Genomic DNA, 144,179 nt, shown 5'->3' on the forward strand with positions numbered 1-144,179 from the left:
TAAAAACCGAAAACAAAAACAGTATAACCACTCCCTTTTTGTATAAATGAAAAATAAGACTGATTTACTAAGGAAATATATATTTTAATTATATTATATCAGCGACAAAGTTACTTTATCATTCAATTCCTCACTCAGTAATTCGCATTATTTAATTATAATTTGTTAATCATAATACTATAAAATGAATCGATATTATGTTTAGGACATTTATACAGAGAATGAATTCATATAATAAATTTATTAAACATAAATCTATCAAACCAGCATTTGGCATCAATTATATTTTTGTAATTTCTTTATCCAAGATTTCAAACAAATCTACACTGTTTATTAACATTACACATCTTCATGTTTCTACACCCGGATATTCACGAGTTATACAACAAGTGTTTTTTTTGTGTGTTTATAACTTCAGAGGTATTTCGTATAACTTGAGTTTTGCTTATACCGAGTTTGGTTAACCAGGCTGTAATTATAATAAAGATCAAGCAAGCGAGCAATACTGCTTCTATTTAATATTTCTCCCAAGTTTTGAAATTAAACTTGTCCGTGTGTAATGTAGTCCTAACAAATAATTGTTACACAAACTGTTTAGTGATGAAATGATTTCTCCTCATAAAGTATAATTTTTCGTCTAAAAACTGTATTAAGTAAAAAAAAGAAAGAAAAAAAAAAGAAAGGGAAGTAAAAAAAGTCTTGAAATAAATAATGAAATGATTTGTAATTTAAACGAAATATAAAAAGAAATGATACTGAATTAATTACTTTACTTATGTACGGCAAAAATGATTCGGAAACGTTGGTTAACAATAATGGAATAGTAAAAGAATTCACACATAACCAAGGGTTAATTTACCGCTTTATTTTAACCCTTCGAAAAATTTACTTTCTAAACTGTTAGTCATTAAGTCAATTTGTGCAAACGTGACATTCATCGTGCCCAGTTCATTTTTATTATTGAGTCAACTACGTATCATGCATATGGAATAGGGAAATGGCAACTGCGTATATTGCATTTCATAGTTCCATTCAATCGCTTGCTTTTCCCAATGTTTAAATTAAAAACTGCTAGTTCTGTTCATTAATATAAATAAAAATTCCAAATTATACACATTATAATTTGTAGTAAATCCACCTACAGTAAAATGTGACTTTTAGATGTGAAGTTAAAATTAAGGTTTCAGTAAATATATATAATATTCTAATAATAAGTAATAATATAATTAATATTCTAATTTAATAATTGCACATTTTAGAATATTTTAATAAATCATATATACAATCAAAAATTCACTCTATTTATGAAACAATTACGTTTTCCACTAATTATTTAGATTTCTCTCTATCTCAAAATAATTTTAGATAAATTGTTTCCCTTAAAAATCATTAATTCTTCTAGCATATAATTTAAAGGAAAGCCCTTTAAAACTAAAACAATGTTTACATTTATGTTATGCAGTAAAATGAAATAAAAATCTTGATTATCAGTATGTAATTATAGAGTAAATTTCACATGGTTTCTATCGTTTATCTATTTTTCTATTCTTTAACCTTTTCAGCGGGGCACGGATGTGAGAAATACACTAGAGACGAATTTCTTTTTATATATTTTTACCACAGGGCTCTATGAAAGCATGACTATGACTATTCTTGTAGCTTCTTTCGACGAAACGTTTGGAATTTGAAGTGTTAATCGAATTCTACAAATTTGCTATTTGTATTTCAGATGCATGCTCGATCTTTGATGTATATTTTTGTTGCATCCGCTGTTTGCTCCCTTTTTTTTGAATAAAGTGTTTAAAAAATAATGCAACTGCTGTGAACAGCTTCATTATGCAGTCAGGAAGCACTAAAGAAAAACTATTTAGAAGGAAATATCTACCGAAGCTGGCAAAGAGAGAATACATAACGTGAATAACATTATATCATTTTTTTTTAGAAAACGAGCTAAAACTCAAAGCGTTTAAAAGAAAAGCAGAACTAGCTTTTGAAAATGGGACATGTTTTGTTGTTACTTATGGCACATTACAAGCCCGCTGACAGATCTGTCAGCGATTTAAGCCGTTGTGAGCGTCTCTTGTTTTTTCAGTAGCGCAACTAGGGCCAAGAGCACGACTTAGCTACTTCATGCATCACATTCTCTTGCACAATCCCTTGTTACAGGGGGGCACATTCACACACCTCACAGATAGAACACAGATGAAGAACAACCATACCCGAACCCAGATCACGTGGAAGACGCGCTACCCCTATGCCAGGATACCGTCCGTGTCATCAAGTAAAAACTCAATTACATCAGATTACCAATTACTAACTTATTTAATAATTAACTTCTTAAAAATTTATGTTTTGTAATTGCGACCTTGCATGTTATTTTTGAGGGCACGCCGTTGCCAGAATAAAAACATAATCTGCTTGAAATGTGTATAATTAAAGAATAATAACTTACTTAAATGAATTAAAATAATAAAAAATATAGATTTTGGATTTTATTTTATTATAGAGATTATGACAGAATTTCAGCTTTTGTTTTGCTGTAAATAATAGATACTCATATAGGTATTGCTTGCCACCGAATTCAAAAACCCTCTGCGCTTTTGTGCATGCTTTAGGATGGATTTAATTCGACAAAATAGGGGCGTGAGGAATGATGAAAGGAGGAGATGTTTATATTTAGCAATAAAGTTAATTACGGAACAGAAAATTATTTATACGCATTATTTATGCGCATATCCTCAGTGATATAGAACTGTTGAAAAGTGATCGTCTCAGGATACTGAAACGAACAGTATGTTCCTTTTTTTCGGATTCTATATTAGTAGAAGTCTATTTTGTTCCAGAACATTTAGTATTCTTATAGATTTCTTATATATTTTTCAATAGATGTTTATATATTTTTCAAAATCAACCCAAGATGCACATTTAAAGAATTGAATTTTTTCTATAAAATATTAGAAAAATTCACATTCCGCATTTTTTTACTGAAATCAATTATTAAAATCACATTAAATTGCTTTACAACAAACATCATTTGATTCAATTTCGCATATCCAATTATACACACTTTAATGAAATCTTTAATAATAAGGCTGAATTTAATAAAATGTCAATAGGTTACCGATTACATTAATAAATTCAATTGATATCTATGAATAATTTAAAAGGACTTATTGATATATTTTAATGCACTACAGTAACCCATACTTCCAATTCATTCCGAGTCAATAACAAAGCAATTTTCCGGACTCAAAGTGCAGTTTCTCAGTTATTCTCCATACACTTCTTTCATTAGATGAGATTAATTCCAGGAAAGTGCAGTATGAAATTCTCCAGATAAAGTAAAGCGCCGTTGTTAAATCTCCTGACGCCCGCCTAGAGCAACGACGGAGATGATGTGAGAGAATTCCGTCTGTAAATCCTCAGCGAATTTTTCCTGCAAAGCAAGATAAATCTAGGGGGTCGTCGCAAATGAAACAATGTGGAAAGTGAAAGGCTTTACGTGCGCCAATTTACCTGCCATCCTTGCTCATACGAATGCCCGGAGATTAATTATTCGTCCGCGCTATTTTGTGAAAAGAACGGCTCAGTTTGGGCTCTCTTTATTAGTTTAATCAACGGAGCTGAAATTGGGACATTTATGTGGCAGAGATGTCAAGGGTTGTTAAAGGCTCTAACGAAGAAGATTGTAATTTACAAAGTGGAGAATTGGACGACGATGCAAATTGAAAAGATGCGTGTAATATATGTTATTTATTGGATAGAAATTGGATAGAAGAAGAATTTTATTCCTTTTGAATATATGCAATTTGACATTCCCTTTAAGGAATTAAATTTCTAAAATATTTATTTTTTCATTTCAGTGTTGTAATAAAATGCATGTTTTGGTAACTATCTGATTCTGCTCCCTTAAAATCTCTCCTTTTTCCAATATTGCTGGTAAAATCTCATTTCTTTGGTTGACATACATTATAAAACACAGACATCCATATATTTATATTTTATAATCAGGATTGCTTAAATATGTAGGAAGAACATAACTATATTTTACAAAACCACAACTGTAGAGCTTATAAGTCTAGTTTAGGAAATATATTTTCTGAAGTAAGCTATTAATCTATTTAAGATGTTTATAATGGTGACTGCTCAAATATGTAGAAAAGACATATTCGATGTTTAAATCGCTGCATTAAATAATAATTGCATCCTACCATACGACATTTTTGCCATTTATTAATGTTTAAGTTTATTCGCACACTCATAAATCAGTCTATTTAATCATAAAAATATCTAAATAGCTATACGACAAAAATCGCAGTCTGAATAATCTATAATTACGCAGACCAGAAGAGCTAAAATATTTTTAACTTCACCCAGCATTACAGACGACGATGGATGATTATATGGATTGATATTAAATTTTTGTTTATTAGAAACAAAATTCTTAGAAAGTGTATTTCTTAGAATAAAATCAGAAAATATATAGAGAAAAAGAACCAACTCAGATATATATGAAGACCCAAGTATTATTATCCAAAATAATTCAGAGCTTTATGTGGATCAGACATATAATAAGACTGGACCATAACAACATTACGAAGAAATAAGCATAAGTCGAGAGAGATCTTGAAAGAAAGGCATGCAAATCTTGCAGAATTTAAACTTAAAAAGTTTATCGAAAAACGCTATAGCAGCGAGAGGATTTGAAGAATGTCAAATTCCACTCAGAGCTATTATGCCAGAGAATCAAAAGAGGAAATATTGTTGTTTCGGATTTGAATTAAAAACTCACAATCACAATGCGTTTTAAAGTTCTTAAAAACGCACAGCAATAGAAATAAAAAAAATTCTATATTTATCTCTTCCTTACTTTCATGAGTTACTTCCATATATAATATGTCATGAAAGTTTATTTTGTTCTGGATTGTATACAGTAAACTAGTATTGGTTGAGATGCAGAAAAATGCCCTAAAAGCATGAAAAATTTCTCTTTTTTTATCATTTTTGTTTTTGTTTTAAAATTTCACAAACTTGCCACTTTTCAAATATAATTTTAGAAACTTTTATCATAAAAAATCATAATTACGTAATCTTAAAATTAATATTTTTATTCATTGCAATGATGTCAATTTTATTATCCTGTGTTTTTACCTCACCAAATTTTTAAACCTTTTATTAAATTACGATTACAATAAATTGCACATAAAGAATCACATTTATTATTTTTATTAAAAGAACTGGCAACGTATTCATAAATAAATGCAAAATGTAATATGTAAATGATGTTCCATCTAATATTATTTGACAGTAGTAAAGGAAATTGAATACGTGTTTAAATAAATGATAATTAAGTGTTCATGAATTATTTCAAAATTTGAGACATATATATAATTTTAGCGTCAGAAAAACATGTGATGTTGCAATTTCATTTTTAAATTATTGCATCCCCTTACATAAGAACAGATTAGGAATAATGTTTTCTTTTAGATTTCTCTTAGATCAGATTAGATTCAAATATTTTTCCAAAAAAGAGAGATTTTTTTTTCGAAATAATAAAAAAATTATAATTTTATGTTTTATCTTTTATATTTTGATTCTCTGATATATTTTTTAGCTGAATAAACTGAAAAACTTTATTTGTGAATTTGGCTGCGTTTCAGAAACAAACGATAGCAAAAAGAAATTCAATGAAATAAAATTTCATCGTCTGATTTAAAAGAAATGCAAATATTTCATTTTTGAAGTTAATGGGAAACATTTGAGAAGTTCTCGGAAGAATAAAGGCTTTTAAAACTGAATATAAAAGTTCTGAAAAAAAAAGATCTAAATTTAATTTATTACCTTTATACATGACATTCTTTTTTTTTTCGTACTGCTTAAATATTTCAAAGTCGAAATGTACTAGAGAAGTTATTCAGATTTTATTTCTAATTCTTTTTACTTCATAAGATAAATTTTAGAATAGCGAGAATAATTTTCCGAAACAGAGAAACTTAATTAGTTTCATTTCATTTGAAAATAAAGGATATTTTTCTGAAATTGGAAGGAATATATTATTTCAAAATGTAAGATATGGAAACTAAGATTAACTATTAATTTTAGATGAATATTAATGTTTGCCCTAAAATCGATCACTTTGATATTATTATAATATATAAAATGATATCATTACAGGAAATTTCCAAAATCCTTGCTAGAATTGTGATGTAAAATGTCCAACAGGCTAAATAACAAATTAGGTCCTTTATTGTACAAGCCGAATAATCGAGCGCAGCCGAAGCATACACAAGAACTGCAATGACAATAAAGCAAATCTGCAATGAATAATCGTAATAGCACATATTGCTCAGAGAGAGTTCATAGGGGAGAGACTTCGTACGACTATTCACATCTCTCGAGTTGTCTGCTACTTTCTCTGAATAAATATTCAATACTTCAGTTCTGTCTAAATTTTTTTCATAGTTTCCATGATAAAGCAAAGAAGCTCATAGGAAAGTATCGTATATCCAGCTACTAATTGATATATCCCGAAAATTCCAGCAGTTTTAGGATTCCTTTTATCACCAAAATCTCCATATTTGTCGTCAAGTACGGGTGGTAATCCATTCAGCGGCCATTACTATATCAGTGAAACTATCTTAACTACCAGGAGATGTACAACACTGGGAAGCAATATTAGAAATTCGTAACAATATATTTTCTATACGGTTAAATTTTGGAATATATTTATATTTATATGTTAGCCAGTCTGTGGCCCTGTAATTTATTTCTAAACTGCTATAAGAAAAGCGTTCCAAAAAATATGAAGAATTAAAGTATGCTGATTACATCTATAAATGAATAGCTGGAAAAATTACTATACATAAATTTTTATACTATTCTCTAGTCATATTAGTTAATAAAAAATAAATAAAATGATACACTTTTTTTACAATGCAACCAAATCTGGCCGCATTATGAAAACCTTATTTTCATTATTCTAGACAAATTAATAACGCTATGATTCAATCCAGAATTAAAGTCCAAGCATGATGGATCACATTTAAATGCATGCAACAAATAATCGACATATTTCGCACGGTTGATATGTTTTTTGGCAAATTTGATTGCATCTTGATGGATATATACACTTCCGAGTGACTGACTAAATGTACTGTGAAAGTTAATGAAACTTTTTTCCATCCTTATGGTAGGTTGTGGGAGTTCTTTAAATATGCGGTATGTAAAGCCAATTAATATGAAATTTCATTCGGCTGAAGTAATTTTGACAAAACTTTCTTTTCACATTTCTCATTAGTCGAAAAAAAGTATTGTAACTACCCTAACAACTTCTTTCAGGGAATGTGCAGAAGGGGAGGGGGAAGGTGGCTCTAATCCATGTAACAAGCTGATAAATTGACATGGAATTTGATTCAGAAATTTTAACTATTCCTGTTCTAACTCAAAATATAGTATAAAATTTTCTATAAGCAATTCTTAAGAAGGACATCTACCATTAAGGCATTCAGTAATGCCTATTCTGAGCATATGGTGTAAATCTGATTAATATGCTTCAAGGTTAAGATTCTGATTAATATGCTAATTTTTTAATTTAAAAATTTAATTCTGATTAATATGCTTCAAAAATTGTTAATGTAAAAATTTTGATATTTTCAGCTGAAAAAGTTTGTGATATTTTAGCTTCCTCAACGCCCAAACAAAAATATGAAAATGAACCATAACTCCTTTTTTTTTCTTAAATGGACGAAAGAGTGTCCTTAAAAGGCTTAAGAAAACGACTAATTATAGTGAAAGTTTTATGTCGAAAGATCTTTTAAAAATGTGATACCCAAAAATGAGAATAATAATATTAGAGAGATACTTAATACATCCAACAGCTGTAAGTCCTTACACTTTTAATTTATGAACTGTTTTATTAGAATTTGCACAATATTCCATTAATCAAGTAATAATAAGTGATAATATGTTAGTTATACAGCATTCTTTTCTTTCTTGTCTTAAACAATGTTTTGACAAAAATATATCAGACAACAACATATGTTCTACTAGTAGTTTAAATAAAATTTGAATGGATTTTAGAAATTAGGGAAAGGGACACAAAGTTGAAACTAAATTCATGACATTTTAAATATAAACTAAAGCTAAATGAGTGTATGAATATTTTTTCTATGATTCATTTTATAAATTTACATTACTTAAATATTGCAATAAACAGTAAAGAAAGTGTTTATTCTAATTTTTACTTTCTTATGTTGCGATAAGTAAATTTTTTATTCAGAATTAAAAAAAATAAAGAAATTTTCTCCTCTCTTCCCATTTTTTACCATATCATTCTCTAATTTTGTTAGGATTGGAAAACAAAGAGGAAAAAGATGGAGAAAACTTTTCATCAATTTTACACAAGCTCAAAGTTAAAAAGCAGTCAAAATTAGAGGTTTTAATCCTTATAAATCGTTATTAAACATTTTCAGGAATTTTTTTTTGATATGATGCAATGATAATGTATTTAATTTTAATTTTCTTTCTACCTTCAATTTTAAGAGAAGTTTCCACTCCGAAATCCACATGCCTGCGTCTGCAACATATTACTTCAAAATCCAATCAGAATTCTTTTAGTTATCCCCTTTGTTCCAAATTGTATTGGTGTTCCAAATCCAATCAGAATTCTTTTAGTTATCCCTTTTTCATGTGAAAGAATTGACCATCTGCTTAATAGAAACCTTTTCCAACTTGTAGTTGCAGAATATTCACATTTCTAATATTGAATATCATTTTGTATTGCAAAGTATTTCATTTTTCCTTCGATCTTACCTTTCAATCTAAATATTTAAAAAAAAAATAACTTTAAACATTTATAAATCTTAATTTATTTATATATGCTGCATTAATCTTTTTATTTGAAAAGTTTAAAATTCTAAAAACTTTCTGGATTTATCGCTGTCTCTATTATCTAAAGATAAAACCATAAATGGGAACAAACTGAATATATGTATTGCATAGATTTTGAATATAAAAGCTTTTGAAGTCAATGGCCACTGTTATTGAACTTCTGTAATGAAAAATATATTTTTTTCGGAATCTGAATTTTCTTGGCTTAACGCAATAGAGCAGATTTCACGAAGCACGTGTAACACTACAGGGAATTGCGAAGAATTGCGGTTTCCAATAAGAAGACAAGAAGACAGTTTTTGCTTAGTCAGTTTTCTTTCCTATTCTTTTGTCCTCTTTTCTATTCATAGGCCAAAATGGATTCTGTACTGAAAATCTATCCCAGGCAAAGAAATTTTCTAGGAAAAGTTGGAAAAATTCAATTTTTCGCTTCAGATTGAAATCGAATAAGGTTTGGTATGTTCTATGTAATGGGACTTTTTTTCTTCTCAGTATTAATTTTGTTTGTTCATTTTCTGTTTCTGGTGCTTTTAGTTTAAAATGTTTATTTTTGATATTTCAGATGATGTTTAATTTTTAGTGGTGTGGAAAAACGCATAAATCTTCAAAAAAGTATTCAAAAATTACTCTGAATATATAAAAGCTTAATTGAAAAATTCCAATCAACTTGGAAGCATGTCCTTTTAAAAAAATATGCAAACTGCATTTGCATAAGGGAGAATCTAAATATTTATATCGCATTTTTCTCAAATTTCCTAATTGTAACCTCCAATTTTACCGCTTTTAATTAATTTTACCTAATGTGAAATACCCAAATATAAAACTTTCGCTAAATTAGATAGCTAAAATCATACAAGAAGAAAGATTTAAGGTATATTTCAATACAAGCAAACGTAGCAAAAAGAATATTCTGTAAATGCTCGGTTATTCAAGCTGAATCATTAATATCTGTTGCTTCTGTAATGTTCTGTAAATATATAATGTTGCTTCCCAGCACATTCAGTTCGATCACGGGAAAGACCGTTTTAGGAACAGTTTTGTTGGATGCTGATCGCATGCCAAAACTGTGATCTCAGGGGCAACAAACTTGGCGACTTGGAAACGAATTTGGCGTCAAAATAGATAATACTGGATCATTCCAGAATTCCTCTGCCCGGCTCCGGAAACTATAAAATTCCGGCAATTTCAAGCCGAAATAAATCATGGAAAGAGTCAACGGCGAATAGTTAGATCAGTCTAACGAAGAGCAAGCGTTGTGCGGAACTCAAGCGATTGCTGAATTGAGCTGTGTGCCGAGTCCTCGAGTTTATTGTAGAAGCAGCATCGAGTCGTGTGAAGAGTAGACAGTCTTGTAGTAGTGAGTTGGCAACTGGATGTAGTTAAAGCGAGGAGACAGTGGAGAATTGCAGACGTTTGGAAAGACCGTAGAAAGTAGCTAGGAAGATTCCCTCCTCCTACAGAATTCTGTCTGGCCGCTTTGTGTGCTGTGGTTGTTATTACTACCGATTACTACTTGTGGGCTACTATTTGTTGTAGTGTGCTGCTGTGTTTTGTCTGTGTTCATCTCAGCTGTATATTAGTTGTCTGCGTATTCTTGCCATCGTGTTTAATAAAAGTCGTCATTTGTTACTGAGGCCTGTTTCTTCATCGATCAACAAATCGGAAAGAACCTCGGAATTTCGTAACAATATGGTAACTAAGTTCTAAAAAGTTCATACTCCTCTTAAAGATCCCATTTAAGAGTAATGAAATATAACCAAATAAGAAATTCAAATCTATGTTTTCCTTTGCATGTTTACAGGAAAGTTTAAATAAGCTTCTGGAGATATGTTGCATTAATTCGAGATAAATTCAGTAATTAATACAAAATAAAACAATTTAAAATAAAAAGTTTCTGGGACAATTGAAAAATAAAAGACAGATATGTATTTTTTAAAACCTTTCCTCTGTAAAGGAAGCAAAATTAGCGTAATGATTTGAATTTTCACCACACGATACTTTATGTTATTTGTTTCGAATTTTTATTTATTTTTTATTATCTATTTTAAATAATTTTTATCAGGAAGAAAATTAAGTTATCATGATTAATTTATGGATATGTTTTATAAAATTTAAAAAAAAAACTTGCTTAAGTTTTTAAGTTAAAAAAAAAAGATATTTAGACAATGTCTATTGACAATGCATTATTATTACAAGGATTGATTATTTTATTTTATTCATTATGTTATATTCAACTTTATATAAATTCCTACTTATGTGTTTTTTTATTACATTAAGATCTCACAAAGTATTCATAAAAATGTAATTCATTCCGATTTTTTTTTTTATAGATTCAAACATAACTTCGCTAGTAATACAAGAGTAGAATTTGTTATATGTACCGATTTTTCTCTAATCAGCTTAATAGTTATTCTTAAAAGAAAAAAAAAATATCTCAATTAAAACCAATGTTGGATGACAACTTTTATTTCCTGATTCCCATTTTAATGATCTTTAATTCCTGACAGCGAATCGTTTCAGAAGTTGAGATTCTCTTTATGGAAAGCGAAATTTATTGTTCTGAAACTTTTTATTATTGTTATGTATTTTAAAAACTAATAGAGGAAAAGGGATAAGATTTAGAACAGTGATTTTTTATGTCTTATACTTTTGATCGGTATCAAAGTTTTTGTATAACTACTGTTCAAGATTTTTTTTATTAATAAATTTGGGAATCTTATATTGTTTCATATTTCCAAAAATATATAACTTTTATCTTGTATATTAAATATTTTAATGTAAAATAAAATTTATTCCAAAATATTTATTATATTTTGAAACGTACTGAAAAATAACAAACTCCTTTTAGCATCATGAATTTCAAATTTTAACATTTTATAACTTACCAACCGTTTGTTCAAAATTACAAAATGTTACATATTCCGGAATATTTCGATCTGGAAAATTTCATTATGTATTCAAAATCGGTTATTGCGATTTGAAAAATTAAATTTGCATAAATCTGTATGTGAAGTCTACGCCTTTCATGAAAAAATATTTTATATATTTATCGGAGACATATTTCTACAGCGAATAGCATTAACATGCATTTGCATTTTTACTGTATGATTATTAGTTTTGGAATAACACGTAGCATTTGGAATTATTTTTTCGAATAAATTTAAATATTTGTATATTAAATATAATTTTATTACATTAATATACAAATATAAGTTACTATACTACACTGTATGTAAAGCTTTAAAGTTATAATTCTTACAAAAACATTGTTTTAAAAACTAAACATATATTACATATATAACATATAAATTAACATATAATTTAAACAATATTATAAAAGCTAAACATATTAAAACATTAAATTATAATGTATTGATGAAAAAAAGAACTTTTTTATATGAATTTCTTATTTGCGTTTGTTTTGTTAAATGTTGTACATTGAAAGGCTTGTTAAGCTTTTCATTACTTTATTTTAATATGTAACTAATATTATTGCATTACTACATTAAATAATTTAAGCGTTTTTATATTGATAGTTAAGGAATTCTTCATAGAAATTCAAGATTCTGATAAAAAATAGTTGAACATTTTCTTGCCAAATTTTTTAAAATTACTAGTTTTTTTCCTGCTGTTTATAAGCTTTTAATTAAATAGATAGACCAACCATCTACTCCTTAAGTATTTCTTTCCTAGCATGATTTAATCCTATTGTTATAATAAAATGTGAGCTATCAATATCATTAATCTCTTAACATCAAAACTAAGGAGTTAAGGATAACATTATAATAATTCACCACCGCCGTCTGTAATGCTGGATGGAGTAATAAACCTCCTCCGCCATTTGATTTTGGTCATTATCATAGTGCAAATTCCAGCTTTTGTTTTGGCATCAAGAGAATCAGTTAGATTTTATTAGTGCGCAAATTAATTGATTTATCTATATACGAACAAAAACTAAATATGAATAAAAATAAATAAGGGGATCTCAAACTTTCCATGTTATTTTCACCTTTATTGCTAAATTTTAGCAAAGTTCAATGAGCTGGGGACTGCAATTTTTATAGTTATACATTTCTGTTGATTTATTAGATTCTCCTCTTTTATAATAACAGTGTGAGCAAGGTTAATTAGAAGCTATTGCTAATATTTTCTTACAGCACGTTTTTTAAACTTTGTATTTGGCATTGCATCTTTTTCTGCTAGTGAAATGTTATTTTTCAATCCTTTCGTTATTGGTTTCGATTTGGGTGTTTATGAACATAATTCATAGGAAAGATCTCACGGCAAGGAAACATTGATTAGAAAGCGAAATAATTGTGCGATGAAGGGCGAGACTAAGTCAGATGACATTTATTCAGAACTGAGATATTGTTAAAAACATTACAGCTTGTCTAGACGAGCATGTCTTCTAGTTGATAGAATGAAAACTTCAATAGTATCGGTATTATTCTTTTTTTGACTCAGCCGATTTTTTTTCATTCGATGACCTAAAAACTTTTTACTATCGATTTCGCCTCTATGCTATTGATTGTCTAAGAATGTTTAAAAAAATACTTATCCATCAACGTGTTCAGTATGTTCCCTTTTTTATTAGATGTAAAGGCTTATCGGACATATTCTTGAATAAATTTAGAAGCTAAGTTTTAAAATATAAAAAATAAGCCATCAAAGTATTTGAGTATTATTTAATATTCAGAGAAGTTAATATATTTCAGGTAACACTTATTTGGATATAATGGGCACAAAAGATTTTAATATAAATTGCAAACGATTTTTAAAAATCTGATAAAATTCGAGAACTAATAAAACATTTTCAAAATACGTAATAAATATTTCCCAGCAAAATTTATATCTATGTAAATAGAAATGATAATTGCAAGCATCAAAAGAGTCGTTCTTACTGTCAAGAACAATTTGTGCCATATATTTCTCATTGTAATCTATCTTTTTTTTTTATTAGTAATAAGTCAATCCTTGTGCACCACAAAGTACAGCACAAGGCTTACAGAGGTAAGTTGAAACAACTACATACATAGAAAAAAAATATGTACATATAAAAATAAGGATAAAAACAACAGGAAAAATAAACAACAAAACTAATTAAAAATTGTAGCAGCAAAGGCAATAAATTTACAGAATGAGAAAAAAGCCATTTTGTGGTCGACCAAAACATGAAGCGGAGGTGGAAACTTAATATTACAGGCATCTAGATCCACAATAAAATCTCTTCTCCCTTCAGTAAGTTTGGTGCAATCAAAAATCAAGTGTTCGACATTTTGAACTCCACCCACGCTGCGAGAGCACAGATCAGTGTTCGATAATCCAAATTTCTTGAGATAGTAATTGAAATTACCGTGTCCAGTAAGAAATTTTGTTAAGTGTAAATCACTGAAAAAATGCTTGTTATTCAACCTTTGAGAAATTGTGGGGAAAAATAATTTGGTTAAAGAGGCAGTTGACGAATTTTGGTACAGCTCGTTCCATAAGAGAATGGTCTTTTTGTGATTCTCATTACGAATGTGAGATTTGGGAAGGCTCATAGGATCAATGATGTTTAGTTTTGTAGCTTGCTTTGCAAGCCAATCAGCTCTTTCATTCCCTAAAATGCCAGAATGACCTCGGACATGAGAAAAACAGACGCTAATTCCTCTTGCTTTAAGCTCGTAAAGAGTGATGTGAAAATTCACTACAATTTTGTTGCAGGAAGAAACATTACTAAGCAAAAATAAGGATGAGAGAGAATCAGTACAAATAAGGAACCTGGATGACAGAGTACAGTGGTTTACGATCCATTTGAGCGAGTTCTGAGGCACAGCAATTCTGCTTGGAACACACTACACTCATCGGGAATTCTAAACATAAAGTGTTCCATTTCAACTGCGTCTTGAAACACAACAAAAGCAAGTCCAACACGGTGGTTGAGTTTACTGCCATCAGTAAAACACACTACAGGAAAATTGCTAAGAACATTGTCCTTATAATCGATAATTTCGATAGGAACACGTTCAGCAGGATGGGGAAGATTGGAAAAAGACACTTTGGAATCTTGTGTAATTTTTATAACGTTATCTTTGAAATCTTTATTTTGAAGGACGAAAAGGTCAATTGGGGGAAACCCCGCAATGACAAAGCAGGCTTCGTAGCTTACAGTTCTGTAGCCACGTATAACTCTAAGTAAGATTCTTCTTTGAATTCTACGAGTAATCTATCTTTATATCAAAATTATATAATCTAATTATAATAATTTGATGCATTATTTTACTTAGGTTTTATTTAAAAGCATTAATTTAAATCACCTTAGAAAAAAAAACTTCCTTTAAAAATAAAATAATGATTTTTCAAAAAAAAATAAAAAATAATGAAAATATTTATTACGTGGGGGAAATTATAAATATTCATCATATTAATGCTGAATAATATATATAGCATCGCTATTAATGAGAATATTTTCATATCTTTTATTAATAAAAATTAATTTATTATTTGGTAAACCCTTACAAAAACCTATCTTTATCTTTTGTGAATAAAATTTAAAATATTTATGGCAGAAAAAATTCTTAGTTCATAACAAGGATTGCACATATCATATAATTAATTAGCTATTAATGACTATGCGATGCAAATGCAAGCTTTAACAAAGTAAAAAAAAACATTTATTATTAGCTTTCGATGTATTGCCAACACATAAATAAATGCCCTTTTTAATGTAAAAAATTCTTTTAGATATTTTACAAAATCTTCTTATTTTATTAAGAGTCTATATAAAATGGTGAAGGTAAAATAAAATAATATTTTCAACAATGGAATTATTCGTTCATTAAAACCTTCTTTGCGTTTCAAAATATTGAGGAAATATTTTTATGAAAATCTATCTATTCAGTAATGTGGACTTTAATAGCGCATATTGCAATGACTTTATACTTTAATTTACATAAATTCCATTTTTTTGAATAAATAAAAAACTCCTTTTAAAAAGACGTAGGTCTTTTCTTTGATGTTTCTTCATTTATTTATTTTTAAACTAAAATGAGTAAATAAATAACAAAAAAGAATCTAAAAAATTCTAAAATAAAAACCATCAGCATGGAAGGAAAGAAAAAAAAACATTACACAAATGCTTTTAATGTCATTTCTCTAGAGCTAAAATCAAAGAACTTTTCTCCTTTTCTACTACATGTTTGCCATTTCCAGAAGAAGGAACATTTCTTTGAAATTTACATTTAAATATCGTTTGTCACTTGTAGATGGATTTTTAAAACAAAATAGCAGAATCGTCAGCAGCAAGCAAGGTGAAATTCCACTATCTATTGTCAGATGTAATTCCGAAACTTCTGCGTTAGACATTAAGCTGAGATTTTATGTAGAATTTGTCAGAAGCAGATGGTTTTGTCTGAGACATTTTCGGGAATGTTGACGTTTGTTCCTTCACAAATACCGATTTTTGCATGAGTTAACACTTTCAGAATTTAATATCAGAAGACTGTAAGCGTCTTTTGAAAGTTCAGACACGTGCCTGTTTATTAACTTTATGCTTGAGTTTACTTTGAAGAAAGAATTCACATTTATGTTAGAAAGTTTCAAATGTGTCTTACCGTAGTTATGTAGGTATCTAGATCGCAAATTTTAGAATTTTTAAAATTAATTTAAAAGATTTTCTTATTTTATTTTCACATATTTTTATTATTTTCTTAACTTTAATTTTTTTTTAACAAGAATCATTTTTCCAAAGAAATGAGAAATCATTTTTGGACCCAGAATTTTTTCCCAGATCGCTTGAACGTGGTCTTTTACCTACATTAAATGAATCTACGATTAATACGGCTGTATGATGCAAGTTTTATAAAAATGTATATAAAATTTAGATTTACCTGGATCTACATACGATAGTGAAGTTATTCTTATTTATTGAATTCGATAATTATTTTTATTAATTAATAAAAGAAATTAATTAAAACAGCATTTTTTATGTAGTGATTGTTTGTTACATTATAATTAGAGTTTATTTCTTTAAAATCTTTAGTTATGCTATTATTAGCATAAATTTCAAGCAAGAATCTAAGAATCTAAGATTCTTTAGAATTGACCCTGTACAACAATATTGACAAAATTCTGTTCAAATGGAAAATCTTTGTATTGAAATATCAAGTCTTGTATATCGATAAAATTATAGTATTCTGGTAGATTTATAATGAATATTATAGCACGAACTAAATAAAACCACATTATTAATATATATTACTAAAAACGAGTTTTTTAATAATTGGCTTTGGAAAAGTAGTTGTTCTAATAATTTAGAATGTCATACAATTCATGGATATTTTGCTAAAATAAAATAAATTTATTCATATTCATTTATTCATTAAGTGTTATTTTCTATTTAATTATTTAAATTTGTATGAAAACTTGCATTTGTAATGAAACCATGTAAATATTTAAAAAGCAAATTCACAAAATATTAATCTACCAATAAAATTATCTTTTCAAATGAAAACTGTTGACAAGAGACAAAAAAAATCATCCTTCAGTCATTGTGTAAGGCAGTCTAATGAATAAACGCAACAGCTGTGCTTTCTTATGAAACAACAACAACAACATAAAAGCAATAGTGGAGTAAAAGAATAATTCCTTTTTAATTTTTTAAATATATTTTTCATTATTATTATTGTTCTGACAAATCTAACTTAGACATAGAATTCTCTACTTAATACTACACTTTATTATGAAGTTAACAAAAGTATTAATGAAAATCAATAAAAGCATCTGGTCTACATATAAATGCAGAAGGCACATGCATATATATATTTTTTTATAAAAACTGATTAAAACATAATAATTTTTTTTGGGCTAAAAGTTTGAAATTATACGGAGAAGATTATTATCTATTACCTTTTTATCCAATCTCCATTATTTTTCCACTTTTTTGTTTAGAAATAAGGGGCTGAGGAACTAAGTACAAAAGGATAAAGTACTCGGAAAATAATTGTAACAGTATTAAATTATTAAAAGAGTTAAAGTTATTCATAAATTGGTTTTAGTCATATGCCATAATGAAAAACCAGAAAAAGACTCCCGCAGACGATATTTTTGATTGACTGCTTTGCTCATTGCCAATCAAATAAAGTAAATTTGAGCCATTATTAATATGTTAAAAATAGTAAATATATATGAAGTATATTAAATAAAAGAACTATATCTGTAAAATTTAGAACTAGAAACTAAGCCCAATAACACTATAAAGCTTTTATTAATATCATTTATCAGTAAATAAAAAAAATTATTCACAAATTCAATGTTTAAAAAATTTTCTTCTATAAATTTAATTAAATCTAGTAGTTCCGTTACATTAAATGTGAATCATTCAGCTTTAAAAATTGTATTAAGTCCTTATTTCAACCATCTGATAAAAGAAAAGGCAAGAAAAACTACTTTCAAGGTTTTATAGTTTTTAACATAATTCGTTGAGGATTGAGAAAAAATAAAATGATAAGAAAAAAAGCTTTAAATTACATTCTTAGTATTTGCTGGCTACCCAAGAAACTAAATAAAAATTCAATTGAACATTTTTATGAACGTTAGTTCTTGCTTTAAAGAAATTTTTTTAGATAAGCGACTCGTGTCTGAAATTTTACAAAAACGCCTACGAACTTCTATTATTAAATTCTTGAAGGCGTTAACTCATGCAAAAATCGACATTTTCGGAGAGAAAAATGCTGACACCACAGAAAATCTTCCAGACAAAATCATCCGTTTCCAATAAATTCCACACAAAATCTCATTTTATGTAGAATCTCTCTTTTTCTTTAATGTGTAATCTGTTTTAGAATTATTTCTTACAGTATTCTTCTATATATTGAAGAAGGTTATGGCATTGTTAAAAATCTACTTACGAATGAAAAATGGTATATAAATGTAAATTACAACGACAAATACTTTTCATGAAGATAACGAAGAAAAAGAATTTTGCATTTAACAATAGAGAATTTATATTAAGGGATTTTCATGAGATTTTTGCAGTTTAGTTGATTTTGACAGAAATATTTTTGGATTAAAGTTCAGATTCTTTTACTACTGTATTCATTCTTTTAAATGAAGAAATATCATAATGTCAAAAACATTCAATTTTCTTAGAAAGAATTTTTTTCATTCATTTAAAAAATTTAATATTTTTTAGACAGAGTATCAAGAAATATTTTAGATCGTTTCATTAGATTTTTTTTACCCAAAATTATTTTATTAAAAAGAAAATAATCGTCCTCTAAAATCATGCCTTGAAAAATAAAAGCCAAGCAAAAGAATTATAGGAAATATGAACTTCTGAACCATGTATGGTTCCAACCGGTTCTGAAAATTTAAATTGAAAATTTGTAATTATTTCAATCTACAGTTTAAAAATTTCAATAATTTTTAACAATAATGGTAATTATAATTATTATTTATTGCCATTAAAATTGTTTCCATAATTATTTAAAAATCGAATTTTAATTTAATTCATTTCTTATATTGTTTTATGAATTTAATATTGTTTCCCTACACACTCAGTTTTATCATAAGGAAGAAAAGTTTATAGAAATCTCTAATGGATACCAGGGTAGCAACTTCTGTTTTTGGCGATAAAAATGAATGCTCTCGAATGCTTTGGAGTGATTTCTCTCTTAGGATTTCTCTCTTAGTCATTTCTCTCTTTCTCTCTTAAGATACGCAATCCTTCTAGATCTTCCGATGTCCGGATATGACATTAGTAAATTCAGTATCGCATACACGACAATTAGTGCATGAATTGTCTTATTGGAATGTTTATCGCACAGCTAGCTCTGCAGTTGTCTTATTCTGATAGTTATAACTATCGTGGTTTAAGTCTTGCTATAGAATTCATTAAGGATAAGCTTTAGGCGCGAGTTACAGAAGGTGCGATTAATTTTGGAATTGCACAATTCAAATGAAAGAGATCAGTACATATTGTCTCACATTAGAGTTGCTTATTGGAGAATGATATTGCTACACACACGAATGAATTTAGTGTAATTTAGGTACGAATAGGTCATTATTCGTTAATGAATACTTTTGAAATATCAGTTAAAATAATAATTAAAGGAAAACTGTATGCTCTGTACCCAATTTAGTTTATTGATTGATATGCTAGTTCACTATTTCACAAAATAAATAATATAGTAATAAATTTATAACAACTCATTAACTTACATTTAAGCCATTTGTTTTTACTGAATAGTTAAAAATGTATAAAAAAGAGTTTCGGTTTTCTAAACAGTAAAAGCGATTTAACTGAGAAAACTTTTATTTTCAATGATGTATAAAAATTTACTAAAGAATAATCGACATTTTTAAGGATGAAACTTCTACTTTATTTACGTCTAATTTTTCTATGATTTCACGAAAATAATCCTAATAAATTTTTTTTCAATACGTTATTCGTCACTGTCGATTTATTCTCTAAAGCAGACTGAAATATCCAATAAAGAACTTGATGTTTATACAAATGTCAACTGATTTCTTCATTACCTTATAAACTCTATATACAGAGAGAAAAACAAATTAATATTCAAAATTAAATTTCATTTTGTAATAAATTCTGATTCTATGCCAATTTAAACTTGAACGAAAAATTCGTTTCTTGACCTTTATGAAAGAGAAAGGGCAGCTGATTTTCAACAAAAAGACTTTTTTTTGCATTTGAAACAGAAAGCAAACGAAAAAAAAATACCTGCTTTTGGAAAAGCCTCAAGCGATTTTCTCGTCTTTCTGTTGCTTACTGCAATTCCCTGCTGCATTACACTGTTGTCGTGAAATCCGTAGAAATTCCGTCACATTAAATCAAAAATCCTTCCACCTGTTTTTCATTTTAAAAAATCAATTCCACCGTGCATTGAGCTTTTCTTTTATCTCATAAATTTTTTCAGTTTATTTATTTTTCCCTTAAGCTTCACAAAAGAGAAAATTATAAAAAAAGTTCATATTATTTCTAATCTCATAATAAAGAGAGTATCCCCTCCGTAGCTTACTGTATACTTAAAAAATGCAACATTGCATTTTCAGTTCTCTTGCATAGCTTGAAGATTACACGAAGTATAGGGACGGAGGCAGCAAAGCTTTGAAGGTCACAGCAAAATACACAACCCTTCAACCACAAGAGTTATTGAATATCTAGGAAGTATGAAGTATTTTGTGTTTAGTAATATAAAGGAAAGACGAATGTGCATTTTAGGAGCTTCCTTTGTTGAGAAATTTAATTAAATAAAGATCTTTAATTTCGTTTACAAGTTTGCAATCAAGTTTCATTTACTAAATTAAATATATATTCTTGCATCATTTCATTCACATATACTCGAATATACAGATAAGTGACGGTCGATAGATAGGGTTCCAAACTTCTGCATATCTGCAATTCCAATGATAAAACTTTCTATCAAATTTCACCCTCTAACTTTTCAAGATTTTTTAATTAATTTGTTCTCATTCAAATGAACAGACAAATTTCCTTTCATTGGATTTTGGCCAAAATTTTGATAGAAACTTATGGATTTGATGTAAAGACAAAATATCAAATTTCATCCTCCCGTGTTTATTAGTTATCATTTTCAAAAGCAGACATTATCCTAAAAAAATATGTTCTGAAATTTAGACAGTCATCAAAATCTGGAAGCCAAACTTTTCGATGGTTGCAATATTTTTTAAGAATAATATCTGTCTTTGCAGAAACAATTTTAATTTATATGAAAAGGTAAAAAAAAGTGCTTTTTTATTTGATGGACTAAAGAAAGAACTCTAGAAAGAAGTTTGTACAATTTCATCTATACTCATTTTTGGTTGCATAGACAGACATATTTGAAAGAATTTTTTTATATTAATAAGGAAATTTCTATGGAAATATTAAAATTTCCAAATTCATCGAAGTATTAATTTGAGATCTTTTTACGATTATAATATATGAGAAAATAAAAAAAAATAACTTCGATACCTTTTTTGACATTTATTTCAATTTTTTTGAAATAATATACATTTGTAAAATATTGTATAAAATTGCAGGCAATTATTCTGAATTTAAATATAAAATCCTTAGAGTTTACTTGTACTTTTTTTTAACTTTATTAGTTATAAAAATACTAAAATTTCCTTTAGAATTTTCTGAAAATTTACTTTGCATAAAGTACAATATATGATTCATTGCAATATTATTAAAATTGATATAAAACAAAAGATATTAGATTTGGAATTTGTATAGGGATTTTGAAATAGAATATTTATTTCGATTTTAATGAAATAACTTTTTTATATAGTTTAATGAATTTTATTTGCTTCAAAAAATTCCCTTCATTTCATTTCTAGTATTTATCTTATCACACACAAAAAAAGAATTACAGATAAAAATCTCTAAAAACTTTTTAAACATTTCGGTTCAAACATATTTAGATAAAGCAAACATAAAAAGTCAAGAGTAAATAGAAAAAAAAGTTCTTACCCATTTCTTTGACATCTTGTGTTTTCAATAAAACATAAAAACAGATTCTTGTGATCATTTCCAAGTTTCTTGCTAAATTAAATATTTACATTTCTTTTAATTGAAATGATAAAACTACAACTCATCGAATTTTTCTAATAGTCGTTTGCTTTTCATTCTTTGACAAAAGAAATAAAAAAAGCTCCTCGAAAGTTTTAAAGAAAAACATGTCAAAAATTAAATATTCCAAAATGAAAAGAAGTATTAGAGACTCTTCTAACTTATTAAACTTTCTTAGATCTTTCGAAAAAAATTTAATGTTCATGGGTTTCATTTTTATTTTGTCTTTGAATATTCGACTCGGATGATTTTTACTTAATAAAGAACTAGTACTTGAATATAAGAAAGCATTGAAAAATTGAAAACAGTTTTACAAATGGGTCCTAAAAATATAAATTAATTTCTTTTGTTTATTACATTGAAGATAAAATTGAAATGAAATTAATCTGAAAGGATATTTATTTCCTAAAATAGAAATATCTTTAAAAGGGAAAAAAACCCAAATAATATAAAAACTGTTTTTAAACGTCTAAAAAATGAAAACAAAATATGAACTTGAATAAGATTGGGTTTTTGTGTACATTTGAGCAATAATTCTATTGCAATATCATGCGAATTACATGCAAACCTTTTTTTATTTCATTGATTTCATTTTTTGTAGCATGGTGAAGTGAAAAGAGTCTTGATAAAATTATTCCTCTTTCAGTTATTTGGGTTAATTACTTTTTCTTAAATTGCCAGGGCATTTCTTACAAGAGATCCACAAAGTTACTCTTTTGTAAACGACAGCATTTTCAGTCTCTTGTAAACGAAATATACATGGAAGATAATGTTGCAGTCTCTACCATTAATAATAGAGAATCCATACCTTTTGGCTTTCTATGTCCATGACTGTTGACTTAGAATTACTAAATTTGGCATAAATATATTTTATATGGTATGAATGTGCATTTAATTTTTTTGTGTAATTTTCACTAGAATTTTTAATTAATTTGAAATTAAGCGGGATTTTTGTGTTTTCAGCATTAATGTCAGAAAATATTATAGCTCAAATTCTATTTTAAGAATAAAATAAATTCGTTTTTAAAGATATGAAATCAGTTCCTATGCAATTGTTTTCTAAATTTTGACAAATTTGCTTTTTTTCAATTTTAGATATATTTTTATTTTTTCAATAAATTTGAATTTTTCGAAAGCCGGATAGCCCGGAGTTCTATGAGCTCATTTTTTTGCCCATTAATACCAGAAGGCATTTCGAGAATTTGTCAGTAATATGGATGTATTATGTTAAAGACAGTGTTCGGCCATAACAAACAAGGAGAAAAAGAATACCAGAAGGCAAAATTTTTTATACCAAAACTCCCTGCTATAATACGTATTTTCCCATTTCTTATTGAGTATTAAGTCATCCATTTATCTCTAGTCATGTAAAATATGAACGCGTCTGCGACCTGGTGAATCATAGAAGTAGTTGCCGGTAACGTGTCGAATTAAAATAAAAGGCTCTGTACTGGTTGCTTATATACTGCACTGCAAGTTTCAAGAATTCATAAGATAAAAAGTAAGTTAAAGGATATAAACCGTTCACATTTTAACATAAATTCTGTATGGTCTGAGTTAAATGCTGGAAACATAAACAAAACTTTAGCGTAAATCGTAGGCCTAATTCTTTAGAAAATTGAATCTAACTGATTTCATTTTTCACTGATGAATGATTGCACAGATATGAAGAGGTAACCCTAAGATATCAGTCAAAAAATTACAATTCTAGTTTTTGAAAAAGTCTTTAATAGGTGACTGCTTCTGCATTTTAGCCCGCTTCTAATGTCTTGGCAATGCTGCTAATGCAGCGCCTTGCCTTCCTCATTTAATGACGAAAAAAGAAAACTAAGCCGGATAGTTGCGAACCGGATACTCGGGAGTGTACTGTACTTATTATAGTAAAAAACAAACAAACATTATTTGGAATAAAATTTAAAAAAAGGGGGCGAAAAAAACTAGAAGTTAGATATGTGAATCACTGGGATAATTTGTAGCATATAGAATCATTGTTTAAAATTTTTCTCTAAATTCCCAAATGCAGTTCTTTAAAGAATAAATTATCGAAAACCGCGTCGTTTAAAACTCTCCGAATGTTCGTTAAAGTAAAGTTATTCGACGTAAAATATGGGGGTAAGAATATTCAAGGCAATTACGACAAACCGATCCACCGACTCATTCTCCCGTGTCGAAAACGACGCAATTTTCCGAATGCCGCATGCAAATTTTCGTCCTGCACAGCAGCGTTCTTTCATTAAGAGATTAATCCCCGGAATATAAAGAACAAAATTTCCATCTAAAGTATATCTCTTGATTCCTGTTTCCCACATAGAAGGAGGGAGGGGGAAAGGCGAGACATTTCTGTCTGTAAATCTTTTGGGAATTTTTCCAATGAAGGGCGATAAATCATGTGGATCGTCCCGAATGGGACAATGTGGCAAGTGAGAGGTTCTATTGGCGACAAATGAATAACCTTCCTTGCTCTTTCGGAAGCCCCCAAATTAATTATTCTTTAGCGTTATTTTGTGAAAAGAGCAGCTCATTCGGATGTTCTTTATTTCTTTAATCAGGGGAACAGAAGTTGGAACATTTATGTGGCCAATTGTTCTGGATTGTTGAGTTTAAGGAGTGATATTGCCATTTTGGTAAGATAAAGTATAGGGACGATGTGTTCTCTTAGGTCTTACAAGCCGCCTTTGACGATCCGTTGTTTGGTTTTATTCAAGATCAATAAAATGTCTTATGCATAATTTAATACTCATGATTCCCTCAACAAAATATTTTAAATATTATATTGTCACTGATGTAAAACACGCTTTATTTTAATACTCTAACATTTTCAGTTTCTATTTGGCACATAATCCATCTTAAGAGAGACAATGCCCTTAACATCATAGTACTATTAAATACCTAATTATGTGGGCCCATCTGTCTCCTAACTTTCGCGGTATTGTAATTTCTATATATATATTATTCATCATGTAAATTAATATTAAAAGAATTTTCTTGTCTATTTTTCAACAATGGAAAAAATTCGCATCATTAAGTTGTTTTCAATTTCATTCAGCATTGGAATATATTGTTGGAACTTCAGTAAAAAAAATCTTCGTATGGAGAATTTATTTTCCGTAACGATATTTAATTTCAAAATTTAATTACTACAACTATATTAAAAACTTCATTCAGCATAAAACTTCATAAACTTCATTCAGCTTCTGAAAAGTAAACATTTTAATGTTTACTTTTCAGAGAATTTTTATTACAAGCATTAAGATATAATAATAAAAGTTGTTTCTTAAAATTTTGACTGGATGTCTTTTCATTTACATGCCGTTTCACACTAGTCCCTTAACCGATATATAAGGGTGCTTTACCATATATACACTCATGTCAATAAATTAAGGATAATTCAGAGTCACGCGGAAATCGAACTCTAAAATATCACCCCTAAAATGACTACACACATCTTCAAAAATCATATGCAAATTGCAGGAAGCTACCAGATGACATCGACAGTACGTCACAATGACGAGAGTGTAAGAGAAGAAAGAAGAAAAATTGTTCGCAAGCGCTTTATAAGCCTTTCAGTGCAACAATCGCATAGTTATGGCACAAAGGAAGCATTTGAATGATTTTTTTACGTGGTAGAATTATCAGCCGTCTGGAATGTGGGCGTACCCAGCTGGAAGTATCCGAGGAACTTGGAATCGTCCAAAATGTCATCTTTAGGCTTTGGCAACGATTCCAAGATGATAGTAATGTGAGTAGACGTTGCAGCACAGGTCACCCCTCAGTTGTCGTCATCGAATGAGGACCGGTATTTGGCTGTTACTGCCAAAAGAAACAGACAGAGCACAGTATCAGACCTGTCTTGTCAGCTCTCTTCAGCCACTGGTACGACAGTTTCAAGGCAGACCGTGTACAGAGGCTTAGGACAGATTGGTCTACATACTCGTAGGACTGTCAGATGTGTTCCACTTACTGCACCTCTCTGTCGCCTGTGGTTAGCCTGGAGTAGAGAGCATGAATTTTGGACAACGCATCAGTGGGCTTGTGTGATATTTTCCTACGAGGTTTAGCTTGCAGTATGATTCTCGTCGGACATTCATATGGAGAGCGCCAGGTACTCGTTACCACCAAAAGAACATCATTGAACGAGACCATTATGGTGGTGCAGGATGGCTCGTTTGGGGAGGCATTATTCTGGGTTCCAGAACTGACCTACATGTTCATATAGAGAGCTACATGACAGGCCAAATCTGTCGGGACGTCATTCTGGAGCAACATGTACGTTTGTTTCGGGGCGCCATGGGCGCAGAATTCGTGTTTATGGATGACAACGACCGTCCTCACCATTCAAACATCGTAAACGAATGCCTTCGATCTGAGGATATCACCCGTATGGACTGGCCAGCATTCTCACTGGACTTGAATCCAGTAGAGAATGTGTGGGACATACTTGACAGACGAGTTACAACCCGTCAATCACTTCCTACATGTCTACCGGAACTTCGGAGAGCATTGCTTGATGAGTGGTGTAATATTCCCCAAAATCAGATCGATAATTCGATACTCAACATGCTTAGGCGTTGTACGGACTGTATTGCATCGTCTGAGAGACATACTATGTATTAACCATCATACCAACCATGTAATATTGGTCTTTGTAAATAGTTTTTTTTAATAGTAATTTGCTCCAGGGAGCAAAAAATCGCAATTTTTATTAATGATATCAAACATATAGCATCTTTTTTGCTCTTTACCTTTTGTTTAATAAATAGGCTTTACAAATAAGTCACATTTGTTTTGCTTCTGACTCTTTCTTTTCCTGAACTTGCATTATCCTTAATTTATGGACATGAGTGTTTTTAGCGTAATATCAGTATTCATCTAAATGTGAGAAAGTCAAAAGGAAGAAAAAAATAAATTCATATTGTTTAAAATATCATCGATATTTTATTCTAGCATATCAAAATATTGCTAGAATACTGTATATACAGCTCGGGCATATTAATATATCCAATATATTCTGCTGCAGAGATGACATTTTAAAACTAGAAGAATGCATTAATTCATTTTCCCATTTTTTTAAAATCACTGATTGGTGAAATGCGAGTACAATAAAGACATTTTAAACCTATGAAATTATCGGTGTCTATTAAAAGCAGATAATTTTATTTTCAGGCGGAAACTATTGTTAAAGAGATAAGAGATTTATTAAGCTTCACATGGTTATTTCGTTATAATAAAAATAATATGCATTCGGCTTTTATATAGAGCTAAATAATATTTAATTATTTCAATGCTTAAGTAAATGTTAAGTGTTAAAATATTTTTCTAATAATACTATAATAATAGAATTTTAAATTATGAAAATGTTGCAAAATAAAAGTTAATTTGTTGGATATAATTTCACGTTTCTGATTATAGAACTGCATGAGAGTAATATTTATGGTGATGGAACAATACCTAGAAAAAATATTTTTTATTTGTCCGAGTAGAAACTATACAGAGCAAAGCAGTTTTCAAATAAATTGATATCTGGATTCCAGTGTATCGTGATATTTCTTAGCCCGTAAAAAAAGAACATTTGAAATTACCAATTAACTCAAAAATGGGACGAGTTAGAAAGATAAAATATATAATATGATCTATGGATCAAATTCCTTATTTTGATTCAAATAAGTCTTGAAAAGTCTGTCTACATGTCCACTTAAATCCATGTTAATATTATTAATGATAATAATAAAAACTCTCGCCGGATGAAATTTTGTAAAGGTTTAAACATTAAACTCGTAAATTTGAGTCAAATTTTGAAATTTCATTTCTATTAAAAGACATATTTTAATTCTTAAGCATTGAAATGTAGTTTTTCATAAATATAACATGCTATAAACGTGAAATTCAATTTATAATTGTGATATCTAAACTGTTCTTTATCAAATTTTAGATTCAATTAATCGAAAAGATGAAATTTAAAAGGTATGCTGAATTATATGCGGCCAGTGAAGAAATTTAAAGAAGCACATTTTGGTAGCAAATGGACAAATTATGAAGTTTAAAAAGGTGAGTTGGTTGGAAATCTTTACAGATTTTATTACATTTTTAAGCTCGTTTGTAATATGTTAATACTTGTTGGCTGGTATGCAATCTAAAAACTGTGTGATGAAACTTATGAAAACCACTCATTTATTGAAAAGGGAAAAAAAGGTACCATGAAAAATATAAAAATTGCAGAGTTATGGACTTTCTATCTGTGATGCAATAGTTGATGCAAACCAGACGAAAAATACAAACGAATCAAACATAACATATTATCATACAAAGAGTTTTTGAACTAGGATATTAAAATTGTGTTTTGACTCAAATGCATCCGCAAAGATGCGAATTCCTTATAACTCTGAGGGAATCCTTTTAAGGATATTCTGAAAATATCCTCGATCTAATCGAATATATTTATGAATGAGTGCACGGCATTAATCGAATATAAATAATAGCATTAATTGAATATAAATAATAGAATTAACTTCAATATTTTAGAGTTAATTAACTTACTGACTGTTAAGAAATAACCGGATTTCCTTAGGCAATTATTTCAATTACTTCCAAACGTTAACTGCTGATAAAAGTGAAAATGGATTTTACATTCCTTCACTCAACAGTCTTGTAATCAATTTTATAGCGTTTGAAAGGAAATTAATTAATTAAAAAATTATCGTAATCACTTTTAAAAGGAAGCAAAATTCATATTAAAATAAAATCGCCTGATGTAAAAATAAATGTAATTTTTGGCTGACTACGATATTATAATAGCCATTCACGAAAAATAAATTTGTAAATATAAATGAATTTAATATACGGTGCCTCAAAAAGTGGGTGTTGGAAATCGACTGAGGGAATTTTGTAATTTTTGTGAATATTTTGAAAACTTATGTGGGTATTCTCACATTTTTTAAATTCACACATTTTGGAGAGTCACTTTTGCTCGCATGAAAATATTTTACTATGTTGCAATTCACTTTTTTTACATTCATGTATAAGAATTCCTGAAAAATATTAAATTTCTACATTTATTTCTTGACTTAAAGAAATGAGGTAATTTTCTTTGGTGTATAAAAGTTTTTTGAGAAATATGCAATAGTTTCCTAAGAATCGTCGAAAATTCCTAAGACTCATTTAACATTGGAAGCTGCATTTTTAAAACCCTATAACTCTCGAAATTATCATCGGAATTCCACAAAAATTCATTGAGAAATTAATTTCATGGCGACAAATTGGATGAAAGAGAGAGAGAATGAGAAAGAGAGAGAAGAGAGAGACAAGATGAGAGAGAGAGTGAGAGAGAGAGAAGAGAGAGAATAGATAGATAGATAGATAGATAGAGAGAGAAAGAGAGAATGGGAGAGAGGGAGAGAAGAGAGAGAGAGAGAGAGAGAGAGAGAATGAGAAAGAGAGAATGAGAGAGAGAGAGAGAGAGAGAGAGAGAGAGAATGAGAGAGAGAGAGAGAGAGAGAATGAGAAAGAGAGAATGAGAGAGAGAGAGAGAGAGAGAGAGAGAGAGAGAAGATAGAGAGAGAGAGAATGAGAAAGAGAGAATGAGAGAGAGAGAATGAGAGAGAGAGAGAGAGAGAGAGAGAATGAGAGAGAGAGAATGAGAGAGAGAGAGAGAGAGAGAATGAGAAAGAGAGAATGAGAGAGAGAGAATGAGAGAGAGAGAGAGAGAAGAGAGAGAGAGATTGTTTGCTGTAATGGAAAAGAATCCGAGATATAATAGTTAAATAACTACTATCGTTAACGACTTTAGTTAATTAAATGAGTTGCGACAAAGTATCCCTCTCGAGCTATTTTCTAAGACACCAATTTTGTGGAGATGCGATAATGAATAAAAAAGTTAAAAAATTGGTGTTCCATTTATTTTATTGACGATTGTATATTTGCTATATGCAAACGGATATTTCCGAATATTATCAATATTTCTCTAAATTAATCCTAAATTACTTTTCACAAAACTTAAACAACGGCTTTTTACTTGCGAAGTATAGTGGCAATATTGCCATTAAAAAAAATTTGAACTCGAGACTTCGATGAATTTTCACACGTTTTAGTCCCCCATGAGTTTGAAAAAAATAGTTTTGGATTAAAAAATAGTTTGGGATCTGTCTGTGAATATAGTAATTCAAAATCGCTACTGAACTAGACGGATGAAAGTTTTTTATATAGATTTACGACCAAATTTGTAGATTTCTTTTAAAGTTCGAATGAAATCCATCATAGAATGTCTGATGCTTGGCTGATAGAATATAAGGGAATTCTATAAATACAAAGAAAAACGTGTAAAATATAAATTCTTATCAAATATTTTATCATCAAATTCTTATCCAATTTTGAAAGAATTTGATCTTCTGTCGCTTTGTACTCTCGCATGCCTGTAAAAATAAAATTTAAACGCAATGACTTAAATCAATGAAATTTGTTATGTTATCATCTGATTAATAACTATATTTCCGTGTGAAATTTCGGTTCCAATCGTACAACAAAAAATTGTATAAAAATTATCTTGATAAATTCATTAAAAATGCTAGATTTATGAGAAATATCTCTATCTTGCAACTATTTTTTCGCCATGGTTAAAACATTTATTAAAGGGTATACGAGAAAGTTTTAGATAAACCAATATACTGGTTCATTTTATGATTTCCATACTATTGAACTGTAAATTCGATGTTTTGTGTGACAATTTTAAAATTAAAGAACAAGCCAGAGTGGCATATTCAAAACTTTCTCGAAAATTCTCTCATAAGGCTCCCAGAGGGCGCCTTCCATGGAATTAAACTACATTATTTACAACCTTGATATGAATTAAACATTTTTACTGACTCTATCGTGGGATCCTTAGCCAGAAGTTTGGTAGTTAATTCCTGACATTCCGTTAATAGTAACGAATTTATGTTTTAGATGCGTTTTACTAACCGATTGAAACAAAAATTTAACATAGAACTAAACTCGTAGTCATAGAATCATGCACCAAGTTTCAGGTAAGTCATCGTATTTTTTGAGTTATCTCGTTACATGTCTCTAAAAGAACAGACAGATAGACTATCAATTTCCTGTTGGATTTAGCTATAGATGTTAAATCTGGATACCGAATTTTATTTATTTAACTCTCTTCATTTTGCCGTTGTGTTAACTTATGTTCAAACAGCCATACAGACAGACTTACGCAGAACAGAGTTTGGTCAAATTTCGATAGAGATATGCAAATTTGGTGCAAAAAGCATATACTAAATTTCAACCGTCTAGTTCAAAACGCTTTACAACTGTCACATACAGAAGGATGGACATTTCTCAAAAATGTCTCTTCGTACTCAGGGGGAGTCTAAAACGTGGAGATTTGCCAAAACCTCGTTCGAATTTTTTGACAATCTCAATATTTTCACTATACTTCATATACGGGAAATTCAATCTCATTTTCATTATGATTCTTACAATTTCTTTTAAAATACATGTTTTTAATTAGTTTTAAGACAAAATGGGTGCAGATAATTATCCTAAATAATTTTACTAAGTGGAATGACAAAGCCTAAGTTAAATGAATGCAGTAATTGAAAATAATTTATATTTTTGTTCACTTTAAATACATACACGCATGACGAAAAAAGCCGTTGTATATAAATATTTTTTTTATTTTTATGTTTCATGGCATAGGAATGAAAACCGAATATGTTTATTGGAAAAAGGAATTCTTCACGTCAAAGAACTTAGTCCAAACTCAAATAATAGCAAAACATATGTATTAAGTTAAAGTTTGAAGGCTTAAATTTAAAAAATAAAAATATTTAATCGAAAATGTTGGAAAACTGGCAATTTTTTTTAAAAAAAATAGAGAGCAGAAAAGCTAAAAAGATACTCAAATAAAAAATTATTTTCCCTTTAGACATGATATTTTTTTTCGCATTTTTGAAATATTTCTGAATTGAGATCGTCGAAATAATAGTTTCAAATTTTATCTGAAATACTGTTTCTGTCTTAGTGGAATTTTAATTTGAGATAAAATTTTTGTATCATATTTGAAACAAAAGACAGGATAATGAAGTAAAAACGAGCAAACTAATATGAGAGGAACAATTGTATGGCGGAACATAATAGGAATTCGAAATACTTTTCTTCTTTAGGTTTTGAAGAGAAACTCTGAACGAGAAACAATTTTTCTTTTCAAATTTCATTCACTTTCAATCTCTTACATTAAATTAGGATTTTCCCCTCAAGGAAATGTTCTGAAAATGTTTTAAATTTCTTTACTAGTTGATAATCAGCAGTTTTTTTCTCTGTCGTATGATTGAAATTACTAGAAATCTTTTGAATTTTATATCGTTTGCTCTTTTATGAAAATAAAAAAGGAAATAAAAATGAATAGATACTTGGGATATATTTCCAAAACAAAGGCTTTTTATTAAGTAGAGAATCATATAGAATAAATTTGAAGAAAATAATAAATTCGTTCATTTATATTTCTTTTGATTTAATACAGCCGAATATTTTCTTGATTTAAAAAGCATACAACAGGAAATTGAAAAATTGCCGTAAATAATAAAAATCCAGTAATGTAATTGTTATTTTGTAGTAATTTTTTTTTCTATCATTTCGAATTAGAAACAAAAATAATTATAATGTAATTCCTTGAAAATCGTTCTTTCTCTTTTGCTTTTCAAAATCCGGAAATGGAATAAAAATAAATTTTGTGAAAATAAAATAAAATCTAATTCCATTTTCAGAAAATTTATTTTAAACCGACACTAGTCTTTTACATGGGTAGAATATAATCATCACAGTTTCGTTCATTTTCTTTGTAGAGCTCAAAAATTTAGAAAATCAAATTATATAAATTAAATTATGAAGTGAAATTAAGACTATGATTAAATGCAATTAAATGAAAAATGCATAACATCATGATCCCTTCTTAAAATACATGATTATTGCTGACTTGCAGGTTATATTTTCTTTAATAACTAGAGACATGAATTTCTTCACGTGGCCAGAGATATGGAGTCATAATGACTCCATTGTTATTTTTCTTTTTTTGTTTTTTGTAAGCAGCATTGGAATCTATTTTCGATGCACAATGCATTCTAAAAATCATGTAATTGCCAAAAAATATTAAAAATATTAAAAATGTTAAATGTTATAATATTTAATGCTGAAAGGATGTTTCAAGAAAAACCTAAACAATCTTTTAATGAGTATTTACTTCGTTTATGTATTAAGGAATTATTACACTAATGTTAATAATTATTAGAATTTAATAAACAAACAGCACACAATATTTTAACATATTATTTTAAGAATATGCTCTTATTCTTTTTGCATTATTCAGATTAAAAGCAGACATGGAGTCAATGACTCCATAAATAACAACAAAAACTTAGAGATAGAATAAATCTGCTATACGCACGTGTTCATACTTAGATTTTTGCCAACATACTGCGGAAAGAACAACTTGAAGGTATTGAGGAGATGATTGTATTCAAGGACAAAATGTCAAGCCAGAACTTTTCTGATACTTTTAAATTATAAAATAATAGAAAAAAGTGCAGAATCTGAAACGAATAAAATTTTTCCAAAGCAAACATATCATTAAACGAAGCAAATCATCCGCAAATCAGACTATTTTGTATGAATACACAATGTGATCACAGCTTGGAATTCAATTCAAAAACGAATACCACCTCCAGACAGGAAAGGCGGGATTGACAAACCCCATTATCTCTGAAAACTATTGAAATGAAGGCCAAAAACCGCTTTCAAAAGATGAATTTCGCACTCAAACGACTTCAAAACAAATCGTTTGGGAGGAAAAAAGTAGCGGAAACAGATAACGATACTGTCTATCCAACATCCCTCCATCAAACTATTATTCTTTCCTCCTACGTACAAAAATAATCACCCCCCTCCCCCCAAAAAAAGAGGTGGTTTTGAGCTTACTTTTATGCAAAGGAACTTTTCGTAATTTCTGCTTTGTGGAAGTGAACAAACTAAAAGAGAATACAGACTAAAACAAAATTAGAATGATAATGTTTTGACGATTTTCGAATGCGAAATTTACAACGAGAAAGTATTGTAGGAGAGAATCGGGTAATACCCCACAGTGGACCATTCCGCGAATAGCTGTTTTTGATAATTATAAAAGCAGGTGATAGCTTTTATAACTTCTTTCTGTATGTATCTCTGATATGAAAAGTGACATATATCATGGGACTTCTACTATTTCGTTTTTTGTCCTTAAACGAGAATTCTCGGACGCTGAAAGGAATCAACGCTTTCTTTAGAATTTCGGGCCTCTGATTTTTAAGGGAAGCTTTTATTTAAATTAAATTTTATTTTATTAGTAAAACTTTCCATCTGCAAATGTTGTCAGACGTGGCATTTTTAATTAGAATGGACCAGTTTTTGGTCAATTTATCCACATTTAATCGAAATGAGACCTTCTGAAGAAATAAATTCTATTTGGAGTAATTGTGCGACATGGCAATAGGTATACGGCCTTATCTTACACGAAAAATACTCTATATAATAGTTATTTCCTAATTTTTATAGGTATCACGAATTTTTTGTGACATATTTATAAGGGATCTTAGAACTAGATTGAATTGGAAGCAGCTATTGAAATGGTCCAACAGGCAAGCTAAAAAATCAGAGAGGAAGGGATATATTTCGAAATCCCCGAATCTCTCTTATGTGAAATAAATTTTTACTATATAATAATTCGGAAAAATCCCTTTAGAAGGAAGCCAGTTTTTTCAGTTATGAAAGAGCAAGAATTCTCTAAACACGCTTTGAAGCCAGTAGTGCATATTCTTTCTGAATACTGTCAACCAAGCCAATTTCAATAAATCAACAAAATCCAAAACAAAAATAACTGTTTTGGATTTATTGGCGTTATTTCTCAAGACCTAACTATGCACATCATTTAAATAACAAAGAAACAGGCCAACAAGCATCAATGATATCGATGATTTTAACTAAAAGGAAATTATTTCAATTTTAGTTTTTAGATGCAAAAAAAAAGATGTCCATGAGAACATAAAAACTTCCATAGTTAAACAATGTTTAAAAATATAGACTGATCATATTGATTTTCTTATTCAAGAATGTTTTGTTATTTTCAAAATTATGATGACGTCAAAATTTTAATGAGTTAAAATAATTAAATAACCCACAAAAAAGTCACATGGAGTCAGATCTGGGGAGCGAGGAGGCCATGCATCACGAAAACAGCGACTAATGACTCTTTCTTCTGTAAAGTGATGGCGCAACAGTTACTGTACACAGGTACCAATATGTGGTGGTGCTCCATCCTGCATAAAGAAAATTTTATCTAAGTATTGCCTTTGCTGAAGTTATGGATAATCAAATTATTCAGCATATCATTATATATTTGAGCGTTTACGGAACAGGTCTGCGGTCCTGCTTGGGTAATAGTCTGAAAAAAGTATGGTCCGATGATAAAATCTGCTGTAAAACTGCACCAAGCAGTTATTTTTTGAGAATGTAATGGGATTTCTTGAAATGCATGGCGTTATTCAGATGCCCAAATTCTAGAATTCTGAGGGTTAAAAGTCTCATTCAAATAAAAATGGGCCCCATCATTCCAGAGAATTTTCCAAGGCCAAGCCTCGTCGACCTCCATCCTGGCAAGAAATGTCAAAGCAAAGGTTAATCAAAGATCATAATCTGTAGGTTTTAATTCATGCAAAAGGCTAATTTTATTTGGATAAAATTGAAAGTTTTTTCTTAAAACTTTCCATACTGTTGAAGCACTAATATCCAGTTGTCGGGAAATTCCACGTGTGCTGCTATTACCAGCAGTGCTCGTCTGATTTCTTTCAAAACACAACATCTGTGCAGTCACAACATCTGTGATAGTATCCTCCGATACCTGTTTCCGTCCTCTACCAGGCCGAATTTTGAGAGAACCGAATTTTTTTATATTATTTCAAACTTTTTAATCATTGTTTTCACTACTTTAATTGATAGAGGTCCTTTACGTAAATTGTTTCGACTTCTAAATTCGCGAAGAGCGGCCGCTGCATTGGATTAATTAAGATAAAAGAGCTTTACAAATAATACGCGCTGTGCTAAAGTGGGAAGCATTTTACAAATCAACTGATACTTGAAATGATTTTCAATGCCCCGCTTCTTTATTATAACTCAAAATACAGGTGCTGGTGTAACGTAACTACGTAATCGGGATTTTGCATTTTGCACCCCCCCCCCTTTTTTAGGTAAAATTTTAGCTGCCTTAAAGCTTAAAGCGCCACATTTCCCCTATCGGCAAGTTTTGGAACTATTTTTTTTCGGGGATTCCTTTTTTTCATGTCCTCAATAGTCACCATACAAAATTTGGTGGCTTTGCGGCTGATAGTTCAAATACATTCCGTATACATCCAAACAAAATACATCCTGTATTTTGTTTCTTGTTCGAAGGGCCTTTCATAGATTTTTTTTCCCTAGGTAATAAATGAACAAAATTTTTAATACTTCATTAATTTTGCAGAAACAAATACATCCTATTTGTATTATTTCTTTTTGGATTTTATGAGATATGATTTGGATTCTGGATTTTTTTATTTGAACTTTTTTTTGGATATCATTTCTTTAATATCATATAAGAAAATACGATTCAAAAAGAACAAATTTTTAAATGTGATTTTAATTTATTACTGAATCTATTTAATAACACAAAATGAGATTACTATTATAGAAAAAAATCAATAGAGCAAAAAATAATGACCACGTCCTTAGCATGATAGAATTACATCGTTATCTAGGAGGTAGATGCCACTGAAACAATGACAACCAGAAAAAGTTTCTTTTTCATAGTTCTTTGGTTTTAGAAAAATCGAAAAATGAGTGAGTAAAAATCATGTTTGAAGATAAATAATGTGTATTCTGCTATATGGTTCAAGCACTCACATTGATCTTTCAGATTATAAAAGAGAACAACGTAAATAACTACCTTCCTTTCCATATTTAATTGCAGTTGCACTAATGCGTCATATATTATCAGCTTTTATTCACTTTTATTTTGAAAAAGGCAAAAGTTTTCCACATGCACTGATAAATATATATTATTTTAAAAGTGAGAAACGAAAGAAATTCATTAATAACAAATTATAATAATTCTACAAAGAATTATTTATTAGCTTGCAATCTTCATTAATAATTCATTCTGTTTCATCCTTAAAGACCGCGATAAAACGACTAGATAATTTTCATATGCTGCATCTTATAATTTTGCAAAATATATGTGAATATAAAAGAACAATAAACATGTTAAATAAGACAAAGATTAAAAGTTTAAGTAATAATTGTAATAGAAAGCTATTAAAAATTTCAAAGTGACCTTAATTCATTAGTCTTTTAATAACAGATTGACTCTTTATATATATAAAATTCTTTGAAAAATATAAAAAATGACAAAGCGATTACTTAAATTCATTCGTCGTTTAATAATAGAATGAATCTTTATATACATAAAATGCCAATATGCTTGGCGCAAAAATCGTTGTTAATGATTATTGTCGAATAACACCAATCAAATATAAACAAACCTGTACGTGAATGTTTAGACCATTTCATTGAACCTTTTTACAGCTGCTTTTAATTCAAATTATTAGATACAACTATTTGTAAAGCCATTAGTAACAACAATAAAGTTAAGATAAAAAAGAATTTTTTTCTTCGGACATTAATTCATTTCAAGTACAATTTTCATTTTCATTTTCATTTTGTAGCATTTATATTTTTTAAACATACATTCTGATTATTTTGCAATAGACTGATTGAATTAAATTTGTATTTTTCAGTCATTAAATAACAAGATGAAATTTTTTAAAATCTTAATTCTTCCCTATTAATTCTTTAACTTAATAAAAATACTATAAATCAGATGAAAAAACCTCTAGCCTAAGACCGCAAGTACAAGAATAATTTTTCAAACGATACTTTCGATTGCCATTGAACAAAAATAAGTATAACATCATGGAAAATGAAAATGAAAAATTAATATTGGGTTAAAAAAGGGAAATAAAATATTAGTGTGAGGCTAAGCATAAATTAATTGTTGCAAAAAATGTTTTAAAAATAATATTTGCGTCAATAAATATATGAATTTTCATCTAAAAATCTTGAAATAAAGCATGTAATTCTTTTATAAAGAATTTCATTTAATTTCAGGTACGAATTTCAAAAATTTTTGTAAAATCTCAAAATAATTAATTTTGTCTACAAATGAAAAGGTATTGCAATATAAATCGTTTCAAATTAATAAAATTAACATGTTATTAATCCAAGTTGAAAAAGTTGCACTTTTAAAGAAAATTTCTTTAAAAAATGGTATTTAGTGTTTTTTACCTTCTTTACTTCAAATCCGTTTTTAGTTATATGTAGCCTTAATATAAAATTGCATTACATTCTTATGCAAAAATTTTGAAGTTATGAAGCAAATTTCTTTTTTGTGTGTAACTTTAGGCTGTATTACAAAAAAGGCAAGTGTCTGAACATTTAGTAAACACTTGCAGACTTTCTAAATTAAATTCATGAAAATGCTTACACAAATAGGAATCAAAATTCACGGAGAATAAATAGCTACATTCCTGAGCGGTTGCCAGACAAAAACATCTTCCACATAATAAAATTATTCTTTATGTCTCACAACGAGCATTTCGAAGTTTTAGGATTACTTCTGACAATAGATGTAAGAATTTTATTTCAGAAACTGCCGACAACTGAGTGCGTTGTTTTGAAACTCCATCTGCAAACGAATGTAAATTTCGGTAAAATATTGTTCCCTTTGAAAATGGCACACAGAACGCAAGAAAAAGAAAACAATATGCTCTTTTATTGTACTCACTAAGAAACAGTATATTAAAAACATTTCCAGCCGTTTTAGGTAGATTCTTTATAGGAGGATTTTCTATTGCAATGGTTCTCACGACAAGACATCCAGAATTAAGACATATATATATATATATATATATATTGAACATATTATATTGAAAGGAAATCTATAATTAATTTTTTTTAAAAATATGTTTAAAATGGCAGAATAAACATTAAGTTCTTGCCGATTAATATAAACTTTTTGGAACTTAGTAAAAACTTCAAGGATTTTCAATAATATAAATTTGTAATAAGCCTAGATTTATACATAATTTACATAATATTTGTATTATGATATTATCTGTTTTGAAATAAATACTGAATTGTTCGATAGGAAAAAAACCCCATTATCTATGGTTGCTTTAATATATAATATTTCACGAACGAATACGAAATATAGCACATACACGCATAGAAACCATAGAGAACGAAAATATACGTACATGTATACAAACTATAGAGAAAGTGTTGCAATCATCAAAAAGAATGCCATGCAAAGTATTGGATGCCTTATTCAACGTCCACAATTTTATGAGGGGTTGGGGGTTGGGTTATTTGGAGGATTTCGGGAAGACTATTTCCGTTGGTTTTTGTCAACGAACTGAAAGGAGTTCGAAAGCAGTAACTCAGATGAGAAGGAATCTATCTTTACCTTCCAGCTTGCCGAGAGGATTTTCTCTTTTACTTTAGTAAATTTGATTCTAATGCCTTTGTTTTATATTCTCCTTCGGTAATTTATTTATTTACACTTCAAAATAAGTTTTATTGGTAATTTTAAAATAAAGATCATTGGCGTAAAATGGATATATAACTGAAATTTCTTCAAATATTTCCATATTATGTTTCGAAAGAGCACTTTTAATCATTTAAGTATAAAAATACTAAAGATAAAATATATTATAAATGTTTCATATCGACACTTTCGAGGTATTTCTCTTGCAAAAATATTTTAAAAGAAAAAAATGTTCGTAATATTGATGATTTTAAAGAACAAAATTAAAACACATATAATGTGATCAAAAATTTCTTTTATCACACGAATATCTTAATTTAAAACTATTTAAAGCATAATGAGAAATAAGTTTTGTACTTTCGAGTCTCTCAAACGTGTAATGAGATATCTAAGTTGAAGACTAATTAACATTTCCATTATTTTGTATAACTATTGCTTTTTACTAAATAAAGAAATTCAATCAATCATATATTATGAAATAATACACATAGCTTTCGATCATAAAATGGACCAATAAAATTATTTTAATATATTGACATCCAATCATGCGAAAAATCATGATTGCCATTTTTTTTCAAAACAACCAAGGCTGATAAGAGAATTATTTAATTTTCCTGCTAATAATTCGTTTAAAATTTCATATGTATTACTTCTTAACAACTAATGCATAAAGATTAGATGAGAATTGACAGCAAATTTATAAAAAAATACTTTTTCTTTAAACAGCAAATCCTTCTAATTTTCTACAAAAATATAAACAATGTATTACTACAAAACTGCGCAAAACATGTTGTCTCATTGCATTATACACATAAAGTTAAAAAAAAAAAATCAAAACTATGTTTTATAAAACAAAAGGCCAATGGAATTATTTATCTACCACAAAAATGAATAAAAAAGGTTTAACATTCTGTCACACTCATTTCTACAGTCTATTTTATTTATTCATTTTTGTTTTATTGCAAATATACTCTAAGAGGAAATTCAATGTGATGTCATCCAAAAATTGTGGCACATCTCCCCTCCTTTTATTTTCAATCTTGCTGAGATTAGAAGTTTTCATAATTAGGCTATTGACCTAATCCTAGTGTTCTAAAGTATATTAAGATACAAATCTTATTAATCTATTTTGTATGGAGGAATGTAAAATTATAATTCCTTACTTTCAAAAATTGAAAATTTTTTTTCTTTCTTTTTGTTTCTTTTACATATTCAGTTTTAGTGATGGGACTGTTAATCTTTATTAAAAGAAAAATTCTATAACAATAGATAAAACATTTTCATGAGTAAATAATAAAAGGATTTATATTACTTTATAAAAGTACTATAAACCCTTTTGGAATGCAAATGTGGATCTGTATACTTATAAAATATACAGATCCATATCTGCATTCCCTCCTAATAAATTCACTATTAATTTAGGAAGGTTCAGACAAATTATCTTTGCATGCAGCAAGATAGAATATCGCTGTTTATATTCACCAGACATGAAATTAATGTCTAAAAATTGTTGTCTGGATTTTAAGTCGAAAAGTAAAGTCTGGAAACTTCCTTAAACTTTTCAAATATAACTCAAACCGGTTTCTTTACTAAGACGTTGACCCAATCTCCTAAACTATAGTTTAGTCATGTTTCAAGTTCAGGTTTAGAGTGTAATGAAAATGCATCGAATGCGATAATTTACTGATTGAAATATTTTCAATTGTGTTTGCCATTACATAATCTAAATTACAATATGGATACATATATTATTTTATTAATGTTTTTTATAAAGGTTCCAAAACAGAATGTCAAATTTTATGCATCATATATCATGATACAGTAAATAAATCAATACAGTAAATTAATCAATTAACAGTTTTAAAAGAATGCTTTTACTTGTACTTTAAAGGGGAAATGCATATTAACATACATAATTATATTGTTAATTACATATCTATTCATCATTAATTTATAATTCATTACTATAAATATTATTGTATTTTGAAAGACTTTTATTTCATAAACTATCTATCAAGGGATTTCGCAGGTATGGAATCGAAATTTAATTCAGTCAATCGATAAACTTGTGCAGGTTGAGGTTCGAACTCGCAACGTTAGGGTTCATATCCGAGTAACAAAGCCACTAGACAAAAGTGTGCACTCTTCTCCGGAAGTTGTTATCTGGCTTATGATGTTACCACCACAACAGTCCCCCACCAGTGAGTCGGTAGAGTTTATCGCGCCAGTTATGGCAAGCGACGAACGTGATTATCGCGCCAAGCGTTATGTGTGAGTGGTTGCTGCCGGTAGATGGAGCCACGACAGCAGAACGAAGGATGCGGTTGTTCAAAACCAGGGTCACCAATGTGCAGGTTGAGGTTCAAACTCGCAACGTTAGGGTTCATAGCCGAGTAACAAAGCCACTGGACAAAAGTGTACACTCTTCTCCGGAAGTTGTTATCTGGCTTATGATGTTATCACCACAAACTCATAATATGTTCTAAAAATGTTAAAAGTAATGTAGTGTCATTGATAACATGCCATTGTGCAAAAGTTTTGAAATCTAACCATTCAGATAGTTGTGAAAATTGATCCCATCTTTTCATACAGAAAGCAAGTCAAGTTAAACAAAAGTGTAAAAGAAATGCGATGTAAAGTAATGATATTATATGACAAATTCAAAGCTATATAGAGATTATAAGTGAAATTCCTATGTCATATGAAATACTTAGCAACATTGTTATATTTCATAAGTATTGTTTAACATTCTAAATGCCGAACAACACTTTAGAGATATCCTGCAATATCTTGTGCTTATAGGATAACAAATAAATTTCTAAAAAAAGTAGGAAAAGGTGGGGAAAAGCATTGAAAAACATATTTTATCTTATTGATGTGAAATAGGTGAGCATGAGACACTTTATAAAACATCTATGAACAAAATTGGTTAAAAAAATTGTTATAATTGTGAATTTCTGTCTTAGTACGTATATGCGGATACATAAAAATTTGAAATAGTGTTTTTCTTTCAGTTTTGATGGGCTAGTATTCTGTTTTGAAGTTATTTGCGTGAATATTTATAAATAAAATGACTTTTTTAAAACCAAGAAATTTAAACCATGACCAGATGATGATAACGACGCTTGTATTAGAGATTCATTTTTTTACGCTCTGCTAACATGAAGTTGCTTTTGATCTCCAACTTTAAATTTAGTTTATACTTATTGAAATTTAAAAATTATTATATTCTAGTAACTAAACAAATTCTTAATTCTCTGTTGACGATTGTGAAGGATCGAAAGTTGAAATCTAAAATTTTCCATTGTTTTTTTTACTGTGAAATATCAAATATCCGCCACACATGCCGTATTTGTAAATACTTAATTTAAAAATAATGTGGATTGTTTTTTTTTTGCTTTTACTGACTGTACCGATAGTCAAATAACAGAATATTTAAAAGAAAGCAGCGAGCCTTATTTTGTTTGTGAGACTTCCTGGAATCTGAAATAAAATATTCATTCCATTTTCAATGGAGCTTTTATCTTTTCAAAGTCTTTCTTTTAGTAAGTGGCTAATGAATTCCTCTTTTCTAAAATAATGTTTTTTTTTTAATGAATGTTTAGCTTCTAGTTTTGAAAGGAGGAAAAAAAGTTAGATAAAATTATAAAAATGCTTTTGAACATTACGATTCGGAAATATTTTTACAATACAAACAGGAATCTTACAAAAATGAAAGCAAACTTCATTCCTGTTTTTTCGACATATCCTTATAATTAAAAGAATTCTACATTACTGAGCGCTTTTTAATGATAGCCATTAACTTCCTAAACTTATTATTCGTATTTCTTTGAATTTAAATGATAAAATTTCATTTAAAAATGAGTTGTACTTGAAATCGTTTGCTTTTGAATTGCTGCCAAGAGGAAAATAAGAAGGAATAAAACTTTTCGGAAGATTTTAAAAATAATATACCATGATATTAACATGATAATAAGAGAATTATTAAAAAATAAGGGAACGCATTTAATATTCTTTCACATTTCCAGAATTCTAAATAAATATAATTTTAAAAAAATGTTTGAACGTTTTTTTAATATAAAATATTCTATTTTATGTATAGTCTTGTGTTGCGTTAGCTCTTAAAGATATATGATTTTAAAAACAATGTAAGATTAGATAAAAAATTGTTGTAAAAAATATAAAACAATTCTTAAAAAGTATTGTATTTAAGACCGAATTAAACTGAAAATATTTCCTTAGTGATATTAAGCAAATTTTAAGAAAAGGAAAATAACAAGGAAAACTAAGCGATAAAATTATTAAAAGTTGTGTAGTTGTCTAATTACTTTAGAAAATATGGAAAATTGAACGAATCTTAAAACTTAAGCATTAGATAAGCAATTCCTGAAATAAATTAATTTGAGTTATTCTTATAAAATTAAATTTAAATAAGAATTTTCAACTTTTTTAACGTATTTTCTTTCCTAGAATTTATATATTGTTTTAAAAATAGAATTCTAAACTTAGTTATGCAATAACGGATATGAAAAATACATTTGTAGTGTGTAATTTTTTCTTAAAAAAACTTTCTTATAAAATGATTTTCTCAAAATAATATTAACATTTATCAGTTTATTTTCTCAGATGATTGAATATATTGCTACGGAAATTCTTCGGAGCAGGGATTGGACGGTGAGACACTTAATAACAGACAACGATGCTTTAATCTTCATGTAAACATAAAAAACAGATACAAGCGCACTAAAAACGGCAGACCATATGATAGAAACAGCAAAATACAATATAACACATCAGAAATGTACACTTACAGAAATCAACAATGCACACGAAAACAGAAAATTCCTAATTTAATAATAAAACGGCACAACAACGCTTAGATCGCAACAAGCGAGTTATTTCCGTAATTGTACTCCAGAGAGAAAATTTTCTAATTTCATTGGAAATAATTTCTTGCGTTTATATAGCCTCTGGAATAGAGTATTATAGTTTTTAAAAATATGCAAAATCTTGGCTTCTATTAAATATATATCACTAAAATTTTTATATATTCAGGATTTTTTAATTTTGTCTTCAGACATATCAAATAGTCGTCAAAGACGGGCGCATTAACTTGATCTCCATTTAACAACCATTAAAATATCTGTAAAACACTCTTCCTTCCTCTGGTACTAATTACACGGGGAAGTAATAATATAGTTTGTTCACAATTTATATGTGCATAACTGATACCATATTGCAGGGTAAACACCACAAGTTTTTATACTGAAAGGCAATTTGAGTCCTTCCTACAGTGCGTGTAAAGTGTTACAAAATTTCATATTGTGCATTTGCAATGCATAGAATAAACATAAATTGACTCTGTTGAAAACTGAAGAAACGTAAGCAATAATTACCGAAACAGTTTATAAAATTTTTTTAATGAATTATTGTTTCTGATAGTGGCTCTAATTTCTCTTAGTCTACTATATCTAATCGAGCATATGTCTAAGCACATGATGAAAGGGAAGTATGACATCTTCGATTTCTAAAAGCACCTAGGTAGGAAATTAATTTAGAGTGAAAAAGCTAAGTTGATAGAGATTGGATAATTTGAAGACGTCCTTCTGGTACGCACTCCCCTTTTTCCATTGTTAAATAATCTTTTAACAACAAAACCTTATTTTCTACACATGAAATTTTAAGGAAAGGTTGTGTTAAGCAATCACATGTTAAGGATTAATGTATGTTTGCGATAACATGCTGCGTAAATCCTCGAAATTCAAGACATTCCTCATCCCGCATGCTGAAGTATGCCATTTTAAAAGAAAGCATACAATTATTAATATTTTGTATGCAATTGTGGGCAAAGAATTGTTTTTGCTCTTCAAAATTGCATTATTTCTCTGAAATGCTTTAAATGTTAAATTTCTCTTTCTTTTCCTTTTTAGTAAATTGAAGTTGCAATTGTCGACCCATCAAAGTGAACAACAGCATGCAAAGTGATCAAACAACGTATTTCTTTTAAGTTATAGTGATTGAATGATATACTAATAGATAAATATTTCCATATAACAATTTCTATGTATTGAATAAATTCACAGTTTTGAAACAAATGTTTCCATTTAAAGTTATAACGATTGGAGGATGCATTAATAGACAAATATTTGCATATGACAATTTTTCTGCATTAAATAAATTGAGATCTTTGAAACAAATGTTTCCATTTAAATTTGTGATAGGTACTAATAATTTTAGAAATATGCTTATGCCTGCAAAAATTTGTAGACAGAAGAGTGAAATTAGAATTCGATGTACATAGGTGATAGTAAATAAAGCCTACTTATAATTGACTCTTACATTAAGGGGATCATATAAAAATATAATATATAAAACTTTTTATAAATGAATTACATGGAATTCAAAGTATTTTCATACATGTGCATAGATATTATATTTTGTGGTGGATTGGGATGAGCGAGGAAAGAACCTGGGACCTTGTGGTTTGCAGCCCAGTAACATGACCCCGATACAAAAGCAACTGCTCGGGTAGCGTAGCAGTTAACTGGCTTATAAGCTTTCACCACAGACTCTCCCTCCAGTGAGTCGGAAGTGAGACGAACGATATGGCTGTTGAGTGGTGATGTATTTAGCTGTTGATTTGAATGCGCCTGTACTCATTTGAGTAGCGCCAAGCGTTATGGCTAGTGGTTGCTGTTGCTGCGTCAAGTGAGTCTGACGACTTTTGGGTTGCTGCGGCCTTTTTGTGTTGCTGCTTCAAGTGAGTCTGACGACTTTGGTTTGCTGTGCGAAGATGGCGCCACAACAGCTGTACGAAGTCACCAATGTAGCGGATTGAGATGCGCGAAGATAGAACCTGTGACCTTGTGGTTCCCAGCCGAGTAACATGACCACGATACAAAAGCAATGGCTCGGGTAGCGTAGCTGTTCACTGGCTTATAAGCTTTCACCACAGACTCTCCCTCCAGTGAGTCGGAAGTGAGACGAACGATATGGCTGTTGAGTGGTGATGTATTTAGCTGTTGATTTGAATGCGCCTGTACTCATTTGAGTAGCGCTAAGCGTTATGGCTAGTGGTTGCTGTTGCTGCATCAAGTGAGTCTGACGACTTTGGTTTGCTGTGCGAAGATGGCGCCACAACAGCTGTACGAAGTCACCAATGTAGCGGATTGAGATGCGCGAAGATAGAACCTGGGACCTTGTGGTTCCCAGCAGAGTAACATGACCACGATACAAAAGCAATGGCTCGGGTAGCGTAGCTGTTAACTGGCTTATAAGCTTTCACCACAATTTCAAGAAATAATTGTTTATTCTACTTCACTGGGACAGCTTTTACATGCGTCGTATTTGCGTAGTTAATAATAGATTGATACTGTATCAAAACTTTTGATCAGTGACAAATGTGGCGATCTATATCTGCAATATTATGAATGTATAACTTCAAAACCGATATTTGTATGTTCTAAACAAATATAAATTTTGATATCAAACACCATCAATTAGAGTAGTTTACAGAATACCACATCTATTTTCTTTTCAGTTGACAACTTTCATGTGTTTTATATCTCCCATTTACTTATTATCTAAATGAAAGCTCAAATACTCCTTAGATCTCTTTATAAACAGATATTTTTTAACGAAAAAACAAACTATATGATTTTAAATCATAGTAATAATCATTTTTGCTTATGAGGAAAGAACTAATTTCAGCATTTGCAATGTTAAAGGTATCTTTTCATTTGGGTTTCCCAAATCTGAATTTTCATGAAAATCAGGTCTTTTCGGAAATAAGTGAAAAAGAAATAACCTTTTCTTTTTTTGCTCATACACCGACAAGAAAAAAAATATACAATAGTATGACAGGAAATAAAATATTAAAGATTTTATATACTAGTTCCAAAACATTTTGTAAATCTATGATAATTTCCTTTGAAAAGAGTCTTTTTCTTTAAAAATTAAAAGTAATAGAACAACTCCCCTCAGTAAAATGCATTGATAAAAATCGGGTCACAAATATTAAGAAACATTTTTTATTAATAGCCAAGCAAAATATTTCACGACAAAATAACGAAGCATAATAAAAATACTAAGAATGATATTAAATTTCCAAACATTTTTTTTTAGTTTAAGAAAAGGTATTAAAAAAAAAAATTGAGAATCGCGGCGTCTTGTTAGACGCAAATAAACCCAAAGGATTAAATGTGTTTTCATTTTTCGTAAGTTATCTTTAGTCAGTAAAGAATAAATAAATAGTATTTTGAAAATGCGAAGTGATCTTTTAGAATTTAATTTCGATAACTTAAGATGAAAAAAGTAAAAATAATTTGAAATTTGAAGAAATTGAATAGGTCAAAAATTATAGATAGTAATTGATTTTTGCTGTGATGTATGATTATATGGATACGATATTCACTTATAAACAGGATTTTTTATTAGTTCTTTTAGATAAAAGAAGTGTATCTCTTTAGTTTTATACTAACTGGAACAGCAGAGAGTTGTGGAATATCTTACACAATGACGCAATTCACTGAAAAACACACCGCGTATCTCATTTGCTGATAATTCCGGAAGTGCTTCTAATCGTTAATCCAATTGATTGAACTTATATTACATTCATAACTTCTTATATTACATCAACTTATATTACATCATGTGACAGATGTTACTGACATGTGATTTTATGTATCATAACGGTGATATCATGCCCTTTCTTCTGTTGCAATATATCCAATGAATTTCAAATTGAAAATGATTCTTGACAAAAATGAACTGAATCCATTCTATTTGATACTGAAGGACGCGATGGCCTGGCGGTGAGGTCTCACGTTCGAGAACTGTTTCCACCTGAAGAACTGTCGTGTAAGCGGGTCTGGTGCACGTTAAATCCGTTGGGGCGCCTTACCACTGGTGTGGTGTAGAAGCTTGGAAAATGGCGTACCAGCTCAGATGTTGTCCTCGTCCTCTGACAGCGGTTACGAGATCCGTCCCTAATGTTGCTTTAAAACGGAACTTTTATATAAACCAAGCTAATTGATGCTGAATACTACAATTCCATAATTAGATGTATTTCAGCATATTATGTGCGAATGAAATAAAAATCAATAATCCAAAGTAAAATTTATTATCTATTTTGAATGCAAAATAAATCTTTCAAATAAAAAGAATAATAAGTTGAGATTAATTTGTCTATTTGATTGTGCATCTCAAACATGTATGGGGTTGCAATACTGGGTGATATGACAATAAAATTAAATAATTTCACTTGACTAAATTATTCCATGTTGTTATTCACATATTGCCGTTTTAACAAATTTTAATGCCCTGAGGGAAAGTAATCTGGAGTTACAACATAAACGTAACTAGAAATTTGAAAGCCAACAATCCGATGAATCTATCTACCCAATTAAAGTGAGGAACAAAACAAAATCAGCTATTTTCTAAATAATGCCTTTAAATTTTGCAAATCGGTGCCTCTTCAAGTTAGGTTCAAGTTTTGCAAGCCAGATTTGATGCTATAGGTAACTTTTACTAAACATAACTTTAGAATTTCTTTATTGATTATCTTGAAACGAATATATTTTAAATTGGGTATATTGTGTAACATTACAAAATCCTTGGCTACCAGATTATAAGACCTAATCATATTTTTTTTTACTTTTAACATATTTACAATTATACTACAACATAGTATAATTTTTTAAGCACATGTGGATCAGTGGCACTTTTAGACTAAAGATAAATTAACCCACTGGATAAAATGGTCGTGAACTCTTAATTTATTGAAAATTTTCAGTTACCTACCTATTACGTTTATAAAACTTTATAAAACCTATTGATGTGAAATTAAATTTATAATTTCCAAGATATTGAGTTTTTAAAAAATCATGTAAAGAGAACCAAAGCGTTCTGATACACCTAACATGATATTAACACAGACTAGTAGAAATGGTCTCTTTAAAATTTTCGCATATTTTTCGGAATAAAGAAAAAACATTTTCTTGTTCCCCCCCCCCCCCCCAAAAAAAAAAGCTATGAAATGTGAGCAAATCTGTGAACTCTACGAGTATGCGGAATTTTAGTTTGAGGGTCTCGCAAATAAACTTTTCTGTGCATAGCTTTAAAGCCGAATATAAATTTTAGATAATTTTTCTTTCATCTATTGAAAACCATAATTTGACATAGAGCTGTAACCTTAATAAGAAAATCACATACCAAAATCAGCTATCTAAACTATTGCATTTTTGAGTTATCGCTTTTACATGCATATAAATTTAAAGATGATTAGGAAATCAAACTTTAAACTCATTAGATTCAAAACTGGATGCAGATCTCCTCTTTAGATGAAAAAGTGGGTTCAAAATTGTATTCCTCTCTCTATATAAGTATTGAAGTCATTACGTTTACTTTCTTCCGGGGAGACAGACTTCCGAATATATTTCGTTCAAAATTTGACAGAAATCTACAAATTTAGTGTACACCTTTATTAGACCACATGGCAAATTTCATCCATCTAATTCAAAGCGTTTTAGAGTCATTGTATTCACAAACAGACATAATTCCTGTTATTCCAATAATTCATCTCACAAACAGACATAATTCCTGTTATTACAATCATTTATTTCACAAACAGACATAACTCCTGTTATTACAATCATTTATTTCACAAACAGACATCATTCCTGTTATTCCAATCATTTATTTCACAAATAGACATCATTCCTGTTATTCCAATCATTTATTTCAAAAACAGACATTATTACTGCTATTATAATCAGTTATTTCACAAATAGACATTATTCAAATAATTTATTTCACAAACAGACATAATTCCTGTTATTCTAATCAGTTATTTCACAAACAGACATAATTCCTGTTATTCCAATCATTTATTTCACAAACAGACATAATTCCTACTATTCCAATCATTTATTTCACAAACAGTCATAATTCCTGTTGTTATTCCAATCATTTATTTCACAAACAGACATAATTTCTGTTGTTATTCCAATAATTTATTTTTCGGCTTCGTAGAGGTCAGAATTTTATTGATTTTTCAAAATTCAATTTCCTGTATTTCAATTTTTTTTACAATGTTTACAATATCTTTTCTTTATATACTTCATATATTATAAAGAAAAAGAAATGTTTTCCTGGTAATGATTTTTGCTGCATTTAGTGGCTAATATTTTATTCAAGATAATGTCTAGACTGCTCTCGTTAGACTTCAAATTCATTTCTTTGCTCAATTTGTTTGATTTACTGATCTTAGTAATTACTCTTGAGTGTTTTCAAACTCATTCACGAAACTTCTTTGCAGTAGAATTTTTTGGGAGTAATTTTCTAATTAACACATATTTTAATGCACTTAAATGTTAAATAACATGAATTTGCCTTTTAAAGAAACTGTCTCTCCCTAGAGATGTAAACTTTCTTCGTATTTGATTTCTTCTCACGTATAGCACAAATATTATTCTAGATTAATTATTAATACTTTACGAGAGCTAGAAGTGGTAAATAATAAATTTCCTTAGTGGTTCTCTATTTTTAAACACAAAACAAATCAGTTAAGATTTACGGAAAAACTGAATGAATTAATTAACCACTCCATGATTTTTTTTCCCCATTTGCTTTTTAAAATTTTGTTTAAATGTTTGTCTAATTTTATTTCCTTCTCATAGTTTGCAGTAGAATCATATAAGGCAAAAGTTAATAAAAATATTTGATAAGAGGACTCAAAACAAATGGAGAATTTTCGCTTATGTTTTTGCTAGTTTTATCTTTCAGAACAAGTTAGAAAAAAATTTCCTTGCCTGTAAATCACAGTCAATGCACTTGTATTTGGCTGTCAGGATTTACCAGTTTTCTCCTTATTATAATGTCATATTATTATGTTTTATACCATAATAAAATTTTTTTGCCTTATATTAACAAAAAACAATGCTTTCGTAGATAGAGAGAGAGAGAGATCACACAGTCATTTTACAAATGTCTGAACGCTGACTATTTGTTTTCTCTACCACTTGTAAGAGAATTTTTTTTTGAAAATCAGAAATAACTAATGCATATATTTGGGAATATTTCAATTATTACTGCATCAAAAACACACAAATACTTATGAGTACTATCAGTACTGTCCCAGTGCAGTAAGTCGTCTAATAAGGAATACAGTTTTACAGAAGCTCTAACGAATTGCTGATTGGATGCTGGATCAATTCCCCCTCCCACTCTTTTAACGACATGATGTCCAATTTGGGAAAAAAATATACGATTTCAAAAATTACAAGAATTTCGGCGAACGCTCTATTAGAAATAGGGTTATGTAGTTTTCTCGGAAGCTTCTTTGCACTGTCAGGAGAATTATAAAAAATGGAAATAGAACTAAATGCAGGTGAGTATTGAATCAATTAAGAGGAACATATGATTGGAGAGACATCAGTAGTTGAGAGAAGGCTTTCTTCTGAATGTTCTTTTAGAGAGTTTTGTGCTGGTATGGTTAATTATTATTGATTTGTTGATTATATGCTGTTGTTTTTGTGTACGTTTCGGCTGTGTTTTGGTAATGTGTTTTGTGAAGAATGAAGTGCCTTTATCCGTTAATGAACTTATTGAACTCTTCTCACCTTACATTCAAACCTTTATTTTCAAAAAAATGTCTTAAAATTAATTTTTATGTGCAAAATTTCTAATTTAGAAATATTTATTATTAATATTAGTCTTCATTCAAATGACATGCTGTTTTTATGATAATTAATACGATATTCACAAAAGTTAATATAAAATCTAATGATGCACCTCAAAATACACAAATATCAGTTTACCATTTTATTCGCTTGTAAATTTCGTCCACATAAAAACGCAGTTACAACTGGAAACCTACAGATGAACCTCTTAAAATAAAATACTGCCGTTATAAATTGATTTTGCAATATAATCTTAAAATCTAATTGAACTGAAAATTCAATCTAAATAAGATATTAGCGAAAAAAGTTCAAACAAAGCAAGTGCTACATTTTCATCTCTAATGTTTTTCTTTTCATTCTTTGAAATCAGTAGAGAGTTACTTTATTTCGCGTTTTTGCAAATCCTTGGGGGCTTGTATTTTTTACTTTTAGTGTCTACTAATTAAAATTTCTTTCATTCCTGAATGTTTTTATGATTCGTACAGTAAAAAGTAATTCCAGACTTCCAGTAGAAAAAAAATTAGTTTTTATACGAGCCTTTAGGAAACAGCCTTTCATACAAGCCTTGAATATTCTCTCGCTGATGAAGTTGGAGAAACTTGGCGTCGCCCTGTCATGATCTGACAATGATTCAAAATTGAAGGTCCTTTCCTTTCCGAAATAGCCCCCGTGTTAATTCAAAGCATAATGCAAATATAAATAAATTAAATCACTGCAGATGCCACGAAAGATGATTCAATCTTTTTTACGATCGTGAGTTTTATGTTTTCTAATATATGTGTTATTTTTGTCAGAAAACGTGTCGGACAGTCTGTTGAGTTTGCAGAGCAGAAACATACTCCAGAGTTCTTCTATCCTGAAGCATCCATCATTCCAGTATTTTGGCAGAAAAACTCCTTTTGTTTTACTGACTTTTTTTTTCAACTTTATTAAATCCAACTTATTACCTAATCAAATACAGGGTAATTATAAAAAAACAAACTAACCCTATATATGAGACCGTAACTATTATATTGCTCACAGTAAAGGAATAAAACTTTTGTTCACTATAGTTAGAGGTATGCGCTGAAGAATCTTATGAAAAACAACAACTACACCCTAATAGTTATGGTTACAGCGACAACATTTCAAAATTTTGAAATGGCAACACCAACTTTTTTATTGGAATGTGTTAGCCGTAGCTAAAAACAATAAGAAACGTTGGTGCGGTACCTATAGCACAAAAATTCCCAACTCTAGACAGACTAAGAAGAAAAAAATGAAATAATTGTGGTATGTTTACCAGAGACGTGAAGTTCAGCAAATTCCTATCGGCATGGAACGTGCTTTGTGTCTAGGCACCATTTGCCGCAGGCAAATTGTCATCGAGGTTGAAGTAGGTCAAGTAGAAAATTTGTGAAACACAATAAAATGTTTTGATTTTTGTTGCTTCTCTGCTGTAATTAGTTCTCCTGTCCTCTCAATCTGTCTAGCGCTGATGATTTTCGTGCAACAGGTACCGCGTCAATGCTACTTATTGTGTTTTGCTATGGAAAATATATATCAATAAAAAAAATTGGTGTTGCCACATGAAAATTTGGAAATTTTGTCACTGTAACTGAAATTGGAATTTAAGTGCTGTTTTTCATAAGATTTTTATTTTAAAGTATACCTCAAAATGCCTTAAAACAAAAATTTATTCGGTTCCTGTGAACGGTATGATAGTTATGGCCTCATATTACTTGGATAGTTTTTTTAATAATCATCTGGTATATTATCAATTAAATCAAAATTATTATAATACTCAATAAATTGCTGAACAATTTATTTAGCACGCTGTTTCTGAATGAAAAAAAATCAATCATCTTTACTCATATCAAATTGATTCGTATATTTAGAATGACGTAAAGGAAAAGCATATCCATATCCATATTTATATCGGAGCTGCAGTTGACAGCCCATATCCATCTTAACAAAATAAAAAAAATTAACATTCTTTCAATGCTTTTCTGTCTCTTTTATTTTTTCTTTAAAATCTTATCTTAAATTACTTTCTGTGGAGTGGTGTAGCTACAAGGAGTCGAAGAAAATTATATTGATGCCCTAGCACCCAATTTAACAGCATTAATAATTTTTAAAATAACAATTTGGACGAGGATGCAATAGCCCTGAATAGCCTTGGGCATTATTTGTTTTTACTACACTAATATTTTTGCGACTTTCTCTTCATTTTTTATTTCTTTATCTTTTTAATTTCCGAGAAACGAGAATATTTTCTACTTATTTTGTATTATATTTTTTTTTCTCTCGTCATCGCAATGTATAATATAATTTTTTTTCCAGAAAAGAAAATGAAGATGCCATTTTATAAGCTTGTATATCCTGTAATCGAGGTTAAATATGCATCAAATATTTTTTCCTTTATTAAATATAAAATATACAAAATTTTCCATCTGACATCAAATGCAAATGTTTGGGTTTGATTATAATTAAAAAAAAACACACTTTTTCACCATCTTTTGTAGCACATCTAGTCTTTGAGTTTATAAGATACTATTGGCCAAGACATCGCATATTTTTCGACAAATGGTTCTCTTCTATCTGAAAGTAAATATTCATATTTTTAAATTAATAAATTAAAAGATCTAGCTGAATAACAAATGGTATTTATTTTATGAAACCCTTTGGAATTTTGATATGCTTTATCTTGTCGTGCTATTTTCTTGAACCGAAATAAATTCCATGACGTTGATATTCAAATAAATCTTGTAATTTATTATTTACTTTAATTTGAAATTATCTGAGCACAAAGCATTACAACCTTTTGTTCAAAAAATTATTTTTGATGAAGAGAATTTCTTATTTTATTATATAAATTCAAACAACAACAACATTAATTTGAAATTTGGGAGATATTTCTTTTGAAAAATAGATGAATTTTTAAAAGTGCATTTAAATACTTAATTTATTTTAAATTATTATATTTATTACTTATTAAAAATTTGTTTATTATTACTATTATTTTGTTCATTAAAATATTATTTATTAAAATTTATATTTTAATGAAATGCTTTTCAAGAAGATGGAAATGGCAATCACTAGATTTAATTCATTCTTTATAATAATTTTTAAACTCTGTATTTCTTTTCAACGAGGCGCCTATTTTCATCTTTAATTGATAACAGAAAAGCTCACCAAAATTCACCTTAATATAATTAGCAGTCTTGCGGGAAGTTGTTTCTCAACATCCCGAGAGAAATTAATGATTTAAATATTCACACTTCTGCATGGCTGAATAATTTACTAAAGTGTATTCGAGTCAAGTTTTTTTCAAGGAAATTTGAGGGAAACTGTCTAATTTCGGCAGATTTAAGAAAGTGACGACAAACACCCTTATACTAATCTATTTCATTTGCAATGATTAGTTCTCCTGATTTGTAAGGCAAAAATTCCCACTGGAATCAGCAAATTTGTGCCATTTACCTTTTCCTATAGATCAAGAGATTTAACTATTTATTTCATTGAATATTTTAATGAAATACTTTTTAAGATGGAAAAGGGCAGCCAGTAGATCCAATCCATTATTTATAACTTTTTTAACCCTCTGCACTCGGATGGTGTCTCTCACTTACCATTCAAGATGGGGCTTCATTTTGACGTTTGATTTATTTATTTTTCAATTTTGATTGGTAAAAATGTCTGCAGAATAGTAAAAAAATGCAGATCAATTTTTTAAAGAAATTCGACTTAAAACAATTATGTATATTTATTTTTTAAAGCGATAAACAAATCTTTACATTAGGTGAATCATTATACATCGAAATTATCTTCCGAGTGGAAAGGGTTAAACTTCTTATTTATTTTCAACGAGATGCTCATTTTCATTTTTAAATGATAACAGAAGCGCTCACCAAAATTCACCCTAATATAACTTACAGTTTCGCTCATTAGAATACTTAACATCCCGAGAAAAATTAATGATTTAACTATTCACACTTCTGCATGGTTGAAAAATTTACTAAAAGTACACGAGTTAACTTTTTTCACAGAGTTTCGAGGGTGAGTATCTAATTTTTGCGAATTTAAGAGATCGACGATAAACTTACTTATATTAAGCTATTCGATTAGTTCTGATTTGCAGTGGAAAAATTCCCATGGGAATCATCAAATTTGTGTCGTTCCACACATTTCCTATAAATCCAGGGATTTAACCATGTATACCCAAGGATCAGGAGATTTAATCATGTTCTTTACTTTAGAAGAAGAATTTTACTCTTTATTTATCGGGATCATCTCCGTTTAGAAGGAATGATACTGAAAACCATCGATTTGAATACGGCATTCGGGAAATTGCGTCTTTATCGACTCGGAAGAGCTAGGATTGTATCGGAAGCATCGACTTACCACTGCTATAAATTACAGTTGGTCTCTTATTACTACGCTAGCAACTAAATCTTTATGTGAAAAATTTGCAGACAATTATTCCACTCAAACGAAATTAATTAAAATAAAACTTGAAAATGATAGATTAAAATCTAACTGAATAGAGGGCGCTTTATGATCTGTTTTGTATATAATTCCATAAAAACATGATTAAGTAGCATTTAATGTAATTATAATAATGGAATATTGTTAATAGCCCATAAATTGATGTTATTGAATCTGTTTTTTTACTTTTGAATCTCCGTATTCTGAAACATGCCACCATATTTCCAAAAACTTAGAAACAAAAATTATAACAGCTTAATATGCCTGCATCTCTAAAGCCTGCATTGGCGCAGTTTATCCTGTAAAAGGATTTTACACCAGAATAAACTTAAGTCATCATCATGTTTAAAGCTTATATTGCCTTATTCTTGCACATTTGCTTTGCATTGCCTTATTAATGCACATTTATGGAAATAAGTGGAATTGGCTTTATTATTATATATTCGTAATAAAGAATTCTGTAGTATATTTTATTTCTTTTCATAAAATTAAACAACAATTATAATATTGATTCTATCTAGACATTTTGGAATTATACATTTTTCATTATTTGATTTAAGGAGACAGTGGCCTCTATTAGACACTTTTGAGAATTATTCAGTCAGGGTTATGATTTTTTTTTTGCATTTGTTTTAAAATATAAATACGTCAAATTTCTTAAAAAAGCTTTTTAAAACGAAATATATTATTTTTTTAAAAATTAAGAGATACATAATTTTTAAAATTTTCAAAATATTCCAGACGATTTAATTTTTAATTTTTTCTATTAATTTTTTCTGATTACCCAATGTAAATTTATTTGGAACAAAACGTATAATTTTGTAATTTCAATTAAATGCTAATTTTTTAGAAATATTTTTATGCGCTCTTACTGAATTTTCATAGGAATTTTATGTTTTTCTGAACTAAAACTGACTTTTAACGAGCTCAAAAAACTTGGAAATATAAAATGCATATTCCATTTTCTTTTAATGTTTGACTGAAATCTTTATTATCAGTTTCATTTAATTTCTTCACAAATCAAGACACCTGGAACATTTCAAAGATATTTTAATCTAATTACAATATCATTTTGAGAAAATTCATTAAGATGTACTTTTTTTCTATAAATATTTATTTATAGAAAATTACATTTCTTAACTATAATTATTCTATTATATTTCTATAATGTATAACTATATAGATATAGTTATATATTATAGTTCTATCATATTTCTTAACTATAAATATTTATTTTACTAAACAATACATTTTATAACACTATTTTAGTTGAATATAAACATATATTTTCGAGATTAAACAATAAAAATAAAATTGCACGTTTTCATCCATTTTTGTTTATTTCAAAGTCCACTGTCCCCTTAAGATAAAATTCGTTATAAAATTGTGTCATTCAAAAACTGTTTTCGGCATAAAAGTTGGCCTTTCGTGAATATAGTTTTAGAATATTTTATTTATCTATCGTTGGTTATCAAGTCGCGTATTATCTAGCACCTAAATAATGTGTGAGATAACGCTATATGGGATGACACATTTTTTTAGACTACAAGAATATATAATAGATTTAGTTAATAAATAATAATAATAATAATAGAATGGTAATATATTTCAAAATATTCAGCAAGTAATAGTAATAATTTCATTGTCGTATGAATTAATCACATGAATTAACAACATTTACTCTAAGCCTTTATAATAAACACCTCTTAACAAAATCTGATAATGAATTGTTTGACTCAAGTGAGTCAAGAGTTGATTGCTATTAACTATTGCCTATTAACTCACTAAACATAACCATAAGATTAAAATAAATGTCAATTTTCTATCTTGCAAAAATAAATTATACTTGCACTTGCCCCAAGAAATAAACATCTTTCATAGCTATGCTGTGCTTATCTCATGATAAAAAAATCAACATTGATTTTCTTCCCATTTAAATGAGATAATTTTAATTTAATAAAAAAATTTGGCATTGAATCATTCTGTTTCAAAAGAATTAGTAAGGAGATTAAATGTCAAAGAGACGATTCAAAATTTTGGAAACTGCATTTCCTTCCTTTGTTATTCCTGTTTTCCTTTTCTCAGCAGTATTTCGAGGATTTCTTTAATCTATCTTGTCAAATCGAAGAAAGTTTAGTTTAAATTAGAAATAATCTATTCTCTGAGAAATTCACTGACAATAAAGATCTAACTGTTCGCAGGTGTATAATACAGAAAGATAAACACTATTTCAAGTAGAAACAATGGTCGTAATTCAATGGCAGAAATAGAACACCGAATCATCTAATGAAACGATATAGTTGTCTTAACACTTAACACCACACCATATCTCCGTTTTTAGAGCTCATTTGGTCCCTTTCTGGTTTGGTATATATGTTGGTGGACTTTATTTAAAAAATAAAAGGAAAATTATACTGCAATCAATTGAAAAGAAATAAGCAAATGACAAAAATGAATACACATAACATAACAAAAAGTGATGAAAACTAGAATGGAAAATATTTGGGGTACAATGAAACTGGATGAATGAACAAGATAATGTACAGTATGAGTGAAAAAATAAAGCAATTATAAAAATTAGGTACTTGAGAAGGCTTTTAAGGATATATTAGGAATAGAATACGAGGTGTATTAAATAATGCACGGAAAAATGGGTAGGGTTAATCTAATTGGAATAATCCCTCATAATCGTTCAGGAATCTAATCATGTTTATGATTTTTTTTTTTGTAAAATGAATGATTAAGGACTCTTTTGTACCAAAGACATTCTAGCTAAGATGAGGGATTTCGGAAGTTGTCGATGGTCCTTATTTGTATTTTCAGTCATATTTTTTGTAGCATAATTTCATGGACATTCAATATATCTTTGCAATAGGATTTTTTTAATTCGGCCCAACTATTCTGGTATAATCTAGAAGTCAACTAAATATCAGGGGCCTTAAAAGTGCTTTTTGATTATATGTCTGCTACTAACTGAAATCATCAGCCTTTAGATAGATGTAACCAATTACACTTTTCTAAAATAACTGAATCATTAGCAATAAATTGACAATGATTTATTCAGTTTAGAAAAATATAATCATAAGTTATCTCAAAATTTAACCATTAATTTTCTTATTAACAAATTATCTCAAAATATAACCATTAGTTATATTTTTGGATAACTTAAGTAATCAGTAACCCAAAATTAATCACTCTTCTACAGCTCTAATAAATAAATATCATTAATAAGAAGGTTCTTCTACGATAGGAATTTCATTTTCTAGTAAGCTAAGAATTTTACAAAATTTATAACAAATTAAACCGAATTAGATTAAAACGATTTACATGGTAAAGAACAACAATAACAAAAAAAAAAGGTTTTCCTCTTATATATAGATAGATACAATGTTTCTAGGCTAATAATTTATTCTTGAAAGTGTCTAGACTGTTGTTAACTTCCTTTTTTGGTAATTTCCTTGAGGAATGTGTTTGAGAAACAGAACTTATTCTTGAGGGACTTGAAACTTCTTTACGAAATTCTTGTTCGAGGTAGAACATTTCTAATTACTTTAATTTCAGTACATTAAGAAATTAAACATCATATCTTTTTTTTTGAAGTTTGCGACAGTAGAATTCCCTTAATTGATACATTAGTTATTTCAGGTAATGTTGGAAACGAAAAGCATTTAAAGTCTTTTTCCGTTGAACTTTGTTTTGAAGTTAATATAAACAACTTGGGCTATGCGTAAAATAAAAATAGTTAATGGACATTTTATAAGCAACTGTAGTTTACTTTCGAACGTTTGGATATTTAATTTCTTTTTCTTTTTCAGCAATTAGAAATTGGATGAAAATGGCTTCCAAAAATATTCAGGCATTTTAAAAATTAGTGCAAAAAACAGAAATTGAATTCTACACATTTTTTTTCATTCCATATCTATTCTTAATACAAATAAAATTTAGTACGACTATGTACTGTTCGTTTCAGTATCCATAGATGATAATTTTTCGTTGATACTATCGAACTAAGGGGTGAGACTCGGAAGGATGTGCGCATTTCCGGAATTTACTTTATTGTAAAATGTAAACATTCTTTCCTTCATTTTTCCTTTCACCCCTATTTTGTCGAATTAAATCCATTCTAACGCATGCGCAAATGCGCGGAGGCTTTAGAATCCGTTGACAAACAATATATATGTACTACAACATATATATTGTTTGTCTTATATTTATCTTATAACTTATAACTTATATTTGTTCTTATAACTTATATTTGTATATCTTACAACTTATATTTGTTCTTATAACTTATATTTGTATATCTTACAACTTATATTTGTTCTTATAACTTATATTTGTATATCTTACAACTTATATTTGTTCTTATAACTTATATTTGTTCTTATAACTTATATTTGTATATCTTACAACTTATATTTGTTCTTATAACTTATATTTGTATATCTTACAACTTATATTTGTTCTTATAACTTATATTTGTCTTATAACTCTTAAACAAAAGGGCCGAGTTCAACTGAACTTTGCACACTGATAATTACCTACAATAGAAAGAATACTGCCAATTTTTTTAAAGGGCTAAAATTAATTAATTTTTCTATTAATTAGAAATTAACCGAATATTAACAATTTTTCCGCAATAGCTTCAGAGCAAATTATTGCACAAGACACAATTTTATATCATCTTAAAAAACAAAACTGTAACTTTTAATGATATGAATTTTATTTCTGTACATTTTCTTTCAAATTTCATTAAATTTTTCATGTAGAGTTGAATTTTTAATTGACGATGGTTTTTAAAAATCATCTGGCTCAAATTATAATCTCATTTTAGTTGGAAAAGCGCTTCAGACGATTTATAGATTTTGTTTTCAAAGTAATAAAATCAGAAGTATTTTCCACATAAAAAAAGATAATAGTACTTTAATTCCGTGCAATATCCCGTATATCAACTAGCAGTAAGCGAAATCTAAAAATATTAACTTTTAAATTATTGATTTTTATGAAATTAAAAATATAAACAGACAAAAAAAAAGCGCCATAAAAGTGTTCTTACGCTTAACTCATTTTTGATTAATTTAAGTAAAATGATTTTTTTAGTATATTTTTAAACTTTTTCGTCATGATGACGTTAGAAATATCATTTAACCTTCATTCATTTTTTTGGCTTCGTTCGCAAAATTATTTTGTATTATTCCTAAAAATATCATATATGCTAAAAGGAACAACAAAAGTATTTCAAAAGTGATTTATTTTTCTTCACATAATTTTCTTTATTCAATCAAAATATTCACAAATTGGTAAAATTATTCTTTTTGTCTATTTACAGTTGGATTACCTGGGAGATCAAGCTTCGCTTGGATTTTTTTCCTTGTAGAATATATATATATATATATATATATATATATATATATATATATATATATATATATATATATATATATATTGCAGCATCTTTATCTTTGCTATGGGAGAAAATTTAAAATTTCAGCTCTGATGCATGTATAGTATTTTAAAAATGAATTTAATCTAAAATGTTTTGTGCCACGTATGATATTTATGAAGACATCCTCGTATGTGGATGAATGCCAAAATAAAGAGTAAATAATTTGATGCTTATTAATAGCATATTTTTTGCTTAAAATTATCAGAAAAATCAAAGAATTATTTCCCCAGTCCAATCATTGATCCGATTTCTTCAGTTTTCATTTCATATAAACATAATTTCAAGATGTATCATCAATCGTCACTTGCTCTCCTACACCCACCTATTTAGAATGAAATTCCAAAACACTATTACACTTTATATTCTCTACAGAGAAAATTAGTTAAAGAATTCCATAGGAACAACCATTGTACCGATTTCGAAAATTTTTGTTTCATATCCAGTTTCTTGACTTATATATACATCGTCTGTAGTCGCCTGGACTCTACTGGCTTAAAGTTTCGAAAAATACAAAAAATAAAATTTTGATAGAACTCACAGTTAAGCAGCTAAACAGATTTTTCAACTAGTGCAATTTGCTTCATTCAGAATGCTTTATGATTTTTGTTTAAATATATTTTAATATAAAGTTTTGTTTATTACAATAAGACACAACTAGATGACTCACAAACAATTTACTGCCATTGGTGGTTAGAAATTAATGATTTTCTTTATTTAAATATTTTGAACGATAAACTTACCTTACAATCCGAGAATTGGAAATAACTATATTTTTTAATGATTTTAAATCTAAAGCTCTCAAATTACTACATCATTAAACCGCTGGATTTAAACCCGATTGTATAGATTTAAATAAAACTGGATTTTATTGTGATTGAGCAAGAAAACTGAAAGAAAAAAATGACGTAGAAATTAAGAACAAAAAATATTGAATGTTATTCGTCGGCCATTATGATATTCAAGAATATTCTATAATACAAATTTAATGAAGTCTTAAAATCGACCTCCATTTTTGTAGCTGTGCGATTAAAAAGAGAAACCTTTTGAAAATCATCGCTTGAGAAAATACGGAATAGAATAATAACATCTCATCTCACTTTTAAAGAATCTCTTTTAACTGCTGATTTAAACAGGTTCTTTTAAAAAATGCTGAATGAAAAGAAATTTCGAATATTTAAAAACAAAGGTCATTAGTAGCACCATTTTGATGTTTAAGTTCTAGAAATTTTATTTTATGAAGCTTTACGTGGAAAATTTAACTTCAAAATTATTAAAGATAAATCATTTGCTCTTCTGCAAGAGAATCATTATTATTTTTAAAGAAATTTTATGCTCACTGATGATTGATTGAAAACTAGGATGGTAAAAACACTTAAACAAAAAATAAATTACACTTTGCAACCGTTATTCATCATAAAATTGATTGATAGTACTCCAACTTTGATGCCATAATTTTATTTCCTAGTCGCTTGATGTTTAAGATAAAAAAAACTCACAGTTAGTTAATTTTTAAAACTTGCACACACTCTCAGATTTATAATTTTTTTTAGTTCTGTTTCTATAATAGTGTTTTTTTGAGTTCTGCCACATTTCTTTCACATTCTTGGTTTCTAATTCATTCTCCGATTGTCATTTTCCAAAAAATTCTAAGAACTTTTGATACTCTTTGAATTAATTGGAATATTAAATCAGATATTGGAAACCAAATAATTCATATTAGTTTCATGCTGCAGAGAATAAACTTTTATTTATGGTGACTAATTTCTGGTAATTTTTTCTGAATTCCATTTGCTTTACTGCTTCATTCTGATTACAATACTCATTATAACCTGATATTACTTGGATTGTGATGACCTGCAAGTAAGATCTCCAGATTCCAGGTTCGAAACTCGATTTCACTGTGCATTCGTCGTATATATGCACTATATGTATCTAGCACATTTTAAATATGAGTTGAGTTTTTTTGCACATTCCCTTTGGTATGGTTTTGAATCTTGAAGAGGAAGGTATCCGTAAAAGTTCAGGCTCGTCATTTGAACAGTATTCAAAATCACGAACCTTCTAAAAATACTGAACGTTGTCTCTTATGGTTACAAAAAGAAACTTCAGTATAAACAAACAGAATTGAATGGCGATCTTAAGACTGGAGAATTTAACCGAGATATGAGGCTAACAAACAGTGATTCTCTGATTTTTTAAAATTCTCCTCACACTTGTGTTTCCCAGATTGGTACACCGCCTCTAAACTCATTCAAAGATATTATCTCAATCTAAGAAATAATGAATTCAATCAAAAAAATTTCTGAAGATTTGGCAGGATATAAATATGGAGTGTGAATAGCAAAGTTTGATGCATCTGATTACTTGACATCTAGGTTTTGCAAACGATTCTGAACGCATCCCTCATCTCCCAGGAAGGAGGTTTAAGATTGTGAAATGGAGTTATTTTTTCTTCCATGAAGATGCGTTCTTCCTACGAGAGGGGTTGTACTGTGGCCGGTGATGGCAATTAGATCTCCTCCTCAATTCATGTTTCCATATTGTCATGAGACTTGTCGAATGATGATCATTTGCCCCTGGTACTAATTATGCTTCAGCAATTAAGAAATCCATATATCTATAGAGAACAGTAAAAATGAATGGTTTTTTAATTAAATAGTCTAATAACAAATTCACCCGAAATTCTGGAAATCGTAAAAAATTTCGAAGTTTTTTTATCATGATAACGAGCTTAAATATATAACTTTAAAAGTTTAAATATCTTTCTAACTGCATCACCAGGTCACTGATTTGAAATGGACATGAAATCACTGGATGCAGAATGGGACATGAAGTTGAAAAATGAATGCGCAACACGACTGAAGTATGGAAAAATAAATGATGCAGAAATTACGAAATGAAATAGGTTACGAATGTAAGTAGGGAAATTAATGTAAGTCAGAAAGTTTAAATAATTAAGGATTAATGTAATTTATTAATTACTTTAATTTAATACACACAATTTATTAATTAATTTAAATTTAATGTAAGTAAGGAAATTCATTAGACAATACTGTCATATCTGGCGCTTCCAGTGATCCTAAACGCTGACAGATTTTTAATTAGTTAGATTAATCAAAGTCAAATAATCTAAGTAGTCAACTGACCAGGGCTGCTGAACTATGAGGGCTAGAGACATTATGAATAAGTTCGTAATAAAAATTCGTAAATAAACTTGTAAAGAATATAAATTCCACGAATTATAAAAGATTAGAATTGCGATAAATGCTTGCATTTAATTATTAAAATCATTATTAAATAAACTAAAGGAATTAAACATGATTAAATAATTAAGGGAAGGAAAATTAATTCCTTAATGGAATATAAATTATTAATTTAAATAGTACTGATATATTGCACTCGACATCCCCTGTAAATAAATTATATTTATTTATTATTTCCTAACAATCTCATGTATTAATTAAATGCTTTTTACTGCAAAGGAAAGCGCAAATCTATAATAATGGTTTATTTCTCGAAAAATGTATTACTTTAGGCACTTGTTACTTAAAAATTAAATGAAAACAATTAATTATCATTATGATTAAGTTTGTTGAAATGTGATGTTTATTAAAATTTGTCAAATTGTGAAACTATATTGATCAATTATTGAAATTAGGGCCTTATAATGTGCACTGCATAGGGAAATAACCTAAATCCGGCTATGATTCGAACATATCTAATCTAAATTGACCAAGTATTAAAAGAAAGACCTCATAATGTGCACTGCATATTGAAATAACCTCAATCCGGCAATGATTCGAACATATCTAATCTAAATTGACCAGTTATTGAAAGAAAGGCCTCATAATTTGCACTGGGTAGGGAAAAACCTAAATCCGGTATTGATCCTAATATAATCTAATCTTCTTAATAAATTTCCCTTTTCCAAAGTTTGAGGAACTGGCACTTCTATATAAAAACATCGTTAACAGCAGAAAACTCCATTCCTGAGTCTTTTTGCAACTACCTCTACCTAAGTAGAATTTCCTGCGTGTTTCATTGTACAGAAGAAAAGTTCAAACGATCCTTTTCCTCTCAGGAGGTCTTTTTCCTGAGAAGAGAGGGAGACAATAGTTGGGGAGGATTGTTAGATAGATGGGCAGTGTTATCTCTTTGCCTTCCGTCCTTTTCTCAAGCGATTTGTTAGGAAATCGTTTGACTGCGAAATTTATCTTAGAATAAACTTTTTGGTTTTCAGTGTGAGTAGTTTCCAGACAATGGGTGTACAAATCAGTGGTATTTGGATATTTTTTTCTGCAGGTGTTGTTTGTTTTTGAATAAAATTCTATATATGGACTCCATTTTGCAATCCATCCAAAAAAGTTGCTTTTCTTAAAGTTTTTATTTTGTTTCAGTGATTTTAGAAAAAAATTTGAACAGTTTTAATCCTTTTATTCAAGTTGAAGTTGAAGTACAGATTATTTAAAAAACAGGGAAATCAAAAAAGTTCGAAACATTTAGATTGTTAAGTGAATACATCAGCTATAAGCAATTACCAAATTAAAGGCAATAATTAATTTTTCATTACAAATCCGTTTTTCATTGCCGTTTCTTTAAATTTATTTCTGTATTGCATTGCGTTTCATTTTCGAAAAATTAAACACATAGAAATAATCTAAACGATTTATGACAAATTTTATATCAATTTTAGTAAAATTAGGTTGTATCTCAAATTTACAATTCAAAAAATTACGCTGATGTGCATTTAACGTATATAAGATTAGTAACGCAATTTACTATATTCTGAAAATGAACATTTCAATGAATTATTAGGAAAAATGTACCTAAGCAATCAAAACAAATGTTTTTTTTTCCCTCCATATTTTTTTTTTTTTTTTTTTTTTTTTTTTACAAAAACGTTTAAAATTTCAAAACTAAAGAAATTATAAGAATACAAAATAAACTTTTAAAACTATAAATTAAATTTTTTCAGCTAATATTTTGTCTCTATGATGAATGAAATTCTTTGGAAAATTAATTATGAACTGTTTTATTATTAAAATAAATTAAGCGTTTTGGAAAAAAAATATGAATTATTTTACTTTTTAATCAAAAGGTCAATATTAAATAAAAACTTAAGGGACGAATAACATACTTTTAGGATAATCGTTTTTTTACAATTTAAATGTTTGGTTTCTTTTGGCTCTTGAAAAATAAAAAATAATTTAAAAAAGCACAATAATAATGAAAACATTTTTTTAATTTTATTTTCTCGCGTACGATGCAAATGTAGGCAGAATATTATCATCAGTCTTGGGATTTTGATGAATAGAACTTCATTTAAGGAGTTTTATTGAAGGCCAGAAAATAAAAAAATAAGAATCTTTGGCTAAGGTTTAAGTGGTATTGTGTTTGTACATCAGTGCATGAGCGAATTTAAAGACTAAAAACTTCAAAGAACTGATGGCGAAATTTCATTAGTCATTATAGATATAAACTTGAGACCAGTTTCAAAATTTTGCCTATTGCGTGATTTTTTTTAAAGATTTAGCATAAATCTGATTTTGTTTATCATACTCACAGATAAATATATATATATATATATATATATATATATATATATATATATATATATATATATATATATATATATATATATATATATATATATATATATATATATATATATATATATATGAATACAAAATCAACTTTTAAAACTATAAATTAAATTTTTTTCAGCTAATATTTTGTCTCTATGATGAATGAAATTCTTTGGAAAACTAATTATGAACTGTTTTATTATTAAAATAAATTAAGCGTTTTGGAAAAAAATATGAATTATTTTATATATATATATATATATATATATATATATATATATATATATATATATATATATATATATATATATATATAATCTATGTACAAGCAAAAAGCGATAAGTTACATCTACATCACAACACAAGAGTGAAAAGAGAAGAGAGAACGAAGTAGTTACCCCCATGATTACATACTGTGAGATTCTGATAAGAATTTTTTTTACACGAGTCGATTTAGGTAAGGAAATTATAGATATCTTTTAAAAGAATGTGTTTAGATCGACAAATTTTTATCCATTCATTCGGGACGTGAGAACGCTGATTTATGCAGTTTTCAGATCACCTGTAGCATTAATTAAATAAAAAAGATGGAATTGGATCAGGAAATAAGAGAACATTTTAGCATTAAGTTAGTATAGGTTACATTACAATAAAAATTAGGCAATTACTTGGGATTTTGCTAAGTTCTTCGTTTTCCTGTGAATAACATATTGCAAAAGGTAAGATTTACATTACCAGTTATAATTTATATGTTCTTGAATTAATAATGATTAAATAAAATTTTATACCTTATAATTTGGTAGGAATATCATTATTTTATCCTTTTAGAGATTTGGACTCAAATTCAACCATAGGGGGACAAATGGAATATGTGCATTGGTTAAAATTTCAACTACTTTTTTGAAGGCAGGAAGAAATGGCGTACATTACTTTTACGTTAATCCTCCAATTATTGTATTAATTATCATAACATTGCTTTTTATCAATTAAAGGAAATTCTGTGTTTCTAACTGTCACGTTTGTTTAGTATCATTTTTAAACTCCAGCCATGACTATTATGTTAATTAATTTCTAATAATAATGTTCCTGTGATTGTATGTGTATTAACACTCTATAAGCCAGACTATTTGACCTACAAACACTAAATTTGACATATATATACCTTGGAGAGGATGAATATGTAACTCGGAGAAGTGTATGTATTATAAATTTTAATTAGAATTTTTTATTAATTAAAAATTCGTCTAGAATTTGGGGGAGGGGTTGCTGCTATATCTTATAAATGAATGACTGCATTATTGTATAAAAATGTTTCACTGGATTTTCTTCCTTGTTAAAAGTTAAGAAATAATTTTTTTTTCAAATATCAGTATAATTTATTACAAATAAAAAGTAAACTTAATATATCTCTAAAATTTGAAGGGAGCTGAACCTGCAAATTGCGTTTTTAAAGCACTATGATTTCATCAGATTAATCTCCATAATTATTGTTCATGTAAACAATAAGAAGACAATATTTAAGACTATTAAAATAACACATCTTTAATGTTGGACAGTTTGATAGAATTATAGACATCATATTAAACGATTTATCTGAAATGAAATATATATTGCTTATATTCTAGACGAAGCAAGAATCTAGTCCCCAATAAAGATTATTAAATCCACATATAATCATATTAAATAATTTGAACACAATATTTAATTTTAAATTATTCAAAGTAGACACCGAATTCCCTCTATGAATTTTGTATCTCAATCATTTTATTGTTAATACTGTTGCAAAATCGCTATATGTGTAAGTGATTTCTTCATTTTTTCGGTCTAATTTCATAATTTTTTTCCTTGTTATAAAACCCTATAATAATGAACCTTAGAAAGTTAGATGTAGTTGTAATAGTTATTCGTTTTTATACTGCCCTGACCTCTTACATAAGAATATATAAATAAGGCAAGAGATGAGTAGCTTTTTTTTTCAATTTTAGCAAAAGAACACGCAATTTACATTTTCGCCAAAACCGTAAAAGTGCCCTTCAAATAGGAATTTCTCCAAGTTTCTACTCGCAGTAAAGGAGCATTGTTACCAGTCTAAAAAAATTGGACATTCTGGAGTGTCTAAAAAATATTCCGAAAAGGACCGCATAGAATTTCCGGCAACTTCCCTTTTCACAAAATAAAGTTCAAAGGCTCTTTCCTATTCTCTGCGGATCTTTTTCCTGTGTAACAGAGAGGAAACAATAGTTTTGGGGGGAAAGTATTTCGGACAGACGGACATCGTTATTCCTTTCCGCTCCTTTTATTTATTTTTATTTCAAACGATTTGTTTCGAAATCGTTTGAGTGCGAAATTTGTTTTTGGAAAGAGTTGCCTTCTTTGAATTTGACTAGCTTTCCAGACAATGGGCTTTGAAAGCCTTTTCATCCGAAACATGCGAATTTTATTTTTCTCTCTCTTTTAATATCTGCAGGCAGTATTTGCTTAGGAGTTGAATAATGTGCAGTGGAAATGCACATGTTGAGTGCATTCGAGAAAGTTTCTAATTGTTTTTAGTGTGTTATTTTATTTGTTTTTGGCAAACACAGTATGGTATAAAGTAATAGCAATAAAAAAAGTATAGTATATCATAAAACAAGTTCTCTGAAAAACAGGAGCCTTTGTTTCAAAGGCTAAACAGGAAATGCGCTGAGCTATGTTGAGCTTATAATATATGAATAATTAGCCATGTCGTAACATGAAATGGAGATTTTCTACCAATACATATTCTTAAATATTTATATTTTTTCATTCACTTCTTGAAACACAAGTTTTTAGAATTTTCATATATTTTTCTGCTATCAATAAAAATCACTGCCCTAAAAATTTTAGAACTTAACTATCGGTTAATGGATTAATTTGCTTTTATTTGAGTGCTACCTTTTCTTTTTTACTTAATGTGTTAATTTGATTGAATTTTGAAAAGAATAATGACAAGAGTCCTTAGCATTTATAATCGATATATATATCTTACAATTTTCCAAAACTTCAAATCTGCATTCCACGCCATTTTTACATTGAAGGATGGGTTTTTCTTTCTATAGTTTCATTCGTTATTAATTTATTCAAATATTAATACAGTCTAGATTAAGCGTATGATGATTTGACTTACACCAATGTCCCATCAGCATACAACATATACTACATATGTGCAAAAAGGACATTGTACAACAGCAAAGAAAATATTTACATTAAATTTCTTATTCTTTCTACTTGAGCATTTATAATTGTAACCAACGATATCTTAAATTTATTTGATCCAAACTTTTAAATGAAAAGAAAACGTTAAAAATGAAAATGTCTTTTTCTACATTTTTATACAAACTACTCTTTTTCATTCAGGAATAAAGATATAATGGGTGATCCGAAGTTGATCGTTGAAACACATAAAAAATGCATTTCTTTTAAAAAAGTAAAATATGGCCTAAAGGTGAAAGAAAATAAAAATACGCTATAAAAAAGCTGGCAAATCAAACAGCATTTATTTTCTTTGCCATTATTATACAATTACTGCAGGTGCTTAAAGTTGTGATCATTTTTGGAACATTGAACTGACACCGTCATTACATTGACAGACGAAGATTCTAGAAAATGCCTTGTATAACACTGTAGCATTAGTGGAATTAAACAGGTATTCTATGTGAACAGTAATGGATATTCGTGCTGTAACATTTATGTCGCTTTCTAGAAGAATCTCATATATGTTTCCCCCTCCCCTTTAAAAAAAATCGGAAATAGGTATGGATAATTTCGATATCAAGAAATTGGACTATCTCACCCACTCTATTTAACATTCATGTTCAAAGAATCCCATATAGCAATCGGATAATGTATTGGAAAGCAATTCTTGTAAGAGTTCGCACGTCATGGCGTATTATAGCATGAATAATGCACAGAAATGACATAAAATTAGTGCGATATTTTGCGCAATTCATTGGAGATTGTTTTAAATTTGATTCCAGTAACAATTTCCGAGGATTTCTAACCTCATTGATTGTTATCAAATTACTTCTGGAAAATAAATTTGTCAGATGACAACTAATAATCGGCAACTTTTCATGTAAATGCAAGTCGAGAACTCAAAGCGCACCTCTACTACATCACGCGTTCGTTTGCACCCATACGTTCTTAAGCGAAATCCTGCTCTCCTACTATTCTACAACCTAATAAAATATGATCACTTTGAATTTAATTATATGCAACTAATCTTATCAATCATATTTTAAACAAAAACTATATGATTAATGATTCAAAAACTTATGGAAACTAAAGCATTTCATAATTGAAAGCCATTCTTTACATTATCAATATGGATTTTTCGTTATATTCACAATTGATCTGGATAAATCAAAGAAGAAATTGTTATTTTTTTTTCAGAAAAATGGTTAAAAATTATTTAATTCTTGACAAATTATTGTTTAAATTATTATTTTTAATGAAATGACGAGTTTGAAAACAAATTTATTATTATTTAATAACTATGCATTTTTGGTGTTTTCGATTTACTGAAAGCAAAGTAGAAAGCTTTATATATTTTGTCAAAAATTTAAAAAAAATTGTGATTGTTTTTTTAAATTTTTAAATTTCTTTTTTTATACAAGAAATGTGAATAATAAAAACATTCTAAAAATCAGTGATCGATCTTCAGTGCATCCTTGGATACTTAGAAATACCAATAATTTTTTATGGATATTCGTATGCTCAAAAATATAATGAGATAAATCAATGCCATTTACTTTTGATTCATACGGAAAAACGAGAGATCTGAATCAAATTTTGCTCCTTATCCGCTAAGTGAACAGAAAATTAACCTAAATATATTGTCTCATTTCTAGACTAAAAAGCTGTACTTGGCAGAAAAATATTTCCTATGTTTCTTAGAAGGAAATTTGCAATTTCTGATTATTGAAAATATTTTATTAATTCCCCCCCCCCCGCACCCAAGTCAGAAAATTTAAATAATAAAGTAACAATATAGTGTCATCAGCTTGAAATAAACATATAAATATTCAACTCCAGATTAAAAGAAAGAAACTAATCGGATTTCAGAAAAAACTTTTGCCATCTCAGAATTTTTAAATATTTTCAAAACTCCATGCTTCTATTTTTATAATTATTCGTTAGTTTTCTATTAGAATTGTATTACTTTTCTTAGACGAGTTTAAATATATTAAAATAAAAAAGTATTTATAAGCAATACATTATACTGTTTATATTGTACATATGTGTCATTCACAATTCGTTTGTAATACTCGCCAAATACTTGTGATGGAATTTAATATTTTAAATTGTGGATATTATTCAACTTGAGTAGGAGCAAGTAAATAAATGAAATACATCAAAGAATTTTGAATTACATCAAGTGTAATTAGATTAATTTTAGCAACGATAATGATTAAGTTAATTTAAAAACTATATTTTAATTAGTCCTTCCTAAAGAATCGAAATGCTCATCTGATTAACAAAAAAATATTTTTTTCTGTCTTAACTTTGCTATTCTTTACGAATTTTTATTCATAAAAAAACCCTATAATAAATTCGTATCGTATTGGGCCGTTAGAAGTTAATCCCCATAAACTTATTTCTTGCCATTATATAAGTCTATATTAATTTTGTTATAAATTTATGTATGTAAAAATTCCATTTGGAAATCTGCCTGAATTTATTGTTCTATGATCAAATATTGAATTTCTCACTCTGTAGAACTCAACAAAAATTTTTATTTTAAAAGAAATTATAAAATGTTCTTCAAAATTGAAATCTTACAACATGAATATGAAAACTCTACCAGTCCGGAAATTGATATTTTTGAAACTTTTTCTATTTTTGAACTTCTGTATAAAGACTTCAGCAATATTTCATATATAATTCTTTAGAAAGTTCTTTTCTACAAAACTAACATAACACCTTAGCATGCCTTCATCTCTAAAGCTGGTTTAGCTTTTGTTCAATCTGACAAAAATTAGATTAATTTAATGAAAGATCTTTTCCATTTGAAGTATTTTCACTCTTTTTAATGTAATGTTTCTTCAAAAGGATTTCTGATCTTTTGGGTTTCGTCGTGTATTTTTAAAAAGCTGTATCTAAAACAGATATGAAATAGCGATTCCCACAAGGAGTGTGTAGCCCATAGGCTGATTGCAAATTGATTCAATAGTTTGCTTTCAGAAGATCCTCCCTATTTGATCTAATTTCATCTTGCGATGCATGGTCCTTTCAAAGGATTTCTAATCCTTCAACCTAAAAGAAACATGAAAAGATCAATTCTAAAAGTAAGCTGTGATCCATGGGTTGGGAATTTCTAATCTTCAAAGTAGGGTCTATGTATTTTAAATTATTAGTAAAAACAAAAGAACGCGTCTTTCAACTCCTGGACAAGTCATCATTGTCCGTCTATCTCCTCACTATCCCAATTTTTGAGAGAAATTGAAAAAAAAAAAAGCACTGCGTCATAGAACATTTTCAATGGAAGAAAACCGAAGGAATCCTGTAACTGCAAATTCGGAAATTTTTTATTAAATTTGAAAGTTTATGAAGGTGAGTTTTTCCATCAGTGGTTGTCTGGCTAAAATTTTTATTTCATTTGAAAGCTTATGAAGTTGAGATATTCCATCAATGGTGGTCTGGACCTTTCCACCCATCATTATCTGCAGACACCACAAAATATATCACCATCCTCAAATAGATTTTGTCAGCATACATAGTTAACCAGTCAATCTCTTTTTATTATGCAAATATAATTTTAAAAAAGTACTTCCACATGGTGTGATGATATGTAATTAATATCAATTGATTGACATCACCAAATGAATGCGAATAATGTGTTGCGAAAGAACTGATCACCAATTGCGACTAGTAACAATTAAAATAATATACTTCATGATGAACATAGAAATGCACCTTCAAACAATGTTCTTTATGTGCTATGTATCCAATAATGATTGTATAAATTTAGCTTAATTGAATTCTCAGAATACTCAGAAAATGAAAAATGTTTAAAAGATCAAACCTCTACGATTCTGTAGCATTGGAAAATAAATTTACTTTCTTAAATCGATGTGATCACTTTATCGATTCAGATAAAATTTCGTTTTAGCAAAATATGACATCATAATTTTGGACACGATTTTCTCGAATAGTAGTTGAATGGTAAAAAATTGATTCTTAAGAAACTATTCACAATCGCACAACAAATGAGGACTTGGAATGAAGGCGGGGGGGTGCTTCAGATGCTATCTTTAATAGAAACCATGGAGATAAATCATTAATGCATACATTAAATATAAAATTCTCATAAGGGGGAATGAAAAAATAAAGGTTTGTTCGAGTGTGATTTATCCTTGCTAAATCATTGATGATAACTGTGGTCAAAAAAGTTTTATTTAACGGCTAGGATCTACCTCATTCTCTGAAGGTCAAAATCGTATCATGCTGAAGTTCAGGCGTTGCATTATATGCGAAATACAAAAAATACAGACGCATTCACTGAATTATATGTGTATTACAAAGAGGGAAAGCGAAAACATAATATTACATGTAAATTGCTTAAATGAAGGTTTCAAACTTACTCATACATAAGACAAATTCTAAAGGCTTTTTTTCCCTTTGAGAAATTTACTCCTACGTAAAAGAGAAAACAATAGTTTAATTTGCGAAGGCAGGGGGGGGGAGTGTCCACCAGACGGATGTAAATTTCTCTTTCCGCTGTTAGGGGTTTATTTTTATGTTCAACGACTCATTTCGAAATTGTTTGACTGCGAAATTTGCGTTTGAGAAGGATTTCGATTTTCAGTTTGAATAGTTTCCAGACAATGGTCTTTGAAACCAGCCACATCCGGTGCATCTGAATTTTATTTTATATATTTTTTCATCTTGTCTGGAGCATATATTTGTTTAAATCGGATACTGCGCAGTGGTTGCACTCTGCGTTAAGAACGTTTCTAATTGTTTTTCGAATCTTCTTTTCATTCTTTCAAACACATTCTTAACTGTTCTTAACACATTCTTAACTTATAGCACATCTTGTACTGTTTCTTATTTAAGAAAAAAGCTTCATTTTTTTTTTTTCCACATGATGAATTCAAATTGAAATTGAAAGAAAACAAAACAGAAGCTATTGAAAAATTAAAGGTTTTTATGATGTTTTCACGATTATGAAATATGAGCTGTGTAAAAAAATTTTTTTTCCAAAACTTGAATTTTTCGAAAATTTTATCATTTTCTAACTGTGAACATGTGAAGTCTATGTCAAAAAGAAAATCAAATATTTATCTCACCATTTGTAAATGATCGAAGAATTGATTGAACCATTAATACAAAATGAATTTTGGATTAATTAATGATTTACCCTGAAAAACAAGTATTTATCTTTTTTAAATTTTAATTTAGATGATAACAAATATTAATAAATAAACTATTATAATTTGAAGCTTATTTCGAATTATTTACTTTTTTTAGATATATATAACTCGCACATCTTATTCATTCCAATTATGTATTTAAAAAAAATTAAAGTAATTTTTTGATAATAAGCATATTTTTTTTGTTCAGCAGTCAATATTAAAGTTTTTCAAATGATTCATTAATCTCAAACTAAACATGGATTTTTCAAAAAGTGCTTCATAAATTTTAAACAAGATATCTGGAAATTAAATTAGTTTTCTATTTCTGAAATTAGATATATTCGATACGAACTTCTTTATTAATTGAGGGATTCGATTAATTAACATATTATCGCTCCCAATCCTTTTTCCCATTTATATCTCTTTCTTAATAGTATTATAAGAATTTTTTATTTGAAGTTCGTGAGTTTGTTAATATTTGTAATTTCCTTACTTTTAACTTTGAGAGGAAAAAAGTCTGAAATATATTTTTTAATTCTTTTTCAATCAAAATTTGGAGCGCAGAATAAAATAGTTAACATGTAAAGTACTGCTGGAAATATTCAAAGAGAAATACAATTTCAATCCCATTGATAACATATCTCAGTTTTTATTGAATATATAAGTACTTTCTCCTTGTAATATTCATTGAGGTTCCGTTTATTTATATTATTTTCGGCGAATACATTATAACGCTTAAATTCTGCAGTCCACAGTTTTGGTAAAAATTGTAATTTTTGGGTAATATAAGAAGAAGATTTTTAAACATCTTTGTCTTTAGTCTTGTCCTCTTTTTTTAGTCTTTAATTCATTAATTTAGTCTTTAATTCAAATATTTTTAAATCTAAGAATAATTTTTTTCGCAAATCCTTTACCAGATGGCGGCACTCATAGTAAATCAAATTTCAATTAAAATTAATTAGTATATCAGGCAATTATAGAAATACGAAAATGTTATGTTATAATCAGTAACTGAAAAATTTCGGAGTTCTCATATATAAAAATATAAATAAAAAAAACGATAACAAAATTCTATCTTTACAAATATTAAACAAGTCTGATTAAATAAATGTGTGTAACATTGATTATCAATATTTCAGACGGTATTAAGATATAGTTTGTTTTAAGAATACTTGAGACTTGTAAATAACCTTTTCTACCAGAAAAAAAAAATGTATTTAATTTGAATACTCATATGACTAATGCCATAAAAATTCTACTGACTTTCGCATGATAATACATGGAATACATTGCTGTAATACATAAAACACAGAAAGGAATAATTCCACAAGAATATTCGTCTAAAAGAACTTTTTTTTTATCAGGATTTATTTAATCCGTTTAGTAAGTAACTTTATTCTTCTTTTTGTGAAAAAATTTAACATAATTTTCTTTGAAATAAGTGCTCGCCTTAAAAGCAGTTAACTTATGATTTGTTTGAAATTTACACGAGCTTCATATAAAGAGATTTCCACGATTTTGAACCACTAGATATCTGAAATTCAAAGCTTGTTCCGAAAGAAGAAACAAGTCATTCTAGCAGGTAGAAATTATTTCCTAAACCTTTAACAAACACTTGGCAAACCTAGGCAACAGATGCGCTGTGTATTTTGGACATCCAGTCTTCTGATATCAAAACTGATATTCTAAGACAAGATTAACGTAGTTTCATATCCAGTAAAAATTATTAACATGACATCCTGAATCAAACTTCATAATCTCAATGTACAACTGCATACATTCAGAATAAAACTTTGAACAATTTGAAGATAAATTTTTATATCAGGCCAACGATTAAATTAAAAGACAATTTCGTCTATCCGTTAGGTATATTTAATGAACTTGCTAACACTTTTATAATTTGTTGAGCTTCGTTCTGAATTATAGTTTTCACTAAATTTACTTTAACTTATCTTTGACGACCATTATACAAAGACCAAACGAGATAAGAAATAGATGAGAAAACGTTATGTTAGTACATCGAAGTTCGATTGTTAGCTGATGTTGCTAAATCATCAAAGCCATGATGGAAATGGGATAAACATAAAATACTTTTTTCCTCTGCGAAAAAATTAATGAATACAATGAAAAAATAAATAATGAAAACGCTTTTTAAAAAGTTTTCTAAATTTTCATTCATTTTAAAGGGAACATATACTAAACATAAAAAATTTCGATAACTAGATTTTGATGGATTTCTATGTTTTGGACATCTCCAAGCTTATAAAACGAGTTTTTAGTAATGTATCAATGAGTACGGTTAGTCAAAAGTCTAAAAAACTAATTGGATGAAATTTGGCATTTGGAATGTGACTTAAAATTTTAGATCTCTATCAAATTTTGGGCATAATCTCTGAACTGTATGCCTCTTTTTTCTGCATTTCCTATGCATACGAACGTCGGAACGCCCCAAACATAAATATGATACACTTTAATATAAGATTCATGAAATTTAGCATAAGATTTTATTATCCTTATTGAAAGTTTATTTAGAGCCTTTGGATGAAATTCTTTAAGAATTTTTCTATCGATGCTTGTTTAAGATAAATATAATAACTCCACCATAACACGATACAGCCCATGATCTAGATTAACATATTTTAGTGTATGGTTGTAGATCTATGTCTAATTTCAATTCAAATCTGCTGACGGATAAATTTTGTTTGCTTCGTTATCCGTATGTGCTCTAAGCAAAATTTTCATTTCGTTTTTTTTAAGTAACATTTCTCGTTTAATTTTTTTGAAGTTAAAAGTCCGAATTAAACTAAAACTAATATAAAATAATATGCAGGCTTCTAATGTTCTTCTAACAACCTATATAAATATCTTTACATGAAATATTAGAAATGTTTGCTTTTCAGAATTTTTTAAAAATTTCTTAAATGCCTTTCAACTATAATTAGAAAGATCTGGTGGATTAAGTTAGAAAGAAAATAAAAAGTTTTCTAATTATTATAACAAATTGTGCGTTATTATATATATATATATATATATATATATATATATATATATATATATATATATATTGAGATGCAGTGAGTTTTAATTTTAATATTTTTTATATTTATATAAAAAATATATATAAAAATATTATATAAAAAATATAATTTAAGATTTTAAATTTTAATATTATAAAATTTAAAAATATTTCATTATTGAATTAGTTCTTCTTTTATTAGCCATTATTTTCAAAATGCCATCACTGCAGGATTTCATCTGACAAGAGTAGCAAAAATGACATATTCTTATTTATAAAGGAAATTGATATTGCAGCAGCTAAAATAACGCAATTCAATTACATACAGTTTTTGCTTCTTTTGACTAACCTTAAACAAAATAACATACGAACATGTAAAATGATTATATAAAATCTGTTTCTTATTTAGTTGTGTAACTTATCTTTGTGTTATTATGTTTTTAATTAGTCTACAATTCTCTTAAAAATTCATTCAATAATTTCTCTTAAAAATTCATTCAGTAATTTCTCTTAAAATTTCAGTTTTTCTTTGACTTTTATCCATACCTATGGATATGAATGCGGATTTATGTTTATTTTAAAAGAATAAATGACCATAAATAATTAAACTGTTAAAGAAAATATTTGGAGTCATTTAAAACCTATCTCTATTGCAGATAAAATTAATGGATTTTTTGGTATTTTGCTTTGTTGTTTTAATTTTTTCTTTCTTCTAAATTAGTATGTTTCGAAACCAAAATAGTTATCAGTTTTTAAACTCTCTTCTCAAGAGCTATGCATTCCCTTAAAAATGGCTTAGTCAAAAAAAAAAATGGATGGGTAGTGATATTGAAAATTTTTGCGCCGCGTTTAATGGATCTTTTTTTGAATGAAATTCTAGATGATCATTTTTCGAATGGATGCAAATATGTGTTGTAAACACACCAAGAAATTTTTAAATTGAAATTTAATTTACGTACAAAAATAGCTTTTTCATTCCTGCAATATCGCATTTTGTCTTTCTACCTTTATTTATTTATTTTGGAAGAAAAACCTTTGGAATAAAGTTAATAATAAAAAAAAATGAAAACATATATTTTGTAAACATCGCTGAAAAGTATTTCGCACATTGCCTTGAAATTTGAATGAGTTTTTTTTTCATTCTTTATAACTTCCATTTTCCATCAATATGAGCTTCCGGCTTCGAATTTACATGGAAATAACATTCAGAATTGCAGATGGAAGTCTAGAAACAAAATGACAAAATCGTTTGAAGGAAAATTCTAACATACAAGGCAACTCTACTCCTTTTTGGCACACATAGTTATATAACATAGTAAAATCGTCTGCCAGACGACAGGGCACAAATTTATGCAGGATTTATCAAAAGCAGATGGTTTTTGTTGCTTAGAAGCCATCTGCAAATATCGAACGGCTCTCTTTTCCAAATGTCAACTTTTGCATGAATTTGGGAATCTTTTATGAATAAAATGTCGCTCGTCTGTGCGGGTGTACTGAATGTTAAGATATGTTATTAACTGTACAATTTTAAAAACGAATTCGATCTTATAAGAACTTTCCTAGATTAGCTTGGAATTATTTAGATTCAAATATATACACCTGTAGCTCACAAAAATTTCAGTTTGAATATATTTTCCCCTTTTGATTTGCATACATCAGTACTTGCTATAAATAAGAAAAAAGTAGGTAATAAAAGTTGTACGAAAAAAGTAGGTAATAAGAGAGATTGTGCCCATAAGCGTTGTATCCTTTAGATATATCCGAAACTGAGCGAATTTTTTGTAGCCTACTATACTCGCTAAATCAATTAATCAACTATAAACGCGTCTTTTCAAATCGATTTTTATCTCGAAATTAAATCTCCAGAATTGGCTACTTATTTATTTCATATATATATATATATTTTCTAATCACATATAAAAGTGTGGACATATTCTGAAGTATTTTATAATCCGAATTTATGGCCTCTCTTGCTTTGACCGTCATTACATTTATATTAAAAATACAGTTATACACTCAGTATGTATGGGTGAAGTTCATTCATTTTGTATTCATCGTTCAACTTTTTTTTACTGGAATTGTTTAGATGACCCCAGGAGAAATTCATTAAGCACTCGACCATGAGAGGAGAAAAGTTTTAATATTTGTAAGCAGGTTCTCGCTTCCCTGGTATAAAGCAATGGTAATGTTTTATGGAGTAATAGAATTCAGGAATTATTTGTTTCTTGATAGGATGCTTTAACATCTAATATCTTTAGAGAGGACAACTTTTAATTTTCTTTATTTTAATTTCAACTTTACTTTTCCATCTTGTAATACATACAGAGGAATCTTAAAATACGATGGACAATGCAGAGAATTAGACACAACCGAAAACAATACAAATGCAAAAGAATACAAACAGAGATAATACATAGAAAAAGGAAAAAAAAAACCCGAACATCTTCATAAAACCATGATATTTTTCTACTGACTTTATTCTATGAAGTATAAAAAGCTGTAAGTGCTAATAAAATTAGTCAAAGTAAGGAACAAAATTAAGGCAAGTAAAAGAAGAGAAAACACTGATTGCTCTTGGATTATTTAATTTATAAAAGTGAATCGGCTGATAAGAAAATAAATCTATAATCGATTTCTGAATTACAGGAACAAAATTTGCGGATGTATCTTGTGCTGCATACTTGAATTTTTAATTTCTCTACGTTTAATAGTAAATACATCTAAGAGTTATATAACTCTTTTTCAGATAATAGTTTTTCCCTCTTGAATGTAGTAATTTTAAATTTGAGCTTAAAGGACAAATGGCAAAGCATTCGAAAAATTTTCGCAATAAAAAAAGACATAAAAAAGTTTTGGTATAACATCTAATTGTGCTATCACCTATGATATTAAATTCATTTTTTCTCCTCAATATTTGAAGCAAAATTCAGAGTATTTAAATTACAATAAAATTTTAAGTCTGTATCAATCAAATTTTGTGATTTCCGAAGTATAAAAAGCAAATTTTAAATATAAATATAAAATTTATTTGAGATACTTGGTTTCAAAGAAACAGCGAGGCATATTAATACTTTAAAGGGCCATTTTTTTCTAGTCATATTATGTTAAATTATTTTTAGGTTTGAAATTAGAATAAGGAACGGGATTCATTTAGCTTATTAGATAAATTTAATTTGATTAATTAATAATTAAGTAACAAAGCAAGACACATCATTTTGTCTGAGATAAAGAACTGAAGCATCTAAGTTTCTGACTTACTATAAAAACATTTGTCAGAACTTATGCCAACCTACATAATTTCATACAAAGATTGATAAATTTGGTGGGAAGCATACTTCCCACGGCCCTAGAAAGGGTTAATTGGAGGAATTTTTTTCGGCGTGACTCAATGAAGTAATAACAATTTGACAGATTAGGATATCTTTATATATTTTTAACAAGTGTATACTGTTGTAGTTCAACAAGCATTCACAGATAAACTCACGCACACACACATATACGGGCTGTTAAAATTAACTTGAAAAGCACAGCACAAGAAATAAAAGAAATTTTCAAGAGCAGTTTAAAAAAAACCGAAAATAATCTTTAGTAGAAAAAATCGCTGATTATCACCTTATTCGAATTTCTTCTCAGTCATCTTAGTAAAATCAGCGTGATAGCGGATTCCTAAGAAAGAATTATATTTAGATAAGCATTACATTTTTAATAGTGATACTGTAGTGTAGTCCTTCTTTAAACGTGCTTCTATCCCAAAATGGTATTAACATTAAATTTACGGTTTTTTATAGACAAAGCTGACATAAAATTAGTTTTATATTTACGAAGCTGATTAGCTTATGAACGTTTTATTCCAAAATGCAAACACAATTTTCTATTCGTTTTTGTTGACAATTCTTCTCGCTCTCATCCAATTTTTTAAGTAGATTTATTTATTATACTGTAAATATTTGTGCACTTTGACTTATTCAATTTATTTCTTCCTCGTATGCTGCCACTTTATCAAGAAATCCAAATAATATTGGAATTAAAATAATGTTAAATAATTTTCTGTCATGAGTCAACAAAAATAGTTGATAAAAGTATAATTAACAAATCCATTGTGTCCATTCCATTATCAAAAAAGAAATATAAACCTATAATTGATTCCAATGTTAGAATAAATACAATATTAGAATTAGAAAAAATTTATACTCCTTTGCAGAATAAGAATACTTATATTTATTAACGAAGTTTGAAATTATCATTTAAAAGATAGCACGTACGTATTCCTTTTATTTGCTGTCTGCCATAATTTATCTTTGTTCCTTCTAAATTTATTTGGAACTGCATAAAAATTTTGTTCAGATTTTCCTCATTAAATTTATTCCATTCAATATAAGAATTGCCAGCCGGCATTTCCAAAATTCCAGGATTTTATTGAAAAGACCGGAAGAGTTATTAAGCAGTCGAATGTATATATGTATTTTCTCTTTCAAAATTAATAGCTTCCCATTCTTTTCAGAATCTTATGATTGTCATTTTCGAAGAATCATGGAACTTTTTCCTATTAGAATACAAGTTCTCTGCAAGCGACTTCAGTGCCATCTAGTGATTGAAACGAAAACAAATCTTTATTTAAAAAGCTGTTTTCCTTACTTTAAAAAAAATAAAGATTTTATATTTGAAGATTCTTGACAGTTGCGATAACAAGTTCGAGTTTCAAATAGCATCTGCATAGGAAATCAATTCCATTTGATATATATATATATATATATATATATATATATATATATATATATATATATCTTCAAAACTTCGCTCCACTGATATATTTTTTTCATTTTTCAAACGCAATAATAAATAAAAGTTTCACTGCCTTTTCTTGTTTGTTTTGATAGGATTTTTGTTTTCTAAAATCATATCACTTGAATGGATGATTAGCTATAGATGAATGACAAGAAAAAAAAATCAATTTTATTTTGACTTCTCATAAAAATTAGCAATCTTTGAAACACAACAAAGTTGCATAAATTGGAAAATTTTTAACAATTTCCCTCAAGTACAACCGATAATTTTTATCTTTGACATTTTGAATTTTAATTTCTTAAATATATACAGTGGCTCAAAAAATTGAGAGTACACCTTACTTTTACTTGATAAATCCGACTTTCAATATAAATAACACATTACCGGGAAGTGCAAACATGTTTTTATTTTTACGCATAACAAATGGTTTAATTTAGAGTAAAAATAAAGAAAAATCAACGAAAAACTTCTAAATTGAAAAAATTCAGAAGCATTTTAAATAAACATGCGCAGAATTTTGCCTCAAAAAATTGAGAATACACCAATGAAATCTTTGCAATATCACGCATAGAAACAAAGTGTCACTATTAAATTGCATGTCTTTTGGTTCTTATAATGGCCTCTAAACATCATGGTTCCGATTCGACCAATTTTTTGGAGGTATCTGAAGATATTTTACCCCATGCTTCTTGCACCACTTTTTTAAATGGTTTTTGTTTTTAATTTAGTGTTTTGGGACCACTGCTTCGAGTGTGGCCCAGGAATATTCAATGGTATTGATGTAGGGGTACTGTGGTGGTGTGTGTAACTGCTGTTTACAATGAAAAAGACACCATATTTTGAAGTTACGTGTATTCTATTTGGGGTCGTTGTCCTACTGAAAAATGAAATTTCCATCTAAGCCCAAATTTTTAGCACTTTCCTGTAGATTGCTGAGAAGTATATCGAAGTAAACCATATCGTTTATAATGCCATCTATGAAAACTAAATTTCCTACCCCGTATGAAGTCATACAACCCCAAATCATGACGAAGACACTACTGTTTAACTGTATGGTTTATGTTTAATGATTAACTGTAGGACTTACAATTTTTTGGATCCAAAGCAGTATTAGGCTTTCTCCATACAGTGTGGTTGTCACTGCAAAAATGTTGAGTTTTCTTTCGTTACTAAATATAGCTTTCTTCCAAAGGTTATTGGTCTTCAATTGATGAGTTTTTGCAAATTTCAAATGCTTTTTCTGAATTTTCAAGTTGATGAACGGTTTCTCTCTAACAATGCGACTTCTATATCCAGCTTGTCTAATGGCATTTCGCTCTGTTTCAGCAATTACACTTCTGCCTATGATTTGAAAAGCTTCTGCAACAAGTTGGATGCACCATATGGTCGCAACATTCTAAAGGAAAGTGTTAAAAATTTGGGTTTAGATGGAAATTCCATTTTCCAGTAGGACAACGATCCCAAAGAGAATGCACGTAACGTCAAAATATGGTGTCCTTTTCATTGTAAACAGCAGTTACACACACCACCAGAGTATCCCGACATCAATGCCATTGAATATCTGTGGGCCACACTCGAAACACTGGTCCAGAAACACAAAATTAGAAACAAAACCCATTTAAAACAAATGTTGCAAGAAGAATGGGGTAAAATATCTTCAGATATCATCAAAAATTTGTTGAATCTGTACCATGACGTTTAGATGTCATTATAACAGCCAATAGACATGCAACTAAATACTGACACATTCTTTCTATGTGAGATATTACAAGAATTTCATTGGTGTATTCTCAATTTTTTGAGGCAAAATTCTGAGTATGTTTAAAATGCTTCTGAAACTTTTCAATTTTGAAGTTTTTCATTGATTTTTCTTTACTTTTATTCTAAATTAAACCATTTGTTATGTGTAAAAATAAAAACATGTTTGCACTTCCCGGTAATGTGTTGTTTATATTGAAAGTCGGATTTATCAAGTAAAAGTAAGGTGTACTCTCAATTTTTTGAGCCACTGTATATATATATATATATATATATATATATATATATATATATATATATATTATTAATAATATTTTTTTTAAAAATGTTAATATTCAGAGCAAAACTTTTTAATTGTTACACAAAGCACTTTAATCTGTTATATGAATGTTAAAATCCATGATGATTAATCCTGGATGAATGTTAATTACCTAACATTCATCCAGGTAATTACACATTCCAAATACAGCATGATACCAATTTTCTGAAATTATCAAATTTTGGAAATTCAGAAAGTTGAATTGTCAGGAAAATTTTCCTTGGAAGATGGAGATAGGAACAACTTAACTTCTTAAGAGAATTATAATCATAAACTCTTTTCCTAACAGCACACAGAAAAAGGGACAACACTGTGTTGGAATATTGCCTAATCATGCATGTAAATATGCGCATAATATTTAGCACTAATTATATCTACCTTGACGAAGAACATTTGCAAAAGGAAAGGGCATAATAATAAAGATTTAGAAAATGGCAAAGTTTGGAATTTCTGAATAAATAATGATGATAGTTTTAACATATTAATTTTTCTTAGTAATATCAAATTATATTTCATGGAACATTGGAGATATTTAAGGAAGGTGAGTTAAATATCTTTACGTAGTTCGTGATATATAGATATTCGCAGAGATCAATCTGCAGAATTCTGATTTTCCTGGGCAAACTACGAATGTTTGAAAATACTTGAAATTCGTGCTGATGGAGTTAAAAGATAGGAATTTAGTTTGATACTGTATTGTAATTTCCGATTTGTTATATTATGAAATATAAATTGAAATTAAAATAACATTTCACTACAAATGGTGCATAAAATATATATTTACGCATGAATTCTGGAGAACAAGTAAATGGAGGAAAGCAAAATATTCAAAAGTCTTATTTTCTTATGAAGTAAAATTTTTTAGAATAAAGATAAAACATGTTATCTTATTGATAAACGGGAAGTATGATTTAAAGATGTAAATGGTGAAATTCTCATATAATCTTTTGCTTGTATCAGAAGATGCTGCAAATGACCACTCAGAGTTTTAGAGTAGATAAAATTTCTCAGTCTATCAATCAGTTTAAAAATTAAATGGGTATTCGTTACCGTTATATAGCGTTATTTTGGATAGCAACGTTTTATAAACTCGGACACTTCATAGGAGAAAACCATTATTTTTGATCAACACAAAATAGGCGTCGAATAATTAGTACACATAAAAAGGATACGGGAATTATTGATAGCATCGAAATAAAGCTTTTATTATACAAAAGATGGTGCTTTATTTTTATAAAGACATGGACTTAAGTGAGCTTTGAATCGTGAATACTAATAAATGAACAGAAAATAGAAAACTTTACCAGATTACTAAGCAAAAGTTCAATTTTTATTTCAAAATATTTTATATTTATTTTTCTTGCATCAAGTGTGATATTATAATATATCCACCACACTATTCTTGAAAACTAGGATTTCTCAAAAATTAAGGCAGTTCATAAAAGTTTTATGTAATTTTTTATATTCTTTTTAAAAAGGACTTTTAATGTTTAAAATGGATGGATTAAATATTGGATGGATTAAATCTAGACAATATTATAAGGAACAAATTCCTTGTAATTTCAATAAAAATCTGCATTGATAAATACTTTGAAGCAGTTATAATAATTACTGCATCTAAGGTTTAACAATAGAATTAGTCGCGGATTTAGGTATTTTGTTTCTTACGGTGATCACTTTTAATAATTGATGAATGTAGTTTCCTATTTAAACATATATTTAGCATGCTAATGCTGTATGTTAGCTTAATCCTTTTTATTTCATTAACCCTGGAATTATGCATTAACTTTATTTTATGTATTAACTATTTTTATTATGTATTAATTTTATTATCACTCTAAATATTTCGACATCCATGCATTATGGATTATTATTGAAGCAGAAGCTAGGCGTTTATTAATATTTTAATGATTAAGGGAACATAACAACACATGTAGGGATCTGAAAAATTAATAAAGAATTAATATTATCCTAATATTTTATCATTCATGAATCTGTATAATGTTTTATAAATTTATTTATTTGCAAAGTTTTTTAAGCAGCTCCTTAGCAATCGTTTTTCAGCCTTGATATTCTAGGTAGCTAGTTGCCTAGGTTGTCAAGGAAAAGCCAACCTAGGCACCTATATGTACTGTTACTGTTGCTGTACTGTTTTTTACTGTTTATTCTTTGTTTCTACCTTTTTTTTTTAAAAAAAAAGCATTTGGAACACACGCAGGGGATATTAGATAAAAAAAAGGATACTGAAAGGATTCCGAACATTGAAATCTTCTTTTTTTAAGTTAGTACTATTTTTAGAAAATGGGAAGTGTTCAGGTAGCCACTAAAGATAAAGTTCAAAGGGAACCTTTTACATTCACTGCAACACTTTCTTCAATGGAAGAGATAATGGAGAAAATAAGCTGACGGATATCGTTATATCTTTCCGCTTTTTGTCCTCTCACCTCAAGAGATCTGTTTGAAAATCGTTGAGTGTTAAATTTATCTTAGAAAAGACCTTTAGGTTTTGAATCGGAATGGTTTTCAGATAATGGTTCTTGAAATAGCTATTTCTGAAAATCGTTTATTTTTTTCAACTTTTCATTTCCTTTAAATCATTATTCATGTACAGAATTCTATGTTGAAATACTATCTAATCGGCATGGAATATATTTAAAAAAAATGTTTTTAGAATTTTAGAAAAGTACGTTAAAATATTAGTACTTTCTTAGGTTATTGACATATTTTCGCAAAAAAAGGTCTAAAGGCCTAAAAAAATCTAATTTTGGGAAATTTTCATAAAGCAGACCAGCTGTTGATTTATCTACCGACTAGAGCGCCTCTAAAATTGGTAGAAACATTTATGAAGATATATTAAAAGCGACTCTGCATGAAACATATGTTCAAAAAATCACTAATAGAGGAAAATATAGCCCTGGTAATTTAAAATGCTGGTTAAAATTCAAAATGTGCTGCTTTCATTATATGGAGACATTCCATTTCAAAAATCTAATAAAAGCAATTTTGGGGTCAGTTAACCTTTGATATTAAACTGAATATGGTGAAATATATTTGAAAGAAAGATTGGAGGATTTTATCTTTCTAAACCTATTAATAGTCCTCAGGATCTCTATCGTTTTAAAAAGTGGCATCATTTTCCATCGAATGAAATCATTTACAAAATGCACAGATAGTATTCCATGATTAGATTCTTGAGCTAAGCGAATAGATCAAAGCTTTTGTTTTATTGCTAGCATTTAAGTAACTATGAGAATGAATAACCGAACTACAGAAATATGTCTTAGGTAAGATATCTTTCTTGAACACTTTTTAGAGGTAACTAATCCAAATTTGTGTAAATTAAAAAGTTAATTTTCTTAGAATCAGTCTTGCTATCACAATAATTTTACTAAAAAGGATATTCTCTGTTGCATTTCTAATGATTTTAATTCATTAGATGTCCGATAAAATTTCAAGACATTTGCGGCAGAATTTATCAAATCTTTCTATATGTTGACTGTTAATTGGTTTTTAAACTTATTTCATCAAGAACCATCTTAGGTAAAGTAAAGCATTGCTGTTGTATTTAAATTTAGTGTATTTATGACTTTTATATGACACTTTTTTATTTAAAAACTTGACGATTTTATTTTTTAACAAAGAATTTTAAGGAAAAGAATGACTTTTTATATGAAACGAAATAAAACATATTCAAACAAAACGTTTTATCTAATTAGAATGTAAAAGAAATTTGTATGATAAGAGATAAAACTAAGTAAAGAAGAATTAAATAAATTATTTATATTAATATTATATAATTGTGAATATCAGTCTGAGTGTGAAATATTGAAAATGTATTACAAAATCTAAATAATGAACATTTTTATTACATTCTTTTATATAACTTTTGACAGCTGTACAATAGATTACATAAGTTAAAAAAATATTTGTATTTTTAAAAGCATTAGGATCATTTTTATTAAGAATATAAACAAATCTCAAAAAATATTGAAAGTAAACAAATGATAATTTAAAATGGTTTGAAATTTATTTTGTACATTTACTGCCTGTACTGCCATTACATTAGGATTTATAAAAGAGTACAAAATTGATATTATTGCAGTTAAGAGCGTTAATGCTAAACAAATAAAATACACATTTTTCTTCATATTTTATACATCAAAATCTTCAGTAAAAACATCTAATTAATAAGGAATATAAAACCTTTTTAAAAAAAGTATTTGAGAGAGAAAAAAGTGTTAATTTGAAGTGAAGGTGAAATGTATTTTCTTTTATTGTCAATATGAAATCTTCTGTTGAATTCAATAACATTTAAAGTTACCAGAAAGTACATTAAAACATTACAAACAAGATATTTTCACTATATTAAAGTTTACAGAACATATAGTCCTGAAATAAAGTATAGTTTATAAAGAACATAAACTATTTTCATTGTTCAATCAATCAATCAAATTCAATCTTGTCCTTTTTATTTCTAAAATATTTTTTTTTTGTAGAATTTGATAAAATTTATTTGAGCTAATTCTATTATAAGAAAGTACATCAAGACATGAGCAATGAAACAGTTCACGAAAAATATAACACAGATATAATGTATATTTTATTTCTAGTTTTAAGAATATTTGAAGCAAATTAATGTTGATTCGTAGTGATTATTTTATATTTCAATTATTTTCAACTAAACTGTTTAAAAGCATGCGTTCAATAATATTGCAAATAATTATAATAAAACCTCATGTACAATATTTCTGAAAGTATTTAAAGTAAATTGTAGATTTATATACAATTACATCAATACAAAACTGAGTTTTTTTCTGTAATTAAAATTCCCAATTTTATTATTTATAATTTCAAACAAAATATTTTTTCATGGGAATATTACTTTAATGAATCTTATACAATAAACCGATAATAAAATTTGCATTTTATAATGATTTTCTTTCAAACGGCACAAGAGATCTTTTAACATATTTACAAGTATCTTTTAGCTTACAATTTTACATCTTTTCATGCTTCAAATGATCTATATAAACAGTTTTATTATATTCATGAAAATTATTGTGTACAACGTGCATCTTTACAAATGCATTAACTGTTTTCGTAAGTAAAAATCTGTGTGATCTTCCATCGTTGGTAAGACAGATGGTTGGATCCTTCTTGAGAACAAACAATAATGTTAAATGTAATTTTCATCATCTTCATAATCTTATGATATATGATTCTTCTTAAACTAGATGAATATTGTTTTATTTATTATTTGATTCATGTTCCATAGGCCAAGTTGTTGAAGGCTTTTTATTTACCATTTCATCATCATTTTTTTCAAATCGATGGGTATGGGCATTGGCACTGGTACGAAGATACCCTTAACGCCAAGGAATTTTGTAGATGATCCGCCGTCAGCATATTTCTTCATAGCTTTTTTCATCCACTTTTTGTACCCCGCGAGGCAAGGGTTCGTACTGCAGAGCAACAGTATTGTAATACAAAAGAAAGAGACGCTTAGTATTCTGGAATCCATTTTTCTAAATTCTGAAAGGAAGTGAATAAAATTCTTTTAATAACACACACATTCAAATTATTCCTTTTCAATGAATGATTAATGTATTCCTTATTTAAACAAGTAATAAAGTATCTATTCATAGAAGTATCTTCAAAAGTAAGAAAAATTAAAATATCCGTATTCAGAGACATATTTTCGAAAATAATTAAAATATTTCTTTTCAAACAAGAAATAAAATATTCCTATTCCAAGATGAATTTTAGGAAAAGAATTAAAATATTTCTTTTCAAACAAGAAGAATTGAAATATCCTTATTCCGATATGTATTTTCTTAAAAGAATTAAAATGTTTCTTTTCAAAAAAGAATTAAAATATCCTTATTCTGAGATGTATTTTGGAAAAGAATTAAAATATTTCTTTTCAACAAGAATTAAAATATCCTTATTCAGAGATGTATTTTTGGAAAAGAATTAAACTATTTCTTTCCAAACAAGAAGAATTAAAATATCCCTATTCAGGGACGCATTATTAGAAATTATTCAGAGGAAAAGAATTAAATTATAAGGGTAATTTAATCCATAAATATTCAGAAAAAAAAGAATTAATATATCCTTTTTTAAAATAAATAAATAAAACTAAAAATTTTAAAGGGCATTCAAATTTGTACATAAAGAAACGTGGAAAATAAATTACACAAAAATGTCTCAAAAATTAATTATAGAGGAAGAGTTCCAAATATAAACTTAATTCAGACTATAGCGGAATGTGAAATCAATTACTTTATAAGATTCTTAGATGAAAATGTAACTATTTATTTCACTAATGAACATCTTAATTACGATTTATTGTAGCAATTTTATATTTCTTCGGATACACCGTGTCATTATAGAATTATAGCATGACACCACCTATTAAGATGAGAAAATATGCTCGAGCTTCAGACATAATCTCATAAAGTTACTCTAAAGGAAATTTATTGGAAAGTGCCAAACGATTTTAATCACCTTTCATTAATTAATTTAAATATTTCACAAAATTTATTCAAATTTAAAAACTGAGAATACTTAAGATTAATTTTCTGAAACTTCATTAACTGATCTTTACTTAAAAAATTGAAAATAAAAATTTGAATTAAAAAAAAATTGCTAACTAAATTTGTTTTCAACTGGCACAATGAATAATACATTCAGGAGAAGAAAACAGCCATTTGAAGTGGAAAAGTTGTTGCTCATTAAACTTTTATAAATTCAGTAGTTTCGAACTAAGATTTCTCCGATAATTTATTACTAGGAGCTGAAAGTTTGGGATATATTAGACTTTTAAGCAATTAATAAGGTATTTTTTTTATAAGCAGACATCTTTGTTCTCGAATTTGCGGAGCCATTATTAATTACCATTTGCCTTTTCCCCACTTTTTGAAATTTTCTTCTGTAATTTATCTAAATTTCATTGTATACTGATTTCAGACTGTATAAAATGAAGCCAAACCAAATACTATTTTTCTGCCGTATCTTCTAGAAATATGGAATTTTATTTACGTAAATTACATAGAACTTGTCTTCTAAATTCTGACTAACTTTGGAAATAATTGCTAAGTTTTAATTAGCTCGGTAATGAATTTTTAGAATTGTACGGTGTAATAAATATTCGAGCTCAGCATAATGAGTGGACCCTTTTTTATTGATAGCAAAATAGCATTATTAGAATTCTGAGAATCGAATGAAGAATGGTAGATCGAATTGTTCATACTGAATATAGCAGAAATATTACTTAAAAATAAATCAACATTATCTTTATATCTTTCCTATTTTAAATTCTAACTACGTAAGGAAAAACTGTAATGGTTTACGAATGCTGAAATGGCAGCTATAGTAACCTCATTACAAGAGCCTCTATCGCAGCTGCAAGTATTCCAGAAATTGCTACAGGTCTCACCATTCATGCGCTTAGACAAATAAATCGATACTAGAGGTGTGAACTTCTTGTATTAGCACTAAATATTTCAAAATATGGAATCGTCGCTTGCTGTTTTCATTTCTTCCTGCGTTTGCTAGCTTACCTGGATGAGGTTTCCGCCCCTACATTTCTTGGTGATTTTATATTTCCTACCTCTTCTAAAAGTTGCATGCTGGATTTTGTATTACCCTGAAGGTTCTTTTGTAAGTTGTCAACGTTCCTCCTTCCATTCCAATCTTCACTTGTCAAGTTCCTCATGTCACCCCTGGGAAATTTTCTCTCCTATTTGAGGCTTTTATTTGTTTTTTATATCCTATCTTTTAACTGATTTTCTCGAAAGAAATGGGATTTGCTCTATAGTACGTCATACGATTTGATGAGTAAAGCTACAATACGTTCTATTTAAAGAGCAACTTGATATTCGGAAAACTATATGCTTTTAATCGTTGTATATAAGTATTGAGTAAATATATCGAATATTTTAGGCTAGAAAAATTTTAAAAGCCACCAATGGTATCATCACCATGATAAGCAGAGTTTTATGTCACGCTATCATGAAAGAAATAACCTGTCATCTTTTTCAAATTTATGACAGCAAAATAGTTGAGCAAGAAAATGGAAACTATAGATATTGAAACGAATTGAGATGAGCGAGGATAGAACCTGGGACCTTGTGGTTCGCAGCCCAGTAACATGACCATGATACAAAAGCAATTGCTCGGGTAGCAAAACTGTTAACTGGCTTATAAGCATTTCACCACAATAGAAAGGAAGTTCATTGGATAAGCGCTGACAGAAGACTTTTTGAAGTTTTTCTTGTCAGTGTTAAGAAATAATTGATGAAACTTAATTCTTTAATGGTGAAATTTCAATGCTTCTGGAAGTATTTTCTTGATACATAACTTACATGAAACTTTTTTATTTATCATTAAACTTTTATAATACAATAAGAACTTTAATTTGTATAAATTCTAACCACAAAAATGTTAATTTATGTATTTGAATCGATAAAATCACTAAATCATTTCAAAGCTATCGATTTAGTTGTGATAATAAGTTGAAAAACACACATATACTGATGATGAGTTGGGAATCGTGAAACAAATGAATCTTCTATACAGGATGTCTCAAAAACTTTGACTTTTATTCCTTAAATATTGATCATGGATATATACTGTAAATTACAAAGTTGCGTACAAAACGGTGCAAAATGTTATGAAACCGATTAAAATTTTCAGCGGATTTAACTTTAAAAAATAAAAAAAAATTTAACCTTTATACGGACTCCGTACAAAAAAATTCCCAGTGATGAGTAAAATGTGCCCCATCCTCTAATAAGGTCATGTACAAAATTTCAGAATTTTATCATGAAAATTCTCAAAGATATGTTAAAACAAAGTTGGAGAAGGATCAATCACAAATTAAAATGCAAATGTTTACAGCTTCAGTGCAGATGACGCGACGCAGAAATGCATCATAAGAAAATTAAATATGCCCCATTCTTTAGTTTTAAATACAAATTTTAAAATCTGTGCTTCGTATAAAATACTTTGAAATTTTATAACATGAATTGCAAAATATGACTTAAAAATAGCACAGTCAGTGAACTTATAAGAAATCTTATGTAATTTTTCATTAAAGTAATCTTTCCTTATGTAATCTTTTCTTTGTGTAATCTTTCCTTTAAGTTATTATTTCTACACATTTTTAATACTTTTGAACCAATAAATAGTATAATTATTATTTATTTATCCAATCATTATTTTCTTCGTTAATTTGTGTAAGACCCCCTAAAACATGAACATCCGACATGATTTTTTTCTCTTTGCGAACTCATATCCAGGCATCGAAAAGAGGTTTAAGTCAGCATTTATGTAGTTTCATATCTTTGAGACTTTTTGTGATAAAATGCTGAAATTTCGTACATGCCCTTATTAGAGGATGCGGCCCATTTTACTCATTGGGATTTTTTCTTGTACGGGGTCCTACAAAAATTTAAATTTTGTATTTTTTAAAGTTTAATCCCTTGAAAACTTTAATTGATCGCATAGCAATTTGTACCTTTTTTTACGCAACTTTGTAATTTACAGTATATGTCTACGATCAATATTTCAGGAATAAAAGCCGTCGTCAAGGTTTTTGAGACACCATATATATAAGTTTTGTTATTTTTAATAAAGCAATGGATAATTTGAAATAGACTAGTTATATTTTAATTAAAACATCAAGCTATCGATGTCAATTATTAACGCTATTCTTGATAAAGATTAAAATCAGTTAATAAAAATTTTTGTTAGAAGCATCCGCCACTGATAGGTGACTTCCCAGTTACAGCTAAATATGGGGAAAACAGAAATAATATGAAAATTTTCGTAAATTATTTATGTGTATTTAACTGAACATTATAAACTGAATAGCAGTTCATCTCAGTTTCGCAAATGTCTTGTATTTTAGAAGCGCGCGGTAACTTACAAGGGACTCCAGAAGAAGAAATCCCACATATTAAAACCCAGCAAATACGGTGGGAATATTATACTATCGCTATTAATGTGAAGATGGTTGAAGCAAATATACGATTGGTAAAGTTATCTTCCAGTAAAAGAAAACTTAACTATTTCAAGAAATCAAGGCATCGACCATTAATCAAACAGAATAACTTAATTAATTATTTATTTTTAATTAATTATTGATTTATTAATCGAACAGCTATCAAACATATTTATGACTATTACTATTATCCGATTGGATCATAGTAATGGTCATAAATTTGGACTAGGCTTTAGACGCATCGATTTGAAATAATTGAATTAATTATTTATTTTGTCAAATTATGGTCGTACACATTAAAACTACAGTGTAAATAGGTTCTGAGAAACTAGTGTTTCAATAAAACGACGAAAACGAGTTTTTATATCACTCCTTGAATTTATTACTATATTTATTTATACAGATGACATTGCATCGATTAACGCTCTAAAGGTTTCATTTTCTAAGAAGCTTTAAGAATGAGGAAAATAACAATCTTTGAAGTCAGATTTCATATTTTATGGATGCAGATTAATTTATTTTCAGTAATTATTTTGCAATAGTTTTGTCTCAAATTATTTATCATTTTTTCATTTATATACATAGAAATTATTAATAAAACAAATTAGAGTCATGTAGGAATATATTTCAATATTTCATTACTATTCAATGATTCCGTGTCTAGGCAAAATGGAAGTATTTTTCCACGATTATTCATTAGGAAATAAATAAGATTCATCTGATCTTTTATTCAATTTTTTTTCATACAAAAAAAAAATTTTATGACGCTTTTATGAAACTTTGGAAAGCATTAAATGTTTTATTTTATTTTGGACATATTGTTTAATTTTCTGTTATTCTAATTTTATGTTTCATTCTTGAAGCAATACACACATCTAATAATCGCGAAAAATACATAATCTATACAATATATAAGATAAATCTATAATATATCGCATTGAATAAGGCACCTATTAATTGATATTTACTTTCATTTTAGTTACGTTATAAAACCAAGAGACTTTGAATTTACTCTGTACCATATTTTTTCAAAGAAAGTTGATTAAATAAATATAGTGAAATTTAAGTATCATTTAGAAAAACCATTCAAAAAAGTAATTATGAGCTTCAGATTTGATTAAAGCTAATAAGTTTCAAAAACAAGGATTGCAGGATAGATAATTTCAAAGATGAATGAACCCTTTCGCCGTCGTCTCCTGCACGCGAAAATTTCTGTCTTTCCTCTGTTTCTGCCGCATTAGAGCAAACAAAAATAAAAACTCAAACAATTAAATATTTACAATTCATTTTAAATGTTTAAAAGTTTTAAAATGCAGAAGAACACTTAAAGCGCGTTACGGCCGCCCAGCAGAGGTTTCACTTGAACGCGCTAGACGCCTTACGGACGACGAAGAGATTAAAATCTCAAAATCAGATCATTGACAAAAAAAAAAAAAAAAATCAGAAGTCAAAATTAAAAATCAACTATCAAGTCAGCGGCAAAATTCTTTCGTTTTTTTTTTTTTCAATCTTTATAGGATTTTTTTTTTCAAAAAATAAATAGTCTTCTTTTCTAATCTCCAGATAAATGCGTTATCATGGGATGAAAAATTCAGCTATCAAAAACTTTGTCTTTGTCGCTGTATTCTTTTAACCTAACTTTATTATCTGAATCAAGCAGGGTTTTTTTTTTAAATTTGGAAGCATTTCTACTGCAAGAACTTTATATGATTCTTCTGAAAATTAATTACAGCTCCCTAGAAGACAAATTAAGATTTTATCTATGTAACTATAAATTCAATCCCAAATTCTCTTAATAAATAATAAAGGCAACAGATAAAACCAGAAGCAGGATAAAACTTACTTCAGTAGATCCAGCGAAGCCAAGAAGAAAAATTACCAGGATGTCAACCTTAAATACTTGTGCATGGAGTCCCCTGAACTTGCCTTAATTTAACAAATGAAGGTTTCTTCGGATGACCTGTTTCGTGACAAATGGGAGTTCGGGACGAGTCAAAGGGACCAAAGCGATTTCATTGCCACGCAAGAAGGAACTAATTTTACCGTAATGTGTTTATTTGGCACTTTCCGTGAGGTCTCAGGTGCTTAAATAAATCGATCATCCACGTAAAGTAAGAACTTTTTTTGTTTAGATGTAAGTAAATAGAGTGGTTTAATGTTAGCGAAGTGCTATAATCATAAGGAAACTGTTTGCAAATTGCCGTTAAATTTAAGTTACTATATCCTTCTTCAGACTTCTACACAGTATGATAAGAGTTAATGGAGAATGCGAATTCTAAAATTCTTCTTCCATATTATTCTTAATTCCAGACTTCTGATTCCAGATTTGTTGCTGAAAGGAAAGAAGCACAGCAATTAATACCGTAAAATTTATTAAGACAATGTCAAGGATGTTATATTAGAACACATTTAAAACATTTTTTTAAATTAAATTTTCGTTAGTGAACTAAAAAGTAGAAAAATACTTTTGTATCAATGATATGGAAGATAAAATAAAATAATGTAAGTATCAGGCTCTGACAGAAATTCTTAAAGTAATTTTATTTCTTATGATATATATTAAAGCTTGATTATCTTTTGTTATTCTCTCTGATTCGCACTTTTATGATTTTATTTCATTTCCAGATTTTTCATGAAAATAATGACTTTCTACTTTTATATGCATTATTAAAAAAGTATTTTTTATGAAAAAATTCTTTATTTTAAATAATTATTTTCTACTTTTTAGTTTTATCTTTTTATAATTATGGAAACTTGGTATGAATTTTTTTTTCATATTTACTAATAATGAGAATAAGACATATATTCTCATATGATATAAAAATTTCACAAAAATCAATTGATTAATTAATAATTAAGCTTTTCTAACTACTAATCTCTTTTGACTCCCAATCTCTTTTGACTCCCAATCGATATTCCCAATCGGGAATATCGATTTTACTTAAGTCCATTTAAATAGTTTAGATACATTTTCGTATCTGTGATTCTCCCAAATGGTCAGCCATTAAAGCCATGTTATTTTAATTTCTCTATGCATGCTCTGTTCCTTGATTACATAAATCTTTGTAATGGAGACTGGTTCTATGACGTCATAGTTCTTCTAAACCTGCGGATATACGGTTAATCTATTGAAATTTATAATTAAATCTATCAAATATTTATCTATCTAAATTTATAAAATGCCCGATTAATCTAATAGCTTCAAGTGACCAATTGATTCTCCAAAAATACTGGTTAAATTTGATTTCAGATAATTCATTTTTTATAACTTCTTGTTCATGATTCCTCCAAATTGTCTGACAGCAAAGTACTGATATTTTAATTGTTATAGATAAGTTCTGCACAGTTCCGAGTTGCACATTTCCCATCCTACAAATGAATTATGTTCTACGTGCTCTTTGTGTGTGGTAACTGTAAGTCAAACATTTTACCCTATTGAGTGCCAACATTCACACACACACACACACACACACACACATACACACACACACACACACACACACACACACACACATGCACGTGAGAGCACACACACACACAAACATGCATGTGCGAGCACACACACACACACACACTCTAACATACACACACATACACAAACATGCATGTGCGAGCACTCTTTCTCTCTCTCTCTCTCTCACACACACACACACACACAATTTCAGAGGGGAATTGAATCTGGAAGTAAAAGTGAAACTAAGGAGAGATTTCTACAAACAGGAAAGAAATAAATTTAAATAAATAAAAGTAGCTTGTAACAATGTAGTAATGTAACAAAGTAACTCGTAATAATACATTTATGGTATCCATTATTTATGCAAATAGAAGAAAAAGGCTAGTTACTAAAAGATTCAAGTAACTTTTTATCATTTTCATTTACAGACCAGCCCAAAATAGCGAAAAGACGTTTTATTTCTTCAAATAGAGAAAAGCGTTAAACAGAATTATTGGAATGATAGACTGGAATTTCGTACTTCTTTCACAAATTACATGATTGAATTATTTTAATGAATGGCTTTATCGTATTTTTGTCCAGTTTTTCGGCCATCAATAAGTGAAGATATTGACGCTTACAATAATTTACTTTTTATATTGTTATTGCAGAATTCCCCAAATGGACTATATTTTATAAATTGTGAAGTGTGATGCAAATTAAAAGTAGTAACAAAGGATCCCATTTTCAATATTTTTGAAAATAAATTAAAGTTACGCTTTCTTACTCATGCTTATAATGTCTAGAATGAGACACGCATGTATTAAAAACCAAATGATAGATGCTCATGAAATTAATTTATAAATACACACACAAAAAATCCATATTTTTAATTGATATCTATACTTTAAGGAATATTTTAATTTTAATTTTTTTGAAACTCTTTTCCATATTTAATAAAGGGTTGAAGCACACATGGGAAAATGCGTGTGCAAACTTTTAAGCTTACTTGTCATTGGCTGTGTATAAGCTGTTTAGTCTAGTGAATTGAAGGCCTTAGCGGTTTAAAGTTCCCAGCTACAATTGTGGCTTAAATTGCTAAATTTAGAAAAAGTGCATTTTTGGAGATTTGGAAGCTCATAACTGCAACATTATTTGCAATAATACAAGCTATATATCATTTTAAAGATAATTTAACTGATATCATTATTTTTTAAAAGATATAGCTGAATAACCAGAACAAGTGAGCACACTTTGCTTAAGCCGATAAGACATAGTTTTTCTTCATTTGAATGTGACAATAAACACGAGTGTTTAGATATTCAATAAGGTGGAATCTTTACATCAGGAGGATTATGCAACTGATGTCATGTCTGAATTGACAGAAAGTCATTTTTTAGTGCCTTTTGTGATTGCCTTCAATCTGGTCAATGATATTTTTTTTTCTCTGTGTTTTTACATTTTGAGAGGTGTCAAAACATAAAAAAAAGTAAAAGAAATTTCGTATAAAATTGATTAGTCACCCAAAAAACGATGTATAGCTCTATTATTAGAAGAATAAGACTTTTAATTACAATGAAATTAGGTAGAAAATTATTGGAAAACTGACTAAAAGTAGATTACAAAATTTTTTTAAAAAGTATAAGGAAACTCAACAGATTTAACAAAACAAACAAAATTGATTTAAGTCAAGAAAAAAAAATGCGCATCACCAAGTGAGGAGATTAATTAGAAAACTATGTCTTCGTTAAAGAAAAAAAATCATATATGAGCATACAAACTGAAATGCGTCAATGCAATGTGAAGATGAGTGGAAAGACCATTCGATGCAGACTGCAGTATTTAAATCCAAACATTCCATGAAAAAAGCCAGTTTTAAATCAAAAACAATGTTTGAAAAGGTGCAACTGGACAAAATCCCATGCCAATTGGATAAACGAATAATGAGGAAGTATTGGAATGATGAGACCAAGGCTTCACTATATGCTAGCGATGGCACAAAGCACATAAAGAAAATAAGGGAAGATTTCCATTTTGATTGCATTGTACTCAATATTAAATATCCAGTTTATGTTATGTTCTGGGATTGCATGACATCAAAAGATGTGGAACAAACTTTTTGCGATTAATGGGAATATAAAGGTTCAAAAATACATAAATAAAATCTAAACCTTTTCTAAATTGCTGCTTTTTGCTCGTGATCTCTTTCCAGGTAATAAAGAATTTATATTTCAACCATTAATCATCTGAACAACATGACACTTCCAAGTAATGTTGTCAACTTGTATAAAAACTGGTTTCAAGACAATTATATTTTAGTACTGGAATAGTCTGGAATTATCCTAGACTTTACTCAAGTCGCAAATCTGTGGAACAGTCGAAAGAGCTTATACAGAAATAACCCAACAATAAATTTGCCTTATTAACATCAGAAGGTTCTACAATGCAACTTTTGAAAACAAATAAAAGTGTGCAATTATTTACATTTCTAAAAAAATGCATGATTAGATTTTGAGAGTGCCAACATTTCCCAGCACATGAGTGTGTTTACATTATTAGATACATTGACATTATGATTAATGACATAACTGTCTCATTATGAATGAAAATAAAACGGTACTTCGATCCCTTACCTGATAAGTCAAGAGAATATGAACTAGGTATAATAACCATGTATAGCCTATTTCACTGATTTAAAAAAATAGAAGATTTATATAAATACAGAAATTATATATAATGCAAAAGAGGGTGACGCATATATTCATAAATGATCAAAATTGTCTTACAGCAAAAATAAATGTGCATACTAAAAGATTATTGTAATATAAAGAATAGGTAATTAAAGAACTATTACATTATTCCTAGTTCAAGAAATTATTTCTCTTATGAATTAAAAATATCATTGAATAACAATTATAATCTCAAAATAATAAAAATGGGAATAAATTATTACAAATAAAATTAAACGCAATTATTAAAATAACACGATAAAATGAAAACAAAATTAGTGTCAAAATATTTGCTGCTTTGTTTTTGTTTTTTTACAAGAAATACCAATTAAAAGAACTGACTTATCTTTCATAATTGTATTAGCGTTGCGATGGCAACCAAAATCGAATCAGCAAACAATCTCTTTCTTTTCTTCATACCAGACTCATAAAAAGAAATTATTTTTTTTGTCTTATTGATTTTCTGATCTTTATATCAAAAAGAAAACTTTTATTTCTTCTTTTAAGCAAACGCTTAGTATTTTTAGGGCACTTTTTTTAAAAACGCGGCGTCTCGTATGGGATTAATGCCTTCTCTTATAAATAAAATGAAGCCTGCTATCCATCGATAAATTTTCTATCTATAGAAACGCGAGCTTTTGCGATAAGTAATGCCGAAAAAAATTAATACGATTTGCACTAATGCATCCAGGAAATATCGTTTTAACTTACTGAAATGAAATGACATTTCCTTTTTCTTTATTTCTAGTTTTATCAACATTGAAAGAATATCCATTTCCATTCGCTGATGTATATTAAAGTTGTCGAATAAAATTAAAAATGTACCATTCGGAACCTAATCTATTGCTAAAGATTTTATATAAAATTAATTTTTTCATCCTTAAAATTGAATGTTTTGAAATATCTTCTCAAATGAAAAACACTTGTGTTGTTATGATTCGAAATTTAACATACAGACTGTTAAGGGAAGTACGAAACATAAAAACTAGTTACAAGAAATCCCAACCGGATGTAATAGATGGACACTGTTTTTGAATTTCTGCCGTCATTTGAAGTCTATGGACGTACTTTCACTTGAGGCATGAACGTACAAGTCACAGCAAGTCTGTACAACTCCATTCTTAAATAACCAAAATGAAATTTTGAATAATGATGGTTTAATAAAATGATTTTCTATCGTGTATTATAAAGTAAAGGTATTTTTTTTCTAAACACGATTGAAGGACCGAGGGACTGTATAAAAAGTTACTTGCTGAAATTGTGTCTGGGAGGCTCTCTTAATCAATCAAGATATCAATAAATAGATTTATTGGTGTTTTTTAAGCGACTACAAATTCTTTCAAGACTCTATGATAGAAAAACCGTTTTACTAACATTATATATGTAGGGAGGCGTCTAGGGGTTAAGTGAATTTTATGGAAAAAGAAATAATAATATCCGAATTAAATAGCACTTAAGCATTTCACTATTTACAGAAATGAGATAAGATTTAACTAGGAGCAGGGTTCATCTGTGATGGAGGCGCCGAATATACCGCATGAATCGAGTGTTACTCCTTTTAGAGCCTGCAGGTGATCCGATTTCATATGCGCATGACCCTCTCCCATTGGATGCCAAAACCCAGCCAGATCCGACTTGACATTATTGTCGTCGCCATCTCTTACAATCGAAACCAATTAAATACTTCAATTAATCACCATCCCTGAAACAAGTTTACAGCCAATATCACTTTCTACAAGTTCGGCCATCCTGGGATACTGACCCCAGTTATTTGACATACATTGAATAACTGGCCTATAACGTTATTAAATAAATCCATATTTTAAAGCAAAATTTTTTGAAATGAGTTAAACATAAGGAATAACAATACAATACGCGTAAATAAAGTATGAATGACAACAAATAAAAATAATAATAGAAAAATTGTACACACTAATGAAGTCAGAAATACTTAATCTTTGACTCTGATGAGTAAAATTTCATTAAATTGACGGATGAAGAAGTTAATTTAGGGTCTTCATGGCCACCTACTTTTTCAAGTTAGTATCTATCTCTAGGCTTTACTTCGATTGTTCTATTCGGTCCTAAAAATTTCGGTGTTAGTTTTTGACCTGTTCTGAATTGCGTTCTCTGAATGGCCACTAAGTCTCCTTTCTGGTATCTAGAGGCCTTCTTGCGTTTCTTATCACAGGTTCTTTTATTTTCTGCTTGGATCATTTGAATACAGACCACTTAGTACTGTGGTTGGAGGTGCTGTTTAGAATTCTTTGAAGTGGATTTACGCACTTGTACCACTTGGAAGAATCGGCGATTGACAACTTGGTCAAAACTGGAATAAGAGTTCGATGTATCCACTCGACTTGAATGGGTTTGAAGGCTTCGGTTTTAATGTTCTTTCGAACGTCTTCGTACTTTTCAAATTTTTCTGCTAGCTCGGCGGGTGAGTTAAAAATAGACCATTCGTCTAGAAAATGATCTTGAAACTCGTACGGCACTTTCTTCTTCATTTGGTTGGCTATAATCAATTCTCGTATCTGGTTGAAAGTTTCGTCTGGTCTGTAATTAGGTGGTGAAAATCTTGCCATATATATATATATATATATATATATATATTTAACATTTATTCCAACTTTCTATTCCATTTTTGACTTATGACATTTATTTGCCACAAAGAGACAGATTGTCTATGCAAAAATTCATCGAAATTTGATAATGGTTTAAATTTTTCGAGTAAAGATTTTACTACAAATTAAGTTTGTTTAGCTGTTTTCGTTTCCTGAATTTTAGCAGTCACAAACACAGAAAGAAAGGGACAGAAAAAAATTGAGAAATTGACTCAAAGTAGTTTGAAATGTAGAGTTTCAAAATCTCGATTTTTTTTTAATATTTACAATACTTTGTATATATTATCTTATGAAATTAAGGAGAAAACACTTTTCACAGTATTAAATTAAATAACTTCCCGCTTTTTAATACATGCAATCTCCGAAATTTCTAATTTAAATTCAAATTAATCTTGGCGACGAGACATATATAGTGTGTGTGTGTGCATGTATTTAAAAAATGAATTACAAAATCTTCTTAGCCGAAAACTATTTCCATAATCTCAGTTCAAAATCTTATTTTCGCCTTTAACCATAAATAATATATAAGATTTAATTCAAATACTCAAAGTTTTTTTTTAATTACTTAAAAATATATCAGTGGTATTTCAAATAACAGACTTACCAGAATTAAATAGTTTTGACTCTCATCTACTCTGTTTATTCAAAACCACAAAAAACATTATTAGTCAAAAGAAATTCGTATTTTTACATCTGTAAATTTATTTAATAAATGGAATTCAATTCCTTACTTATCTATTCGACTGTCTCATTGCATGTTTTTTTTTCTTTCCAAATCCTATTTGTCATAACATTCACATATTTCAAGTTATTACTTTAGGCTTTTCTTTTTATCTTTTTTTTTTGTAAGTTTGGTTTTCATTTATTTTGTCCAGTGGTTTCAACTTTGCGAATCTTTTAAGGAATGAAAAAGATAAAAGAAAATCAAAAGAATTCTTTTGCGGTCTTTTTGACTTTTATTGAGCTCTATTTTCTACATTTTTTCTGTTGAATTTCAGAGTGTATGTCTTCGGTCTTTGAGGTGTATTTTAGGAAGTTTTAAAATATAAATATATAGTTTTTTTTCTTTGACTTTCGTAGCATTTAAAGGACAGTAGTTTTATAGAAATAAATTAATTAATTCTTAATTCGTGCTACCAATCTGTATAAAGTAATTAATGCGTTGCATCTTATGGAATCATGTTTGGCAGTTCAAAATGGAAAATTTTTCTCGTAAATTACATTGAAAAACTTCTTTTGAAATGCTGGATATCAACAAGGGTATGAAAATCTAGCCACATCCTGACCCTCTGTCCGCTATTAGGCATCTTTGCAGTTCTCTAAACATGGAAATATGTAATAAAACATTTGATAAACATTTAATAGGTTAATTAAAAAAATCTTGATTATTCCTAATCTATACTAATAACAGAAATAAATGTCTCTGTTTTCTCTTTTTTGTGTATTCTTATAACTTTGGTGCTATACAGGCTGCAACAATTGATATGCAGCTAAAAAGTATGATTTATATATATCTTGGAGGGTGGCAATGTGTAGAATCTCAATTAATTAAATATCAAGCTGAATTTTGAAGTTTTTCTGTGATAACTTCCAAATATATTACTGCGCAAAAATAAATTTTATACTTTTTGGAAATATAATATTTTATTATACAAATTTCGCAGCCGTGCAAAGTTTTCCTGAATTTTACAATTAAAAAAATTTTTTTTATATATACCGCAAACTTTTGAAAAATACTCGAAAATTAACATGTGAATTTGTTTCATAGTTTGGAAATTTTCATCGGTTTAAGAGATCACTTTCGTTTAAGGAAGGAAATTATTTTTTTGTCAGATTCAGAATTACTGAGAAATCATTTTTGAAAATAGTCGCTGTGGAAAAGATAATCCGGAACTGAGAAAGATGGCTGCAGAGAAGAGATTTCGAGTATCTGGAAGAAAACTTTGATTTTACAGCTGTCTTTGTTTATTTTTATTTTATAGTTAAAGTTTTAATGCAAAGAAAAAGTATTGTAGCTCTTAAAAATTTAAGACTTAGGATTTTATACCAAATCTTCACATTTCCGACCTCTGAATCCGTAAAATGTTCTGTCTATATTTCCATCCATCTATCTGTGAATAAGATAACTCAAGTGTGCTTTGAACTAGAAGTATGGAATTTGGTATGGTCTCCATGCCAAATTTGTTGACTTCTGTCAAATTTTGAACGAAATCCATACAGAGGTCCAATTGTTCGAATATAATAACTATAAAATGGAAAGAGTTAGACAAATAAAATTTGGCATACATAAATTTGATATTTTAATCGCGGTCTTTGTATCAAATTTGAAATGAAATCTTTCAAAGAGGTATATATGCTTTCATTTCATAAGCGTGTATATAATTTGAAGACACAGTGATTTGAATGTAATGATATTTGGTTTGTTTTCTTGGGACCTTGTAGTTCTATGTTAAATTTTGACTTTGATCCGTCTAAAAACAAGTGTCCAAAATTTTTTAGTTTTTTTGTCACTTGTTTATTAAAAGCGTCTCAACAATTAAAGACAAAAAGCCGCAAGGGATTGCACATGCATGTTCTTTAATAACTATAAACGCTAATGACATGCGGTTTATAATACACATATATATTATTGCAGAGTATATACGAGGAAATTGTAGAGAGGCCACTAGTAGGAATTATAAATATTTTCGAAATAAACTTTAATTTCCATAAAAATAAAAATCCTTTTCTTCTTTTTACGGCCTACATAAGCACAGTTTTTGCTTATTTAACTGAAATGAATTTAAAACTCTCAGCTTAGAACATTCTCCCTCCCCCCCATCAATTTCGTCCATTAAAAACTTTTCTCTTATGTAAATAATTAATTATTGGAATTCTTTTGACTTCATTTTTATATTTTTGACTTTTTAATGTCATTCCTTGATCTGGAAAATCACGAAGAAAGGATCCCCATAATAATAAGATAAGTATTTACACCTGCCAAATTAAGAAACATTTGAAAATTGTGACATAAATTCAAATATACAATGAGGAAGTGCACGATTTTGACCAGAACTCGAACTGGGCTGCGTAACTATTATACCCATTACTCATTGCCTTGTGTTTAAATAGTTTTTGGTTTTAAATATAACATACACCTAAGTTTGATAATTCTACAACATTGTTTTGATGGGTTTGAATTAAAATTCATTTGTTCCTATCGTGCATTTAACTCTAAAATAGAGAAAAAAAAACACTTCGAACATTTCTTAACAGAACACTCATTTGGTATGAATGTTTTTGATTTTAATTACAAAAAAATAATACAGGGTTTCCACTTTAAATGAGGCCAAATATCTAATTTTTTTAACCGTTAGAGCTACGTATATAGTTCCACTTGGTAAAATGTTCTAAACGATATAACGAATTATATTTTATGTTGCTTGCGTTAATAAAATTGCTTCTAAAAATGATATTTATTTTTATATTTCTCCATTCTTATTAATCATGGTTAGTAAAATATTCTTGAGATGTTCCGTAATGTTCGAATAAAAACATTCCACTCTTCTGCTACTAAAACTGACTGAATTATGAAATGTTGAATATTATTATTTTAGATTCATTAATATTCGCTTTGAGAAAAGAGTTTACCTTTATTGTAGATATTCCTCATGGTGGCTATTGAAATAAACTAAAATTATCTAACATAATTATATTCAAATCTTTGTAATTCGGTCGGTTTTTTCATAAATGATTGAAACATTTTTTTAGATTAAAAGTTTTAATCTCTAGAGATTATTTTACTGAGTATGACTAATAGACCAGGTAACAATAAAAATGTAGACTTTATTATATTCTCAGAAGTACATTTGATAATTCAAATAGTATTCAAAAATAATTATTTATTTTTAGAACAGGTTTTCAATTGAAACTGAATTGAAATTCTTTATTTTCTAATGATTTAGAAATTATCTACTAGGTTATAATTCGAAGACATCATGTACATTCTACCTATTTCATAAATTCTGTAGATAGGTGCTTTTATAAGGCTAAAAATCACATTACATAAGATAAAAATAATAATAATAGTACCAAAATTAAGTAATTTTCTCCTCCCATCTCCTGAGTCTATTCAGAATCCTGGATAGCATTAAATAGCAAAAAGGTTTTGTCTTTCAGCATCCCTTAGTTTATTTAATAAAAGAAATTCGGCTTCATACGTATATACTTACCTGTTCTACATTCCATTTTTTTCTTTTCAAATAAATTCAGTTTTAAATCCTACTTTTCGTAATGTTCAGATATTCGACGTTATTACTTTATGCCTTTTTTCCTTACTTCCATTTGAGTTCAATTTATTTTCCCTGGTGACAGTAACTTAGTGAATTCTATGAGGAATAAGAAAGTTTTAAAAAAATAAAAGAATTCTTTTATGTATTTCTTGATTAGTCTTGTGGTCCGTTTTCACCATCTTTTCTGCCATTTTTCGTCTCACATGTCATCCACCGTCTCCGAGTATTTTGAAGAAATAAATGGACCAAAGCCTAAAAATATTTCATCGTCTAGAATAAATCAGAATCTAGAAATATTTTATAGATATTTTCTTTCTTTGATTTATTCTCAGCTTAAAGAAAAGTAGTTTCGTAGAAAAGAAATACAATGAAGCCTAAGTAATCCTACATAAATGAGATCTGCCGTTCTCAGATAAGTGAAAATGTCTGGTAATAAGGAATGGAAAAAGAGGGAACGCTTTTTGTATGAAAAATTCTATTAAACGACATTACTTATGTTGCTAGCATATTTCAAGACAAAAACCAAGAAAATTTATAACCACCTTTTTAAATAGTTAGACATAGGTATCTATTATGAAATATAACAAATTTTAATTTTTATATTATCCCACAGTCCTGCCAAGCATTAATAGTAAAATAAATTTGTTATACTATGTTTTAAATTAGTATACGCAGTAAAATTTCCATTATATTGAGATCAAAACTGACCGAGTTATGATGATATAAATATTACTATTTTAGATTATTTCAATGGTCTTTTCGAGGAAGATCTAAGAATTAATGAGTGATATTTTCCCAAGGCGGCTGTTGATTAGTATAAAGAAATTCATTCTTATGGTAAAATTTTGTGTTGAAAGATTGGAACCTTTTTTGAAAAAAAATGTTTATACTTTTTTTGTCAACATTTCGCCAAATTTGACTGAGAAGAAATAGATAAAATTTAGTTCAAATTTTCTGTCAGCATTACATTTATTGACTTAAATAATTTAAAATATCAATTTTTGCGTCATCTAAAGCATTTTGCAATTGGAAATATTATAGAAATTAGCTACTGGGCTAGGATGAAAATTGGAACCCTTATGAGGCAATCATGTTTTATGATCATGTATTCGTACTTTAAACCGGAGAAGAACGTTTTTGTAACTTTTCATATTAAACTGGACATTAAATAATTTTTAATATCTGTTAGAATTATATTAAATATAATTTAATTAATCTACTAAATATTTTATATAAAAAAATATCAATATCCGGGAAATAAAAAGGGGTTTTCAAAAATAGAAAAAGAAGAAACAAAATCTTTCTAAAATTGAAATTTAATGAAAGAGACAGTTTGAAGTTATCTTCTTAGAAAAATATATTTATTAAATTTATGATAAAGTTTTTCAAAATTTCCTATATCATGTTCAATATAAAATCTTAAAAAATTTGTTTAGAAAATGTATTGTGACCTCTGAAAAAATACTTGGCTCAAAAAAAAAAAAAAAAAGGCGATTTTACGCCAAATATAGTGAATTTTAACTATTTTTTTTATTGCAACTATGCTATAATTTTTTACATTGGTCATCCAAAATGTCGGATTTTAAGAGAGTGTTTGGATGATTGGCAGGATCTTGGTAAACTTGTCAAGAAATCTTTTTTTTTCTTAACTTTTACCCAATAGTCCATAAATGAAAAAAAATTATTATAATGTTTAATATTTTAATGTTTAGAAAGATGTGAATTCTGCCATTGTGCAATGAATGTACTTATTAAATTTTATTTAAAGCTTATAAAAATCACAAGTTCCTTTTCGAAATTATATTTTTATTTCCACAAGCACAAATTCGGATGCCTAAACCCTATTCGTGCATCTGCAAAGAAATTTAATAGCACTTTTCTCCGCTCCAATACCTGTAAATAAATGATTGAGATTTCCAAAGCAATATCAGACCAGCGAACCGTCTATTGTATTTGCACGCGACGTATTTTCTTTCACATCAGTTACTAAAATGAGGAATCTTTTCAAACTTGCAAACAAACGAAAGCAAGAAGAGAAATGTTTGCATTAAAACATGCAAATTATTACACATCAAAACATCGAGATTTGTTGAAGATAACACAAATTTCTCAACGTGGAGTCTCGAATTAATTAATCTGGTGATTCGGCTTCTTTGTAGTCAGAATTAATTATAGCTTCATTAATTATTTAAGCAGCTTGCCTTTGATTAATGAAAAGCAATTTACTTTAAATGATAATAAATTAATGGCGTTATTTCATCTAATGTTGGGGAATGTTGTCTATCATTTGAGTCAGTGATTTCCAATCTATATTTCTAGCTGTCCTTTTTATACGTTTTTTTTTTTAAATTTCAAATATCATGGCTTCATTCATTCTATCATGCAAAGAATTTTTTATTAAAAATATTAATAACATTATTGAGCCAAAAAGTCTGAAGACTCTAATTAACTGAACAACATATTTATGGTTATTTTTACTTTCTAGTAAACGTAGTATAGAGATCGTCAGTATATTCGAACTCGCGATTTTGACAAAGTTTGTTTTAGACTTCCATGTGTTCGAAAAACACATTTTTGGAAAGTGACAAATATAACTTGAAAACGCTTTGAGGTATAAGGATGAAATTTGGCACACGGTCTTTACACCAGATTTGTAGATTCTTTCTAAACTTTTAGTAAATCTGTCCAGAGGAAGTTCGGCTGTTCGAACATAAGTTAAAAAATAATCATAAAACGAAAAGAGTTAGATAGATAAAATTCGGTATACAGATATAACATCTATTATGTAGACACCAGCCAAATTGACAGTAGTAGTAGTAGACACCAGCCAAATTGACAGTAGTAGTAGTAGACACCAGCCAAATTGACAGTAGTAGTAGTAGACACCTGAGCCAAGTCCAACTACGTGTTGATTATCTATCAGTCTGTACTTTCAGATACATGTAAACGCTATAATTCAAAAACGCAAGGTCTTAAATATATTACATTTGGTATGGGATTTTATAACTACAAGTGCAATTTTGTGTCAAATTTTTGTTAAATTCTGTTGAGAAAAACTTGTATAAAACACAAATTCGATTTTCAGATACTTTTAACGTATGCCAGAGATTAATCGCCAAATAACTCGCCAAGGATGACAAAGAAGATTTAGTAAAATCCATGCCAAATGTTTATATTTCGTGACTATTGTACGCCAATGGTACGGAAGACGTTGTCTGGCATGACAAGCTTATTAGAGAGTACGCTAGAATGTTTTGAGAAGATCACTTCCGCTGTTTCTTTCTTTCTTTTTTTCCCCTTTAACTTGCACCGACATTGTTATACAAACTATTTTCCTTTCAATAACTTACTCTTGTGATTTCAGCTTTTACCAACATTACGTTTTCGTATTAGTTGATTAGGAGGTAGTCATACCATTAGTTGGGAAATTCTTATTCAAATGAACACAATAAACTACAATTCAGAATTGCTAAATAGGATCAATTCAAGTTTCTTTTCAGTGATATGATAAACATAATCTCATATGTCAGCTAAATTCCACATATATGGGTATATAGATATCATGAGCTGTGATGTTTAATGCGTAATATAATGCAGCAATAATTCCAGTTTGCTATCTCGATTTAAATGGTTCCTTATTTTTCTCCTCTTAACTTTGAACATTTTCCGTTTTGAAATATAAGAAATTCACAAATTAATGTAAATAAAGACAAAATTTGTCCAATTTTTTTCACGGAAGTAACACCAGAAATTCATTATCGTACACATGTTAGGCGCAATTATCAAATTTGCCATTCAATTGCATTTAGAATTAGATAATGATTTTAGTGAGACGCTGGTCACATATGACGAAGATTTTGCAGTTGATGCTTCCAAAGAGATGCATGAGCAAATTGTATTATAGCCGAAGACACATCAGATTCTGGTCGATTTAGAAAAACCAATGTCATTTGCAAGTTTGATACAAGATCTCAGCAAAACTTGAATGCTGACAACACTAGAGGCAATAGAATTTAATGAGAGCTATCTTCTGGGTGAAAGAAAATGAGTAAAACTACTAACCTACTATGAAAAAAGCTTAATTGAGAAAATAAGATCACAGAATCACCATAAGGTGTTAAATCTTTTGAAAACATCGACTCCAATGAGTCCGCTTTAAGCACTTTTATATTTCTATGCTTTTATATCAATTTTGTATAGACATGTATGAAAATTGTATATTTTATTACAAAATATTTATGCTTAGCAATTTTTTTTCAGTTGACACAAATAAAATTTATTTAAATGTAAAATTATAACATAAAGTAGCGAGTTTTCATCGAACTCTTCTATTGTATAATTTTGTATAGACATGTATGAAAATTGTATATTTTATTACAAAATATTTATGCTTAGCAATTTTTTTTCAGTTGACACAAATAAAATTTATTTAAATGTAAAATTATAACATAAAGTAGCGAGTTTTCATCGAACTCTTCTATTGTATAATTTTGTATAGACATGTATGAAAATTGTATATTTTATTACAAAATATTTATGCTTAGCAATTTTTTTTCAGTTGACACAAATAAAATTTATTTAAATGTAAAATTATAACATAAAGTAGCGAGTTTTCATCGAACTCTTCTATTGTATAATTTTGTATAGACATGTATGAAAATTGTACATTTTATTACAAAATATTTATGCTTAGCAATTTTTTTTCAGTTGACACAAATAAAATTTATTTAAATGTAAAATTATAACGTAAAGTAGCGAGTTTCCATCGAACTCTTCTATTGTATAATTTTATGGTAGTACTTCATTACTATCAAAGAATATAAGAACTGCTTTTCTTATGGCCTTGTTGTATTTCGTAGTTATATTACGTAACTAAATTCCCTCTATAAATAAAAAGCTTCTAGCTTTCGCATTCAAAATTCTGAAAAAAAAATATTACTTAATTCTGAAATAATAAAGTAGTTCAGTGTTTTACGTACTTTCGAATAGACTAGAATTTAATTATCAGGTTGCCAATTAATTAAAAAAATTAATTTCCTAACGCTGGCTTTATTTGGCATTGAATTTAAAAAGCAAATAAATGTGCATTCATTTCAAAGATGTTAATACTTATTATTAAGGGGGTCCAGTACACATTTTGAAAAAATTTTTATTAATTAATTTAAAATTTTGAAATTTTTTGTACTGATCAACCATCTTATTAATAAGCAAAATCACAACACAAAAGTTTTCAAATTTTTTTTCCAAACTTAAAATTTAAATTTTTTTTTTTAAAAAGTGACGTTGTTTTAAATTGATATAACTCAAAATATTTTTGATCAATTTTCAAAATTTTTTCATTAAATCAAACACAAATATATATTCTTTCATTTTGATTCGGCAATTTAGAAAATATTAATTTAAAAAAAAATTAAAAAATTTGAATGAAAATTTTGAAAAAATCTTGGGTACTTTTTTAAAAAAAATTCATATCTTGAAAAGTAAATTTTTTTTTAATTTGCTGAATCACAATTAAGGCAAACAGTTTGAAAAGTATGTGTTTCAAATTTCAGACCTCTATCTTTATATGATCTGGACTTATATCAATTTGATCACAGCAAATAATGAAAAAACGCAACATGGTTAAAAATGCGTTTAAAGTTTAAAAATAAAATTTATAAGAATTAAAACTATTTAAATACATTTAAAAGCTTCCAAATGCATAAGAGACGCTTCCCTTCCACACAAGTGTTTATTTTAATTTAATTTCACATTTACAATTAAGAAAACAAACTTTAGAGCAGAAAATTAAAAAGCACGTTGTCTCATGAAATGTAAACACAGAGGTTCTAATAAACAATGAATATCTTCGTTTCACTTCATTATTGAAGGAGTTGTATACAAACTAAATCTAGGATTTAAAATAAATTCTTTAAAAATTTATTTCAAAAAAAAAATCAAAAATTAAGCTAAAACAGTGCCGGGAAATGTCTGTTTACATTTAAAGAGATGAAGTTGCCATGGCAACGCCTTTTTGACAGTTGGAATTTCAAATAAGTGGTCAACAAGAATTATGATATCTCTCGTTCTAATTAAGACAGAAACATGATTTAAATGTTATTTTAAGCAAAAACGCATGCAGAATTTTTTCAGTTAAAAAAAAATTCGAAAATTTGAAGATTTTTGTGTCCCAAACCCCCTTAATCTTTATTTATATTAAAGATGAATGCGCGTCTGTTGGCTCTCTGTAAACTACGCAGTTTCATCTAAAGCTACCAAAATTAGCTTTTTATACTAGAATTTATATAGAATTTTTTATAAAAATTTAAATTAAAAATTCAGAGAAATGCTGGTGTTTTTCCGTATTACAGCACAAAAATGATTTTTATATCAACTTTAAAAAACCATCTCTTCAATGATTTTCATTATTTATTCGTACATTTTTTATTTTGATTAATTGAAAGCTTTTAATTAATTGAATTGAAAGAGGAATGCACACCAGCATCCCAGGAAATTTTAAGAAAATCCTTCTGTCATTTAAATTTCAATGCAGACTTATAGTCCAAGAAAAAACTATTATAATGCACATTTATAAAAAATAGTCTTTATATTTTAACATTAACTGAATGGCCTCATTTTAAAAATGTATAAACACCCTATGTATAATTGGACGTAAAAAAATATTAATGTAATATCAATTGAAAATTGCATTCTTATTGTATTAAACTGAATTTTACATCGAATCAGAGAAATTTTGTTCAATAATGCTCTGAGATATTACATAAATACTAAAAGATATTCTGCAACATACATACGACCCCAATGCTGAACGATTCTTTTTTCTCTACTCATATTTTTAAAAACAACTGAAATTTAATTGCTTTCTTTTGAAAGAAAATGTTAGAGAAATTAACAGGGAATTGCATTGGACAATGAACAGAGTGGTGCAAAATTTCTAAAATAGTATCCTTCATATGACAATAAACATTTGAAATTTAAAAATATTTTGCTAAAGAAGCCATTAAGTCTAAGTTGCATAAGATATTTAATGGAAATTATGAGAATTCTTTAATTCCGACGAGTCACCAGTCGCCAAAGATGGCTGGTGTATAATAAGATAAACTCAAGGCTGTAATGCCGAAAATAACAAATATTAAATGTGATTTGAAGAAGATAGCAAACGATGTAAAGTAATATTTTTTATTAATTACTTAAACGAAAAAACAGAATCTTAAAATCCTAAAGCACTGAATAAAATATACAATGTTAATGGAAAAGAAATTTCTTGATATTCATTAAATATGCAAATATATTATAAATGTAATTTAAATTAAAACTTATTTGCAATATTTCTTTACATTAACTCTTCACTTTTTTATAATTCCTTTTTTATGATTATATTTTTGATTAAAATAAAATTACTTTCTATTTTCTAGTGCATTAACAAAAGTTTGTTTTAAAAACCACGTTCTTAATATTTATCACTTTAAATTCTCCTTATTTTTTTCTTTCCATATTATCTCGTCTGTTCGGAATCGGATTAAATATTTTCAGTCTTTTACTTAGACATAAGTAAAATATTGGAGAAAGCAATCGATAAATTTTCAATCTATGGAAGCTCGACCTCTTCTGATGGGAAATATGAAAAGAAAATTGATTTGCACTAATGCGTCTGGAAAAATAAAGTTTTCATTTATTCCATTTTATTGAAATGAAATGGGATTTTCCTTTTTCTTTTGTTCTGGTTTTGAGAGTCCCAAAAGAATATCTATTTCCAATCTTCGATAAAAACAGAACTTTTCGAATTAATTTAGAAATTTGACTTGCATAAGCGATTATTTGCCTAGACATTTTAAAGAAAAAACGCATTTTTTCATTGCTTATCATGTCTGCTTTATAATTTGATTAAAAATTTCGAAATACTCTATGTCTGCTCGCTATTCGGAGAATCAATTCATCGCATTTTCTCATCGATTTCAAAATATTTATATGTTTGAAATCCTAGAATCATTATGAAAAATTGAATTTTACAGTTTGTAATATTGACTTAACAACTTAAGAAATAATGGCAGAGGTTTATATAGCTACAAATATTGCGGAAGAATAGGATTGGTATTATATTAAAATTTTATTAAATTTCATACTTGTTTGTTTTGTAATCTCTACAAATAATAAAGATAAGATGTGTGTGTGTGTGTGTTAGCGTTCTACAGGCGTTAGCGTTTATTTAGAATTACCAATTTGACACACATATGTATATATTGGAGGGTAAATATGTATACATCGATGCTATTGTTTTAAAAATTTTAATTAATTAAGAATTAATTTTAGAAAATTTATCGTTTGCTTTTTCCAACATTTTTCTTATATGTGAGTAAAAGGTTAAAAACATTTAATTTGATCCAAGTTTTTAAAATTTTAATTAATTAAAAATTAAGATGAATTTTGGTGTTTTCTCGCAATTACCTCCATAAATATTATTACACAAAAGCAAATTTTTTGTCATTGCAAAATTTATAAAAATTATCTTTTTTAGTTGCACAAATTTAATGTCGTGTGAGTTTTTGCTGAATTTTGACGTTTATTTATTTTGCTTGATTTCCAATAACGGATTACATTGTTGCCCCGTATTTCAAACCATTTACATTGTTTCATCAAATATTTAATAGAGTAATTTTTTCAAACTGTTGGAAGCTATAAAAGAAGGATTCTGTTTAATATTTGTATAATTTATAAGACAAATGGAAAATGATGGTACAATATCGCAAAATTTAGAAGATAGGTGAATCATATATTTAAGTTTTTAATAGCGTTATGATGTTATAGGATTGTATCTATTAGGAAGGTTCATGTACACGATAAGCAGAACGTAACGTAGCAGAACGCAAACTAAGACGATTAAAATGACACTGCTTTAATGTCAGACAGTTTGGCGGAATTATGAGCATGAAGTTATAAAAGCGATTGATCTGAAATCATTTATAACTAATACATCTGGCAGACCAACTGGTCACTTTAGGCGGCTAGTATAGAATATGTTTCAAAGATAAGGTAGAATAATTCAAAATGTACTCGAAGATGAAAGAACGTTGCATGTATGATGCAACATTATGCTCTTGAAATCTGTATTTTCAAATTGTTATTTTTAATTATTTACTGTTTTGTTTAAAAATGTGTCAATAAAATTTAATCAGTTATATAAAAAAAGAGATGAAAAGGTTTCATTACAGTAACTTACCTCAATTTGTGTTATATTTGAAAGATCTTTTTTTGAATAAAAAATGTATTCTAAAATAAATAATCTTTTGCAGAAAGTGTTACTGAAAGTGTTAATGCAAATCCCCCGAAAGGATAATAAACTAGGATAAAATGAAAAAATAAATATAATCATTGAGTATTCATATAATTAAATTATGATTTGATTCAATAATATGCATTATACGATCATTTTCTGTAATTTGGTATATAATGCAAATAGTTCAAATTCATGTTCATGTGAATTAATTCAAAGACTTGTATACTCATGTTGTGTAATTCAGTAAAAAATAAGACATTTCTTATCATTTTTTGTAACCATACATTTTTCCTCATTATAAATGGTTCCTTTATGTTAAATTTATTTAACATTTCTGCAGCTATTTCTACTTTCTCGTAGAGAAAGTCTATTAATTATTAAAAATTTCGAACTCGAGATTTTGAAGAATCTCCACTTTTTAGACCTAGAAAACATATATTTGAAAAATGCCCGACCGTCTAACTGTGGTGAAGATAACTCAAAAATGCTTTGAGCTAGACGGCTGAAATTTGGTATACGGTCTTAACACTCAATTTGCAGATTTCTGTTAAATTTCGAATAAAATCTGTTCAGCTGTCTGCCCAGCTGTTCGAATATAATTTAGCACGATAATTACAAAACGATGAGAGCTAGATAGATAAAATTAGGTGCACAGATTTATATCTATCTTTTGATAGTGTAGAACACCTATCAAATTTTGAGCCAAATCCAGCAAAGAGTTGATTGTCTATTGGTGTGTTCTTTCAGAAACAAGATAATTCAAAAACGCAGTGATTTAAATATAATGAATTTAATATGGAATTTTGTAACTACAATTCAAAGATTTGAGTCAAATTTTTGTTTTAATCGGTTGAGACAAATAAGGCTAAAGTACAAATCCGATTTTTGGATACTGTTAACGCATGTCAGGATTAATCGCCAAATAACTCGCAAAGGATGAAGCGATATATCCAGTAAAAATACTAAATTCTCGCCAAAAGTTAATATTTCGTAACTACTGTACACCAATGCCGTGTAAGACGTTCTCTGACATGACAATTAGTAAGACGTTCTCTTGATAAATCTTGTTATATCAATTATACGTTATTATAATTGATATAACAAGATAATGTTAAAGATAATGTTATTAAGTGTAAATGCTGTTAAATCTTGTTATATCAATTATACGTTATTATACGTTAAAATATTCGAAATTATCTTTTAGATAAAAGAAATCACATATAAGTTTTAAATCATAAACTACTGATTCAAAGTGACAGATAATGTCATCAAAATAGAGTTTTCCTCATTTCTCCATCAGCCATTTTCGTTAATTTAAAGAAATTATGTTCTTATTTTACTTCGCAAATCTGATACTCTAGCAATTTTCTTTTCCATTAAATTCTATTCCAAATTCTGACTGTTATAAAGTGAGGTTATTCCAAGTTATTAGTTTTTCTTTTTGAAACTTTTATCCATTTTGGTTCGATTTATTTCCTCAGTAACTATAATTTCGTAGATAGTCCTTGGAATAAAGAGTTAAAAAATTCTTGAAAGTAGAAGTAAATTTTTTTGTATGTTTATTGGCTTTTTTCCCCAGTCCATTTTCTCTATCTTTTCCTCATGTATTACCGTAAATGTCATATTTCGTCTTGAAGTATTTTAAAGAAATGGATGGCTCTGAAAATGATTTCAAAATTGTTTTTCTTCAGTGATTTAAGCCCAATTCAAAAGAAACTTTATTTTAGAGAATATTTTCTGACAAAATATCAGTTTAAGCCATTCTATTAAGTGCAAATGTACAATTGTTTTTCTAGAAAATATTGATAGTTTTTTTTATATAATGTGAATATGTTATAAATTTGATAGGTAAAATAAAAAGTAATAAGAAATTTAATAAAAAGAATTTTCTAAATCACGTTTTAACTATTGTATCAATCAGCTAGAGTTTTTTTTTACTGTATCTTAATTTTAATTTTTAAACTACAAACCTATTATAAAAATTATGAAACCTGTTAATAAAAGGAATTTCAAAATTGCCCTTTTATTATTATGCTGTTAGAAAATATTTTTATGATATTTTTTACTCTTCAGTTACTTTTTATGAATATTATAAAATCTGGAAATCAATTTTGTCTCAATTTCAATAAGAGATGGCGCCACATGCGCGGAATCAAAATTTAACTAAACCAATATTTTAATTAATTACTAAATTTTGGAGAGAATAAAATGGAGTACTATTTATGAGAACAAAAAAGTATATAACATTTGAAACTTTAGAACATCAAAAAGGGAGTGAAAATTTGTTAAATTCCATCCTTACAAACATGAACAAATCAAGTCAAAATATATACAAAAGAAGTATAGAGTTTCAGGCTGATGTGGATGCATTGATCATCGAAAATTCAATCAATACATTTATTAGTATTAAAGTTGCCTAAAATGTTTCATAGAGTTATTAGATAGTTTTAAAAATTCTCTGTGGAGAGAATACTATTTTCACATGACATTTGATACCATCAATTAGAAAAGCAACTTTGCTACTTTTCCAGCAGTCTAACGCCAGAATTAAATTACCGAGTTTTTTTGTTTCATTTATTTGAATAAGATATCTGGATAGTTTAGAAAATATTTAGCTCAAAAACCAAACCATTCTTGAAAACCAAGTCTTACATTATTCTTCGTAATATATATTGCTTCGATGAATTAAACATCATATTTTGAAATCTCGAAATATTATTAATGGAAGAATGTTTTTCTAATAAAGATTACGAAACTATTAATTTTGAAAAAATTGTGACAGATTAGGTATATAAGAAGTAGTTAAAAAAAAAGATAGACCAATCATGAAGAGGCGACATACAAAATTCTTAGTATTTGTCAGAGCGGATAAGAAAAGTATTCAAATTTCGCCCAATTTTGAAAGTGATGGTTGATGAAAACAGCATCGAAATAATACAAAAGTGATAATCACATTTATTTGATTATACTTATTATTCAATGTCTTAGATAGACAATAACAAGCAGATATAATGAATTTTGAGGAAATAAGCTGGAAACAAGCTAGATGGCAGCTGCCAAAATTCTGGATTGAAGTTCTCTTCAAATTTTTTTTTGTAGTTTAAAATGGGATGATCTGCTGGTAACTCCACAAAAAGAATAATGAATCCAAATTCACTAATTATTTGTTCTTTCGCTTGCACAATTATGTTCACACTGTTAAAATGTTCAAAATATTCGCAATTATGTTTGTTAGACATAGATTTTCAATTTTCTTCCTATTTGAATAGTTTGTTTATTCATTCAGTATTTATAACACAATAAGGACAAGCATTACGTTTTTAAATTTGTAAATTTACTTAACGCATGACACGATAGGTTAAAAAGCAATGACGCTTTGCGTTTTACATCCGCAAATTTATTTAACGCTTTTGTAGGTGTTGATATCATTCAATGGACATTCATTTTCATTGTGATACAAAGTAACATGAATGCTTTAAAATTGAAATTTATAAGGGGTACATTGAATTATATATAAACTTAAATTTTTAAGAATTTTAATGTAATGGATTATTGGTTTCTTGAATATTTTCATCTTGCTTTGTACTTTAATTGCGCATTTAAAAATAATATATATTTTTACTTATTCCATATTGAGTAAATTAAAATATAATTTTCATTTTTTTTCTATGCATGTTTCAAATTCTTTTTTGATGATATATTACGCAAATCAAAGTGAAATTTGCGTTCTGCCTTTGCGTTTTATTTGCGTGATTAAAAATGTTCTTTATGTGGCATTTTGCGTAAATCCGAAAGTAATTTTTATTTTGTGCGTGTTTAAAAATATTTTAGCCTGAAGGCAAATTGCGTAAATCAGAGTGAAATTTGCATTCTGTTTTGTCTTTTTCATCCGTTTTTAAAAATTCTTATCTCAAAAAAATCTATATGGTTCGTTGCAGAAATTAGAATATAATTTTTATCCTGTTCTGACTTTTCTTTAGTACATTAATTTTTTTTTCATTATTTGGTGAAAATACAGCACTGTAAAAATACATTGTAATACTTCCATAACAATTTTACACAATAATCTTAGTAAATTGCTTGTCTGTTTTTATTCCCATCAAAATATTTGTCATACACCAACATATTAATCAAATAAATCGAATTTATGTCTTTCCATATTTTGATGCTTCATATTTCAACCATTTACATTCTCAATAAATTCAATTTCAAAGTCCATGATGAATCTTTTGATTATGTAAATACATGTAAATTTTTGTTGAGGTAAATTTATGAATCTTTCCTATTGTCCATGTATTAGTTTCAGATTTAAAAAAAAGAATCAGACGTTAGCTAGATTTTTAAGGAATACTGAAAAATAAAAAAAAATTGCAGAAAAACGGAAACGCTAGTGTCTATTTCTCGACTTTTTTTACTTCTATGTTTTCTAATTTTTTTTTTTCATAATTCATCTTAGAATATCATAAATACAATATTTATAATACAAAATATATAAATAGCCTTAGTGTTGCTTCAAACGGGACGTTAATATAACTAAACTAAACTAACTAAACTATACAAAATATATTTCATGAAATGCTGAAAAAGAAATTTTGTGTATTGTTCTTAGCATGATACAAAGAAAAAATGCCATCTGAGAAAGTAAATGTTTTGGTAAATATCAGTAATATCTACCTTATTAATTTTTTCTGCAAGAAATCGATCAATCAATAACTAATAAATTACAATATATTGGTGATAATTTATATATTTTATACGCGTGTACACTGTAGCTATTCATATCTGAGGAATAAAAAGTTTATACATAATAACAATAAATTTTTTTTGATAAAGCAACCATAATTTTTTTAACTAACTTTTGTAACTCTTTTTATTCTAACAGGCAAACGCAGTGGAATCAAGAAACAAACAAAACTTTATACAGTTAAATTTGTTTTAAAGTTTAACAGTTTCACAGAGATAAGCAATTTTAGCGACATCGTGCACTAAAATTCATCCATCTAAGATTTTATCTGCTTTAATTACGGTGGTCACATGCAATTCTAAATATAGTTAACTTAATGAAGGATTTGTACAAATTTTGTTGCAAATCTACAATTCTAGTATTAACATCTTATGCAAAATTTAATCAATGAACTGTTTGGACATTCTATTCAAAATATTCACACATATACATTCGGACAAATTTGTCACTGAAGGATTTTAATCCCACATTTCATTAAAATATACAGTGCTAACGTTAAAATCGCATACATGCAACCATCCTGTAACATATTATTTAAGTTATCGCATTGTCAAATACACAAACATAATTCCAGAAAATGCGGTTTTATTAAAGATTAAATTGTACTGGCCATTTCCATATCAAGTTCGATTTTTATGAAATCATACTATAATATATTAAATTTTTTTTTCATATATTTTATACTTGATAAAGCAAAAAAGTGACCAAATGATCATTTTTCCAAGCTTTATTTTATAATTATCCGTATTAAAATGAATTGAAAATTTTATCTTACCTGATAAGACTGAAAAATAGAATGGGACTTTAATGGAATCAGTATATTAAAATTATTGTACACGCAAATGAAACGAATATATAAGTACGAAATAAGAACATAAATAATAATCCTACGAGGAATTAATGTTTAAAGAAAGCAAATAGTTATCTTAATATTAATTTAATTTCAACAGTGGAAAAAGCACGCAAATGAATCCTTTGAGGGAACTAGAAAATTCATCATCATAATAACAACTATTTGAAAAATTGGATCCAAAATTATATTTAAATGATTTATTTTAATTATCGAAATAAATATATGGTATTAAATTTGTTTTATTACAAAGCCTTTTTAGAGTAATCTGTATCACTAAAAAAGGAAATTTTTTAAAAATTTTATAATGGCATAAAATTTATTTATGTGTAATAATATTTATGGGAGTTATTGCGGCAAACACCAAAATTTATCTTCATTTTTAATTAATTAAAATGTTTTAAAAAATCACTTTTAATAAAATAAATTTAATTTTTCTCCATTTATTTCTATCATTTGATTAAATCTTTTAAATATAATTTTGATACAATTTTTCAAATAGTTCTTACCATGATGATAAATTTCATGGTTCCATCAAAAAGTTTAATCGCGTGCTTTTGCCACTATTAAAATTAAGATAAGTAATTGCTTTCGTTGGTCACTATGCTTCCTAGTGGATTCTCATTGAACTTTAAAATAGTACAAGAATCGCTTTTGTGGAATAGCGTGCTTAGAGATATAATTGAAAATCACCAAAAAACTTGTTTAATTTTAATTAATTTTTGATAATGTTCTTCTTTTTGTCTTGAAATTCACGTGCGCCAAATTTCTTTAAAATCGGACACAAACTGTAGATCTATATAAATGATATTATAAACAAATATTGATCTTATATTTATTTCTCTTTAAAACTTCATAATACAATGAAGCTTAAAGAAATGTTTTCAAAAATGTATTCGTTTCCGTACAAACTCTCATATTTGAAACCTTGTTTCTGTCGCTTTGAAGTCAAATTTAATCGACTTTTTCCACTCTAATGCTCCAAATTAATGAGTTGATATTTCAAAAGCATTTTCTCGTTCGGCTTATTACTCATTGAGCTTTCATGCGTTAAACTTTGTTTCAACCACGGATCAACGAATGGTACTTTTTGAACCGTTCAAACAAATGAGCACCAGAAAAAGAAAAATTCCGTATCAAAACATGAGATTTCCCGAAGTTAAATAAAAATTCACCTTTAGCGTAATTAAGTGAAGATTGCAGCAGCTTTTGTATTGAGAATCACTAATTAATTAATCCGGTGATGAGCTTATTTAGTGTTTAGGCACTGATTAAAACCAGTTAATTACTTAAGTAACGTAATTTTCATAAATTTAAAGAAAGGGATTTAAATGATAGTTCATTTAAAGACTTAATATGCAGACATGATTATCCATAAATTTAATTCATCAAGTAAGTTATTTTGAAGCCTTTTTACTTCAATATAAATAGAACAATAGGATGTTTCTTTTTTTTTCAACGTATATATTATATGCACTTTGTTGATTTTTTTTTAATATTTGCATATTGTAATACAGTAAGAGCATTGGGGCCACTTTTGTAAGAGAAATGCATGAAAACGAGCTCTGACAATTTAAAAGAATTTAATAGACAATCAATTATACAATACATTACACTTACAATTACACAATAACAATTCTACATTTATATAATACTTAAATTTACAGCTTAATATAATTACTTTTCGAGGTCTGTAGTTTTACATGCTCACAGTCTTGCAGCTAGCATCATACTGCCGCACTTCGGATTGGCGAGGAAGTTGGCGCTTGGTTGGTAGATTGGAATTATTAGAAAGTGTCACAGCACCATAGAATTTAGTATAAATTACGTGGGCTTTGACGAAAGAGTAAAAGTATTTTGTAATTGATCTTTCTCTCTCCTTTTTTTTAAAAAAATGATGCATATTTGTTCTAGAAGCATAAAATTATTTTTTTAATATTATTATTTTATATTTGGAGGTCAATTTGTTCTATTTAGTTTCAATTAGATATTTTATCCTTTGCTTTAATGATATACCAAAATCATGTATTTTTCGTAGTTTTTATTACTTTTAATATATTTGTGTAACCTTCCTTGATTGTATACTTGAACTGTTTTATTGCAGTAAAGATATAGAACATCATAAATCCGCTAAAAACTTAAATGTCTAAATAATTTACTTCAAAAAGGTGTTTAAAATAATACTTTATTTTATTAAAAAATAATCACAGCAAGAGTTTTGATTCTTATTATTCATAATTTTTTTGTGAAAGAGCTCTAAATCGTGACAAAAATGGGGTTTTACGTTGAACAACCCAATGTCGATACTTATTAATTATTCCTCCCCTTTTTTTAACATACAATTAAAATAAATATTGCATATATAAATACCAAGAGTAATTTTCCCTCGAAATAAATTATTCAAAGAAAATCTTAAAATGCTTTAATATTAGTTTCACTTCAATTACATCAGACTAAGTTAAAGAGAGGCAATTTTTAAATAGGTTTAGAAAATCTTTTAACGAACAGTTAAGAAAAATAGGAGCTTTAATTTCCAAAAGTTAGAAAACATTATTTCTAAAAGTATCTGACTGTCATTTTATATAGAAGAAAATCTCAAGACTTTAAAAAATAATTAATACACAAATAATAATAATAAAAAAAAAACGAGATGTTTAAAGTGTCATTTGATTTCATTTGAAAATTTAATGATAATGAGCTTCAAAGTTATCTTTGTGACAATTTTTTTTTCGTTATTTCTCCAGAAAATCATTTGTTCTTGTTTCTTATGGCACTTGCCATGGACAAGTCCGAGGTTACGAAGACAGCGATCTAAGCCCGTGGGGGAGCGTCTTTTGCTTTTTTAGTAGCGCCAGCCAGGGCCAAGAGTACGACTTTGCTACTCACGGATCACTCATTCGCTTGCACAACCCCTTTTTACAGGAGGGCACATTCACACATCGCACAGATAGAACAACGTAAGAACAACCATGCCCAAACCGGGACTCGAACCCGGGACGCCCAGATCACTGGGAAGACGCACTACCCCTATGCCAGAACACCGGCGAAAATCTTTTGTGAATGCATTTAATTTCCTTCAATATTTGAAATATCTATCATCATCACCCATCAAAAATCTGATTTATGTTTTTATTCATAATTAAATAAAATATTTTAAGTTCAAAAATTTTAATTCATGATAAGATAATAAATATGTAAATAAAACCTATCAGATAAAATTGTAAATCAAAATTCAAGTAAAAGTATTTTATTTTTTGCTGATTTCCATTTTTATATCTAAAACTTAGAAAAGAGCTATTTCTAGAATCATTTTGCTAATATATTTTAAAAATTATGCTCAACACATTTCATTCATAAAATATTAAAAATATTGATAAGAGATATTATTGAAAGTAAAATCTAAACATATTGTCGGCGAAACCGCTGGTTCTAAAGACGGCTAGTTTTTAAATAAAATTGAATAGAAATTTTCATATTTTTCTCAATAACTTCGGAATAAATTATTACACAAAAACATATTTATATTTCTTAAAAGTTCAAATATTATCCTTTTACTGAATATTTCTGTGCAATGATTTTGTCCAATTTGAATAAATTTTCAATAAATAATTGAAAACATTTTGCATTGTTTTAATTACTACATTCATACACACGGATGTTTTAATGACGTTAAATATTTATATATGACGTTATTATTATTATTTATCATTTAGAGTAAATTTTAGAAATAAAATAAATATAGTAACATGCTAAAACACAGGCATGTTACGAAATTTCAAGGTTTGAATCGCCATTAATTTATCTCCCTTCTTTATTTCTTAAAATCAGAAAATAGCGACCCATTTTATGTTCCCGATAACAATAAAATAGTTTTGAATTAATTTATACAGTATAATACATGACTCTCCATTGGGAATTATATTTCCTATAAAAAAAGGGGACATTTTTACTGGCATTCTTTTAATTTTCTATAATATTCGTTTAATTTTATGCCAAATTTATATATGAGTTTAATTTCCCCCAAAGTTAACTTATAACATATATATCACAGTTTCAAATTAAGCTGGGACTATTTTGAAGTCACTAAACCATTAGTAATTATTGATGATGAAAATATTTAATGTTACATTATTTATTTAATTACGTTAACAAAAATTCAACCAGACCAAAATTTAAACGTTAACCAAAATTCAACTTATATTCATGCTTATTGAAAAAATAAACTGAAAATATCCCCATATTTATTCTTCGATTGCATAATCAAGTTTTCCAAAGAAGTCACAATTATAGATATTCCAAACAACTGAATCTTAATACCCTGGACAACAACCAGATCCCGGCATCAGCCTTCCATATATTACTTTCTTTCTAATTTACTTTCCTAGACATCTGCAAAACGCAATTACTAATTGGATAGTCAGTCCAATGCTGACTAGAAGCTCGTCCTGCGTAACGAAGGGATCGATAAACGGGCTCTATCGATTAACCAGAATCTCCATCGATTATGTCGCAAGTTCTTAATTTTTTTTATTGGAGAACCGGAGAACTATATTTAAAATGTCGGAGAGAGAGATTTTGATTAAATAGACACTTTAGCTAACGAGCGAAACCACTGGCTGTTATTTTTTTCCGAAACTAGAATAAATCTTGTTAGTATGTGCTGAGAAATTAGTGCTTTTAATTGATTGGTAGGATAAATTTACAACAGGAATAAAACCAATTGCTTAAAAGTGTTAGTAAATTTGTAGATACATTCAACGGTTTAAGAGATATTGCTATAGAAACCGAGCCGAAACAGAATGGTAACTTCATTGATACAGTATCTATCATAGAAAACATGTTGGTTAGATCAGATTAGAATTTATAGACCTCCACAGCATTTGTCGAATTAATTGTGTTTTGATTTTAATGAATGTTAAGAATGATTTTAATTAAAAAAATATGTTGCTAATTCTTTTCAAAAATAATATAAATTTACAGCAACAATAAAACCAATCGATTAAAATTGTTTGTAAATTTGTAGAGATGTTCAACTAATTATGGAAATCGAGACGAAGCGGAATGGTAACTTCACTGACACATTATCATCGAGAACATGCTGAGATCAGATAAGAGCTTAAAGAACTCGATAATATTTGTCGAACTTATTATATTTTAATTTTAATGCACGTTTAGGATAATTTTAATGAAAAAAAAAAAAACAGCGTAAAAACACACACAAAAACTCAAACTTTTTCACTTTATTTTTTATTTCTTTACATTATTATTCAACAACTGAAAAGTTTTCTTTCTGATGTGATGAGGTCCCTGTCTAAATTTTAAAAAAAAATTCCCAAAAATAGCCTATATATTGGTTCAAAATGGGAAGTTAATCTCTCAAAGCTAAGCCACGCCCACCATATCGTGGGGATAAGCTGCTGGTAATATTATTTCGCTGCTTTGGTAAGCTCGAAAATATGTTGTCTGGTGGAAATACGCTTATGTTTCAGCATCAGTCTAACACAGACGTCTCCGATTAATTTTCATAATAGACAGACTTTCCTTCAATTATCAGTTTTCATAATAGGTATAATTATTCAGATTGCTTGAGCCTTAAAATAGTCAAACTTCTTGACTATCTTACTGAAAAATACAGACATTAGATCGTCTATAATTGCGATTATTATAGTTATGATGGTTATTATTATCCTTTATGATAGTTAAGATGAATTAATGGAATCATTTTAATTACGGCATGATATATTATGGCAATATTATATTATTACTTAAATTATAAAAGCTACAGCAAAGCAAAAAAAAAACGAAGGATGTATAATCAAAATATTTTTGATACTCACTCTCAAAATAATCTAATTGTTCTCTGACTTGTTTTTTCTCATATTATTTTAATTAAATTAAATGAACATTCATTTAAAATTACATAAATGCTAATATATCATCCAAAATGGAATTAATATAAAAGAGTATTTTTTTTCATTTTAGTTCATTAAGAAAAGGAATTTTCCCTGTTATAAACTGATAATTTAATACTTATATCGACAATGAAATTTTTGGTTACTTTGTTAAATGGTCTTATTTCAAATTATTTCTTTTTCCTTTTAGTTTTTTTTAAAAAGTTTTATTATCTCACGTGAGATTGGATTAAATATTTTTAACCTTTTTCCAGTTCTAACTAGTGGAAAAAAATCAAACCGTAAATTTTCTATCAATAGAAACATCTCTTTTTTTAAAACGGAATACTGGAAAAATAATGCGATTTTTAATAAAACTCCCTAAGAAATAGCGTTTCAATTTACTGAAATGAAATTAGATTATGTTTTCTTCCTCTTTTAAAATTTTTATCGATACTGAAAGAATCTATTGGTTTTGGATTTATTCTCATGGTCTCAAAATTTATTGAAAACAATATTTCCTGAAGCGCTGTGCAGAATTCAATTCCTTATTGAGAGCATATGTATTTTGAATAATATTAGCACTAACTAAGGTGTAACATTCAAGACCAAAAGCTAAGTTTGGAGGATGAAAAAAAAAAAAGAATACGAACTAAGAATTGGCATATTTGTTCACAATTACTAATATTGTTTGTTTTTATTACAATTTTTACATTTTTAAAGATGGAAATTTGTAATTGACTTCTAGCTCATTACCTGATACATTAGAATTTTAAAATTTTCTACATTAATTATGTTTATTGGCAGCACCCTAATTATAATAGTTTCGGAACTTAATTTAGTATTGATTGATTAAATAAATTTCATTTCATTTCGTAATTATGTCTTCATTTAATAGTAAATTCGAGAAAAATTTGATTTCAAAATTTCATAATAATAACTATGATGATTTATAAATAAAAGATTAAAAATTAGAAATTACTTAGAATAAAAATCTTACTCGAATAAAAGTTTACTTTTGAAAACCTTTTTTTGTTAAGTTTATTTACAGATGTCATAATTTCTCGTTTTGGCGATGCATAAAAGATTGTTAACCACTCGTCGCCAAAGCTTCGGTTTTGTCGGTTCATGAAGAGTTGTGCCTCGTAATTTTGAGTTTTGGCCACATGAGAGGAATAACACTACAATTTTCACATATTTTCTAAAATTGACAATATTTTTGAGAGAAGTCATTTAACATATGACTGATTGTGTGTCCAGATCTCTATATTTGTGGGATCACTCCATTTTAGTTAAATCCTGACTCGAATCCATTTACTCAGCCATCGGTCATTATGTCCCTGAATATACATCAGAATTTGTTCTGTAGAATATGTTTCATCTAATGAACTACCGATGTTCCATAGGACGAATAATTGCTCATACTGAAAGATTCTTGATATATCTGGAAAAAATAAATATTGCAAATACTGTCACTATATAAACTTGGTACTTGAATTGTTACATGAAGATCAATAGAGAATCGACGAAGAGCGATCATTAGTAAAGGCTTCTAATTGCTGCTATTGTTTAGTAGCTTAATGAAGTGCTTGAATTACCTCAAAGATTCTTTTCCCCACACTTTGCTAATGCTAGAGATAATAGGTATAATAAATGCTGTTAAGTTTATTTTTCTCTAGCACTTGAAATGGCACATAAGGATAATGAGGGATTGACAAAGAGAAATCTTTGGTAGACTGCTGGAATTACTAATGTGCATTGACGAAGTGCTTGAAAATGATTTTTTCCCTGAAGTTACTAATGCAAGAGAAAAGTCAGTATAGCAAATATTGTTACTTTATAAACTTAGTACTTGAATTATTACTGCTCGAAAAAGAGTGACGTTTGTTATAAGTTTGTTTAAGTACTTATCTGCACTAGACTGTGTATTTTCTGTAGGCGGTTCAAGGTCACATATTCTACCTCGTTACTGGCTGTCTGCCTCACAACGCTGAGGTAGATAACAGTGTCACTCTTTTTTCTTTTTTTTTACACAGCTGTTAAGGTATTTCGAAGGTAAGGTATTCCCGAAACGTACTGGCGTGGGAAGAAAACAAGCTTTATCAAAACAATGGCAACGGAGAAGGAGAAAGAATGAAGAGTAGGGAAAATGAGTATCCTTGAAACGCTTCAGAAATTACACATACTATAATCAAGTACATGAATTCAAGATACCTTTTTCTTCAATATTTAATTACTGGAAAAAGTTAGCATTACAAATACTTACTTCACAAATTTCATACTTGAGCTTTATCCTGAAGACCAATGCGAGATCGACCAATCGAAACTGTCGTCTGTCAATATTCGATTACATATTGTATAACAAAGTTGCGATACTCGCCAACACTTAATAAATAGGTCGCTGAGGCTACGATTTTCACATGGAAGTTGAATTAGCTTCAGCACATCTTATCAAATGCTATCTACTGGACACATACATGCATGAGTGTATAAAATCTATAAACTTTTTACAAATTATATTTGATTAATATTTATTATAGCTAATAATTTATTTTAAATGCTATTTTTATGTAATAATTAGGAGCATTTGAATGTTGGTTCATCTAAAAATAAAACGATTGCAATATTCAGCTGCTAAATTGGAATTACTTACTTGTATTATATATAACGAAATACAAAACGTACATATCTTAATTACTTATTATTCAGATATAAGTTATTGTTTTTTACATTTTACATCCTTCTTGTTGTTTCTTATGGCACTTAGACAAACCCGCTGTTACGAAGACAGCGATTTAAGCCGATAGGGGGTGTCTCTTGTTTTAGTAGCGCCAACTAGGGCCAAGATTACGGCTTAGCTACTCACGCATCACTCATTCGCTTGCACAACCCCTTTTTACAGGAAGACACATTCGCACAACTCACAGATATACCAGAGGCAGAGCAAATATGCCCGAACCGGGACTAGAGCTCAGGACGCCCAGATCACGGGGAAGACGTGCTGCCCCTATGACAGGACGCCGGCACTTTCTTGTTTTAGACATAATTAAATATAAAAAAGATAGATCTTAGTTATTAATTATTTAGATATAAATTACTGTTAAAGAGCAAATAAATATAAATGGTATTATATACTAAATATGTGCGCATGACTGATAAATGCACAAATTAACATATTGCTGCTCCGACGGAATCCCACCACTCTCTAGTAGTACTTTGAGAAAAACAGAATAGCACTATTTCAACTGTAGCAAATATTACAGACCTGGAATTAAGGAAAGATTTATGATCTGCAAAACACATTTATTTACACTTTCAAAATTACACTCAGATTCTTTTTTGAAATTGCGATGCGCATAATAATTGAAAATTCAAATTGAAATTTAAAAGCTGCTGCCTAAATTCCGGATAAAATTATTTTACCAAAAACCTTAAAAAAAACAAATTTTTAAAGGAAATTACTGATGAAAGATTCTCACTAAAGAAACTAAGCCCTAATTTGAAATAGATTGCCAATAAAATAATTTTATATGCATTAAAATGCTGATAGATATAATGCGTTATTGAACTAATATATTTATGACATAATTTCAGTGCCTATTTTTATATCCAAAAATAACAACATTCACTGCGGTTAGTATTGAGTAAGAAGAAGATTTAATCAAAACAATATTATTGCCAGATGTAAAATCCGATTATCTTTTGCGCTGTTTTAAACGAAATCCTGTAAAAACAAAGTGAGCATCTACCGTAATTGGATTATTATTTTCTTCGACAAAAAATAATCTGAGTTTTCATTATTCAAACATCTCTTATTAAACATCTCTAACTTTTTTTTGTTTCAAAATGAAAAGATATCAAGCTTTTTAGAAGGAACAAAAAAGTTCTTGATTTCTTTCTTTTTAGTAACTATAATATATCCACTATTTCCACTAGACTCTTTATATATATATATATATACATACTCTTTATATATATATACTCTTTATATATATATACATATATATATATATATATTTCAAAATTTTGTAAGATTGGATTAAATATTTTTTGCCTTCATCCAGACATACATTTATAAAGGTAATTACAATTAAGTGAAGAAAATTCTATATTTAGAAATAAAAACAAAGGCCTCTGTAATAAGGAATGTAGGAAAAAAAACAACTAGATGCAATTTAATTTAAGCTTCTTAAAAAATGATGTTTTAATTCATTGAAAAGAAATGCATGTCATTTTTTAAAAACTTTTTTTCACTTATGCTGAGAGGATGTTTGTTTATAACCTCTTACAATTATAAAAGCCTTCAAATAAAATTAGAAAAAAAATGATTTTCATAATAGATTATTTTATTTAAATATTTTGTATAAAAATACATTTCAACATATGAAATTAACAATGTTTTCCATTTGAATCAAATATTTCAAATAAATATTCTCTTATCTTATATTCTGTCTTAGAAGAAATGCCATTTTGATACTAAACCTATGCAATTCTGCTTTTCGAAATAATTTAAATATTTTTAAAGCATAATAAATAATAAAATATAACCATTAAATGTTACATATAAATAATATTTTAAAAAGTTAGCCATAATAAATAATATTTTTTAAATAGCATGCATTTTCTAAACACAATAAAAGAAGATAAATTATTTTTATAAACAGGATAGTATTCACAAGGTGGTATATGGTGGGTAAATTAATATATGGCATCTAGGATCAATTTAAGATTTTACTTTTTACAGGGCAGCTCATAGAACCTTGAACTACGAAAATTTACGCGTAGTTACTTCTGGGGTAATAGATATTCGTTAAGAAAAAGTTTTTATAATTTTTATAAAATTTTTAATTAATCAAAATTTTAGCCTTCTCCCTAATAAATTTAGAGTATATTTAAGCACAAAATCCAATTCAACATTTAAGCACAATTTTAAGAATTTAATAAAAATGAGCTTTGTAATGATGTCAACTTATTTTCATACAATTTTTTTATGTAACTTTAATTATCTTTTAGATATATTTTTAAGTATATTTTGAAACAATACTTTCCCTTCTTTTATTTATCCAGTTCTTACTGAAGCATGTTATTACTACATTAAATACGTATTTATTGTTTATATGTAATCGTTGCTCTACAATAAAATGGTCGATGCAATAAACTTAAATATTATGCTCCGATGCTTCGGACTTAAGGTTCAGATTTCTTTAATTTGTTTTTAATTGCACAGTTTATTCATATTAATCTCTTTTACCTCAGAATGATTTTTATAAATATTTCATTGGTCAGTTTAACTATATTACATCCCATAATCTAAGCAACACTAGCTCTATTTTAAGCTCAACTTCGTACTTTTTGAATTGCAGTCAGATGACTAAAATAACACCTGAGTTGGTACTCTCCTTTCCAAACTTCCCTACCACACTAGCGTAAAGGCATTTGACTCCGACATTTTTAACTTGATTTAAGGATTAAATGAAAACAGTAAAAATGAAACGCTATAACTGTTTTATCATTCATGTAATTCATTAGAAATTTCGATACACTTTTGATATCAAGATTAAAATCATTAAATGCAGTAACAATTAATAATACTTTAAATAACAGAATTTTTAATTTTTTGAAGGAGTTAGTGCCAGCAGTAGTGATAATATTTGGTGTTCCTTTTTTTATTATTTTTTATTTTTAAAAATAATTAATTTAATTAAATTTAGTGAATTATAATCAAGAGAGACGAAAAATAATTCTAGAAAAAGAAAAAATAATTTAATATAATTTTTATTAGTCAATGATTAATCTTAGGTAGTAACCATGTTAATTAGTGGAACAGACGTAACAATGACCATGTGGAACATATGCGTTGCATGCATTTCAGTCCGTAAATCGTTAAACGGAACAATCAATTCTCATCTCCTTAGCGTTTGCAGTTAAGTTTGCTCTAACCATTATCTATTAGGAAATGATGATGTTTAGAATATTATTCACACATCTTCATCATAATATTTGCAAAGACGTATTAAATGCTCTGGGAAATGACCGGCAGAATTGCAATAAATTGTAGCTGCAATTCTGACTTTTTAAAGTCAGCATGGCAAACTACAGTGTTCTATATGCATCAAACGATTCTCAATTTATCATCAGGATCACCCATAAGAATTAATTATGAAATTACGTATTACATAAATTGTGGTATTCGGTGGGTATCGGTTCTCGCACTTGGGCAGAGATTAGTAGTTGGTATTTAGAAAAGCATGATTACAAATTGGAATTTCGCTTCTTTGGAAGAGAACGGATGACGATATGCAAATTGACAGTGATTGACGGATGGTCGAGTAGAGGGCAGTCTATAAAATTCACTTCTTACATTTTCACCGGAGACTGGTACCTGATAAGGACACAAATATGATTCCAGATTAGGATTTCGTTTCTCTGAAGAAGCACTGATAACGATGCGAAACTATAACGAAAAATATGCCTCATATCAAGCAAATGCATTTATATAAAGATTTTTAAATAACTTTTGATAGTTTCTTCGCCATGTGAAGAACTTTTAATTTTAGGTTCATCAACCAAAAAGAAAGTAAAATACTAGTCATAAGAATAACGCCAAATAACTTCAAAAGAACGAATGAAAAACATTAAATTGCGTCGAATGTGATTTGTATAAAGTTGAAACATGTTTACAGAAAAAGATATGATTGACAAAATATTATCATATTCGTCAAGATAAAGGGATTAATGTTTTATCTTTTATTTAAGAACACTCCCATGTATTAAGTTTGACCTAAAACGGAAGCACCAATGTGTTACACAATCAAATTAAGGCATTTGTTAGCTAGGTTCTCGTATTTTCTAAGGATATCAACCATTCAAAAGCAATATCAATTTTAAATAGTGCGTGTTTAAAAATTCATTTAATATTTTGAAAGATCAGTGAAAACATTGGTGTTAAAAACACTTTCTTGTTTAGTTCTTATTAACTTGGGTAAAAATAGAATAAGTACATTCGTAAACTTCTAATTTGTATTGATTTATTAGTCCAAAAATTTGGAACATTTCATTTTGGTATAAAACCCACTGGTCAATTCCAGTTACCTCATTACTATATACGGACCTCATTACCTCATTACTATATACGGACCTCATTACCTCATTACTATATAAGAACAAACAGCTCTTATTACTCTGTTTGCCTATATACAGGCAAACAGGTTAGTTTAAGACATAATTTCTTTTTTTTTTTTTAATTTGACGAGATCTGAAACTTTGATATTTGTCATATCTGATGAAATATCATATAAGATTTGACATCTGATAATTTTATCAATAAATCTAGAGTTAATTATTTTTAAAAAATTTCTGATTTTTTTCCGAATTCAAATTATTTACAAAATAGAGTAAAGACAAATATTTAAAAAAAATTAATATTTGTCTTAAAAGACAAATTAAAAAAAATATTAAAGAAAATAGGGCACTGCTTATATCTTGGCCATCATTTTAAGCCGATAAATTCAATTTTTTTCCTTTTATGTTGGAGTCATATTTCAAATTTTCAACATAGCGAAGAAAATAAACAAAAATTTTTCTTCGTAAAATACTTTCTATAAATCCTAGTTCAAATTTTATTCTTTAAAGAAAATATATATTATTAGATATATTTCCGAGGTTCCCGCAAAAATTTGATTTCATTTATGAAGATCAAAATCAGGTTATGTCTGAAATGAGGACATCTTGCCAAAGTTGAGGAAATTTGAATCTCGGGTGCTTTCTTTATACAAAAACTACAAATGCATGAAAAAAAAAAATATGCCCCACATTTTTGCATTCGTAATTTTATTAAATAACAGAAATTCAATTCCTTCCGTTCTTTGTTGTACCATATTTCGAGTATCCTCCCCCCCAAATTCAATTGCAAATCTGACTTTTCGCGAAACTCAGTTATTCCAAGTTATTACTTTATATTTTCTTTTTCTTCTTTGTCTCTTTCCCATAGATTTATTTTCCCTATTAACTGTAATATGGTCGGATTTCTATGAAATGAGAAAGGTAAAATGCTCGGAAAAGCATATGATTCTTTTGCGTATTTCTTCATATTTATCACAATCCGTTGCTAACGTATTTTCTGCCATTTTTTTAAACCATGACATTTATTATTCTGAAGAATAGTCATGAAGGGTTTCGAAAATGTTTTATAAATAGTTTTCCTTCGATGACCTAAGCAGAATCCCACGAATATATTTTATTGAAACAGATTTATTTTAACAAATCTTCAAGTGCCTTCATTTTGTTAATTAATTTCAAAATCCGCATAATATTGAACAGGAAATAATGAATACCAGCGAAACCAAATCATACTATCTAATAGAAAGCTATGAAAAAAGAAGTAAAAAAATATTAATTCTCAGCTTTAATTTTTCTTCAATTGCACCAGACGAATTACATATGGACAAAAATCAAAACGAATGACTAAAAATAAAGACATGTTAAAGAAAAGTAAAGGCAGAATAAAATTAGAAAGTATTTTGCAAACGATTCTCGTAGATTCTTGACTTCCTGATTTGACTCCTTGCCAGATTGGTAAGGACGTAAAACCTTTCCCGATATACGCGTATCAACGAAGAAAATCTCTTTTCCTTGTTAAACTGTGAAAAAATAAAATTTCGCTCATTGGATCATCCGCGGATCTGTAAACTCATTAGGAATTAATTCAATAAAAGTGATGTTAGTGATTTTATGCCAGATTTAATTATGCAATTTTTCCATTTCAGTGTCTCTGAAACATCTTAATATTTCCTTTTGGTTTTTGGAAACTCTTTATATTAGCATTTAAAGAGATAAAATCAACATTTTCCAATTTTTATGTCTTTTCCAAAGGTTTATACAATACATTTTGAGACGGAAACCTTAGGAATTTTATTATTACGTTAATAGCAATTCTTTCCATTTTAGTGCCTATAAAACTTTTATAAATTTACGTATTTTCTTCACATCCTACGCGTTAGTAAAAAACTTTATTAAATACTTTTTTCCAAATAAATTAATTAAAACAATTTTTATTAATTAAACAATTAATTAAACATTTTTATGTCAGAAGCTTTAGGAAAAGAGTAAATAATTGATATTTCTAAAATAAATTTTCAAAATGTCATACTTCAAGCCCTTTTTTATATTTTCATGAGAAAATTAATAGCAATTTTTCACATCATTGCCTATAAATAATCAATTTCAAATTCTTTCTTGATCAATGAACCATGCAATGACCCTGTACTAGATAGATTTTTTTTCTTCAGATTTTTAAGTATAAATAGCACGTTTTCATCTATGTAAAACAAACAAAAGGGAGAAAAAGGTATTATCAAAACATGCAACTTTCAGAAAGCTGGATTAAAATTGGAGCTAATTGGAGATGTGACTGGTTGCATAATTTGGTATTTAATTAATTTGGTTAGGTAATTTATTGATTTGAGTCTTTCGTACTCAGAAATTAATTACTGCTTAATTCATTATTTAGCAGTGAAGAAGAAAAAATATTTTGAAAGACGCCAATATTAAAGGAGTAGTTTTAATAAATGAAAATATATATTTGCCTCCTCTTGGATAAATACACATCTTTTAAAATTCCGATTACGGATGAATGAAATTATGCATTGATTTTTGAAATCTGTATTCTTATGGAGAAAAGGTAAAAGGCTTTTCTGACTTTTGAAAGTATTAAAAAAATAGTTTATTGCTTAGAAATGATCAATTCTTAGCTTTAATCCATAAAGATACAATTCCACGTCTTTAAGCTATAATGTAAAAAAATGCCAGTAAATTTAACAATCATTATCTTCATCAATTACTAATAAATATAGCCATCACTAATTGAGTTCTATTACAGTACTACTACGAAAAATTATTTTCAGAATTATTAGAGTAGACAGATTTGTTCCAGTGTGGTGCGGAGGGAAGCGGGGGGAGGGGTTAAAGTGGAGTGGAGTGGAGTGGAGTGGAGTGGAATGGAGTGGAGTGGAGTAGAGTAGAGGCATAGTTTTGCGTCAACCCCAACGGCAGAGCAACATCATTTTAATCTTTCAGTATCTGTATTTTTTGTGACGAAAAGTATACTCGCGAAGCCAAATTCATTTGCTGTGTTATGCGAATTATTTATAATATAGCAATGATCGTATTTTTAAATTTTGGAAGGTTAAATCTCTTTTTTTTTTCAAGGAATTTAATCCGTGATTCCATAACAGTGACTTGCGGTAGAAACTATATTTCGCGATAGATAAACTGCTTTTACTTTTATTAGCTTTTAATTGCATAATCGCCAATATTGGCCAAGTTGCGTCGAACGTATTTTAATTTAAAATACAAATATTCAAATAACATGAAAGTAAAAAAAAAAAACACTATAAAAATGTCTATTGTAAAAAGGGGGTATAAAATGGTTTGAGTTTAAATGCTACGCATGAAACAGATGTCACTAACAAATGAGTGTACATTGGTAAAGTTCGTCTATTTCAAATTATTGTAAGCCGTTCAGAAGTATTTTGTTCTCAAAGCTGGTATTTAGGACATTTACAGAAATCATGTCATACCGAAATTATTGTACAACAACTTGGGACATCTCTTACTACATCCTCTACATCTCTTACTACAACAGTACACTGTATATGTTTATGAGTGAAATATATATGGTCCAGACTAAATCTTGTTAATGGAACCATCAAACAAAGGTACGGACAATTAGAAGACCCAGTTTCATTTTATATATCCATCAAATATGTGGCATGGAGTCACTTTCTTTGTTTCGTAGTTAAACATCTTTTCATTAATGCAGTGTGGATGTTTGGATATGCATAATCTGACCACGGTCTCCTAATCATAAGATCAGTCGCATGAGGGAAATAGGTAAAAAGAGGTAGGAAGGGGTGTAATCATTCTGCAAATTACCATATCATGATATTGTACAAGGATATTATTTAATGCCGATTTGCCAACTAGAAATGAAATTTTGTTGTTGGTTTTTGAGACTGACAATTGTTCTGCTGTAATCCCAGGTTTTAAGTTTCCCTTCCTTCCTTAATTAATATATAGGGGACACATGATACCGTGAGAGTTTTATTTTTTATTTTAATGTATCATTTTGTGTAAAATACTTTGATTGATTATTTTTCATGAAACTGAAGAATAAGTTAATTTAGAAGCCGTTTAAAGGAACGATTGAAAAGAAGAACAACAATTTCCTGTTCTGATGAACTGATCGATTACTGGTGATGAAATAAAAGAATAATTTAATCATCTGACGGAGCTTCCGGAAGAACCACTGAAATAAAGAATAATACATTTCTATTTTGTAACGTTTTCCCCCTCGTTTAATAGGTAAATGAAGCGGTAGGTAGTTGTTGTAAATAAAGTTGTGGGTACCAATGTTCGTGACTATACATATTTTATTGAAATTTACAATTTGTACAATAGGAAATGAAATGAGACGTCTCTTTCACATACAGTTATTTTCTTACATATTTACAGATTGATAGGAACAAGGGATAGTGATATAAATCTAGTGCCATGTGACAGGGTGTTCTTCTTGGTATTGGGGGTGTTCTTCTACACTCCTTTTGCCCCTACCATAGTGGTGTCTGATAAGGTCGACTACCAACCCGGCTGCCAAGAGCTCAGCGATACTTCCACCACCGCCCATTCCATGGTGCATTGGTGCAGCTTCGGATCCTGGTACCAGGACTGTGCCCAAAAGCATGGCGGCGAAGGTCATGGCAATGACAACATTTCCGGCAAAATGTTTCATGTTGGTGCTAGTTCTGGAATAGAAAATAGAGTATGAATAATAGGAATATAGTATAAACAATGTTTCTTAATCTTATTATATTTATGGTTTTTTATAGCTCGAAAGAATATTGGTATAACTTTCAACGAATTTAAACAGCCCTTTCAAATTTATTTTATTATTGGAATGCACATATAGTATCTCATGTGAATCTCAATCAAGCGCGGTTTAAAATATGTAAATAATATATAGATGCAATGCAAATGAGTTTTCTTAGTGCAGTCAGGAAATGTGACAAAATATCAAAAGCTGTTTATATGAAACACTTTTGTTATTGTACTAGTTATTTAATATTTTTACAGTGTAAGAATTATGCACATTTCATTAAGTAAATTAATATAAATTTCCATCTGTAACAATAATTTTATATTCTGATTGAATTGAATATATGTATATATGAAATCAAAATGGATATATATACAAGAAATACCTGCTACCACTTTTGTTTTAGAAAAGCATCTAGAAGTTTGAAAAAAAGACAATTTTTTCCCATTCATTTGCGAAACTGGACTTTTATTACAGATAATGCCTTTTAATCATCAATAGTGGAGTTCCCAATGGTATTGGAATTTGATTAAATAATTTAATGGTTATTCGTTTTTTAAGTATTTGTTGCTAGGTTAAGAAGAGAGAACTGGGATAGAGAGCAGCTTATAGCCTTTTCAAGAATTGATACATTCTCGTATACAAAGTATCCAATAAATTAATGTAACCCCCAAAAAATGTCGATCCCATAATAGTAATAAGTTTTCCCGTTTTGTAGCATCTTTTCCATAAAAAGAAATTCATATTTGAAATTATATCTGCGAATATGTGAAGTCTAAAATTCAAAAACAAAAACAAAATAGGTTAATACAATTTTTCATAATCGTCACATGAATTCATGAACAACATTCTTCAATAAGTAAAGTGTATATCTATTCATGTGCATATGAACATTATAATTCAAAACCGGGACGGTTATGAATAAAATTTTAAATGTGTGTGTTTGTGTGTGTGTGTGTGTTTTGCTAAAACTGTAAATCTGCATCAAATTTGGGTTAAACTGATGTACTGGAAGTGGAATGATTGAAAAATCCTACCTAGATTCTCTTCAGTATGTGATAAAACTGAAATAATGTGATAACTTATTGAAATAATGTGATAACTGTGTAAAACTGATAAATGTGAAAATTTTACAAATTCAAAGAGTACATGAAAAAGTCCAGAGGTTAAGCACTGGTCAATATTTTTTAAAGAATCATTTATAAGAGTTTTTTAAAGAAGTTCGAAGCATTTAAAGTACATTAATTGAATTTTCTAATAATATTTTCTGTCTGTATGTTTAACTTTGTAGGTAGGTTATAACTTTAGAAACATCACATTTGGATTTTTTATTAACTTGTATAAGTATCAAGCGAGTATATCAAACAAAGCAATGGTATTATGATGCAAAACTATTTTCAAGAAGTTTAGAACTATCTGATAGGATAGCAACTAAACAATTACAATTATGGTTTCTTTACATATGTTATAATTATGATGTTACTGATATTCGAGGAAATATTCACAGATGAATATTTTCACTCTGAAGGAAAATTTCCAGCCAGTGAAAGAATTGTAATCACAACTGCTGCCCATATGCTTTTAAGATTAATTTTATTAAAGATTAACGTAAATAAACCGTTGTCTACTCTATCCATGTGAAATTTGTTCATTTTGACCCTAATTTCGCCATTTCCTTGTGTATGCTGACCTTCATACTAGAACTGAAAAATTATAGTCAATCTACTCTCTAAAGCTCTTTGTCTCTTTATTACTATTTTGTTTAAAATTATTGTTAAATTTTAATTAAGAATTTTTTTTAATATCTTGAAACATATTTTTGTCTCTTTATTACTATTTTGTTTAAAATTATTGTTACATTTTAATTAGGAATTTTTTTTAATATCTTGAAACATAGTTTTTAGAAAGTGATTTTATATTAAACATTTTGCAAATTCATTTT

General features: G+C 28.3%; 1 long non-coding RNA gene across 3 annotated transcripts; it reads left to right on the forward strand.

The window, feature by feature from the left end:
- The first annotated feature begins 9,210 nt into the window (after window positions 1-9,210).
- On the forward strand, window positions 9,211-62,666 carry LOC129966981 (uncharacterized). 3 transcript variants are annotated; one of them, XR_008784335.1, is made up of 3 exons: window positions 9,211-9,340; window positions 28,392-28,507; window positions 62,589-62,666. It is a non-coding gene; the product is annotated as an uncharacterized LOC129966981 (long non-coding RNA). The 3 variants fall into 3 exon arrangements; XR_008784334.1 differs by lacking the exon at window positions 62,589-62,666 and adding an exon at window positions 46,043-46,208 and having other exon boundaries at window positions 9,211-9,345; XR_008784333.1 differs by lacking the exon at window positions 62,589-62,666 and adding an exon at window positions 46,043-46,208.
- Window positions 62,667-144,179: the final 81,513 nt, after the last annotated feature.

Source organism: Argiope bruennichi, chromosome 4 (assembly GCF_947563725.1).
Source record: "Argiope bruennichi chromosome 4, qqArgBrue1.1, whole genome shotgun sequence".
NCBI classification, from domain to species: Eukaryota; Metazoa; Arthropoda; class Arachnida; order Araneae; family Araneidae; genus Argiope; species Argiope bruennichi.